Source organism: Hermetia illucens, chromosome 3, assembly GCF_905115235.1.
Source record: "Hermetia illucens chromosome 3, iHerIll2.2.curated.20191125, whole genome shotgun sequence".
Lineage (NCBI taxonomy): Eukaryota > Metazoa > Arthropoda > Insecta > Diptera > Stratiomyidae > Hermetia > Hermetia illucens.
This window is the reverse complement of record NC_051851.1, coordinates 5525000-5669178: the sequence shown is the minus strand read 5'-3', so window position 1 is coordinate 5669178 and position 144179 is coordinate 5525000. Positions and strand designations below refer to the sequence as shown.

The window sequence follows — 144179 nt, the reverse complement described above, 5'->3', positions numbered from 1 at the left end:
TTGACAGGCACCTACCCAGATATTTAAAGCTGTCTACGAGCTCGATGTTAAGGTCCCCCACATTGATGCTTGAATGGGCTGGCGTCCTACTTCTTGATTGCATCATTATTTCCGTTCTGTCCTCATTGATGCGTAATCCAACTTCTTTTACAGCAGTGTCAAGAGTATGGAGAATATCCTCTGTGTCGGCCAGTTTTCCAGGTATGATGTTCATGTCATCTGTATAGGCTACCAATTGTGTCGACTTAATGAGTAGCGTCCCCCTGATGTTGGTATCCATTTCTTGGATAGCGTATTCCAGTGCTTGGTTGAAGAGGGTCGGCGCCAATTCGTCGTCCTGTTACAAACCACTACGTTTTTCAAAAGGATTAGTCAACCTGTTCTGGATCCTCAGCTGTCAGATGGAGTTGGTCATTAGTCGTACTAGTTTAGCTGGTATACCAAATTTCAGCACTATATTGTACAGTACCACACTATCAACACTGCCGTATGCCTGTTTGGTACACATCAATGTCGTGTTTCCAGCCCTCTTGCAGGATCAGTTTCACGGTAAAAAGCTGAACGGTTGTGGAGCGACCCGGCCTAAAACCGCCATGGTACTCGTCAATGAGTCGTTCGGTGTATGCTCTTATTCTTTTCATCAGAATTTTGGCCAGTATTTTATATGATGAAAAGGCTAGTGAAATGCCTTTGTAGTTTTCACAAAGCAATCTATCTCCCTTTTTGCGGAAGAGATAGACAATGCTCCAGCACCAGTCGGCTTCCCAGATTCACAGCAGTAGTTGGTGTATCGCATTTAGTAGAACCATTCCACTGGATTTTAACAGCTCGGCTGGAATCTCGTCTGCGTTCGGTACTTTATTTGCTTTCAGTGACCGCACGGCGAAGTCAACTTCTTCTCCTGTCGGAGGATATGTAGTGAGGCCAGGATCATCAATACCGCCATTGATTTGGGCTACCAGTATGGGAACGTCAGGTGTCAGATTCAAAAGCTCTTCAAAATAGGACGCCCAGCGTTTGTTGATGCTGTCGGCATCGCTGATCATGTTCCCATCTTTGTCCTTGCAGAGGAGGCTAGTCCTGGGTTGATAACCGTTCCTAATTGTATTCACTAGTCCATATGCTTTTCTGATGTTTCTACTAGCTTGGTTTTCACTAGTGTTCAGCAACTGCTCGTCAAAATATTTCCGTTTCTTACGTCTAATTATTCTAGTGAAAGTTTTTCGTCCTGCCTGCGCCGTAGCGCCGCCAAGGAGTTTACCAGTCGCAATGACCTTAGTAGAGCTGATTCCCGATTGATGCACTGAGGAGGTTCTGCGTCGATGTGTTGTTTTCACCAAGTGATGGTCTGAACCGCAATTTGCTCTTCGATAGGATCCCACATTCAATACACCGGACCCCCATCTTTTCCCAAAGAGGACGTGGTCAATTTGGTTGACGGTATATGCATCTCGTGATTTCCAGGTCTGTTTGGGAATCTGCCAGTGCCAGAAGCATGTGTAACATACGCTAAAATTTCTACTGTTGACGAAGTAAATTCATCGTTGACCGCAAGAAGGGACACTGGGTAAACCATTCTTTGGGGACTTCAGAGAGATTTTTAGCTGCTTTCCTTGCCATGGGCTGACTCTGAAGATCTGGGCTGGCTGGACTCTGCCTCCCTGTTCTCATAACAGCAGTCACGGTCCTAGGAGTTTGTAGCATCAAAACGGCGCAACACAGCGCTCATTGGGCTCCTCCCAGCGGCCACTGATATCTGCCTACCTACCTACAATACACTTTCTCTCAACTCTTCTGCATTATGTGATTCTGGCACGACCCTGGGAAAGTAGGTTTCATTGCCTAGCATTGTCATTTCTCGCCTTTTTTTTAAAGTGTGACCTATTTACTGTCACTTCCACTACATCTATCAGCAACTGGCTTGTATATCGGAAAAACTTTCCAAATCAGGTAATGTCCCTTTTTCTTGGAGGAGTATTCCACATCCACGATTGCATTTCTCATGGAGGCTGCGTCCTCCAGTGGCTCCCTGATTATCAGGCTTTGTATCCTGTGTCATTTAATAGCTAAATTTTCACAAGAAAAAATCAAACATTTTCGGAAAGGAACGTCTGTCCCAAGTTAGCTGTGTGAACTTTGAAGCGGTCACATGTAGGATTTAGTCCTACTAGAACCACCTCTAGGCTCTCCAGTCTAAACTTCCAAGGACCAGGATGTTTGGCATTGCATCACAAGGTGGACTTGCCTTTAGACCGTTCAGCTCTTTCAATTTTTTCCCGGTGACTCCTTCAGCAACTACAAACTAGTTCAATTTTGACTTAAGTATTTCTTCGAAGTATACCTGATGTATATCTGATGGAACTCCAAAAGTACTACAGACCCTGAGAACCATCACATTGTAGCCGAACTCATCTATTTCCGTCTTTTTGAGTTTGCCAGTGCCTCCTCCAACACAGGCGGTACGTAGAGGCGAATTAATCTCATCACTCTAGCTATGAGTAATCTCGGGCAGTATTTTTTGCGTCAAAATTTGACAGCTTTCTTGCAAATGTCGCTGTTACGCCGCATCTTTGCAAGAGCTCCCTAAAACTTAGTTTGAAGTCTGTCATGGCCCTGAGATCTCTTTCTACTACTCATGATTTTTCTAGTCATCGCTTCGCAGTTCTCACTGTCCCCGATGCATAGTCCTCCTCATGCTGTGGGTGCTACTCTGTAGCAACCACGGTCAAATGATACACAAAGGCGAAAATTGTAGTCACGTCTGAAAAAGGAAACCAAATACACCATTGTATCTTATATTCTACAGTAAAGAACTCAATACCGGATGTTGTATCCTTCTGAGACCCTCATCCACCTCCCACCCAGGAGTTCTCTCCGAGAAGTAATTCTTGATTAATTTTGTCAAGTACCGAAAGACACAAATTTCAGCCAATACATCCTTACTTCGTCTCAACTTGGCAGAGTTGAGTGTTTTGACATCCAAAGCCAGCAGGCCACGCCTCTTGAAGAAACCTAATAGTCGATCGCTCTAGCCTGGCCTATTAGGTTGACGGAAAGTAAAATCCTTAATGGTTTTAGAAGATATCTCTATCTAGGAAGGTTTGTCCTCAAAAACTTGATATGATTTCTTAGCGCTAGCCGCTAACAAGCTGGTCCTAGAAAAAAATAAGACACTTTTTTCAATTGGAGGAATTGGTAGTGTACATACAGCAACCATTTGGAAGGTCGTATCCGTAAGCATCTTGTCGATTTTCAAATCGAATTACAATCTAATTATGAAGACCTATGTTATGGTCCCATTCACGACATTGCTTCCAAACAGCAGATTGACCATTCATAAGCTGAAGGGGACTTTTCAATACGAGAATGATCAAGGATCGCCCAGGTATGAAAGACGAGAGCAATGTGCAAACCGCCCTCAAAGATTGCGTCAACCACATACAGGAATGCCCTCTTGAGACATCTATTATTCAGATATCATCGAGATCGAGGCATACACTCAGCAGCATACATTGTTGTTAGGTTACCTAAAGAATAAAGGTCACTTTCTGGATTTAGTTGTACCGCATGCTTTTGAGTAATCAGTCATCTTGTCAATGAGTACGGCTCCGGGTATCCCGGTTTGGGGATATGTTGGTCTCGAGCGCCGCCACCCTTATTCCGAGGAGACTATACCTGGCTTAGCAAGCTTTTAGCATTCTCCTGGTTTCAAGTTTTCCAGTTCCAGTTTTCAGTTGGCATGGAAGGAAGTGGTTGGTATACATATATCGTTTGTGATCGACGGACTCCGAAATTGTTCACCTCTACCGGATGGCCCTGTGGCAGATCAACTTGTACACCGCTCTTTCGATCGCCTAAAAATTGGAGTATGGGTTGAACATTCAAACCTATTCTCGTAGGGGGAGGGAAGTTTATGTAGGGGAAGAGAGACGGCCTCCCTTCAATCCTGATGAAAGCTGGTATCAATAATTCAACCTTTAAAAATGTGTGGCTCTTCTAAATTGGTTCTGTTATGTCGTCATGGTAATGTTTCAATTTTCAACCCTACCGCATTAAGGGGAGAAGTTGGCAGGGTATGCAAGAGGAGAAGGAAGTCCTTTTCTCTAGCGAAGTTAGAGATTTGCAACGGCCATGCCTGCTTAAAAAATTATAGCGCCCCGAATCGGGGCCACTTTCATGTCAAAATGGTAGGTTTTAACTTTGAACCTCAGTAGGGTTTAACTTTGAACCCCAGTAGGGTTTAGCTTGGAACCCCATCCCCTCAGGTGGAAAGGAGAGCATGAAAAATTACAGCGATCGCTTCCACTTATTAGCGTTTTGTGACATCATCATAGTAAAATTTGGTTTGTCAACCTCCGGAAAAGGAGGGAATAAGGAAGGCACGCAGAGGGAAGGTTCCTCGTTTCTCACATCGTCTAAGAATTTCGGCGGTCATCACCCGTTGAAAGTTTAAGACGCCTCGAAAAGAGGCTATTTCCAAAACATTAATAACCTTATTGGTAGGGCAATCGTCGTTACTATGTCATGAGAGAGGTTACAGGGGGGGCGCACCGTGTTCCTCCACCCCAGCCCCTCAGCTGTATGGGTGTGGAAAGCTACCAATAAGCTTATTATTGTTTCGAAAATAGTCCCTGTTCAAGGCTCCATAACTTTTTAAAAATAATTGACTATTATGGGTATCTAGCGGCGGTAGAAAGGAGGGACTTTCTTACTTTTTCTTCCTTTGCCTCTTCTGATTAGCTACTCCTTAGCTTTCTATTGGGGAGAGGGGGTAACCGCTGCGATTTCTTGACCGCTACGAGTTTTCATCGGATTAGAAGAAAGGAGAACCCCCCGTCCTCTACCATAAAGTTGTCACCACGTTAGGGATGGGGCCGAAATTCTGAAAATTATTGAAAATGTCACTAAGGAACATTAGAGGATCAACCTGACATGTACGGCAACTGTCAGCCAGTAGAGCGCCTCTACTTCAAGAGCTGCTGGAACATCGGAAAAGCGAGGTGTGAAGAAGCTACGGTTTTGTGGTTGCACTTTAAGAAGTGCCGAAACAGAGTTGTTGCAATTTACGAAGAGCAAGATAATCAAGATGGTGAAACTGAACATTCAGGACAGGTTCGACTAGTATTGAAAATCGATCCCCAAAATATTAAGTCAGAAGGCTACGATTACAAAATGCGCCGAAAGGTCCTTCTAACTCATATTGCCGGAGCTACTCAAGAATCCAAACAGTTTTTGCAGCATATTTGCAAAAAGATCTCTGATAGTGGTCTAGGGGCTCTCTAGCTTCTGGTCTTCATACAACCCCCTTCCATTCATGCCCTCTGATTCCATCAATCAACCATCAACAGTGACATTAACACGAAACCTTCCCAAGACTATAACTAACCAAACGCCAAGTACTTTTTTCAGTGTCAGCTTGCCACCTACGAACGCGACAATAATAGTGAAATCGGCCTTCAACTTGACTTTGATTCGGAATAGATACAACTCCACAGAACGCCACCACAAGCACGGCGTCTACAGGTCACTTACCAACGCCCATTAAACAATGCGATAATGCACATGAAATGGTTTTTATGTCTCACAACTTTTTAAGTTGAATGTCGGCCACATTTTATTACATGCAGGCGGATATTGGTCGTTTGTGTGGGGCTGACTAGCGTGGAGTTGTAGGCCGTTTTGTAACAAGCTTGTTTGGTCAGTTGTAACGAAAGATAGACTATCGAAAACATGCTGTTCCGATTTGTAGCATTCTTGCTGAGATAGTACGTAATAAGCGTGGTCCATATTAGACTTCCTTAAGAAAATCTGACTCTAGGAAGAGACAAGATACAAGATACTTTCTCCTTAAAGCAGAGGGCTCAAAATTTGCCTCTCTTCAATTCCAATGATCTACCCTTCATCCTTTAGGTCATAGTATCCTACTGAATCGAACTTTGGTTCAAATTCCTTTTATATTTTCAGTTTGTGGAGTTCGAGGACGAGGAAATCGAATTGTCGGAGGCAATGCAATCAGCCCCAATGAATATCCCTGGCTGGTCGGCCTAAACCGCCAAGGCAAGATGTACTGCGGAGCAACTGTTATTTCACACAGGCACGTTCTGACTGCAGCGCATTGTGTGAATGGGATGGAAGCCAATGAAATTCGGGTGTACCTGGGGGGTCATGAAATCTCCAAGGACTACACGGAAATCCGAAGAGTAAAGAAGATCCATGAGCACGAGTACTTCGATATCATCTCCTTCGATCATGATATCGCTGTACTCGAGTTGGACAAACCCATCAAGTTTGGACCAAAAGTGCAACCTGTCTGCTTGCCTGATGGATGTAAGTATCACGCATTTTCCCCAATCATCACAATCTTCATCACGAACCTCTGCTTATGTAATCAGATCCCAGACCACAGATTGATCATTCCATCCATCTTAATCATAAGTCCATCCATCCATCAATCAATTACCATCAATCCCAAGCTGACTCCAAACATTTATTGACCAATCCATTGCAGCACGCGACAACTACACTGGCGCTCTGACCATGGTAGCCGGTTGGGGACGCACAGAAGAGCGTGGCAAGACCTCAGATGTTGTTCGATCGGTTCAGATCCCAGTTTGGTCACCAGAGCAGTGTCATGATGCCGGTTACGGTGACAAGCGTTTAACCGGCAACATGATGTGTGGAGGATACCATGATGGAGGCCGTGATGCTTGCCAGGTATGTACTTCCATTTTTGAACCTCCCAAATAAAAAGAGGCATTTGTGATCACACAATTCAATATCTTGCAGGGTGATAGCGGTGGCCCAATGATCTTGACTGGACCAACTGGAAGTGCTGAGATCATCGGTATCGTCTCGTGGGGCCGGGGATGTGCCAGACCAAATCTTCCAGGAATCTACACTCGCTTGGTCAATTATTTGCCGTGGATTCAAAAGAAAATCGCAGGACAGTGTCTGTGCCAACCGAAAGCCGGAAGCCGGAGCCTTCTCACTGATGGATTCTTTGGCTAGAACTCCTTGTCCTCCCCCAAACTGTATTACCGTCGTCGATTCTAGTTACTTTTAGTCATTAATGTGAAATTCCAATCTAGTCATTTTCTGTCGATTATAGTGTTATCTAGATAGTCTTATGTTTTATTTAAGGCTAACTATTGTTGAATTAAGTTTAAGGTTAATACCGTAAATAAAAATGTACCCGCAACTGACGTTCGAATTTTTTCATGATTTATTTATTTAAATCGCCGGTAGTGGACCTTGTTGCACCCATAAATGATGCATTCAATAAAACTGAAGGCAGTCGCACTGCACTGTGAGGTTGAACGTTTTAAATAATATTTGCTCGTGGCGCGCTTCTTCTAAATCGTTTCAGAGTTGCGTCACTTAATGACTGAGTAAGCGATCTTGAACAGATTTTGATGGCTAAGCTAATTTATAGGCAATGGTCGGGAGACGAAAGAAAACTAGACTGGCAGCTCTGTTCCGAAAGTCCTCAGCGAAATCTGTTATAGGATCAAGCCCGAAGATAGTCGAACTAGGCCCAGGGACAACAGATAAAGGTTCTTTCTGTGAAGCAGTCAAGGGGCTACTGGGAGAGAAAACTTTGGTGTTCTCTGGAAATCCGAGACCTTGACTGCCTCATAGAAAGGAAGGATGAAAGAAGAATAGGCCATCAAGTGCGAATGTCCGGAGGTAACCAATGTTCGGATTGGTATTACCTTTGCGAATTCCCGAAGCCAAAAACTCGTTGTGAGCAATACGCGAGAAACCTTCTTAACAGCGGGAAAAGCAGAGTTATAACTGCTAAAAAGGTGCTGACGCAGTTCTCTGCGGAGATCAAAGCTGATCTAGTGTTCAACAGTGAACAGTACAGAAACAAGGACCCAGTTTCATGGCACCCCGACATATCAGGTATTGCTGCCATCGGGGTTCGGAAGGGCACCCAAGAGAGGGTTCTTGTTGAAGGTCAAGTAGGTTTTGTTTGGATTCGGTGTTTACGGCATGCCTCACCCAGGCTCCAAAGGGAAACGAATTCGGGAAATGGGAACAGATCTTTGAGTTTCAAACACAGGAGTCTCCACAACAGGCCTGGCTGTGAGGGAAACGTTCCCGACCTGACTTTCGTGCCGGAATCACTGGTGACACTGGTGGACGGGTGGCTTCTCGGCAAGCGACGATCAATATATTGCTTTCAAAGTCGTTGACATAACCTCTCGATGTGCGCCACCTCGTGTGCATGAAATGTCACGGATATGAACACCGAGAAGTTTGTCAAAGCTCTTGGAACAGGTGGGGCCGCGGTTGCGCTGAAGGTCTAGCAGTCATAAATTCAGTTATGAACTTAGTAACGACGGTCTGCGGAACTTCCAAACACTGGAGACCATTAAGACGTAACAAGCCTACTATAGACAGAAATAGCATACCTCCGGAAGGAGTGTCACATACTTCGCCGCTAGACACAACGTCTGATGACAGAGTACAGATCAACCAAAAGGAGACTCCGCAGTACAATAAACAGGAGAAAAGTTCGTGGCTAAAAAAGTGAATGGGAATTCGTTTAAAAACTGTTAACGCGAAAAATCGGGGCTCTGCGGAAACCCTGTTCACTTAAGGCCGAACGGACGGACCGCATTGTGCAGGCATTATTCCCCGCGCGTCCCATACCGGATAATGACAACAACGCAGAGGGTGTCAAGGACGAGTCAATGCTTGACGACTGGCAACCAGACATTATCTGTCTTCTTCTTTTTCTTCTTCATCCTTGGCTCCGTTCACAAGTGGGGTCGGCCCGTCGCGATCGGTTTCGCCATTTGGCTCTATCAAACGCCTGATCTGGATGCAATCTCGAGGCTTTTAAATCCCCATCCAGCGTGTCAAGCCACCGTTGTTTCGCTTTGCCTTTTGGTCGTTTATCATCAACTTCGATGTTCAGACCAATCTTGGCAAGTGAATCGAAGACGACTCTCTCGCAATTTTTCAACGATCGGTGCAACCTCATAGAGATCGCGGATATTCTCATTTCAGATGTGATTAAAACGTCTCACGTCACTAGTCCAACGCAACGTCTTCGTCTCCATTTCCACAAGATACCGTTCATTGTCTGTCCAGTTGTGGAATGCCACTGGTGTTCTTTGTGATCGACGTATCAACGAACGTCTCAACTCGAAAATCTACCGCAATGTCGTCCGCCCTCTCGCCCTCTATGATTCTGAGTGTTGACCTACTGTAAAAGACAATGGACGGCGTCTTGCGGTAATGGAGACGAAGATGTGACGTTGGACTAGTGGCGTGACATAAAAAGGGGGATATCACGCAGTGCAGGAATTATAAAGGTATCACGTTGCTGAGTACCATCTATAAGATATTCTCCGTTATCTTGCTAGGCCGGATAGACCCATACGCCCAGAACATCATCAACATTGGCCCATAACAAGAAGGCCTCACTCCAGCAAACCAGTAACAGGTCAGATATTCTGTCTGCGGCAAGTGATGGACTGTTTGAATATGGACATTAGTTGCACCATCTTTTCATCAACTTTAAATACGTCTATGGTAGCCTAGGTATCCGGATAGCTGAGTGGTTAAAGCACAAGGCTGTCGTACAGAAGGTCGTGGTTCAAATCTCACTGGTGGCGGTGTGCAATGCAGCGCAAACATTCCAGAGATCCATCCACTCTGTCCTATGAAACTTAGACTTCTGTTTCGTTTACATGAATGATGTTTTGGGCGCCTTTCCTAGTAGGTTAGCAAAATGGATTTACGCACAGAGTGTTGGACTCCGAGAACGGTATGCCGTCGGAAAATAAACTAAACATCTCCCGATCGTCAGAGAGCCAGTCTGGAACTGTTTATCACATTACTTCGGGATGACCACTGAGCTATTCCACCTTCCGTGGCCTTCAAATCAGGAGGAGAGAGAGGGGAAGGGAACTGTTAGTTTAAGGGACCCCCTGTTATACGGCCCCTCCACCGGTCGAGCTCTATCTTCTTTCCAACGAGAAGAACCCGAACCTAATTCATAAAACGACTCCACCTGTCAACGCTCCTCAGCACCTCCTAGACAATGTTTAGAAATCCCCTGCAATTATATAGAGTTACTGACGAATCCCATCCTGCCTTTCTCAAGAAAAAAAGGTGTGATGGGCGTCGTTCATAACTCTATTGCAGAACACGCAACCAGAAAAGCGTGCCTTACCAATCTTATGCACGTAAGATAAAACCTTACTGCCCACTTAGGAACTGGGTAAGAAAATAGTCAGTCTCATCTTCCGATTTAGTCACGCTCCTAAGTTGCTGATGAGCCGCGCAGTCTATCTAGTGAATGTTGCCGTCCTTCATGAGCAACCACTTCCCTTGCGCTTATATATAACTTTAAACTGCTTAGCAAGAAAGACAACGGGGATCATTCCCGCGATCACCGTGACGGCTGGTTCAGAGACAGCGCGGTAGGCAGATGCCACCCATGAAGCTCCACGTCTTCATACTTGTCGAAGACGCTTAAGATATATCTTCTTGCCAAGAGCGTCAGCCTATACCTCTGCGCCGTAGATCAGAACAGACTGCGGTGAACTCATCACGAGACGACGCCTGTTAGATAATTTAAGGCCGGAACTCCAGCTGCAGTTTTGTCCGCTACTGCTTTGACTTGCTCGAAAAAGCTCATCTTGGTCGATATGGGGCGCAGGGTTGGAATTCTCATTTAGTCAGGATGACTATTTCGGTTTTTTCCAGTGCAAGGTTGAAACCATGAGCAGTCATCTATCTGCTTACTCGTCGCACCAATATGCCAAATCTACTTTGTGCCTGTTCGACAGTGCGTTCAGTAACAAGCGCCGCAACATCATCCTCATAAGCGACCAGGCGCGACTCTTCTGGCTTGTCGAGTTTAAATAACCTATCCCAGGAAGCCTTCCAGAGGTCTGGCCCTTGGATGGATCTCTGCGTTACCTCCGACGTCACCTCCATCCTCCTCTCTATCCGCTTCATTGAGCAAGGAGGGTTTCCTCAAATAGTCCCTAAATATTCGTAAGAGATAGTTCGGCACGTGTAAAGTGTGCCTAGAATGTCTTTCCATCTTACAGAATTCAAGGCGTTTCTGACGTCAAGTATAACGAGGAGCACCACCCTCTCGAACGTCATCCTCCACTTGCATGACAGCACCAACTGTGGATCTCGTTGTTTTAAAACCGATCTGCTGTGAAGAAAAGTCTCCGGCAGCACGTATCACTTCAGGGAGTCTACTTCTGATGAGCCTTTTGAGCACTTTCCCAGCAGTGTCAACCATACAAAGTGGTCGATATGCAGACGACAACTCAGGGTCGGCCTTCCATTTGCTGATCAGTGTAAAGCTTGTCACACAACAGAAGGAAAAATTCCATCTTTCAATAAAGCATTGAATACCGCGCGCAGTAGCTCTGGTCGATGTGGGAGCACCAGTCTGTATACCATTGCCGGGATGCCATCGGTTCCCGGTAGGTCTGGGGGATGTTGGAGCTACAGTCTGTATATCTCTGTTGGGATGCCGGCGCCTTTTTGTTTTTCATAGAGAGGACTGACTTTTTAGAGAAAAGTGGACAGTCCTCAGCGCTCTCCACGCTGCCGTCATCATCCCGTGCGGGGTGCGCTGGGAATGTTGGCTGTACAATACTGTTCATCTGTTCAACGTTAAGTGAGCAAGGTTTTCGCAATTAGGTTTTTGGGTTACTTGGTCACTTCGTCGGTCAAGTCTTGCCAGCAGCGTGCTTTTCTTCTATTCATTGTGCTGCGGAGTCTCCTTTTAGCTGATCTGTACTCTGTGCTTATGGTACATGCGTTCTCCCTTTCGTTTAGACGCTGCGTCAAGCAGAGGAGTTTGTGACACTCCTTGCGGAGCTCTGCAATTTCCGCCGCCCACCTACACATAGTCGGCTTGCCACGTTTCGATGCCCTCCTGGGCATGGAAGCTCTGTAGGGCGTCAATATCAGTATCAGCCGTAGTACCATCATTCCCAAGAGTGGACACCAGCGTGGTCCCACCTGCTCAAAGAGTTTCGGCATATCTCGCCGTGTTCATCTTCGCGACGTTCCACGCACAGAAAGACCGCCGGGGTGGGGCAGACCAAGAGTTTGTGGTAACCACTTCGAAGGCAATATATTGATGGTCGCTTGATAAAAAGTTTTACAGAACTCGCCAACCCTACACCAGCGACACCAGTGATTCAGACGCGAAGGTTACGTTGAGAATGCTTCGCGCACTATCTGGGTACCGGAACGTTGGGTGAATTCGGTGTCTAAAATTACAAGTCTGGTTCTCGCTACCATTTCGAGAATTGGTTTCCCTCTGGAGTCTGGGTGAGGCATACTCCATTCAAGTGCCCTGGCATTAAAGTCATCCCCAATCAGGATCCACCCCTTTGTGACCAAGATAGCGTCCTCCGGAGTACCATCAGATCTGCAGATAGACTGTGAAAGGCGTTTCTTCTAAACACCGAATCCAGACAAAATCATCATCATCATCCAGATTCACGTTGCCCGCGTCCTAGCTCTTTCCAGTTCTGCTATGAAGACTCCGATATTTTCGGGCCTGATCCTATAACGGATTTCGCTGAGGATTTCTGCAAAGATCTTGACTTCTTCCTCCATCTTCCCGTCTTCTCTTTTGGTGCGTGTCGGACTTTATTTTAGGCAGAGGTTTTTCTGATGGTGCGGCGTGTTGTTGCCTCTACTGCTCCCTTAACTTCTTCTTTTGAACACTGAAGAGTGCCTGAGTGAAGTCTTCTTCAGATGCCCCTTGCTCCTTTCGTGTTTCGCCAGGTCGTTCTGCAATGAACTATCTAGATCTTTTTAGCGTATGCGGTATTCTCAGGAAGCGCGGTTGTTTCTGCGTTCGACAGCGTTCCCTTTTGGCTTATATTCGTAGCAATCTGGTTAGCTTCAGTAGTTTTCACTGTGCTTCTTTCAGCGACAACAACATTGCATTGTTCGGTATGGGTGGCCGTCTCCATCGCAGGTGCCGCACCATTCTGCGAGCCTACTTCTCTGTTTGCGCATCCCTATATCTCGTCGGGTATTTCAACCCCTGCTGCGTCCTTTGCTGATCGCTGGGGCAAGCGTCACACTTTCGTGTTGTGTACAAATGCGCCATTCTCCATTAGCACTTTCTCCTCCTCCTCAGCGCATCGTGTGCAAGGGAACAGGCCACCTCGGGGACAAAGAACCTACTCCAGTTTCCCGAGGCCCGACCTACACTTAGCTAGTCCTGGAACTCACGGACGGCTTAGTGCTCGCTCGGGACAACGCGGTCTACTAATACCAGTTCAAGCCACACTACCCAACCAAGGTCCAAAGGAGCTGGCTTCTGATACACCCCACAACTACCACCTTGGCAGACATAGGCTCTGCTATCGACGTCGACTACGGGCACTCCTGGTGTTTTTTTTTTGTGCGTACACGGAGGTGGAAAATCTTAGAAAGACACGTCCGCCGCAGTTCCGCCGCCCGAACGGCGGAACTACAGCGGGCGCGTGTGGGATTCACACCCACTAAAAACCACCCCCGATCTCTCCAGCCCTAGCCCCGCGGGACCACCATTGAGGTATTACTTCGCGGGGTAGGTTTGCTGTTTGCGGAGCCAACCGCAAGCCACTTCTCCTTGGACTCCAGCATCTCAGTAACCAAGCTCTCCGAGGTCCCGCTCCTGCCCAGCACCTGGTTTAAGCTCCTTCTCTCCATCGTAAATTGTGGGCAGTGAAACATCACATGCTCTGGATCCTCCGGTATGCCATCGCATCTGGCACAGTTCGGAGAATCATCCAAACCAAAGTGGTGCAGATACTGCCAGTGGCAACCACTGTGCCCCGTGAAGAACTGGGTAATGTGGTAGTTGGTCTCCCCAGGTTTTCGCTCAGGCCACACCCCAATGTTGGGAATGAGCCTGTGCGTCCACCGACCTTTCGTAGGCTCGTCCCATCTGCGTTGCCAGAGATCAAGTGACTCTGACCTTGCCGCATTTTTACGCTGTGCATGCCCCTCCATACGTCTTGCATTGTACAGGACACTCATTTCTTTGACCAGAATGTTAACCGGGATCATGCCTGCCACTATCAATACTGCCTCATCTGATGTGGTTCTAAAAGCACTGCAAACCCTCAAAGCCATCCGCCGGTAAACCGAGTTCACCTGCCTCCGTCTCTGAGAGTTTGCAAGCGCCTCTGCCCACACAGGCGACGAGTAGGGCAGGATGGAGCACACCACTCCGGCTAGCACCAACCTCCGGCAATGTTTCGGTCCACCAATATTTGGCAACATTTTTGTAAGTGCCGTGGTGGCACTGGCTGCCTTTTGGCATGCATACTCTAGGTGTTCCCTAAAACTCAATTTGGTGTCAATTATTACCCCCAGGTATTTGATAGCCGGCTTTGATACGACCGTATGTCCACCGACCTCCACTTTTACAGTGTTATTTTTCCTGCGTTTTGCTATTAAGACCGCTTCCGTTTTCGCGTCCGCCAAGGTCACCCCGGCCTTTTCTAGCCAGGACTTTACCGCTCTCACTGTTTCCGTTGCGTAAACCTTCTCATCTTCTGGGTGTTTTGCTGCAACAACCACAGCTAGGTCATCAGCAAAGTCGACAATCTGGGACGGGAAGAGCAAGCATCCCATTATATATGATATTCCACAACAGGGGACCAAGTACCGATCCCTGTGGTACCCCGACTGTGACAATGTACTCTTTGGGGTCCTCATCCGTCCCGTACCAGAGAGTCCTCTCTGAGAGGTAGTTTTCCACCAAATTCGCTAAGTATCCGGGGACACCTATGTCAGCCAACGCCCCTTTAATTCTATTCCAGTTGGCCGAGTTGAATGCGTTTTTGACATCCAACGCCACCACGGCACAGCAGCCGCAGAAATCAGTGTACCTTTTGCCGGGTTTACCACCATGCCAATTGCGTCCACCGTAGAGTGGTCGCGTCGGAAACCAAACTGGCGTTCCGACAAACAATTGCTGGATTCGACGATGGGCAGGAGTCTGTTGTAGATGACTCTCTCCATCATCTTCTCCATTGTATCCAACAGGCAGATAGGACGATACGACACTGGGTTTCCAGGTGGCTTGCCAGGCTTCGGAAGCAACACAAACTTTTGCTTTTTCCACTGGGCAGGGAATATTCCTTCTTTAAGGCACGTCTCGAAGGTGTTGGCGAAAAGTTCGGGCCTAGTTTTCACTGCCAGTTTCAAAGCTCGGTTGGGGATACCATCCAAACCTGGGGCCTTGTTGTCACCGAACCTACCACATATTTCCCGCAGCTCCTCCACAGTTACAGGCGGTATTATGCCGTCATTTAGCTGGACAAAAATTGGCCTTCCCCTATTTTCGTGGTGAGGGAACAGAGTGCTAACAATGTGTTTCAGGAGGCGCGGACAGGTTACCTGGGGTGATTTCCGCAGCCTTTTCATTACCACTCTGTAAGCCTCGCTCCAAGGGTTTATGTCGGCATGGTCGCACAGCTGTTTGAAGCAGTTCTTTTTGCTCCTCCGAATGGCTTCCTTTAGGCGGCCACGCAATTGCTTGTGTGCCTCCTCTCGACCGTCGCCACCGGGTTTTCCGCTGAGCCTCTGGTAAAGCCTCCTTGCCCGAAAACATGCGGCTCGCAAACTTGCGATTTCGTTGTTCCACCAGTAGTTGGGTTGCCTACTGGGGAGCAATCGCCTTCTGGGCATAGTAGCATCGCATGCTTCCGTCACCCATCGAGTGATCTGGGTGGCTTTCTCTCCAGCCGTACCATTCAGGGATATGTCGGATTTGAGCACCGCGGAAAACGTGTCCCCCTCGAAAGCTTTCACTGTCCAGCCAAGCATACCACCCGGCATTCTGCGAAAACTCTTTTTCGAGCTCGATCCGCCCTTGATCTCTATGCAGATTGCCTGGTGGTGGCTGTGAGTATAGTCCTCACTGACATGCCAAGCGATTCTACTGGCTAAAGTGGCACTCACGTATGTCAGGTCCACTATAGATCCCAGGCCACTTCCCCGGAAAGTGTACGAAGACCCAACATTCGCCAGTACCACGTCCAACTCCGCGAATGCTTCGAGGAGAACACGTCCCCTGACATTAGTTAACCGGCTGCCCCATTCAAGAGCCCATGCATTGAAATCGCCTCCTATTTTGATCGGCCAACGCCCTCTTGCATCCAAAACAAGAGCAGCAAGCATCCGCTCATACTCGACGAGTGTAGCGCTGGGTGGAGCATAGCAGCTGTAGATGTGGATGCCCTTCACCTTCGCTCTGATGAAGCCCTCCTCCGGGTACTCCATTATTTCCTGGAAGGCTTGTTCTCCAGAAGTCCACGGCGCTATGGTTCACTTAGTATGGCCACATCGATGTTTTTCTCGCGGATCGTTTGCGCGAGTAGATCCTGCGCCGCCTCGCAGTGGTTGACGTTGATTTGTATCAACCTCATCTGCGATTCGTGCTAAGGGCTCTCCTGTATTCCGGGCACCTGCTGCTGCCCGCAATGTGCCGATGGTCCACACCCTCCTTTCCTTTGCACAGTAGACAATTTGGGTCAGCTCCGCAGTCCTTGCTGATGTGGCCTTCCACTCCGCATCTCCTGCATTGCTTTGACCTGTCATTTGGGTTAGTGCATGACTTTGCAATGTGACCAAAGCCAAGGCATCTAAAGCACCGTTTTAACGCCACCTGTTCCCTAAGGCGACACATAACCCAGCCTATTCTCACTCTCCCTGCTGCTAACAGTTTGAGTGCGTTCTCCACTGGTAGGCTGATGATGGCGGTTTGTGTTCCCCCATAGGCTTTCCCTAGGGTTTTCACCACTGACTCTTGTAGTCCAGCAAGATCGAACTGTTTCTCCAACGCTTCCTCCTCCTTCGTCGTGATTTCATCTATATCTTTGCAGATTATAGTGACCTCCGGCCTGCTAGCTCTTATGTCGGCTTCCTGCCCTAAAGTCTTCCCGATTTGGCTTAAGAATTTGTCCGCGGTTACATCCTTGGATTTCTTAAGTTCCAAGATCTCCCTTCTGCGACCGTCTAATGCGGCTGACGTTGTCTCCCAAATCGGTGGGTTCGGGGTCTGCCTTCACTTTCCTGAGAATGTCGGCGTATGACCCTTCGCCCCGTTTGGAAATGAAAATCACCTCCGGTCTAATCTTCCTCCGATAATTTCTTTTCCGCGGTTCTACCTTCCTCCAAGCTTCCGCATCCGCCTTTGACGGTTCGATCCCTTTTCCCGAGGTAGCCATTGCAGTATTTTCACTGGCAGCTTCAGACGTACTTTTCATGAACTCCGCCTTTTTGGGAGTTGAGTCCTTTTTTTTCGGGGTTTGCTGGCCTGTTGAGTTATTCAGCTTCTCGCGCAGCCTCTTTCCCGGTTTCTCCCCTCTTGTGTTTTGAACCGGCGTTGCTTGAGTTGCCTGGTTTACTTTTCCAATCGGCGACTTCCCTACTCGTTCATCCTGGGTCTTGCCGTACGTCAAACAGATGCCTCTTATCATGGCCCTTATATTTTGGTGAATGTTCCTGCGCTCCTTTATAAACTCACACAGCTCCATGATCTTTTTACAGAGGGCAGTGAAGGCAGCTCCAGACTGATCATTGCCCAAAACATCGCTCGGGTGAATCGGCGTCAGTGATTCTTCCTCATCGAAGACTCCCGCTATACGCTTCCCACTTTGGGAAGCGATCGGGGGGGCTTGTGCCCGTGTGGGAGGGGATCTGCGAAAAATCGAGCTCCTTCTGAACGGATCCATCACTGGAGCCAGTTCAGGTTCCTCCCGTACGCTTGTAACATTAGATGCCACAGTAGCCAAGGTTCCCACTACTGAGGCACTGCGGTCGTTGGATATCGACGGCCGGGAGCCCGCTTGCTCACTCCCAAAAACCGCCGTTACTGGGTTTCGGAAGCCCTGCACCGTAACTTCATTCTTCTTCTGCTCCTCCATGTTTGGTTTTATTTCTGGGTATCCTTCCCACAGCCAATTTTTATCCACGGGTGGGCGTTTACTTCCCACCTACCCGGCCTGCGCATAAACATGCCCATACACGCACATCTCCGGATGCGTGCATGTGCATGGCCATGACACATTCGCCAAGCATTCCCTTATCCGCACGAAGGGACGCGCCTGATGGGAGATTTGGCAACTCCACACAGGGGGCACTCCCAGTGTGTCCCGACGTGTATCGGTCATTTGCAGTCTTCACCGAGAAACTTCCTCGAGGCTACTACCTAGGATGCAGGTATTATGCCAGCTTGGGGGTCAGAACTAGTTGCTAGCGCACCTCGGGGATGTTATCTCTTGTGCCGTAAGGGACCCATTAAGGATCGCTAACAACCCCTGAGGACAGGGTTATGTCTTGCATTTCTTCCGTTTCCCGGAAACGACAGAAATGATTGAGTATAAACCGGAGCTAGTGAGGTAGTGAATATAAACGGAACGGACAGAACAGTACATCAAGCCAATAATACAATAACTCCTTTCTCCTGAGGAAAGGTAAATAAATGGGAGGTTAATGGCTCGCTATGGGGATCCAATAATTTAAAGCACAAAAGGTGTAAAATCCAAGTCACAAATCAAGTCACTTTCCACCATAAATTCTGTCTGACCAGTTGCAGATAACATACAACACAAATGGGTAATTTAATTAGAAAGATATTTGCCGATGGGGCAATCAATAGAGCAGACGGTAACCCTCATAAATAATTACTGCCCCTATCTCCCTATCTCATGCGCAATCTCGTTAGTCACTTCATTATTACGGAGCGTATATAACTCAGGCTGGTCCGAAATAACTCCATACACGGACGACGTCGCAATTGGCCATAACTTGCTTTCACTCTAGATGGAATGTAAGCGAAAGTTTAATCACTGCAAGTATGTCCATTGACCGCTCTGCGTGGTTGGTCATTATCAACATTAATGTGACCATTATTGCTGTTAATAAACAATCATCGAGTGGCATAGCGCAAACGCTGCCGTATCCCAAACTGGTTTGCCAGTGTCCATTGTGCTGCGTCTTTGATACCAAAAATCGGATGAATGTTAAGTTCATTAACGCGTTTCCGTAATATGACCACGATATCGTTACAAGTATCTGATTTTTTATTAAAGATACTTTTGGAAATGAATCTCAGCAAGAAAGATATGGTTTCATCCACAACGTTGGTGTGCAATTAAGTAACATCCGAACTTGTCTGAAGGCCAAATTGGAGGAAACGCTATTTCTGTTGGCACCAATTCGCTGCATAGCAAAAGAACACATCCACCACGCGCTCCACGGGCTTTATATCCGCAAATAATACCACACCATTCACAACCAATCTAAATTGAAGAATTAATTGTGCCAAAATATTATGATTGGATGTATTGTGGTAGTCGACTTGGTGGCGTCGAAGAAATGAGAGAAACCACCGAGGAGTCCGCAAGCACACAATGGAAGACTGAAGTTGACCGACTGTGAGGATTGCAACATTCGACAAAGTATTATTATTTTCGCTTTCGTTACGAAAGGTGAAAGGTATTCCATACTTTAATTGCTAACGTGTTGCGGCCGGTGCAATTCCAATTTCACTGGTCTGTCTTGGAAGGAGGTGTTAAAAACCACTAGAAAATTGCAAATCAATTCTGCACATGAGCGTTGCAACACTCAAGTTGGTGATAAATACCGCGATGAACTTAGCGCATATTATGGAAAGCATGTAAGGCAGATTAACGATTGCGAACTACGCGCTGCAGAAGAATGCGTGCTGCATCTATTAGAGAAGATCTGGTAATCGTGATGCGCCGTAAGTGCACTCTCGAGCTTATGAAAGCGATCAGCTTACTTAATCCATGAACTGAGTGAACTCCGACTTACTCGCAGCGCATACATACACACGCCTTCCTGGAATAAGCTGAAAGAAGTCAGACAAGATGCAGTATAACCTGAAGATACATAAACTATCTAAATCGCCTAAGCAACATATAGTGGCAGCCTCTTGATTTTTTTGAGATATTTTGAGATAGTTAGAGTTTCCGAGAATGGGTCCCTTAAAAAAATGATCACTTTCGACCCCCCGCACTCCCCATCTTTCCAACAAATGTCAAAACTAAGACCAGCTTTGGAAAGTACTAACCGAGACCTCTCGTTTGATACCCCACTTGACTATATTTGATGAAAAAAAATTTGCACATCGCTTTTGCATGTATGAGCACCCCCCCTTAAATTCGATGTAGAATTATGTAGCTCATTGTATGCACAGTTCTCACCTTTCCACCAAATTTGGTGTGAATCGCCACAACCGCCTCCGAGAAAAGTGCGTGTGACGGACGGACAGACAGACAGATACCATTAATATTGAAGGAAAAAGAGGATATTGACGTCATTTTTGATAATTATGGGACCATCGAAGTAGATACTTTTTTTTTTTTATGGATGGAGGTGGAAATCTTAGAAAGATGCTGCTACGCCAGGTTGCAGCAGTGTGTGGGATTCACACCCACTAAAACCACCCCCATTTTTCTGCCCCTCCCGCGGGACCACCGTGAAGTATTACTTCGCGGGGGAGGTTCTGGTTCGCTATACCAGCTCGTCCATGTCACGTCTCCGTCGCGCCGCCTTCCGAGCTCGATCCAACTCCAGGAGTTTTGTCTGCACCACGGCTACTGCCTCATTTACCGCCATCCAGTTTTCCTCCGACTTCAATATCTCTTCCACCAGGTTCGAGGGCTCGATGTCCGCCCCTAAGATGCTGTTCAACCTCCTTTTCTGCTGCAGAAATCTGGGACAATGGAACATAACGTACTCCGGGTCCTCGAGGGTAGCACCGCATTCAGGACAGTTGGGAGACTCGTTCAACTCGAAGCGATGCAAGTACTTCCTATAGCCACCGTGTCCCGTAAGGAACTGTGTCACGTGGTAATTCAATTCTCCGTGCTTTCGGTTGACCCATTTCTCGATACACGGGATCAATGTATGGGTCCACCTGCCCTTGTCGGAGTTATCCCATCGTTGTTGCCACTTGCCACACAACTCTCTCCTGATGGCTTTTCGGAAATCCGCATTCACCTCGGCTGGATTTGCCTTCCGTTTTTCGTAGAACCAGTGTGCCTCGCTCGCTAGAAGATCTATAGGGATCATTCCTGCGATAACACGCTGCCTCCGTCGACGCCGTCCTAAATGCGCTGCACACCCTTAGCGCAATTGGCCGGTATGCCGAACATATCTTCCTCCGGTTGACAGCGTGGTTCAAGGCTCCCGCCCAGACAGGGGCCGCGTATAGCAGGATCGACCTCACCACTCCCGCAATGAGTAGCCTGCGACTATACTTCGGCCCTCCCACGTTAGGCATCATCCTTGCAAGGGATGAGCTGGCATTTGCTGCCTTCTCTCGCGCATAATCCAAGTGTCCCTTGAAACTCAGCTTGGCATCGATCATCACCCCCAGGTATTTGACAACCGATTTTGAGACGACCTCACGATTACCAACCCGGATGGTAACCGTGTTGTTCTTCCTACGGTTGGTAATGAGGACCGCCTCCGTCTTTTCGTCCGCCAGGTCCAGCTTGGCCATTCGTAACCATGCCTTGATGGTATGAATGGCTTCATTTGCATAAAGCTCCCCGTCCTCGGGATGCTTTGCAATTGCAACTACCGCCAAGTCGTCCGCAAAACCAATCAGCGTTGTCTCCTCCAGCACGCGAAGGCCAAGCACTCCGTCGTACATTATGTTCCACAGCAGCGGTCCCAATACAGAACCTTGAGGTGCACCTGCTGTCACAATGTACTCCTTCGGCCCGTCGTCCGTCTCGTAGCAGAGAAGTCTGTCCCAAAAGTAACTCTCGATGAGCCGAGCCAAGTAGCTAGGAACACCCAATTTGGCCAAAGCGCCCTTAATCCAGCCCCAGTTGGCTGAGTTAAAAGCATTTTTGATGTCCAGCGTCACCAGAGCACAGCATTTGCCCATGGCCATTGCATTTCGAGCCAATTCCACGACCTTTGCTACTGCATCGCTCTGAAAGACCACCCGCAAGCTCGATGAACGGGAGCAGCCTGTTGTATATCACCCTCTCCAACATCTTCCCCATGGTGTCTAAGAGACATATAGGGCGATATGAAGAGGGCACGCCGGGTGGTTTTCGAGGCTTCGGTAGTAAGACCAGCTTCTGCCTCTTTCACTGGGCGGGAAACACTCCTTCCGCCATGCACGATTCGAATGTGCTTGCGAACCACCTTGGTCTGGCCTTGACCGCCACCTTCAGAGCCCTGTTCGGAATTCCGTCCAATCCCGGAGCCTTGCTGTCCCCAATACGTCTGCAGATTTCCCAAAGTTCCTCTTCGGTAACATCAGGGATCGAGAAGACGTCCAGCTGAGCTGCCAGTTGGGGTTCTCTTTCGTCCTGCTCCTGCTGCGGGAAAAGAGTTGCAATTATTTGCAACAAGAGCCGTGGGCATGTCACCTGAAGTGACTTTCGCCCGCGGATCTTCTTCATTACAACTTGGTAGGCTGTACCCCACGGATTCGTAGTAGCCTCCATGCAGAGCTTCTGGTAGCATTCCCGCTTGCTTCTCCGAATGGCCTTCTTAAGGTTGCTTCGCAGATCCCTGTATTCCCTGTATCGAAGTAGATACTGCTGCAAGTGATAAGGAGGAGGTAACGAACCTGGTTCCCATTAAGCGAAATGGTAAAATGCTACGTTCTTCACCCAGGTCCGTAAAGAAGGATGGACGACCAGGTATTGATTGTGGCAAAGGCTGTACCGGGCCCAGCAAAGAAGAAGCGGTGCATGCCAATCACGAGACCATTGATGCAGTCCTAGCAAAAGTACTCAGGGTGGAAAATTGCCTGACTGAGATGGGTAATACCCAGAACAAACATTCATCGGGCCGAAGCATAATTTTCATCGCTGGTTGTTCGCAACCTTAAAGGCACCAGAGAAAAGGCCATGAGTGAGTTAGGTTAGACGATCCAATGCTCAGCGAATACAGGACAGTTACAAACTCTTACGGTGACCACATTGCGACAGGTACCTTTGGTTACCAAAAGGGTGGAACGAGCCACTCAAACGAGTCCAAAGTGGAAAGTTGTAGAGGGCGTAAAGAGGAGCAGAGAAAGAATGAAAGATACTGTGTAAAGCTCCTAACACCAACGAAAAGCCGAGGATCCAAGGAACCAGTAACGGCGGGAGTGCAACGTTTGCAACCTAAATTGCCTCCAGAAATGAAATACTAGGAAATGGGAGCAGATGTTGGGACAACCGTGAAGCGAAGGAAGGAGGGCAATTGCTATCGAAAGCAGAGGGGACCTCTCTTACGGTGAGATTCTGCGGAAGCTCAAGGGAGATCCGACTACTCCTTGAGCTTTGGAAGACGCAGGACGAAAGGATGCTGAACTACCAGAACTTGGTTGGTGGATCCTTAGGTGAGGAAGTCACAGTAAAGCAGTTAACCCACGAGATAACTGTGGAGTGTAGCGACTTTAACGAGATTACGACGAAGAAGGACATATGGAAAGAACTGGCGCCGTAATTTCAAATTCCAGACGGCAATATCGACGCAATAAAGAATTTACGGAAAACATGCGGTGGCACGCAAACGGCAATCATTAGTATGCCAGCTATTTGGGCAAACAAGTTGCTGGAAACTGGCAAAGTGAAGATCGGATGGGTTGTCTGTAGGATTCGGGAGAAAATATCTCCAGCATGTGACATTATGTGACGAAAAAGGACACCTGCAACGAAATTGTGAGAAAGACCCTGAATGCATGTTTTATAAAGATGTAGGCTTTGGTGATAAGGGTTACGCCGCAGGAAGCGGAAAATGCCTGTTGTCTAGGAGAGAACCAAAAGCAAAGAGTAAATGAGATTTATTCAAACAAATCTCAACCATTGTTAGACCACACACGATCTTTTGAGCTAGTCAGTCCAAGAGCTCGATGTAGACGTGGCCAAAAGATAACGCGGTATGGGTCACTGACAAAAGTGGAAAGTGCGTAATTTGGACGACAGGACAATACCTGTTTGAAGAAATAACTACAACGCCTGAAAATGGATTCGTAAGAGTTAAAATTAACAGTGTTCATAAAGAGTACCTTTGTACTGATGAAGGGGGTAAGTTGCTCCCGATTTATATGTCTACATTGAAAAATAAAAGCTGTAGTTTGGAGGAAGCTACTAGTCTATCAACGGTGTTCACATTTATCCGCCACTACGCCGCTACGATCTGCCAAGTGCAATAAGGGTGGAATATGAGCGAATGTTACATGAACTAACATTAGCCGTAAGTTTACGATCCGCTATTGTCATCGTGGCAGACTTCAACGTATGGTCTACCGAGTGGGGAAGCAAGGTTTCTAACAACGAGGGGCTCATATTTCTGGAAGCTTTTTCTTCATTGGATATTGTTCTTGCTAATGTCGGAAGGACCTCTACTTTCCGGAAAGGGTTCAGTGGTAGATACTACCTTCGTAAGCAGTGCATTGATGAGGGACATTACCTGGCGAGTTAGTGAACACTACACGCATAGCCATCATCAAGCTTAACTGCTTAGTGTAGTGGAAAACAGGAGAATGGATCATCCAAAAGACATAAAGTCATGCCAGACAAAGCAGTGGAGTTCAAAGATGTTTGACGTGGATGTATTCACTGAGATATTTAGGGATAGTTCCACACCAACAGGTACAGCTAGAGACAAATCTGAGCAAATTGTCAGAAACATGGTCGCAGCCTGTGGTGCCTCTATGCCAAGGCGCAGAAATAGCGTTCACAGATTACCGAAACCGTGGTGGAATGACGAAATCAGACAACTGCGTGCCGTATGGCTACAATCGGGAAGAAACTACCAACGCGCAAATGATGAGCAGAAAATTGCACAGAGAAAGGCGAGGCACAAAACTAGCCATAGAGAGCTGCGGAAACAGTCCGTGAAAGCAAACGGAATTCCTTTAAAGAACTTTCCGAAGAAGCCCACATCAACCCGTGGGGAGGAGCCTATAGAGCGGCAATGGCTAAGTTGAAAGGAAGCAGGGCCCTGCAGATAAAGTGCCCAGTTTTATTGTGAAGGCTAGTGACCACCATATTCCCAGAAAGGATGTCCTAAGTATAATAGAGGATGAGTTTACCATTGTCTGCGAAAAGGTAGGGGATAAAAAAGCACCCGAGCTGGACGTAATACCGAACATGGCTCTGAAGGGCGGGAATAAAAGCAAGACCCGAGTGGTTCGTTTCCACTTTTAATACCTGTTTGGAAGCGGGCACCTTCCCGACTCAGTGGAAAAGGCAAATGCTGGTGCTGTTACCAAAGAGTGGTAAACCATCTGGAGAGCCACTGTCGTATCATCCCATTTGTTTGTTGGACAGTATAGGAAAGTTGCTGCAGAGTACTATATTGCAATAGGCTCCTTCCAATTGTAGAAGGAGCAGGAGGCATGTCCACACAACAATATGGTTTTCGTGCCGGTCGATCAACGATGGATGTTATCAACGCAGTAGTCAATCTGGCAGAGGAAGCAATTGCAGATATTAGATGCCAAGGTGGCACCAATTATCAACATCAACGTGAGGAATGCTTTTAACTTAGCGCAAAGGCAGCATATAAAAAGATCCTTAAACGAGCTGAATGTTCCCACATATATGCAGCTAATCATCAGGAATTATCTCGTGGATAGAAAGCGACGACACCGACGTAGGCCCAGTTGACTATTTGATAACCGGCGGATTGCCTCAAGGGTCAATGCTGGGCCCACTACTCTAGAACGTGATGAACGACCATGTGCTGTACATCAGACGACATTGCAATTATTGTAGTGGATAAAAACACCTGGTAGATGTTATCTGGGCATGTGGGACATCGGTTAGGCTGATCAAAATTGGTTGGTATCACATGCGTTAGAGTTGGTGGAACACAAAACTGAGGCTGTATTGGTCAGCAGCCGCAAATTGAAAGAAACTCTACGGTTTCGTGTGGAGCAGCATATGATAGAGGGCAAGCCTTTCATCAAATACCTCGACGTTATGCTGGATCATCGATTGACCTTCAAGGAACACTTGAGCTACGCGGGTGAGAAAGCGTCGAAACTTGTAGCTGGGCTAACTGGCATGATGCCCAATATTGGAGGACCCAAACCACCGGGGAGGCTGCTGCTAGCCAGCACCCGTTTGGACAAAAGACCTTAATGTTCAGGCGTATAGGAGAAAAGTATTTTCAATATTTCGTCTGAGTGCATTAAGAGTCACTAGCGCATTCCGCACAATGTTGGACGAAGCAGCTTTCGTAATTGCGCGAATGGTGCTCATTGATATTGTGGCAGAGAAGATGTGAAGAGTACTACTAATGCCGACGATCGACGACGAAAAGAAAGAGCGCGCACAATCAGTGTGTGGCTGGAACGTTGGGATAATTCTTTTAGGAGGAGGTGGACCTGCAGGCTGATTCCAAATATCCAGGTTCGGATCACGCGCAGCCATGGAGATGTCCACTATCATTTGACCCAATTTCTAATTGGGCATGGTGGATGCCGCATCGTTTTGAATATGACAATTCTCCCTTCTGTCCTAAGTGTATAAACGAATACGAGGACCCAGACAACATGCTTTTCATATGTCCGAGGTTTGCAAATGAGAGGGACCAGCTTCAACTCCTCTTCACAAGCGCTTACAAGTGGAAACGATCATTCCGCAAATGTTCGAATCCCAAGGAGTGTAGAATGCAGTTAGTGATACCATAAACTGTATTCAGGAGGAGCTTCGAAGGCTAGAACGCTTACGAAAAAGCGGCAGGGAGCGAACAATTCTCACCGTAGAAGTAACCCGATAGAACTTTAACCTGCCCCACGATGTAATGTCCCTAGATAGTCCCGTGGATAGACAGACGGACAGACAGACAGACAGACAGTAAACCGATTTTAATAAGATTTTGTTTTACACAAATGGAATGGAATGCTCGAATCAGAAGGATTTCATTGGCTAACAAGGCATCAAGTGACCGAAAAATTGACATAACTGGCCACAACGTTACAAATTCGATGAACTTCTTCGTGAAAGGTGCACCTATCTTCGCAATTGACACTTGACTGTATATGCAAAGCTTTACCTTCCGGTTCTCGAACAAATAAGGTAAAACAAGGAGAGTGCTTCAAATTATCGTACCCGCGCAGCAAGGATGCTTCTATGTAATCATCGGAATAGTAAATGTTCATACAAATGGAAAGGAATGGAGTTCAGGTTGTGGCGGAACAAGTACTAGAATGGATCACCAGAAAATATGGTAAGACCAATTACAACGAGAAAAAATAAAAAAACGGGTATTTATCTAGCTACTAACCCCTCTCTAAAAACTAAACCTCTTGATGTCCCTCATATAGCCAACCACCTCAACTCAGCTATCTCGATTTGCGGTCATCCCTTAATCCAAAAGTCATAAGAATTGCATGGTGAAAATTCATGGTACAACTGCTGAATGCCATAACATTGCACAGCCTTCTATACTCCTAGAATCACCTGTATCTACGTCTGATAATCCGTCTAAGAATATATCGAATGCAAATGCTGCCAATACTTCTAAAGATCCTATTTTTTTTGTAGTGATGTTTAGATGCTCTCTACTTCGGGCTCAGTTCACTCGCCAAGCCCTTCGCCTGTAAACCGTCCGCTCCGAATTTCCGATCCCCTGGTGTAACCTGTTGCCTGCCAACTCTAAAGACGATCTAGAAAGTAGGTATCCTCCATTTAGATTGAGAGGCTATAGGATTTACGACTGTGTACGCCCTTTTCTTGCGTATATGCACTACGCTCCCGAAAGCACATGCTCGGAGGGGAAAACAAAGACCAACCATAGGATAATGATTCAACAAGAAGGGTTACCCACAATAAGGGTCATATAGAGGGGATCAGGCAGGAGTTCCGTCCCCACGTACTTGAGGGGGGCGATCAGACCCGAGTCTGCAAGGGACTCATCTGAAGTGGCTTCGGCCCCGAAGCCTCACCGGTGGTTACCCGGTACCATGGGAACCGGGACGGCCCTCGGAGAGCATTTGCTCCAGGAGAATTCCTGGAGGATGTGTTCTCGGCCCGGTTATTTGCGTCTGGCCCCTTAGTGGGAGTTTCATGGTGGTTGTGGTTATGCCTACATGGCGGGCAGAGCTCCTCGGACCTCAAGCGTGGAGTTGCGCTGTACAACTCGGGTGCCGTACCCCTTAGTTGCGGCAGAGGTGTTAGATAGGCCTCGCATCCACTGGTATGAATGCTGAGCCTGCACTCTGTGTAAACCAGGACCACTGTGCTTGCATGGCGGGGCTCTGATAGTGGTCCCAAAATCAATCCGTGTCCGAAGAGGACCGTGGGATTATGCCTACACGGCAGGTACTCACATTAAACCCCCAGGACTTTCATGTTCCAACAGTCAGTCAGCATTATCAGCACTAAACAGCAACGACATATCAAGCCAGTTGGTGCGGAGTTGTTATCAGGTGTTGGTAATGAGAAGGCTGATAGACCGGCTCGTGGACGGTCCTTATCCACAATCGTGGGGTCAGAGCCAGCTTTTGGAATCCGGCCATCTACTGTCAAGCCTACTCTGAAGAGTGAAATTGCAAGAATTCACCCAGTCGAATGGAGAAATTTGCAATCTTGCCGGCAGGCAAAAGTTCTTGCGAAAGAACCTGGGGTAGCCAGAGCGGCATTTTTGTTGCCCCTTAAGAAGTGGGACATGAAAATCCTAGCAAGCTATTTACCGGGATACTGCTCCTTAAACTACCGCGTAGAAAAGATTGGGGTGGTGGTTTCGACACTGTGCAGCCAATGTGAATTTTTTATGCAGCTGCCCGGCCTCCTCAGATCTCAGACTAAGACAGCTTGATAAGGTTTTCTTCAATGAAGAATCCGCACATTTTCTGCCTCTGGAGAATGTTTTGAGATTCGCTAAAGCCTGTAAATGCCCTAGGCGCGAAACCATTGAATAGGCGATTTACGGAGGTAGTACTTTTTTCCCGTCCACAGGAAATATATGACTTATTTGACTGATTACTTTCAAAGTATTTTTTGTGCACCTCCTGTTCCACCGCCTATCGCGTAGGCTGATACGATTCCGGCATCGCTTATTGGGGACATATTTTTGACCCATGATGAGATCCGAAAAGTTATTCAAGAGCTCGACGTCAACAAAGATCCCGGCTCCGATCGAGCCCCCCCTACTTTTTGACGCAGTGCATAGACCGACTGACCACTCCTCTGCAGTTGATCTTCAACGAATGGCTCCCAATGGGCATTTCTCCATCCACGTCCTCTCATCTCACGTCCATCTTTAAGAGTAATGACAGACGATTGGTTGAAAATTACCAAGGTGTTGCTATCTTGTCAGCTATCCCTAAACTATTCGAAAAACTGATTTACGATAAACTGAATTCTGTCATTGATTCTCTTTTTAATGAACAACAACATGGGTTTCGAAAAGGTAGGTCGACCTCCACTAATATCATCATTGAAGTTTCTAACGTTCTTCGTGAATTGGAAAAAGGACATCAAGTGGATGCGATCTATACAGACTTCAGCAAGGCTTTCGAGTATATTGGGTTTCTTACTCAGTTGGCTTAAATCCTATCTTCTGGATCGAGCTCATGTGTGTTTGACATCCCTCACCTGTTCTATGTGAAGGACTTGAAAATGTACCATACCATTCGCAGTCAATCTGATTGCAGGATTGCCGATAGTGGATATGATGCTACCCGTCGCAACTGGCGAACATCGGCTCCAAAGATCTGATGCCTAATACGTCCATAGGTGGGTCATTCACATAGGAAATGCTCCGTGGATTCCGCTTCCTCATTACAAGAGGAACACGTATCATCTTGAATAATTCCTATTCCAAACATATGCCCAGCTAGTGAATTATGGCCTGTCAGAATGCCCACAATACTCCTGCAAGTCCTCCTGCTTTTCGACAGGATAAACTTGCGATACGTATGTTCGGTTCTGGCAGGAAAAGTTTGGTGTGTCGAGCAGCATTGAGGCTCTGCCACCTGTCATTCTGGGAGGCTTGTTCCCAGTTTTATTAAGACAGCCTTAGCCAATGCTAATGATACTCCAATTGCTGGTTCCGGTCCAGGCATGGGGGAGATTGACCCCTCTAAAGCATTCAAAATTACCCTCTATGCCAAAGTGACCAGATACCCAGAGTAGTTCCAACGTATTGAATCTAGAGATAAAGTTCAAACGGTTTCTGCATTCCTGAACGATTTTCGGGGTGACTACCCAACGCCCTTAATGCAGTGAGACCTCATCTAGCCCCCGCCAGTGTGTAATCAACTCTAACACTTTTGACGTACAGATTGCTAGGTCAATTACTTCGCTTCTTCTAGGTCCCACGAACGTAGAGGTGTACCCTACGTTTGCAGTCACAAGACCAGCTGAAGTGATGAAATCAAATAGCTTTCTATTGGATTACATTTCCTATTGCTCCAACAAATATGTTGAGCATTCAAATCGCAACCTATTAAGAGTTCGAGACCACTTGATTCTGTATACGCTACCAGATCCCGAAGCTCTTCCGTCGGTGGAGGATACAAAGAATCATAGGGTAAATAAGTAGAGGCAACTATGATGTTTTTTCTCTCGCCATCTATCTGATATTGTACGATGCCCGTAACTAAGCCCTAGGAACAGAACTGTCTCAGCATGGGTGCATCTAACCGTCTTGACATCAGGACATAAGCTCTCGGTTTTATGGATCTTTCATCGTAGAAGGTCCTAGCCCCCTTTACTGATCCAATGCACCAGGAAAATGTAGGGTAAGTCCTGCACCTTCGTCAGCTTCGCTGTTAACAGATAGGAGGAGGCTTTGGCATCCGGCAGATTGATTTGACCAATCTTTATGTTTTTCGACATAAACCTAGTCTAATATGTTATGGAAAACAGTTGGAAGCGTATGCCGCGGTCCGCGTGTGACGAGGTTTCCTCCACACTGTACCGCCAGAGACTCGATTCTCTCGTGTTTGATTTCTCTGAGAAAAGCTGCACTTGCAGGCTCCGCAGTTCCCATGTCTTTATCTATGAAAAGTCCATCTCATCCCGCAGAGCATTCGTCTGTTTTCCACTTAGCACCTTGACTGGTCCGGTTTGCACAGATTCGATCACTCGATCTGGCATCAAGTCAGTTCCGTTCACGTCTCTGGCTTCCCTTTCTTCCTCCTGTTCCTTGGAAGGTGTAGGAGAAATTAGTAGCAGGTAAAATTCACTCTGTAGTCCCTGAACCTCCATACGGGGGTTCCGCCACTGTATGCACTATTCTCCGCCCGCAGTTCCATTGTGGGAGAGCGCACCGAAGATACTGCAATTTGCTCTATATTGTGTGAGTCAAACGCCATCATTGTTCTTCGCTTTCAAAATGGAGATAATGCTCTACAGTTTCCTGATATGCCTGAATTTCAGTCTGTCTGGGAAAAAGTGGAACACCATCTGGTGATTTTCCCTGAGCACATTCAGACTCTTTTGGTCTAGTTCGAATACCAAGTTGAAACCATCCACGTTTGTAGATTTGTGTTTCCTGGCATTCAAGAACTTTACCCTCCAGTGTCCTAAGTCCATGCCCGGGTTCTGTTCACCCAGTATGCGGATGATGTCCTCTGCCTTCCTTCGAGGACCAAGTTACCAACATCCGACATATTCTGTCCTGCGTAGCTCAGTGTTCACTTGGGCAGACCACCGGAACTCAAAGTCGGGATTGCCTGCTGTAACCACTTTAAGGCAGCCTCGTCAGTGTACTCCAAATGAGAAAGTCCATCGTGAAAACCTTGATTATTAAATCGTGGTTTCGTATTAGGCCCTAGCATTTTTTTCCACAGGCATTCCCCGAGGATGGTGAATTGTTCCTATGACATTTTGCCATCCTTGGAGGAAACTCCGACGGCAAAAGTTAGAACAGAGACTGCGGCTTGCGCAGACATCCTCCTCCTTCCCGCCTTCGTGATCGTATTCCTATGGGAGCGACCAGCTTCATTGAGATCTCTCTCGCTGATTGTACTGGGAGGTGCCACTAATTTGAGCCCGCTTCACCTTTGATATTGTACGTGGCGCAGTTAATTTTAGCGCTCCTTCTGCTAAGATTACCTTCAACGACCAACTGAGACGCGCTAGACATACTTCTTTGCTTTAGGAATATCAGCACCAAACCGCTTATGGATGTAATGAACCCTTAAGCAGATCCTGTCTTGTATTCAACACTATCGGTGCGCACTACTCCGTCAGAGTATCAGTTCAAAAATATCCTCACTAGGAACTTCCTATCCTTGTGACCCTTTCTTCCATCTCAATGTCCCAGGCAGTTTGGTTTTAGGGCAGGGAAATCGGACAATTGATGCTGTCATGCAGGTCGTGGACGCCGTTCGACGAGCAGAGGCAGATAGCCGCCGAACTCGACGGGTGATGCTCCTCGCAACGCTTGACGTCAGAAACGCCTTCAATTCCGTAAGATGGAAAGACATTCTAGGCACACTAGACAATACCTTCAACGTGCCGAACTATCTCTTACGGATTTTGAGGGACTATCTGAGGAACCGCTCCCTGCTCTATGAAACACTAGAGGGTCAAAGGTGGATGGAGGTCACGTCGGGGGTAGCACAGGGATCCATCCTAGGGCCGGATCTCTGGAACGCTACCTATGACAGTCTGCTTAAACTCGATATGCCAGAAGAGTCGCGCCTGGTCGGCTATGCAGATGATGTCGCAGCGCTTGCTGCTGGACGCACTGTCAAACAGGCGTAAAGCAGACTCGGCATATTGATGCGACGGGTAAGCGGATGGATGACTACTCACGGTTTCAACCTTGCACTGGAAAAAACCGAAGTAGTCATCCTGGCTAAAAAGAGAATTCCGACCTTGCGTCCCATACCGTTCGGTGAGTCGATCTTCGAGTCAAAATCAGCGGTCAAGTACCTCGGGTTGACTCTTGACTCAAAGATGAGCTTTTCTGATCAAATCCAAGCAGCAGCGAACAAGGCTGCGGCTGGAGTTTCGGCGTTAAGTAGGCTAATGGCAAACATTGGGGGTCCTGCGTCTAGAAGGCGACGTCTCCTGATGAGCTCAACGCAGCCTGCTCTACGGCGCAGAGATATGGGCTGGCGCTCTTAAAAAGGAGGTATATCGTAAACGCCTTGCGCAAGTACAGAGACGGGGAGCTTTACGGGTGGCGTCTGCGTACCGCACTGTCTCTGAACCGGCCATGATGGTGATCGCGGGAGTTATCCCCGTTGCCCTTCTTGCTAGGGAGCGTCAGGCCATATACAAGCGCAAGGGAGATGAGCCCAGGGAGGTGGTTGCTCACGAAGAACGGCAACACACTCTAGACGAGTGGCAGCTCTCGTGGCAAAATGAAACTAGAGGCAGATGGACTGCGCGGCTCATTGGCAACTTAGGGGCGTGGCTGAATCGGAAGCATGGTGAGACTGACTATTTCCTTACCCAATTTTTAAGTAGGCATGGAGGTTTTCAGTCTTACCTGCACAAGATTGAAAAGGCGCGTTCTCCGGATTGTGTGTTTTGCAATGGAGTTGTGGACGACGCCCACCGCACTTTTTTTTCTTGTGGAAGGTGGGATGGGGTTCGTCAGCAGCTCTTTTTAAACACAGGGAATCTCTCTCCAGACAACATTGTCGAAGAGATGCTGAGGACTGCTGGAACCGTGTTGCCCATTACGTTCGGGCCCTTCTCGTTGCTAGGAAGATAGAACTCGACCGGTGGAGGAGCCGGATGGCAGGGGGTTTCTTGAAATGACAGTTCCTTTCCTCCTCTCCCCTCCCGTTGATGAAAGGGATTCCCTGATTTGAAGGCTCCGCAAGGCGGGAGAGTTCGGGGACTAGCCCGAAGTAATATGACAAACGGTTCCAGGCTAGCTCTCTGACGATGGGGAGGTGTTTAGTTGGTAGTCCGACGACGTATCGAATCGGGAGTCCAACACTGTGTGCGTAAATGCATTTACCTACCTTACCTCAAAAAAAAATGTCTCTTAATGCAAGCAAGTAACCTGACGTGTGTTGTATCTTGTATTATTGGATATTGTATACCTTCTTTGGTACTAAATAAATAAATAAGAAAAGATCAGTGAACATGACACTAACATTTCTGAATTCTTCTTATCTTAAACTTAACACATCTTCACAGTTTGGACTGATCCCATGCTGTTCTTTGATTGGATATGCAAAACAACCAGCTGAGTCGGACATGATAAAAAGTGAAAACTGTGTCACGCACGAATTAGCAAAGGCAAGCGAAAGAGAAATTGTTTTTGTTAAGAGTCAACCATACGTCGCGGACCCACACTCGTCTAACAGTTGCATTGGCCGTAGCTTTACCACGGAATCCAAAGTTACCGCGTCGACCGGATCAAGTTATATGAACTTTCCGTAATTTTGAAAAAACCGAAAATTGGATTACTTTCGTTATCCGCGACTATATTGCATGCCGTGTCTAACCTGCTTATTACGAAACACGACAAGAGACAAAAGTACCAATATTTCACTGTCATGAAATTCGAGTTGCTCGCTTAAATCTTTTGTTTCGAACGATTAACATCTTGACTGCATGCGGTTCGGTTCATTACATGTGCGTGAATTAAATGCTTGCATGATCACTATGGAGATAAATTATGTATTATTCAATTGAAATAGCTGGCATTCTCGGATAATATTTTAGGAGCCGTGCGGCTGCAGCTTTCAAATGTTCCGCGCTCGATCATGGCCAGGTCGAATCTCTGATCAGTTTACATCAAGCTTCAGCTGCTAACGGTTTTACGTAGGTCGGGTTCATCAGCGACTTCATTAGCAGCATCGTCATCTTTGTTGCTACTCATGAGTGAGATACAAGTATCTAATCTGTATCCGGTGAGGATGTAAACAAACGTTTTCTGTGAAGCATGTCCGTCTATTTTGCTCAGTATTGTGAAGGGAATTCGTGTCCTTACAACTCTTATTTTCGTGGATAAAAATTTTCCGAGTGGCATTAATGTCTTTTGTTTTAGTGAAAAAAATTCGGAAGAAAGTTTCAAAATTGCCGCGGCTGTTGCTGGTCCGACCACAGCTATTGTTTCGTAATCAAAAGAAAGTGTGGTGTCGGGAAAAAACAACGGAAAAAAATTATTTAAAGTAAAAATTTCGAATTTCATACGAAATGCGGTACTCGTGTTGTTTGCATATTATTCTCTTTTACTTAAGTTTACATTTGTGTCTGCAAAGTGTACATAGTGTAACATATGTGAATAGAACCTACGTTGATACCAGCCGCGCATCTAACTCAAACACGACTGAATTTACCACGAACAGAACAGGAAGATTTCTTTTCGACTCGATATTTCGCATTGGATCGGATATTAACAATGTCTTTGATTACGACGACACCGACGATGATGTGGATTATGATGTGGCGACAACCGTGAGGACATGCAATTGTGGTGAGACAATCCCAGCCTATATTGTTTTCTGATTGTAATTCCGGACTCCTCTTCAATGCCCAATTTATCAGCATTCATTGAATTGGAAATTCGCCAATTCAGTCTGAGATACAAACTCGGCAAAGTAATTGCAAGTTCATAATCCCCATGTCTTTCACCAGCATCAAACAGGTCTCTGAAAAGTGAGCATATCATCGATCATATGCCTACACTCGAGACAAACCTGTTTGTGATGGGTGAAAGATGGTAACTATAAATATATTGACTACCGGAAAAAATGATGTGGTGAAAGAACCAGGGGAGATATCGAGATTTATTGAATGGAATATTTCACTAGCTTGAATCTTCGGTTACGTAAAACCAGTGGGAACCAAATAGGGGTTATGCAACCTCGGATATATTTTAGTGGAAAAAGAAGGTTTTTGGCAACAAAAACCCAATTTTTTTTGGACCTCTTTGACCAGATTTCTATTTCGACTGGACCCAGCACGTTACATTAGTTGCAAGCCTTTAAGTAACTAAAGAGACTGAGGAATTGTTTTCAATTTGTACCCCTGACTGACGTCAATAATTATGCAGCATAATTGGTGCATTGGCGTTAGGTGAGCCTCCTCTGTACACTGTTTCGGATCTCGTTCGATCTCAATAAACTATCTTCTTCGGAAATCAGAGTTGTGGGTTGTGATACCTGTCGCCAATCTAAGGAAGAAAAGAAGACGGCCCTCCACTATGATCCTGACTGGCCCTTTCGTAAGAAGTTTCTGCTACGTCCACTTCCGACAAGTGACGCTTTGGATCCGAAAATTTTACCAATTTTTCCAACCCCTCGACGTAACTCATGAATTGTAGTTATGTGTAAACTACGTCGCAGGCACTCACCTGTTCAGCTTCCTTGGCGGTAGCTGGAGTCGTGTCACCAAACGTCGAATCTCTCGATAGAAATCCGCGAAGGATTCCCGTTCGTTTTGGATCCGCTGCCCGAGATCAATATCTGGCAGTCGGTTCACCGGAAGGATCTTCTTCAGAAGATAATTTGGGGTGAAAACTGGCCTGACACTTCCTTTTTAACTGGGCGGCGTTTATATTTTTGAACTCCTTTCTCTGCAGTTGCCAAAATAAAAATGGCATGTACTCACTTGCCATCAGGTCATACATATAATTTCGCGCTCCTCAAAATCAAATCTGTGTACACTTTGGTACTGGATGTGGGGAAATATACCGTTAACCTCAGTAATATACATGAACAAAGATTGGTCGGAGCCGGCCTAGTAAATTCTAGATGCCCTTAATTTCTCAAGAAGGCCTCTGAACTGAGCACGCCAGTGAAAGGGATTTTAATCCACTCAAAGCACTCTCGACTCCCTTTATCAGTGAAATCACCACTTGGTATTACAGCAAGGGGTAGAGATTACATACTCTAGCTAAGTCTTCTTTCTTTTATTTGCAGTGACTGTAACCGCGTTCTTTTGACCTCTTCTGCTATTCGCAGTTTACTCTGGATGCGATCATGGAATTGATACCATTCCAATCCTCTTGGCATGGTACCATTCTCCGGACACAATTTTTTTTTTCACGAACTTCGGGATTGCATTTTCTCTGGGTCCCCCGAGACTCCTATTTCTAATTTGAACCTGTACAGGTACCCACGGTAGCCTCTATGGCCGTTGAGAAACTATGCGCGATTTTGATTGATCTCTTCATGCTTTCTTTCCAACCACTCCCCGATTGTAGGGAACAACCTAGTCGCCTATCGCCGTTGGGGTTGAGCAATGGTCCTGGCATGCTTCGGTATGTGCTTAATGATAGCGTAGGATTCAGGGTGGATGTGGCCTTAAATAATTCAACCGGATAGAATTGCACCCCGGTGAGCGTTTCGTAAGAGGCATTCTGGGAAAAACCTTCTACCTAGTTCTGCAGAAAAAGCACGTCTCCTCGGAGAGGAATTTTTTGAGAGCCATACCCGTGGTGGATGCTTTTTCGAAAATGTACTCGATGCGCTACCTAAAATTGAGTGTTGTATCTTTCATCACTTCTAAGAATTCGATGGCCAGCATGGTAGTGATGATATTTCCCATAATGTGAGCGTAATGTCTTTTACGGCGATTGGTAATGAAGGCCCTTTCATCTTTTCTTCCACAAGTGCTAGCCGAGTGGTATTGTTCCAGGTGCCAACATAGATCCATCAATGGTTGTTCGCTCTTTACGGAAGCCATATTTGTATTTCATCCAGGTCTGCAGTTTCGTTGCATATTTCCAATAACTCATCTGTGATTACTGTCCACACATTCAGATACCTTTGAAAAGAGTCAGGGTCCCTCATTGGCTGCGTGATTAGCCCGTCAAATCATTGACAACAAGAGGATAGCGCTCATGGTCTGTGGGGATGACCGGCCTCTGATTCTCTCATAATTCTAAAGGCCCTTTCCCATGGGCTTACACCTACCTTCGAATTGAACTACTTAAAATATTCGCTCCTGCTTCTTGCTTGTGGGCTTTATTTTATGGATGCTTTTTTTGTACGATGCCGATAATACCAACCGTACATAAACTACTGAACCGGCTTCGTAGCAGGCTGATCGAAGGGTGCTAGTTCACTATTCCGCCAGTGCTGGGTTTTCTATTAGGGAATGTGCATTTCTTAGGTATGGACGCGTCACATGATAGGTAGAATTGAGCGCACGAGTTACATTCTCTGAGAGGTACATCAAATCCCTTACTGGAAATGAGAAAATAACCCAGATAGCCAGAGTTACTACGGGAGAAGTCGGTTCGATATGTCAAAGAGGTCTAAAACATCATGGTGGAGCTTAGATTTGGTGAAACAAAGGAGAATGGCAAAAGTGCCTTTCAATCCTTAATCAGTTGCCAGTTCGAATCGGTATAAAGAGGCACAGAAACTCTAAAGAAGAACATAAGATGGACTAAGCGATCATCATGGAAAAGAACCAACTTTCAAGCTGAAACGGGTCCTTATCAAAGAACGTAGCCAGAAGTTGGGTTATCTACGTTTACAAAGCGGGAAGTACAAATTATAGAAAGCGATGAACAAACGGCAAATTATTTGCTTGAAAGCACTTCCTTGACAGCACCCAAAACCTCATCTCGTAGTCGACAAGTGCATGCAGCCCTCAACTGAGAGACGGGAGTCTGTCATGCAAACTAATATCATTATGAAATGGGCATTAAACTCATTCCATATATACAAGTCTGCAGGTCCGGATGGCATTATTCCTGCGCTAATAATAAAGAAAATGGATTCCCTGGGTCCACATATTCGGATTATGGACCGTGCATACTTCGCCCAATTAACCGGCGTGATGTGAATGTGATATTTATTCCCAAACCAAGGAAATCCACCTTCAAGACGCTCCCGTCAGTCGAACGTCCTTTCTACTGAAAGGGCTGAAGTTGATCGGTTCACGAGGGATACATACATTTCGATGTGGCCACTTCAATATATGAATCACGCCTACCAGGAGGACAAATCCACAGAGACAACACTTCATGAACCCACGGCAAAAAATTTGAAATGGGATGTTTGGAAAAGGATACGCTTGGGCGCACTCATGAACATCGAATATGAGGTAGTAGGACAGCATGGAGTCGATCCGCTGTTCATCTACAGGATCCTTCACATTATTATTATTCTGTTAGGGGAAAGTCGCACCGCCGACACTGTCCCAGGACGTGTATAGACGTTTCATCCTCCTCCTCACAAAACCTGCAGGCAGTATCCGTAGATATCCCTAGCTTCCCTAGGTGATGGTTTAGCAGACAGTGACCAATGAGAATTCCTACTATGATTCGGAGGTTCTTTTTGGTGAGGTTTAAGCAATCCTTTGTGCACTTGGGTTCGTATCCTCCAATAAGCACCCTGGACTGCTCCATCCCTGATAGGTCCGACCAGCATAGTTCCCTCAACCGTTCCTCTTCATATCTTAGTGCCGTAGCCATGAAACCGTTTCTAATTCCACAGAAGGGTTCTGCCCCGTGTAAAGTCGTCCCTACTCCCTTCTTGGCTAGTTCGTCCGCTACCTCGTTGCGTCCCAACTCAGCACAGCCTGGAACCGAGAGTATCCAGACCTTGTTGGACGAGACGAATTTAGAGTGCACCTGGTTGGGCCTAAGTGCCTTGATCGCTGCTTGGCTATCGGTGTTCTCACCGAAATACTAATGTTCTGCCTCCTGTTGTTCCTTTGGAGATTAAAGGAGGCACCTCTGTCTATGGGGTATATTTCCGCCTGGAATATGGTAGTGTGCTTACCCATTGGCTCCAAATACATTTTCCTTGGACACCGGCACCGGCTGAGTTAAGTTCTTTCTGCCCAAACTACCGGCACACAGGTAATCATTGGCCTTAATATTGCAGTATATATCCAAAGTAAAATAGTATTTTCGGGCTGCAATCCCATTTTTTCGTGTGACAGATATATCCAACACCCTCCAATTCCTGACCAGCCCATTCATAAGAGTACTTCCTAGAGTTATGTCAAGTACCTATGTCTAGTGCTTGTCACAAATGTTGGAGTGTTTCCTGTGTAATATATTTCTAACTTATTGGTAAGAATAAATTCTAGGAAGTATTCACCTCTTCGATTGGTGTTGCTGCTTCCCCAGGCTTCTTGGTGGACTTTGGCATGGTAGTCGAGGAGAAGTGGTAACGTCCTCTTTTAACAGCACTTCACCAGTTTAGCGATTTATTCCAGTCGAACCCGGATGTTGTCTCCTGGGAAGTATCCCATTGCCATGACTGCCCCTCGGGTACTCCTTGCGGCTTCCAATGAGATTTGGATAGCCACAAGGTCCCCGGCCAGGAACTCTAAAAAACATATACATTTTAAATTATGTTTAAGAATTATACAAGCTCTTAGTTTTACCTGCATACTTCCTCCTTGCAGACCGCGAAACTGCCTTCGGTACACCTTGGGCTCCTGAGCCAGCACTATTCCAATGTTCTCCTTGGAACTTGCCTATGCAATTACCACAGATGCAGCTTTCGCATGGTAGGGGGTTTATCTGGGCTATGTTCCTCCGACATAGCACTTTCTTGTGCATCGCTGTCCACCCTAAGCCCTAGAAGTCGTAGGTCCAGGTCGGTGAGTTTCTGCCCTTCACTGGGAAGCAAATCTACTTCCCTCACTGATCCAGACCTTTCCGCCTCTATGGCCTTCGAGAGTTCTTCGGGGACCTCGGTATGGTTTTTACCCGGTGTCTCCTCCGAGGCGTCTTTCCTCAGCTTTTCCGTGTGCGCGTGCATAGGCATGTTGCCAAACCGATAGTAGATATGGCAGCTCCGACGTTTGATTGTCTCCACAGATCGGTTATCTACCTCGATCAGGAGGAGTCTACTCTTGCCTTCCACCTTGCTCTGGAGACTCTTCATAATCCTTATTCTGAGCTATTAAGAGGTCCATGAGATCTTCCATCTCTCTTGTTGCGGCTTTCGGGTGAAAACCTGTCATCCCCATCCATCTATCATCCCCAGCACATGTTGACAGTTCTTCTCGTTCCACGGCCTGGCAATTTGGGAACTATGGTCCTAAGCCCCCTGCAGTGTCTTCCGCCGTGCAGTCCACCAGTATATGACCTGGTCGAAAGCGTATCCCGGTGAACACGAGTTTCGCAGTCCGTCCCTTGCACATCTGCCTGTTCCTGCTTCCCGAGTTTCCGGCTCCTCACGAGTGAGTATTTGCTCGGAAAACATTTTTGGCTGCCCGTCGAATTTCCTTGACCGCAATTGCATAGCTAATGGCGTACTATGCGTATGTACTTTGGGTAAGCAAAAAGGAGTTTTTTTTTACAGAGGATGTCTTTTCCTGTTGAAACAATTTTTTAGCTCCGCACACCCTTACTTGAGAGGAGGCCTGGTCTTGATCATGACGACACCGTGAAGGGCTTGTAGACTTCAGCAAATTTCAACATCTCGTCATCGAGATCCTTAACAGAAGAGGTGCTTCCATTGAATGCATTTTGCATGTTATTACAGCGTTTGCTAGCAGGGAAGCAGAGCTTCGAGGTCGCTTGAATATAAACACCAACCAAACCAAGATTCTCAGTCTAACGGTTCGGTGCACCCTTCCTAATTATATTGTGGGGAAGAACATTAAAGACGTTGAACAATTTGTATATCTAGGTACCGTTGTTTCTCTCGACAATCAAGTCTAGGCCTGCCCTAATAAGGAACTTCAAACATCCCGGTTTTGCGCCGAGGTCCACCAATTCGATATGGCTAAAAGCTGCCAGGCGTCCTGGGCTACGCCATCGCTCCATCTTAGACAGGGTTTGCTTCGTCTTCTTTTTCTACCATAGATATTGTCCTTATAGACTTTTCGGGCCGCGTCATCTTCACCCATACGGATTAAGTGACCCGCCCACCGCAACCTATTGAGCCACATTTTATCCACAACCTGACGGTCGTTTCATCGTTATGTACTCTACGGAATCGTCCATCGTCATGTAGGGGGTCAAAAATTCTTCGGAGGATTCATCCCTCGAACGCGGCCAAGAGTTCGCAATTTTTCTTGATCAGAACCCAAGTCTCCAAGGAATACATGAGGACTGGCAAGATCATGGTCTTGTACAGTAAGAGCTTTGACCCTATGGTAAGACGTTTCTAGCGCAACTGTTTTTGTAAGCTAAAATAGGCTCTGTTGGCTGCCAACAACCGTGCGCAGATTTCGGTTGTAATTTTCGACCCTAGATAGGAGAAATTTTCAACGGTCTCAAAGTTATAGTCTCTTATCTTTTTCTTTCCGTTTGACCAGTGCGGTTCATTGATGTTTGCAGTTTCTACATCTCGGGTTGTTCCTCTTACGATGTCGATATCACGGATCACTTCCTTCAGGGCCAAGTTAAAGAGGACACATGATAGAGCATCCCTTTGTTGTAGACCGTTGTTGATGTTGAATGGTTTTCAGAATAATCTTGCTGGTTTTATCTTTTTTTCGTTCTACTGCCTCGTAGAAGGTATCCTTCCCCGAGATTTGCAGTCTCCTCTGCAAGGGCGTGAACGTTAATGAGGCTTATATTTCTAAATTCGCCTCGCGAGCGCAGAGTGCGTAGTCTTTCGCTTATTTTTTCAAAGCCGATGACAACAGGTTTCATTTTTTGGCTGAAGAAGAACCTTACTCCGAGCACATGGTTTACTGGATGGTCACTTTGATATTTGGTGTAGTGACTCTTCTCCAGCAAAACGATCCTTGTCCAACGCATCTCTTGCAACGTTGTTACATCAGCCCTATATTGGGACAGGGTACCAGCTGGCTGCTTAGCACCTCCATCTCTGTACATAATAAAGACCCTCGTCGGCAAACGAGCAGTAGCCGTGGACGTGTTAATAAAAAAAGGGATGCGTCAGTGGATGGGCCATACGTCAGACATGGCGATAACTTCATTCAAAGGTTGCTAAGTCTGGCGAGCATGTTGGGGACGTTCAGAAAAATGTTCGCCCAAGAGAACCATTGATGTTCGTGCCGTGTGAACTGCACTGTCTTCTCGTTGGAACCACACATCTGTCAGACTCATTTCTTCAAGTTTGGGAAGGAAAACTTCTTCTATCATATAATGGTCAGAAATAGCTGTAATTGCCTTGCCGTTTCCTTAAAAAAACCAGTGTCCAATAATGTCTGCCCTCGATAATGCACACCAAACAGCCACAAGTTCTGCATGCGAGAATTTCTCTGGGGTTTATGCCACTCAAATATCCCGTGTTTATTAACGCATCCTGACAGATGAAAGTGTGTGTTGAAGAAAAGAAGCGCATCATCAGGCAGGTTTTCGAGAAAGGCTTCACAAGACCTTTTGAATCGTGAATCGAAATCGCGTTTTTGCACCATTGCCAGTTTGTATAGATGAAAGTTTAGGTCTTCTTGAAGATTTCTTGAAGAAGTCTTCCTATGCGATCCGAAATGCTAAGAGCAACTGAATGTTTGCCTGCAGATCGCTTGGAGGATTTCAAAATTGCGTTCGGCACCTTCTCGACGCTCTCTGGAGTCCTGATGGTTTTTAAGAGTCCTAACTTTTTTTCTACACACACGGCCAGTATCCATAAACGCATCCCACAGAACGATCAATTTCCGATCAGAAATCGGACCTGCAGGTGCGATTCTGCAATAATCGAACAGTTGTTAGAAAAGTAAGTCGCCGCGACCAAACTACAAGAAAACGTCAGTCCCCACGACCAAAATCTTCCATGAAGAAAGAAGTCGACGACCACACGCCGACCGCGTAGATTAATCAGTCCAAAGCGTTTTAGGGAAATAGCTTTGGGGAGACTTTAGGCTTTATGAGGAACCTGCCCGGAACCACAGGCCCAAGTCCCTCCCAGACTAGATTGGGTGACGGCCGGTCGAAACTTAAAGCCACGATGCAAATCATCCTGAGCGAAGGAAGCTCTGATCCTAAAACTATCAAGTGGGTGTAAAACCGAAAAGATAGCAGAAAAGCTAGCTTTCAGGCCCACGTTGGGCGCCAACTCTGTGACGTACGCAACTTCTTTGACCTCACGTTAGGCACCAACTTTGTTACGATGAGAGTCCAGCGTTGCATCGACTTGGCACCAATATGGTCAGCAAGGCTGTCAACTGTCAACCAACCAAACTCTAACAGATTTGGTCAAGCCACAAGCAAATGATATATGAGAATCAAGAATCCCGACCCACATCTCGCTGAACTGCTAGCATGCGTACCATCCGGTTCCATATATTATCTCGCGTCGGTGTGCAAGATTGGCAAACCTGTTAGGGGAGTTTGGTTGGTTGACAACCAAGGTGATCCAACGCTGGACTTTCATCGTAACAAAGTTGGCGCCCAATGTGGGGATGCTCTTGGGTGCAACGACTATTCTATTATAGGTCATTTGTGTGAAAAATTGTGTAGATTCGCAGTGGGATATTTGCTAGGAACAGTGGTATGACTCAAGTCTCTGGAGGCCTTCCAAAAGGAATTCCGAACCTGGGTTGAAATTATCTGGAAAGCTCGGCTGCAAAGGTTATGAGAGCCTCCATGTTATCCTTTTATTTTACTAAAGTCTTTATTCAGAACTAGGTAGGACACCAGATCCTTTATTCCCATCTAATTAGACTTGGGAATTCGGCCCACTTACTCAATAATGACAGATAGATTCCATACGATGCTAAAAACTCGAGTTCGGCCTGCACTTCCTAATGCTACTTTGGGGTAAGTTTCCAAGCTTTTTATGCGAGCGATGGAGGTTCGATGAGATGGGATCGGATGGGAAGACCTTTTCTCTTAACTTTGTCATATTGGATGCGATGAAATCTCAACGTGATCTTTAATCAATTTATAAAATTATAAACCATAATAGACGCGGGGATAGAAAGGTTTGTTATTCAGTCTAACACTCCTTTTGGTGATATAGAAAGCCAGCATCTGATAATGGTCGTCTACCATGGAATAATCCTTTGAATTTTTGTCTCAAAATCCGTTTAAATCCCAGGTCAAGTGCCGCATGGTTATTTAAGTAAAGCAAGTGATTTGTGATTTGTAAAGGTTTTGGTCAATTGAAAAGAATACGGAGAGGTTGGATCCACTATCCTGTTCCTGGAGAAAACACGTCAGCCTCGTCTCAAGGGGATCCTCCGTCAGATTCTGCTTTTGACGGCTTTGGAGATCCCGGTCTCTGGCTAACTTAGACCATGAATGCTGTGGAGTAGAGTCCAGTCGGCCCAGCTCTTCAGTACCAACCTGTAGCTTTCACGAAGGATGGAAGTTCTCTTACCTCCTGCAATTGGGGATCTCTTTGAGATCCTCAAAAAATTGATTATCTAGTATGCTCACCCCTAGCTCTAACTAGCCTGGGCAATTGCAATGGAATGGTGGTAGGTGTCTCCTTACCCTCTGCAGCATCGACAATGTAAAATTTAGGGTAGACCGAGTCTTGCAGCATCATCTCCTACAGGCCAGTGCTTGGCACAGACCGCCATAAGTTTGTGTGCATTTGTATATATCTGCTCCAAAAGCCCTTGCAATCAGGGCTTGTTTTCAGCGGGCCAAATGCTGATTTGGCACAGTCTGGCGTGAGTTTTCACCATCTGAAGCCAGCGGCTGTTAAGTATTGCGACTAAATTCCGGCCCTGAAGTCGACTGTGCTCACAGAGGAACTGCCAGGAGCCCTGCTTTGCCAGTCCGTTAACCCGTTCTTTCCCTTCTATATACCTATGACTAGGAACCCAGAGGAGCTTCACCTTGAGCGTATCAGCCAGACTGTTCTGCGCACCCTTGCACTGTACCGCTCACTGCTTGAAGGCCGCCGCCTCTGAGTTTCGCTTGGGGTTCGGATCGTACCTCAACCATCGACAGACTTCTAGTATAGCCAGTATTCCCACCCGGAGTACATTGACAATTTATGGGGGGCCGTGCGACTCGGCTATGATCTGCATGCATCTGAAAAAACCACTGCGCCGATTCCAAAAACCATCTTAGATCCGTCTGAGAAGAAAACTGCGTCATAGCTTTGGAACATGTCGCTGGTGTTCCACTATGCCTTGGTTGGATAGTCCACAGCAAAATTCTCCGTGAAGCTTGGTTTGCATGTAACGCAATTCTTAGGAAATGTCGAGAGTTTCCGAGGTGCTTCGTCTAGGGTGTTACTATGCTGTGAAACATCCGCACTCACGTAGTCTGGCTGAACGGCATGCTAGAGCGCATTCAATGTGGAGGATCAGGGAGAGGTGGTGCAGGAGTACAATGAGGGCATCTACCGAGTAGGACTGCAGAACATCAGTAGCAGCTGCACACGACTTACTTGGTTCTATTGTACTTCCAGTTCAGTTACAACAAAATTGTAGGTTGTGTACATCTAGAGGAACATCCTGGGCCGAATACATTCATTAGAGAAGGAGCTTTTACTAATTTCGCAGCGGTAGTTGATATTCGGGCACTCGTGTTTTGATGATAAGTATCATCAGCTGCGCTCTGGTTGGATTGATACCGATTCCGCCTACACTTTTAACAATGCGCCTTTCATAATTTCACTCATAACAGAGGGAAATATCCCTCCCGCCAATATCACCAAGTCGTTGGTATATGCTCCCATTTTCACCTAACTCTTGTCCATAATCCATAAAGTTCCATTCATCACCATCAACCAGAGCACCGGAAAGATGGTGCCACCTTGGAGTATCCTCCTGCTCCCAAGTCAAGTTGTTACCTCCAAGATCAGATTGGTTCATCCAGGCACTTAGCCTGGGTACTAACCATTGCGTAGGACACCCCGCTAATCCTATACTGGTTAGAGCTTCCCTGATGGCCTTGGCACTAACGTTAGTGAATAGTCCCTCTATATCCAGGAAGGCAGCTAGGAAATATTGTTTGTAGTCTAGGGACCGCTCAGCCGTGCTAATTCCCTCGTGAAAAGCGGTTTCTGTGGATTTGCCTTTCGGGTTGGCCAGCTGAGGTTTGAAGAACAGTGTCGTCTCCATAACAGTCCTTAAGTAGATATTCAGGTTTTTGGTGAGGTTTAAGCAATTCTTTGTGCGCTTGGGTTCGTATCCCCCAATAAACACCTTGGACTGCTCCTTTCTTGGTAGGCCCGTCGAGTATAGTTAATTCAACTGTTCCTCTTAATTTTTTAATGTCATAGCCATGAAACGTGTAAAGGCGTCCCTGCACCCTTCTTGACTAGTTCGTCTGCTCCCTCGATGTTTTCCAACCCAATATGGCCTGAAACCCAGAGTGTCCAGAGCTTATTAAGCGGGCCCAGCATATTCAGTCGCTCAAGGGATTCCCATACCAGTTTAGAGTTCACCTAGTTGGACCTAAGGGCCTTGATCGTCGATTGGCTATCAGTCAGAATAGCAATGTTCTGCCCCCTGTTGTTATCAATCTTCCTTCGATTTAGGCAGCTCGCTGCCTCACTGATACTCCCGGCCATCCTGAAGATTGCCCTCCTTGCCTACATCTGTATGTACAGGTGGAGAGGGGTTAATTCCAGAAGGATTTCCAGGGATGCCGTTGGGCATGTCTTCATTGCGTCACTGATACAAACGCAAGCCAATATTTGAAGTTTGTGTAACTCCCTGGCTTGTATGCTGAGCTCAATTCTTTCTGCCTAGATTACCACCCCATTAGTGAAATTGTGTATAGCACAGCTGATTTAATCTCTAACTCACGTCCTCATCGCTGGTGGGCAAGGCCGTATGACTAGCAATTCTATCGTCTCATAATAAGATTTCGTCCACTAAGAAAGGATGAGCCCCCCTAACCTGGGATCTTAGTCAGGATCTTACAGAGTCCCGCAGAGTTGTTAGTGTTTTCCACGTTTTCCACCTTTCCAGTCCAGCGTGGACTGCTTCTTGGCAGTCTTGATGACGAACTTTAACCTCTTCGGAAAGTTCTTATGTGGTTCCCAGTATTTGTGCCTGTGGCGGATGTTGAGGACCATCCTCGTTAGCTTTTTGAAGGTGACCAAATCTTCATTCCACTACGATGACAAAGTCTTTGCTCCATATTTAGCAGGACATGATACTTTAAAATGCCTTTTTCAAGGCACCGACTCTGCAATCGATCCTCCTGGGGTCTCTAAAAGGGTAGGTGAACTCTACAGTAAGGTTATCACTGGAAAATATCAAACTGTGATTAGAGGAGGATCTCTGGTCAGACACTTCTTAGTTCCCCACCCTGAAAGACCCATTGACGATTAGTAAGGTGGTATCGAGGATCTCTTACCATCCGTTACAATTTTCCAAGCTTGGGAAATGGAAGGTTGATGTACTGCTTCTGTTACACACCGATATAATTGTGTTAATAAGAAAGTCAAACCTCTTGGAGAAATTCCAACGAATTGGCTGAGGTCCATTTTAAGTGTTACAGATTTATTTGTGCTTCTCTCGGTATGATCTGCTTCCATAGAAGGATCGACAGTCTCCGTCGGACCGTCGATCTTCATCTGCTCCAACAGCTCGTTGGAGGCATCCACTGGAATTATCTCGTCTTCCTTTTTAGTAGACCGGAACACCTTTTTTTCCTGATTCTAAAAAGCACTTCTTAGCCCGCCTTTTGCAGAACCTTCAGATACTCTCCATTTATGCGGAGGACAGAAGCTTGGCTATTCTTCAGGAGGTTCCTCTTCCTTGATTAATATCTAGCCGCCTGTGGGTATCCTGAGGTTTTGTGGCGTCGAGACGACTTTTGGCAAACAGATGCAAGCGATCAGTTTCTTGGGAGTGGGTTCATATGGGCAAATCTTGTGCTTTACCTCTCACAGGCGTCATTGACCTTATCGAGGTATGAACCGAGAAAGTCACTGGAGAATTAGTCCTCGCATACTGTGAGATAGAATCCACGGACTCCTGGAAGGAATCAAAACAGGGGATACATACAATATTCCTCTTGCCGTGCAGGAAATGTTCGGTAATATCTTCAACATCCTGGCTTCAACACTGGCTTACATCTTTGGCGCCAGTTTGCCGCTGGGGAAATTACCAGCCAGCATTACACGTAAGTGACTCTTTACAACGTCGCTGAAGGATTTCACAATTCATGCCACGTCGGGCAGTCATTGCTTTTTTTTACTGTTTGCAGAGGTTGCTAGGCATGCAAGCCTTTACACACTCTGCTTCTTTTGTTGTATTGTATTGTACTCCCCTACAATCGCTTGGTATTTAGGGAGGTCCTTTAAATCTTGCATGGTCACAATATCAGGGGATACTGGATGGGAGTCTGGTACGGCTCATGAGCAGGACTCCAGTGGAAATTCGCTTCTTCGCTGTTTGCCGTGGTCGACATTCTTGTCAGCCCTTATTCCTCCGCGGACATCCGAAGTCGACTTTTTTGGGGCAGGAGTAATGTAGGTGGCATTGCGTCCAGTTCGACGTCAGTATTTTCCAAGCTGGAGGCCGCTAGTTCGTCTGTTGCCTCGGTTTCGGAGGTCCTTGCTGTTACTTGAACGCAGTGATGCTACGATGTACTTCTCTACGGCCATTGTCTTCAGATTGGATGCCAGCAGTTCGTCCTTCCACCTCAACACCTCTTCTTCCTCTATCGTCACTCGTTTTTCGTTTATAAAATTTGAGTCCATGTCTTGGTCCCATGAGTAATCCAGGAAAAATGTCGACCCTGGCTAGTCCGGCCATCAGGATAAGCTGAAGGAGCCCAAGGTGTTCAGAGTCCGCATACTAGAGACCAAGCTTCTCATTGGCCACGCAGCTCTCGGGGTATGCTATTTAGCCTAGGTTTTGGGGTCCTATTAGCACCTTTTCCAGTTCAAGGAAAGCGATCCCTGGGTTCAGGCTTCGGTTCATTCCCCGGCAGACCCACTTGCTCCTAAAATATGACCAATCAAATAGGTTCCCGCGAGGTGGATGAATCTATTCCCTTTATATAATATTACCTCAAAGAATTAAGGCCCGAAAGGGTCTCTATTCTGTTTCAGCAATTTTTTCATTACCTTCTCTGTTCACTCATAACTGCTTACTCGGTTGCTATAAAACCACTCAGTTGTATCTTTTATAGCAAAGTTTGCCTATACTACGGCAACATTACTTATAAAGATTCATTTGTATCTTTTCAGAGTGTGGTCAGTCGAATCAAGAAATCCGAATTGTCGGCGGTAAACCAACAGGCGTTAACCAATACCCATGGATGGTGCGTCTTGTCTACGATGGAAAATTTCACTGTGGTGGAACTCTACTAACCAAAGACTATGTCATGACTGCAGCTCATTGCGTTAAAAGGTAGAAAGCTCTTTTCAGCGCGAAGCTTTACCAAATATCTCAACACGATTTCAGATAAATAGTGGACGAAGTACTATTTTTTTTGTATTTATTTAAAATTGGCACCTGTTCCGTATAATTCTAAATTATTAGTCTGTTTTCAATCTGGATTATGCAAATTTCAGATTGCGACGTTCAAAAATTCGAATAATTCTTGGCGACCACGACCAGTATATAACGACGGAGACAAGAGCCATCCAAAGGGCTGTAACCTCGATTATTAAGCATCGACGATTTGATCCCGACACCTACAACAATGATATTGCACTATTGCGACTGCGGAAACCTGTGGTTTTCTCAAAGAGCATTCGACCGATTTGTTTACCTCGAATAAATTATGATCCAGCTGGTATGTATGCCAGGGGGGGGGGGGGGGTGACCAGACTGGTTTCTTACGGGAAAGATGAATCATGCAATCTTTTTGTTGATATATCTTTCATTCTTTAACTATTTTAGATAAATTTTATGTTGTCTTTTCCAAAATATATTTCAGGTCGGATAGGTACCGTCGTTGGATGGGGGCGTACCAGTGAAGGTGGTGAACTGCCAGGGATCGTGAACCACGTGAAAGTTCCTATCCTAACAATCGGTGACTGTCGAAACCAAAAGTACAAGAGCTCGCGGATAACCACGAGTATGTTATGCGCCGGAAAGCCTAACCAGGATTCATGTCAAGGTGACAGTGGAGGGCCCTTGCTCCTGTCCAGTGGCTACAAATACCACATAGTCGGCATAGTGTCCTGGGGCGTTGGATGCGGCCGCGAAGGATATCCAGGCGTCTACACACGTGTCAGCAAATTCGTTCCGTGGATTAAGGCTAATCTGGAAGGCACGTGCCTATGTACGTAGCATCCATTCGAAATCGTGACTGATAAACCGCGTTCATGTTAGGAATTTTTATTAGTTTAAGGCTGCATTCGCATAGAAGTCGTTGACGAAGTAAAACATTAATTTATTTTCACAATCAGGAGAATGTGTTGTTTTATTCATGCTGCACAGATTTGGAGGTGCTGTTGCAGTAATTTGTGTACGAGATTGCCATACAGAAGATTGCACACTTGACGGAATTCCGCGCTTTCAGCATTAGATACTTTTTTACTTAAGATTCAATATATTCGGAGCTAATTTGATAACGGTGTCAAGACTTATACCTAATTGGTCACTTAAGTTATTGATTTGATCAGCTTAGATCGCCTCGCTCATTGATGGCTACGACGTGGAATCCGATTGTAAAAGATGGATTTTGTAGCGAAACAGTAAAAAATTTGCATTAATTTAAGATTTTGGTTATTCATTTCGAGGTTGAAGTCCTCTCAACGACACGAGATTACCGTCTGAATGTCTGTTCGGAACTAATGAATGCGCAGATGGCGTGGATTGTTAGTTTTGGTTTTGTATAAGAATAGAAGAATTTCAGAATTCTGGTTGATGATATTCAATCAAGTTAATGTGATGCATAGATAAGATTCGTCCAAGATCTGGTCCCTGGAATGTCTATTTTCGACCGAATAAACATGACAATAGGCGCACGCCTGTAGAATACTCGTATGCAAACCTGGGTTGAATGTGCAGCCATGTCAACACATTTTTATATTAATATTTCGATTTTTTAACAAACTTTTTTTCTAAACTAACTTGAACTTTAGATTAGATTTGAAATGGAGTGGATTCAGAGTCATTGTTGCGAAAATAAGTCATCGCTGTTTAACATTCTTAGGTTATTTTGTGGTTAGTGTACCATTGGCATTTCTTCTGTTTGCTATTTGATCGAGCCAGTCAGAAAAGATGTAAACAAAATCTATCCAGATATATTCATGAGTTCTCTTAGGCCATCAGCTCTAATTTATATTGAATTTAGATGTATCTGAAATACGTTATCGGATATGAATGTCTAAAAGTACCGTGAAAGGCTCATCGAAAATAAAGCATATTGGCTTGACAGAATAAATTATTGAGGAGACACAACAATGTGCCAATAAAATGATTGTATCTTGTTTTTTATAGATGAAAACAACTGAAAACAAAAAGCTGTAGAAAGGGCATTAATTCAAGATGTATAAGAAAAATTAGCTAATCTGAAATCCAGAGCATATTTCTGGACTTCCTGGAAAAGAAGCCCTGATTCTTTTCTCTTCCATGAAACGAAATGACTGCACTGGAGAGAGCCCTATTCCGCAGGGAGTGACGTAGTCATTTAGCAATTCCGAAACAGGCTCACAGAACTACATTTCGGAAAATAGATTCACGATTCCACAGACATACGAAAACTATTATCGTAACATCAGCAAACTGGAGCAATATCCCTCAAAAGAGTTTGATGCGATAATTTGCGGATTGGATGGAATGCTTGAAACGTGGTGTGAGGATTGGCTTGGCAAATTGCATTTGTTTGAGCCGTTTTTGGAAATATGTTTTCTCGATCCAGGCAATCGCATGCCGCTGGAGTATTTCAGTTGAGCTACCATTGATAATTTAGTCTTGCCTTTTGGGCTTTCCGATATCTGTTCTCATTTCCAATACACTACACAAGGTTCCTGCTGGAGCAGAAGTTTGCTGCAGTCATGGTTGGAGTAAGTGAGTGGTCAAAGGATAGTATAGGTCCCAGGGCGAAACGTGGATTGGTACCCACCATGGAGCATAATACCTGGGAAACACCTGCTGAACCAAGACCAACAGTTCTACTACCAAACCCTATCTCCACCTCCACGTGGTGAGCGCTGGGAGTTCTTTCTTAACGAAAAGATGCAGACGGAGAAGGATGAAGGCGAGTCTCCCACGCTTAAATCATCATCATCATCAACGGCGCAACAACCGGTATCCGGTCTATGCCTGCCTTAATAACGAACTCCAGGCATCCCGGTCCAGACATCCCACGCTTAAATACGGGACAAAATATACCAACTGGTTCTTCAGGTTGGGGGTTGGGTACGCTGACAACCCTATATTGAAAAAATTTGTTAGGAAGCAACATCAGGAGCCTTGGACTGGACTGATAACACAACAACGAACTCGGCAACGAAAAAGAAATAACGAGTTGCGCATTTTCTCATGGAACGTGAGCTTCCTGTACAGAGATGAAGCTGATAAGCAGCTAGCCGATACCCTGTTCCAATATAGGGCTGATGTGACAGCATTGCAGGAGATACGTTGGACAGGGACCGCTTCCCTGGAGAACAGCCAAAACACCATATATTATAGCGGCCATCCAGTAAATCACGTGCTCGGAGTAGGCTTTTTAGTCAGTCAAAAAATGAAACCTGCTGTTATTGGTTTTGAAAACATAAGCGAACGGCTATGCGAGGCAAATCTAGAAACATAAGCCTCATTATCGTTCACGCCTCTACAGTGGTGACACAGAGTCGAAGAAGGATACCTTCTACGAAGCACTCGAACGAACCCTCGAAGCAATTACCACAACAAATAGTTGTTAGAAGTACCTGGTTTGCGCGGAAAGCGGTCCACAAACAAACGTGGGCCTCTCCAGACGGGACCATTTTCAACCAAATTGACCTCGTATTGATTGAACGCCGCCACCTCTCAGCCTTGATGAATGTCAGAACATATAGGGGGGGGCCAAGAAAGGCTCGGGTGACTATCTCGAATAACAACACCCACCCAGGTGAGAATTAACACTGAAGCCATCCACAACACAGCCCTCCGCGACACTATAAGAGGGAAATGGATGCCGCAATAACCGCAGTCAACAGAGAACCTGGAGATGAAGCATCAACAAATGATCTTCACAATCACCTGAAGAACGTTATCATAAATACGGCCACAAAGATGCTTGGCCCCAGCCACAGAAAAGGTCAGAATGGCGGGTTTGACGATGAATGTAAGCTAGCAATGAAACGGAAGAACGCTGCATACCGAGTAATGTTGCATTCTCAAAGAACGCGTGCAGGCGCAGAGACTTATCACGAACTCCGGCGAGCGGAGAAGTGACTTCACAGATGGAAAAACGAAACCCGGGAGAACCGACAAGTCTGTGAACTAGAAAACTACAGGGAGCAACCGCATCAGACACAGAAGGTGGAAGTTTTACCAACAAGTCAACTGGACGAAGCCTTACACACCTCGATGCTCATCCTCCCAAAGAGGTAAATCTGATTTTCCACAGAATGGTCATATTGGAGCGATGGGTTGGGTAGTTTGATGAACTACTGAACAACTAGAACATGCGCGAGTTGGAGGTCCCGCCAACTGAAGACGACGGACAAATGTTGCCACCACCAAGTGTAGAAGACACAGTCCGTCCAATTCATCGGCTTAAAAATCATCAGTCGCCTGGAGCCAATGGAATTGCAACCGAATTGGTGTAGTATTGAGGCGACCAGTCACACCAAGTGCTTCATCAACTTGTGCTCAAGGTGTAGGACAGCGAATCAATGCCTGACGATTGGCAACGAGGCATTATCTGTCTCATACATAAAAAGGGAGATATCACAGAATGCAGCAATTATAGAGGTATCACCTTGCTGAGTACCATCTATAAGATATTCTCCGCTCTCTTGCTAGGCCGGATAGCTCCATACGCTCAGAACATCATTGGCCCATACCAAAGAGGCTTCACTCCAGGCAAATCAGCAACAGATCAGATTTTCTCTCTACGGCAGGCGATGGAAAAACTGTTGGAATATGGACATTAGTTGCACCATTTCTTCATCGACTTTAAAGCCGCCTATGATAGCATAGCCAGGGTAAAACTGTACACGGCCATGAGAGAATTTGGTATCCCGATGAAATTAATAAGACTGATTAGGCTGACCCTAACCAATGTGCAAGACCAGATAAAAGCAGCAGGATCACTCTGAAGACCTTTCGTCATCAACAACGGTCTACGACAAGAGGATGCCTTATCATGCGTCCTCTTTAACCTGGCCCTCGATAAAGTAATCCGTGATGCTGAGGTAAATGCAAGAGGTACGATCCTCTTTAAGTCCACTCAACTACTGGCCTAAGCTGACGATATCGACATCATGGGAAGAACCACCCGAGATGTACAAACTGCCTTCATTCAGATCGAGCAGGCGGCAATCAGTGCGAGATCTTGGGCTGCACATCAATGAAGGCAAGACAAAATATATGGTGGCAACGTCAGCACCGAAGACGAATCAACCAACAACATCAAACCGCACTGGTCAAACACAAACACGAAGAAGAATAAGGATAGGAAAATACAACTTTGAGACCGTGGACAATTTCTCCTATCTAAGGTCGAAAATCACAACCGATAACAGCTACGATGATGAAATCCGCGCACGGTTATTGTCAGCCAACAGAGCCTATTTCAGCTTACAAAGACTGTTCCGCTCGAAACGTCTCACCATAGGGTCAAAGCTCTTACTGTACAAGACAATGATCTTGCCAGTCCTCATGTATTCCTCGGAAACTTGGGTTCTTAGCAAGAAGAATTGCGAACTCTCGAGAGAAGAATCCTCCGAAGAATTTTTGGCCCCCTACATGAGAATGGACGATTCCGTAGCCTACACGATGACGAAATCTATGAGCGATACCATGACCGTCCGGTTGTGGATAAAATCCGGCTCAATTGGTTACGGTGGGCGGGTCACTTAATCCGTATGGATGAGGATGATCCCACCCGGAAAGTCTATAAGGGCAATATCTATGGTAGAAAAAGAAGACGAGGCAGACCCTGCTTAAGATGGAGCGATGGCGTAGGTCAGGACGCCAGACAGCTTTTAGGGATATCGAATTGGTGGACTTTGGCGCAAAACCGGGATGTCTGGAGTTCCTTGTTAAAGCAGGCCTAGACCGGATACCGATTGTTGCGCCGTTGTTGATGATGTATATATTTCTCGGTGGATATTCATGGTCAATATTCGTCAATTACCATGGATATTAGTCTTGCCTTTTGGATTTTCCGATAGCTATTCTCATTTCGTATATACCGGGCTTTTGTAGGTTGAAAGTATTTTCTGCTGCAGATGCACTTATCATTTTAAAAGGCAGTGCGTGAAAGGCACCGATCAAATAACATCAGGAGTTGGAAGCCTTTGGGCTATTTAGGTAAGTTATCCTACTCGTCGGCTCCTAGGTGACACTGTTCAGCCTGACAATTTGACTGTTGTTAGCATTCTTCTAATTTGTTGTTGGCTTTGTAGGCCCTATGTGTGCCAGCTGTTACTCGGCTTTTGAGCACTGGGTCCTGTGGTGCCAAACTCGTTGTAGGTTAGAGAACCCACGTATGTTTCAGCACGTTTTGTGCCCCTTTGTTCTTGTTATGGACACCGCCCAACGGGACATTCAACGTCCAGTGCCCTATATCCTGCTTTATGCGGATGATGTTTTCCTAGATCTGATAGCAAAAATGATCTCGAGCAACTTGTCCAAAAATGGAATGATCGCCTCATGCAACACGGTCTCAGATTGAATCTAAACAAAACTGAATTTTTGACGACCGATCTCCATGAAATAGGCACAATCACTGTCAACGGCAGTGATCTGCCCAGAACTGAGCGATCTAAATACCTCGGGTCAACGCTATCAGACAATGGAGAACTGCGTCCGTCCTGTCGCCCTCTATGGTTCTTAGTGTTGGCCGACTATAAAAGACAATGAACGGTGTATTGCGGTAATGGAGACGAAATGAGGATATCCGCGATCGTTATGGGGTTACACTGATGGTGAAAAAAAATTGCGAGAGAGGCGTCTTCGATGGTATTATCACGCAATTCCCTCTAACGAGAATTCACTTGCGAAGATTGGTCTGAACATCGAAGTCGATGGTAAATAACCAAAAAGCTTGATACGATGGATGGGTATTTAAAAGCCTCGAGATTGTATCCAGATCAGGCATTTGATTAAATAAAATGACGAAACCGATCACGACGAGCCGACCCCGCTTATAATAATAATGCCGCCAGCGAGATTTGAACCGCGACCTTCCGTACGATAGCCTTGTGCTCTAACCACTCAGCTATCCGGACACCATGCGCCATATTGTTCACCATAATTTCACTTCCAACTGGGCACCACAGTATTCATATCTCCTCGAAGTTAGAATTCGCTATTGCGGCAATTATTTCTCCGATAATGGGATGTCTGCTCTCTTGCTTCTCCAGAAGAGTGCAGGCTTGTTGGGAGTTTGTGATTATTGCTATGTTCTTTCTTGATCTTTCTTTTGCCGTTTGCGTGGCAATATTCAGCTTAGCGGAGAGAAGCGTCATTGCTTGCATCTTATAGACAGCATTGACTCGAGGATGTTCAGAGACCACCGCACAACTGGGGGCCACAGCCGATGTTGCTGCATCGGTTTTATTAAAGGCAAAACCCTTGTTCCTGAGTTCGGTTATTTCATTTCGGATGTTAACTACCCAACCGTTTCTGTTCCCATTCCTTCCCTGCTTTGGACCACTCCAGACCAGCATATTACCCACTTTTCTTTTCTCCTCATAGATCTTGAAGTTATTGAAGGCTTGCTGGAAGTCCTTATAAGTTACCGATAGACCATTTTTGGCCATGGGATTGTCTATGACGAACCTATAAGAGGAGCGAGCAGAACTTTTGAACCCTATAAACTCCTTAGAGGCCAATAGGGTCTTTCTGAACTTATGGCGGGGGGGGGGGGGTGTGTATGAACTACATGATGCGGTGAAAACTTAGTTAAACCGGAGACACCTCAGTCGTGGCTATTCTGTTGTCCAGGTATTTGGGCATCAAGACCGCAGAGGAAGCAGGATAATCAAGCACTGGTTTCACAATGGTCCTAAACAGTTTTATGGCTCTCTCAGATTTTAATCTCCATGAGAAATATGGGGCATTCTATCCTCAAAGCCTGTTTCGCCTTAATGATTGTATTATTGACGTGATCTTTCAGGGGTAGGGATTTGACAATTACCTTGCCCAGAAATGTTATCTCCGATACCTGTTTTAGAGGGTTGATGTACCAGAATTTGACATGCAATAACGCTAGACTTGCATCCGTTCACTGGAAGTTTCGGGGTTTTACATTTATTTATAAAAAGGTCAACTTGTTTTTGTAGTAGCCTATCCACCTGATCATCTCCTGTCCCCATAGCAAGGATGATAAATTCATCTGCGTTTGGAGTGAAGCGAGGTTGCGAACAAATTGAAAAGTACCGGGTTTTAAACACTTTCTTGGAAAAGGCTACTGTTTACCGAGCACGACCTTTCATCCAGCTTGAGCTCCATGCATTCCAGAAAGCGCAGGGTCCAGGATTAGATGTCAGATGACATGTTTTTCTCTCTCTCATAGTTTCGGCAAAAAGGAGTAGATCTACTCTTTTGTACGCTTTGCTCATGTCAAAAGACACCGCTTTCACGACTCTGCTCTTGTCGAGAATTAAAACCGCGCCCGTGTATCCTCATTTATTTCCCCGGATTTCTAATAATTGGTCACATATCAATCAAACGTTCCTCAGCAGTTTGTCTTGAATATGTGCATTTGGTATATTGTAGTATGCTACAGAAAGTCCTACATCCGAAAAGCCAGGCAGGCTGAATTGTCCCAACATCCCCTCTTCCCATACAGGGTCATTGGTTTAATTCCACAAGTCAACTTCGTCGAACCGTCATATTGTTGATCAACAGTGCCCCTGGCTTTCTGTTCCTCAGCTGAGCAGGTTACTCGATTGATCTATCTATCTATTTATGTCTATTCCTAAAAACCAACGTCTCATATTGTTGCTATAAGCCCTTATGTGCACATAGCGCATCAAAAACCTTTACACGGCATCACACCCTCACAGAGTGCCTTAATTCTTTAGATCCACCCCCCCCCTCAATTTTTCAAGACACTCACACTCTTTCTCCTCTGTTATACGCAACCTAGTTCCACTCTTCGGGAATCCTGGGATAATGACACTACTAGCAATGGGGTAATCGATTTGCCTTAATGTATGACCTATCCACTGGCACTTCCGCCAGACTCAGAACTTTGGTTTTGTTTATTTTCAGTGCGATGCTGCTTACTTCCTGTTCTAAATATAGAGCTGTTTGGCCTAGATGCATGACTAGGCAAGAAAGCAAACTGGTGTCACCAGCGTCTTAAGGTGTTTGATGAAACTTGATATATTTCCTTAAAGTCCTCCACATCTTTTAGACTAGGTAGCACGAAAGACGTCACTAGTAACGAGAAAAAAGCTTACTGATACAAAAATTCAACCCACCTTGACTTTAAATTCCTCTAGGATTCTAGCTCAATTTGTGTCGTGTGTGTGTGTGTTGCTTGTGGTCCAACAGGTAAACAAGGAGACCAGAGCTTGCAACCGCTCGGACGTTAAGCAACCTCTAAAGACAGCAACGCAATAACGGCCAGCCTACGGAGCATGTGCTGTGAAGCTTTTCAGCCGATAGCTGCAAACTGGCGCTTGGGATGCGGACCAGCGGTTAGGCCAGGTTGTCGGAGATGATCATCGAGCATCTTGTCGACTATAGGAAAGAATAGGTGGATGTATCACCTTCTTTTGTTTCACTCAGGTCGTCCGTGGAAACCACGAGAACGGCTATTGCTTCGCTAAGAAGGCATATTGGAAGGAAAGCATGCTTCCAAAACTTTCGGGCAAAGCTCCTATTAGTTCAGGAAGTTACCACATTAGTGTCCACTATATCAACGGCAGGGTTCCATCCAGCGCATCCGCTGTAGCGCTTCGAGACGGAAGCTGTTCCAAACGATGTAGGAGCCGAGAACGAATGTGAGGTGGAGTAAACGGAAGGTATGCGGTTGCATTGCCATTCAAAATCAACCATAATGTAATGTCGCTAGAGAACTCCAAAAATAGGGCATTGATACCTCTAGGAACTAGAAAAACCACTCGAAAGGTATGATGAGTTGCGTGTTGAACATCATGAGGCCATGCAAGAGTACATCGGCCTAGGTCACATGGAGCGAGTGACTGCCTTTGTTGGAAAGGGTAGGGATTATTACTTTCCACATCACCTGGTAATAAAGATGGAACGCACTACCACCAAGATGCGGCCAGTTTAGGACACTTCAGCAAAAACATCGAGTGGTACCAATTTATACGACTGGCTACACACCGGCCTCAAATTCTAGGTTGACCTACCTAGGGATAAAGATTCTACATAGCTGCGGAAAGACTATGAACGGACTTTTACGTAGACATTTTCCTATCTGGAGCAGAACTAAAACAAGAGGTTAGAGATATGGTAACAGAGTAATAAAAGAATAAATGGTTTTATTGTGTGGTGATCGACGCTGAGGAAGAAACACAATAGACCGGAGCTTATTAGGCCTACCCTCAATGCGCTATCCTCCTTGACATTCCACTTTAAATATGCTGTAGCACGAAGTTTTGTTAGATAACGTGAATCCGGAAGTTGGACAGCAAAGCCCTGTGACCATAGCACAACCTGGAAAAAGTACCTCGGAATCATTGGGGTTTCCCCGATTCCCGGGGGTACCTCGAAGCCTGTTTATTCCTGGGACCAAATGCTCGGATTCGGCGTAATATAATCTTTCTGACCGACAGTCAATCGGCCATGAGGTCCTTGTTCTCAGTGGTAACGTCACCCTGGCCGATGGAGCAGAGCAAGAACGCGCTGAACAGTCTGAGCAGCACTTTCAAAGTCATACTCCTCTGGGTTCCCGATCATAGGAATACAGAAGGGAATGAGCAGGCTGACGCACTAACCAGACAAGGCTTCATTCTTGGTTGACCTTTGGTGGGCGCGCCTTGCTCATATGAGAGCTTTCGACGGGTTGCAATAGCCACTGACCTATAATGGATCATATCACCAGACTCGACATACATTATAATTCACATTGCTGAAGTCGCAAAGAGGGTGGTGCCTCGGGTAGGCCGGCTGCCATTACTCAACTCTGGCTAAAGAAAGAGAGATTCGTGATTATAAGGCGGGGTAGCTACCGGCTGCGTCTGCTCACTACAGTCACGGTCTTAGGAATTTGTGACATTAAAACGGCGCACTATAACGCCAATTGGACTCTGAGCGATACCTTCCTAATTATCCATAGAATCCCGAACATGATGAAAAACAATTCTAGGAAAAGAAAAGCACCAACAAGCCATTTGCAACACAGATTACAATAGGAATTGATACAGTTACTCAGTTTCATTCCGGTCATTGCTTCCATTGCTTTAACAGTACGCATTGCGGAAGCATTCTTTATCATTTTAATTCCATCACATATCAACATATCATTGATTTTCATTATTCAACTAGCCAAGAGAATCCCCAAGAGATCTGAGATCCCTTCATAATAGAAAAGACGTCACAATCTGGACAGCAGTAATAACTAAAACGTGAATAACAGCACATTCACCTGAGATCACAATGACGGACGTATTGAATGCTCGACGACAAAGTGCACTTGACTGCAACAACTTGCAACTCATGCAACTTACAAACAAACATTTATATAACAGTGACGAAGGCGAAGACAGGCATTCATTGAATTACTTCTCCTTTCGCTGATTTACAAGAATATACTTTCCCATTATCATCGTCATCGTTTCAAGAAGAAATGCTTCAAATTGAAATAGTCATTCATCTGGTGGTTGACGATAGGTGGGTCTTGGGGAGTTGCCGATTTTTGAGGTATTTCTTCGTGTATAGTGATTTCTGGACTGCATAGCATAAGTTCATTTCAAGAGAAATCCAAATTTTGGCCTTATTCTGGCGGTAAATCAAATGCAACTGCACTGGGACCAGCTAGGATGGTTACTTTGGATTTCGGATTGGATTGGATTGAATTCGGTTCATTTTAATAATATCCTTTAATGTTTACAAAGATGGAAAGTGAAACTGCTGTTGTCTGGAAAACACACCAACATTTTGTCGGGAAAATGGCGTTAATACGATGGTAACACCTTCAATCACTACCGATCATATTTCAGGTTGCTGTCTTGACTCTTGCATCCAAGTCTTTTGATTTTTTCTCTATGAGATGCCCGCACAATGAACAATGCCCAAGAGTTGCTCCAAAGTTATGACCACTTGTATCTGAGCCGTGACAGTTTTGTCGACGGATTATAATACAAAATAATTTATTTGGAAATCATTAATGATTTAAACGATCGAAATGGTTTGAGCGATTTATCGTTGGGGAATTCTCTCCTATCTATTGGGCCATCGGTCGCCGCGATTACCATTAAGCGTATAATTACCGTCATTTCAACCATGGACATTGAAACGTTTTGGGTAATATTACTAACGGATGTTTACCCCTGTGTACTGCCAGAGATTCAACATATTTTTTTTTGTATCTGGTTTTTACCCGGATGATTTTATCGTCAATTATTCGGACTAATGGCAAAGCTCCAATCTGACCTGGAGAGATGTTATTTCAATCCGCGTATTGTACTTTCGATTTTGAACCATTAAGGTATCAACAGTGGGATCTATCGTGTCCGACATTAAATTGCACTTAAGTTTCCCTATCGCGCGATTCTCGGAGAGCGTAATGATTTGCAACTGCCAACGTGAAATGTGCTTAATCAAGAGTGAAAATTTTCCTTTGAATGCGCGTCACTGCTCGACTGTTCCCAAAAGAACGCAGCGTGAACGATTATAATTAGATAGTTTTCGACATGTCTCAAATATTGGCGAGTGTTATAAATAAAGTATCCAGTGGAGTAATATATCAAACGTGGGATTCAATGGCGATATCTAAAAAGTTAACGCGATATTGCAAAGTATCTTTCACGGCTTCGAGGTGAAATAAATATTTTAGAATTCTTGGTGAACTATAGACCAAAGACCAAATGAATATTCAAATAATGTAAAAAAAACGATAAACTGGAAACTTTGGACCAATTTGACCCAAAATAAGTTTTTTGCGCAATATCGTTACCGTTCGCTTTCACATTTTTGTGTTATTTGTGGATTCCAGAGTTAGATGTCCCGGGGTGTGTTGAGCTTTGAAGATCTATCACATCAACGTTGAATGAATTAATTCGAAAAAATAGAGCAAATGCAGCTTAAGATACTACACCTACTGATTATCTATTAAAATATTCATTTTGAAACGTTGTAATGATGATGATTCATTGAGGAACTGGTCAACACTAAAGAAAACGACGGCGAAGCGATCTAGCTATACGTAATGACGCGGTATGAGTCATTTAGAAGCTTCCCATTCGATTCTTAGATTTTAGTCCAGAGGGCCCAAGTAAGTCAGGATATTCGTGAAAGAAATTCTACGTCCTGGACCTCAAAATCGAAAGCATTGAATGGGTTCGTAATGATGGTCTCTCGGTCATCCATCCAATTTCGTCGAATTTCAAAAACCTGAAACTGATCATGAAGGTTCATCCGTAAATAATGCAGCTCTCTGGAGTCTTCCTCCGATCCGCACCTACATACTTGTTGGCCAGCCAGGCTCGGAAATTTCGGGGTTTTTCTTGGACACTTAAGTCCCTCTCACGTCATTAGTAAAAATTTCACGTGCCCTTTTAACCGAGTCGTTGGACCGTATTGGACCCTGAAATACAAAATAAAACAAAATGAAACGCAACAGAATCGAGGCTGAAAATAGGAAAATATCTTTTCGACCGCGCGGGGCTGAAAAACTCGGGACTTAAATACTACAATCGAGAGGGAGACTCACGATGCATCACAAGCTGAACCCAGAGCATTTTTAGAGGGCCCTTAGGGCTCGCACCCTTCCTAAGCATCTTCGGCTATTAAAATTGAGAATGCCAGTCTTCCATTGAATTTATTAATAACTTTCCTGTGTGTCGCTGAACTTCTCAGTAGAATTAAAGACTGTTGGTTTTGATAATTGGTTAATCTCTTCCCAAATGATCTGCTTTTCTTCCGCCAAGAAGTATGTTATTCTGGTTTTGTCGTCGTCGCCGAAGCGCAACAGGATGTCCTTCTTCCAACCACCTCGATCCATCGGTCGTGTCCTCCAATCTTGAAAACTGAGCGGTGCACGCTGTCCTCGCCAACAGAATCTGCTCAGCGCTTTTGGGGTTTTCTCACCGGTGTTCGTCCTTCTACACTTTCTTCGAATGGTCTTTTAATAATTCAAATGTCCTCCAGCTGATGAACGTGGCCAGCACATAGCAACTTCAACTTCATCGTCATCGGTATTACTCACTATATCTGATTCACCTTTTTTTGAAGTACGGTAGGGGAATGCGTTTACGCGCAGAGTTTTAGACTCCCGCAACAGTAGGCTGTCGGACTACCAACAAAATACCTCCCTGGCATCAGAGAACTAGCCTAGGACTGTTTGACACATTACTTCGGGCTAGCCCTTCCGCTCTCCCAGCTTTGGGAGCCTTCAAGTCAGGGAATTATTTTCACCAACGGGAGGGGAGTGGACCAAGGGAGTTGTCAGTTCAGGGAACCCCTTACTGTCCGATCCCTCTACCGGTCGAGTTCAATCTTCTTCGCGATAAGAAGGGCCCGAACTCAATTAGCAATACGATTCCAGCTGTCAGCGCACTTCAACATCTTTCTAACAATGTTGTCTGCCTGTCTAAAGCTGCTGACGAAAGCCGTCTCATCTCTCGCAAGAGAAAAAGTTGTGTTCAGCGTCTTCCACTATTCCATTGCAGAACACACAATCAGGCGATCGCGCCCTCCCAATCGTTTGCGGGTAAGACTGGAAACCTCCATGACCACTTAGAAGTTGGTTAAGGAAGTAATCACCGCGCGTTGGGTTCAGCCATGGGTTTAAATTGTCAATGAGCCGCGCAGTCCATCCGGCCCTTGGCTCATTTTGCCAAGAAAGTTACCACTCGGTAAGGGTGTATTGATGTTCTTCACGGGCAACCACCTATCATAAGTTCTCGCCCTTACGGCGGTAGATAGCTTTGCGCTCCTTGGCAAGGAAGGCAACGGGGATCACTCTCGCGATCACCATCACAGCCGGTTCGGAGACGGTGCGATAAGCAGATACCACTCCCAAAGTTCCCCGCCTCTGTACTTGAGCAAGGCGCTTACCAGCCCATACCTCCGCGTCATAGAGCAGAACCGACTGCGTTGCTCCCATAAGGGGACGTCTCCTAGTTGATATAAGGCTCCCAACATTCACCATTAGCTGACTCAAGGCCGAGACTCCAGCTGCAGCCCTGTTCGCTTCTGCTTTGATTTGCTCGAAGTAGCCCATCTTCGGATCGAGCATTAAACCAAAGTATTTAACCGTCGGTTTTGACTCTATAATCAACTCGGTTTTTTTCCAGCGCAAGACTGAGACCGTGAGCAATCATCCATTCGGCTAACCATCGCATCAATATGCTGCACCTGTTCAACATTGCGTCCGGTAACAAGTGCCGCAACGTCGTTTGCATAGCCGACCAGCCGCGACTCTCCGGGCGTATCGAGCCTCAGCGGACTATCATGGATCTCTGTGCTACTCCCGACGGGATTTCCATCCTTTTCTGGCCCTCTAGCGTCTCATAGACCAGGGAGCGGTCTTTCAGATAATCCCTCATTATCCGCAAGAGATAGCTTGCCAGGTGAAATGAGTTTTCTAAGCCTAGCATACCTATCCATCTTACGGAAATGAAAGCATTTCTGACAACAAGCGTTATGAGGAGCACTATTCGTCGAGATTGGCGGCTGTGTGCCTCGAGTCGATGAACCGCATCTACCACCTCCATAATAGCATCCACTGTCGATCTCCCTGTTGTAAACCCGACTTGCCTTGGGCATAAGTCCCTGGCAACGCGGATCAATTCAGCCAGTCTACTCCTGATGAACTTCTCGTGCACTTTCCTGGCCGTCTCAAGTATACACAGCGGTGGGTATGCAGACGGGAGCTCCGGGTCTCCTCTACTCTTGCTGATCAGCGCGAGTCTGACCATTTTCCAGCAACAAGAAAAAATGCCCTCCTTCAAGCAAGCGGTGAATGCCTCAAGCAGCAATTCTGGCCGTTGGCGGAACACCAGTTTGTAAACTTCCGCCGGGATGCCATCAGGACCTGGCGCCTTCTTGTTTTTCAGAGTGAGAACTGCTACTTTGAGCTCTCTGATTGTGAAAAGGGGGCAATTTTCGACGCTTTCCGCGGTATTGACATCAACCCGTACAGGATGTCTGGGGAATAATACCCGTACAATGCAGTCCACCTGGTCGGTATTTAGTATGCAAGGCTTCCGCAGAGCTCCTATTTTCCGGGTAATGAGCTTATAGACAAGTCGACACTGCTCCTCATCACCTCGTTAACCAGGTTCTGCCAGCCGCGAGCTTTTGCTGACCTATGCTGTGCCTTTATGACGCATGATTTCTCGTTGGCGTGCAAACGCAGTGCCAAACGGCAAAGCTTATGACACTCCCTCCGTAGGTCGGCAATTTCTACTGTCCACCAGTACATAGAGGGCTTGTCGCGCCTGCAGATCCGGGGCATGGAAACCTAACACGCTGTCGTTATCAGGTCCATCACTAAATTTACAACGGTGTCAGCTGCGAAACTACCATCCTTCGGAATGCTCCCAGAGCTTCGACGAACTTCCCGATGTTCACAATCGGGACATTCCACAGGCAAGGGCAGCGTCGCGTTGGTGCTTGCCGGGAAGTAGCGTCAACTACTTCGAACGCGATGTACTGGTAATCACTTACCGGAAAGTCTTGTAGGTCTCGCCACCGACCCTCCGATGATGTCAGAGTTTCCGCCGCAAAAGTGAAGTCAGGGATACTTCCTTCACAGTCTGGGGGCCGAAACGTTGGCGTGGGTCCGGTGTTTAAAACTACGAGCCCAGTTTTTGCCGCCATTTCCAGAATCCATTTCTCTCTAGAATCTGGCTGGGGGATGCCCCATTCAAGGATTCTGGCATTAAAATCACCGCCTACCAGGATTCGTCCCTCTGTCCTCGAAACGGCATCTTTCAGAGCATCAAGCCGGCGCCGAAAGTCCGGCATCGTCTCATTCGGCATCAGGTAAACGTTGAAAAACTTTATCCCTAAATAATCCCTCGGCCTTCGGTAAGAATACGAAGTCGAACGTCGTCCCGAACCCTGATGGCAGCGGTGCCCGATAAGCCGAGATGCCATGAGGTTGGGTCCTTGTTTCGGTACTGCTCGCTAGTTAGCATTAGATCATTATTTACTTCCGCAGCGAACTGTGCTAGCATCTGGTGAGCGGTTGCACTCTAGTGCATGTTAATTTGTAAAATGCGGATCATGCCGTTCGCACCTTAGCCGTTTCCGGTTCCGCTGTGAAGACTGGACACCGTCCCGAGCGCGCAGAGGATCTACTGTTCTCTAATATATTGAGGGGCTCTAGTAAGGTGTTTTTAAGGTGCCGGGGGTGGTATGATCTGCGTGGACAGGATCGGCTGGGAGGGGGTCTGGAGGATCGCAATCCTTCACCATTATTTAATAAAAATAAAAATAAGGCCTGCCTTACAGACATTGGACATATTTTTATATATTTGTTGGGTGTCCTCCAGAGCAGACATGATTTCCTCACTCGAGATATTGACGTTCAATCGCAATTGTCCTTTTATTAGTCGGAGGTGACCCAAATGCTCGACGTATATCCCTGGTTTATGGTGTTTGATGATGTAGTCGCTTTTTGCGCCTGTAACACGAACTAACAAAACGACTAAGTTCATCATCATTTTTGACAATTTGGATGTCTTTGTCACAGGACGGGATTTTTGTTTCTTTTTCTGTCGATTCGAATGGATGACAAAGTCAGCCACCGTTGGATCTACTTCACACTCACCATTGCTTGGCTGTGGACAAATTTTCGAAATAGGTCGTTTGATGATATTATTCTCGGTTTTCAGCGTCACGACCCTAGTCAGTCTATCGTTTCCAGGATGTTCATCCTGTTCTTCCAAGACGCCATTGATCAGATGATTGATTCACACCCACAGCGATCACCAGGTAATTTTTTTTGAGACATGCATCGAGCCACAGGGCAAAGACCCATCATGCCTGAAACCGAGAAAAATGTCAGGCGGGTCTGCTAAAGCTTAGGATGAGCAGACCTTCATAGAGGTGTGGTTAGACCAATATAATAAGGCAGGCGCCGCTACTAAAAGCGTGTGACGCATAGGAGGTGCTCATTCCCCAGTAGAAGACCAAACTACTGGTGGAATACTAAACTGGCCAGGCTTCGATCAGCCTGTCACCGAGCCAGAAGAGTGGCTCAGAGGGCGGTAGGCAAAATCAACCAAGGGCAAAAATAGTGCGCCTATAAGGAAGCCCGCAAAACCCTCAAGCTCGTCATCCAACAGAGCAAGAGGGAATGCTTTAAGGAGCTCTGTTTGGAAGCGGATGTAAACTCGTGGGGGAGCGCCTATAGAATCTTGATGGGGCGATTCAGAGGCCGACCACCTTTGTAGATCATGTGCCCTTCACTCTTGTTAAAAATTATCCAGATGATATTCCCTTAGCAAGAGGAGAGCATAAACAGCTTCTATCGACCTCTCAACGTAATGGCAATACCGCCAGTCACCAGTGACGGGCTGCTGGAGATCTGCGCTAGGATAGGAGATAACAAAGCTCCGGGTCTAGATGGCGTGCCAAATTGAGTCCTTGAGCTTGCCGTGAAATCCAGACCGGAAATGTTCGCTGAGTTGTTCGAAGCGTGCTTATCCGAGCGGATATCCAGCATCATGGAAACGACAGAAGTTAGTACTACTGCCTAAGGCTGGCAAATCTCCAGGTGAACCAAGCTCCTACAGACCTATTTGTCTTTTGGACACTGTGGGCAAAATGCTAGAGCGAGTAATCTATAATAGATTATTCACGGGTGTTGAGAGCCAAGGACGTCCCTCGGAACGACAGTATAGGTTCCGTAAAGCCAGGTCAACCATTGATGCCATCAAAATTGTTACTGGCTTGGCCAAAGATGCAATCCCCGGAAAGGGCAGTACTAGCAAATATTGCGTGGATGTGAGAAATCCATTCAATTCGGCCAATTGGGACTTAATACGGGAACCTCTGGCAAATATTGGTATTCCCGTTTATTTTGCAGCTTTTGTCAACAGCCATTTACAAGAGCGGAGGCTTTGGCATGACTCTGATGACGGGCCCCAGGAGTACGTTATCTCTGTGGGTGTCTCACAGGGCTCCATACTGGGCCCATCGCTGTCTAACATCATGTACAAGGACACACTTAATCTTCCCTTTCCGGGGGAAGCCACGGTGGTGGGCTACGCCGACGATATAGCGCTGATTTCGGTCGCAAAGCACCTCGAAGATGCTGAGTGATCACTGCTATTAAGGGTTGGCTAGAGAGTTCTGATCTGAGACTTGCGGGGGAAAAAACGGGAGCGGTCCCCATTGCCAAGCGCCGTAAAAGAAATTTTGCCCGTAGTCAAATTGGGAATCATATCATCACTTCTAAGCCTGCCATCAAACACTTGGGAGTGATGATAGACGGGAAGCTTAGCTATAAGCAACACGTGCAGTATACTTATGACAAATCACCCACTGCAAGTGTGGCCCTGGTAAGAATGATGCCAAACGTGGGAGGGCCACGGCATGCTTTTAGGTTGCTTATAGCTAGGGTAGTGAGTTCGATTCTGCTCTATGCAGCCCCAGTTTGGGGAAAGGCATTGCAGGTTACATTTAACGCTAACAAACTGAGTTCAGTCTACAGAAGAACAGTCCTAAGGGTGTGCTCGGCATTCAGGACTGGCTCAGAGGATGCAGCATTCGTCATCTCTAGAATGATACCCATTGACATCTTGGCAGATGAGCTAATGAATATATACAATGTGAAGTCTGTCTCCCCTTTATCGCAGACGAGGAACACCGAAAGGGAAATCTCTAAATAGATGGCGAGAGCATAGGGAATGGTCAGGAAAGGGTCGGTATACTATGGTGTTCCTGCCGCACTTCTTAGTCTTCCAATTGTAAGACAATCCAGTGCAATGTCTTAAGACATGCATTTATCCATGGCTTTCGAAGAGCAAGTGATCCACGAAGGGGCTCCGTAGCATATGATGGGCCTGATGAGAGTCTTATATAGGATCAGCTTAGTTTTGGTGCTTAGACCCACTTTTTTGCGAAGGAGAAAGTAGATCTTGCGCAATGCACCATTTGCTTTTCCAATGGCGAGTTTAACATGGTCGTGAAATCTTAGGAATTCGTTGAAATTGGTTCCTAGATATTTGATCGATTTCGACCCTCTTACTATTGTATTCCCGATTTCCAGTTTCAGGCGTTTAGCCTTCCTGTGGATGGATCTAGATCCCCAGTATCTAGATTTCCTCCTGAAGATACAGACTTGTATCTTGGTTGAGTTAATTTTGATACCCCAGCTCTGGTAGTAGTAGCAGAGGTCAACCAAGTAATTCTCTATATCGCTAATTGCTTTGTCTGGGCGAAAATTAGAGGAGTAGACGAGTGTGTCGTCGGCATACTGGATAAGTTCTGTACCGACCTCAGGGGAGGGGACATCAGCAGTGAAAATGTTGTATAAAGTAGGACCAGAAATGGATCCCTGCGGCACCCCAGAAGTAACCGGCAAGAGATCGGAAATCTCATTTTCGACACTGACGTAAAAATGTCTATCCTCGAAGAAACTGATGGCAAGTCTGATAGTCGGGATTGGGAATTCGTATTTGTTCAGTTTATAGATTAGCCCGTTTATTCAGACGGAATCAAAGGCCTTTTCTAAATCCAGAGCGCAAGCTACCGTGGGTTTGTTATCGACGTTCAGTCTGCTGGCCACAGGATCGTGGAGGTAGCTCAGGGAGTGCTGTGTTTCGTGTTTAGCACGGAAACCGAACTGATGGTTTGGAATAATGTTGTTAAGATTGCAGTGTTGGACCAGCCCTACGGTCCATGCTCTCAAAAAAAGCTTCCTCAGGTTAGATAGAAGTGAAACGGGTCTGAAGTTACCAGGTTCACAAGAGACACCTCCTTTCCGAATGGCTATAATTTTGGCTATTTTCCAGGTGGATGGGAAGTAGCCATTATTAATGCAGTTATTAAAAACCGCAAGCAGGAACTTAATGGAGGCTACTCGAAGATTTTTTAAGACGAAATTCGTAATTCCATCTGGGCCTGCTGACTTTTTACCGTTAAGGTAAGCTTAGAGTTCCGGCGTGTAGCAGTGTCAATAGCGTCAGACGCCAAGTTAATAGCCTCGTCGATTTCTTTGTCCGACAGATTGCGATTATTCGACAGCTTTTTCAAGTTGAGTTTTGGTGCTAACTCAGCCCTGAACATATCTTTATATGCTGGGCAACCGCGGAAGCTGGCGGGATGTCCGACTTTGCCGCAGTTGCAGCATTGCGGCACCTCCGTTGAGGGCAGTCGCCACGCGGGTGTTTTGTGGTGCACTTAACGCACCGATGTACAATTGTACAATTTTGAGCAACGTGCCCAAAATTTTGACAATTGAAACATTGAATCTGTCCCAACGGTCTTATTTTTTCTAAGGTAACCTTCTGGTGTAGAATGTATTTCACCTTGAAGGCGTCGTTGAGCTCGTGAGAGGGCTCGAATGTCACTATAAAAAGTCTCGATTGAGACTTCATTGGGAGAGAAGGATTCCCCTTATGTAGAGCTTTGTCCTGATTTGTCAGGAAGTTGGCTACAGACGGGATTTTAAGCTGCGGATGCTCAGCTTTGAGCTCCGCCGGAATTTCTACAGCATCGGTTTCCCGATGTAATCCTCGAATAATGAGGGACTGCATCCTCAGGGATTGAGGGGTGCTCTTTGATAAGAGCGAAGATTTTGCCGTGATCCTTGATGGATTTGGCGAAAATGAGGGTCTTATCCGCCCTCGTGTTCTTGAGAGTTGCCTTTATCCCTTTTGCCTTGAGGGACCTTAACAGAACAGGGACATTTAATGAATATCTTTTGCTTCTTTGGTTTCAGAGCGGAGGTTGGGGTAATATTTGCCTGGGGAGTGCTTTCAGTAATTTTAACACTTTTGGCACTAACCTTACTCCTTTTTGGCTTACGCCTTGTGACGAAGTTGAATGGGTCTTCGTCCTCCGATGTTGCGGCAGTGATATTGCTGATTATAGTCTCGTTGGCTCCAACGTTGTTGGCTTCGATGTTGCCGGCTACGATGTTGCTAGCTTCTACGGTGTCCGGCTCTATGAAGACAGCTTCGGAGAGAGCAGACGCACATCTCACGATGTCGTCCACTTCAATCGGGTGTCCAGCCTGCAGGTTTTCCTTCTCCTGCCGTTTTTTCCCGTTCTGCTCTGAGCTCTGCCCCCTGAGTGGTTAGAGTGCAAGGCTGTCGTACGGAAGGTCGCGGTTCAAATCTCACTGGTGGCAGTGGGATTTGCAACGTGATTTGACGTCCGATACCAGCCGACTCAGCTGTGAATGAGTACCTGAGTCAAATCAGGGTAATAATCTCGGGCGAGCGCAATGCTGAGCACATTGCCTCTCACAGTATACTGTAGTGTACCGTTACGGTCTTGAATGAAGTGCTCTAACACACTTCAAGGCACTGATCCAACATGGATTGTTGCGCCAACGATTATTATTATTATTATACTTCCTTTATCACTGTTGTTATGCTTTAGCAGAGCAGTCTGCCTGCTCCGTCGCTTGTCACTTATTTTTTTTTTTTATTTTTAACACCTTCACTTTTTCTATTTATTTCGCAGCGTACGTCTGCTCGCCTCGAGATGTCGAAGTGAACTTGAGAGGAGACTAGAAAAACGCGGTTATGTACGCCGCGTAGAGACCAAAAGGGACCAAGCTTAAATGAGCTGACTCCGCCCCGTGATGTAATACCGTATGGTAGTTCCGCGAGGCTTGGGTGGAGTCGGCGGTGGTTTTGGTGGGTAAGAATCCCACACGCTGGCGTGTTCAGGCCAGTGTCTTTTGAAGTTGAAGACAGACGGACAGACAGACAGTCGATTTTAATAAGGTTTTGTTTTACAAAATACCTTAAAAGGACTCGAAGAGAGGCATATAACCCTCAGAGAGACAGGTTGATCCCGGGGGGGGGGGGCATATTCTGTTGTAGTCTACTTTGCAGGGTACTGCTTGACCCCATCGCCTCCACTGAGAATTCGTTTTTGAGGGCAACGCCTACCGTAGTTTCTGGATGGATGGGTCATACTTAGAGAAAATGGTTTGGTGGCGAAGGCTGCCTGTTAGAACGATCCTTTAGGTTTCCGAAGATGGCAAGAATTGTAGGCTACATTCGCTACTTTGCGACGGGGTGGGGGGGGGGGACCAGTCAGCACCTGTTATAATTACAGATGATGTTCATGTGTTGACCTGAATAGAACCTCAGAAAACTTCCTACCAAAAAAGCAAATGTGTTTTCAAACTTTTCTCTTTTCCAGTCTGGATCGGATCTATCTATCTTTCATCTGGTGAGATATGGAAATATCTATATTTCCATTAGGAAGAGCATTCAAGTACTTCTAAGTCTCGTGATGAATTGCCCAAATATCCATGGAATTGCAAATCAATATTAAACACGGAACCAGTTGAGAATGTCTGGAAGCAATTGGCAGTCAGGCGCCATCCACAATGCGAAAAATACGAATTGAAATTGGTGACGAACCCATCGGACAAGTTTTCTGTTTTCAATTATAAACAAAACTATGAGTAACAAAGCATTCCTCAGTCTGTCAAGAAAAGGCCAATCTCCGAAAACGTGAACTTGATTCATTGACTATATCCAGATGCCTCCAGCAAATATCGACACTACCTCCACCGTTATAAATGCACCTTACTTGTTTCAATTATGGGTCTTTACGGATACTATTGGACAAAAGATAGATTAGGTGAAAGGTGGTTGGTGGCTCCTTTTATTGATATTGATATTGATATTCCATGTCTGGCATAATAACAACATTTATCATAAGAAAGGAGTCTTTGTTTCATGCACCAAGGTTGGTCTTATCCCAACTTTCAGATCAAATAAACATTCACCGCTTTTCGCCAACTTTATTTCTATTGAGAATAGTTGTAGCTTATTATTCAGAATAAGAGAATTTCAAGTTTCCGCCACAATAACTTAAAAATTCCAAATATTCACGGCTGTCTGTACGCCAAGATCGCAACGCGCAAACTATGAATAAAATTATCTTAAAATACTCCACTACAGACGGTAATTATTCAAATATCTGAGAGACCCCATCTTCGATTACCATCAACAGTAAAAGCCTTCAACATGGATAAAGACAAGAATACTGCTCCCGGAGATTCCACTCACGGTCACCACTCTTTCACTCAACCCACCATTCTTTCTCCTCATGTCTTAAGAGTCCAAGTTCAAGGCGCTGTTAACTTTCTGTTAAAACCACCACAGTGGAGCTAAGTTACTGCATTTGAAATTCTTTTAAATTTTTACCTGTTGCAGACGAAATACCGCTCAGTGGTATCGAAGACATCTTCAAGTAATGTCGTGGACTCGAAATACACCTGAACAGTCTTAGGTGCTTCGTAAACCGTTCATTCTTCATCGACTTAAATTCTTTGAGTTGCTGACCAACACTTGGTAGCTTTCTAATTCGCGAGTTGTTGCTTAACTTTTTTGGAATTCTTGCATAGATAATTTACTGGCGTGTTTAACATTTAGTGATAGTAATCGGCTTATCGACTGATGTTTGGAAAGTGAAACAGGCGGGAAAGGTGTTAAAAGTCTGCAACGAAATCTTGAAAAATTACCCGAAATATTTTAACTAATCGTGCGGAAAAGTGAGCTGGTTTCAAGTTGAAAGTGAATTGACCCGATCCGGACTTTTGCTTCACTTGAGTTGGCCTGACGGTGTGTAATTAACAATGAAGAATCTAAGATTCATTTTTTTCGTAATCGGATTAGTGGCTCTCGGAAGTATCTGTCGCGCGCAGTCAATCATCCCCGGAAAGTTCAAAGCCTACACACAATCCAAAGAACTCCCCAACAGTGAAATCAAGAAGGTCATCTCAGCAACTAAGAATTTCCTGGGCTCTTGGCGTGATCGCGGGCCCCCAAAGCACGATACACCGTCCGGTACCTGTAATTGCCGTAAGTATCTTCTACTGATTAGAGATAGAAAATTCTTTAACCCCAATAGAATATCTCTTGCTTTTCTCATCATATCTGTCTTTTCATTCTGGTGGAAGAATCACAGTCTTAAGAAGAATAAAGTAGGTCCCATGGAAGCAACACCGTTCATCCAAGTTATTGCCTTATTGAAATTCTAAGAACATATTACCCTAAATTTTTCCAAGACCGTCATTTGAATGCCATCATGCTTTAAAAATTCGAATAAGATCTTTTATGATGAAATAGGAACTGTAGTTTGCACCTATTTAGTGAAGATTTAAAGAAATCCCATTTATCTAAGAAACTGTCCATTGGAGTCTATTTGTTTTGAGACACCTTCGGAGTCAGATTCTTTCAAAACAGCATGAGATGAAACCCCCGTAAAGACACTTTTCCACCCAACTGCTTCATGTAGCTCATGTCTCAAAAAAAATTAGAAAAACAAGATCAGAAGATCAATAACCTTTTCTTAGGGGGTTGTCCCCGGTTATCTTCGAAATTTTAACATTTTGCTTGAGATTACTCGGAGCTAGTTTATCTAGTGGATCGCATACATTTAGTGGTCACCCAGAAAACGTGGTAGGCACTTAAAATGGAATGTTTATGACTTAATTCGAGGTTTCTCAAAGTAAATTTCATCTACAATTTTTTAACATAAAAATACGAATTTGTGAGCCCAAAACCTGAAATACGAAAACAAGTTCATTGCCTTAGATAGCGACATCCGATTCATCAAAGAGTCCTGCGATTGGATTTTTTTGATGTTTGTGGGAAATTTCAATGACTTCTCAGAAAAAGATAGATTTTTCGACGCAACCTCATTTTAACTCCAAACCGTTTCCCAAGTGGGCGTTACAGACCAAATCGAGCCTTACCTCTTGGATGCATCGTCTCCAATTATCTCGATCCAAGGACCACGTCCTTCAGTTAGAAAATCTTAGAACTGATTTGGAATCTGCGTCCACTGACTTCTCCCAACGTTTCCTCGGCTTCCTTTTTGGTCGAATACCATAGGCTCTGCCTTTCAGCACTCATCTCGGAATCCTTCCTCCGTGCATTCGTTCGACGTGGCCAGCCCAATGCAAATTCCAGATTTTGACTAGTGTCGATGCTGGTGGGTCGTCAAATAATTTACACAACTCATGATTGTATCTGATTCCCCAGGCATCTCGATTCTTCAAGGCTCTGAAAATTTTTCGAAGGACTTATCCCTCGAAGATATCGATCTCCTTTTCCGACGTTTGCATCAAGGTCCGCGTCCCTCGTACCATACAGGAGCACGGGGCGAATTGATATCTTGTAGATGCGTGGTTTATTGCGCCTTTTTTCAATAGCAATCCGCCTTTGGATTTCCTTTCTTTCCTTTCCGTCTTTCGAGAGTAGGGCACCTAGGTAGACGAATTGGCGTGTGGGTTTGTAATGATGGAGAAACTAAAGCCTCTGAGCACTTAGGCCTAGATGGCCCATTGCACCCGACTCCCCCACCTACCGGAATATCCTGGATTCGCTAACGTACTACAGGACTTCCGTTAGGGTCTTAGTTACTTCAAATAATTTAATCGCAAGAAATACCACCTAATTACGCTCAGGGAAACTTTTCGTCGTATGGGTCTCCACAATGGTTTTACTCACAAAAAGGAGAAAACTGGATGGACTTTGCCTCCCTGAGATGAGGGGTACTACCCTTCAACTCTCCGAAGAAGTGAAATATCTGGGGGTCACTCTAGATAAAAAACTTCTTTGGAACAAACATGTAGAGGTAAAGATAGAACGAGCTCTCACAGCTTATGGGCTGTGCAGACGGACCTTTGCCTCGGCATGGGGACTCAGGCCTCATGTGGTAATGTGGATATACGTTGCCACCATTAGGCCGATGTTCGTATATGCATCCGTAGTGTGGTGGGTTAAGGTGAGACAAAAAGGTTTTCACCGTAAACTAGCTGCGCTGCAAAGAACTGTTTGTCTGGGTATCACTGGTGCCATGAGCACGACATCCGGCGCAGCTCTGAATGCACTACTCAATTTGCAGCCCCTGGATATATTTATTCAAAGCTCTGCAATGAGAGCAGCTCATAGGCTAATTCGATTAGATTTATGGGAAAACAACGGATGTGGGGGGCACAGAGCATTGGAAGAGTTACTGGAAGGACAGAATCCAGTTCTTACAATGCCTTCCGATTCTCGTGTCCCCATACATCTGTGTGGTAGAAGATATGTAGTTACTCTGAAGCGTAGAGAGGACTGGGAAGACCCAGAGGAATGCGTGGCGCGATATGCGGAAGTCTTCTACACCGATGGCTCAAAAACAGAAGAGGGTTCTGGAGCCGGAGTCTACCTCTCGAATAAAAACGAGAAGTCGGCTTTTCCTTTGGGACAATATTCAACGGTTTTTGAAGCCGAAGTTTATGCGATCCTAAGGGTGGCAAACTGGGTGATTGACGAGCGGTTGAAGCGCAGGCGCATCGCAATCTGCAGTGACAGTCAAACTGCACTGAGGGCATTGAGCAGTCCTTTGATCACCTCGAAAATCGTTCAGGAATGCAGAAACCGTTTGAACTCTATATCTAGATTCAATACGGTGGAACTACTCTAGGTACCTGGTCACTGCGGCATAGAGGGAAATGAAATCTCGGACGCTTTAGCGAAAGAGGGGTCAATCTCCCCTCTGCCGGGACCGGAGCCAGCAATTGGGGTATCAGTGGCATTGGCTAAATCTGTTTTCAAAAACTGGGAACAAGTTTCCCATAATGACAGGTGGCAGAGCCTAAATGCTGCTCGACACACCAAACTTTTCCTGCCAGAACCCAACATACGTACCGCAGAGTTTATCCTGTTGAAAAGCAAGAGGACTTGCAGGTGTATTGTGGGCATTCTGACAGGTCATAATTCACTAGCTGGGCATATGTTCAGAATAGGAATTACCGAAGATGATACGTGTCCCTCCTGTAATGAGGAAGCGGAATCCACGGAGCATTTCCTATGTGAATGCCTCGCCTATGGACGCATCAGGCATCAGATCTTTGGTGCCGATGTTCCCCAATTGCGACGAGTAGCATCACATCCACTAACGGAAATCCTGTGATACGTTAACGAATCCGGAATATTCCGTGAGACGGGGGATGCGAGTACAATGGGCCAACACGGTCTGGGTGCTCAGAAGCTGTAGCTTCTCCCCACCATACGCACACACACACACACATGGGTCTCCAGTGCTATCGCTAGGATCAAGTCTTATATTGTAAAGTAAGTCGATGGATTAAATAGCCAAAATGACCGCCTGAGTTGACTATGGACAGCCCCGAAGACATCCTAAATTTTAAAAAGCGGCGAAAGTTGCAGGACAGCATCAAGTGTAACTCCATTCAAGTCCCCCACAGCCACGCGCGTCTGTAGCCAGACTCGGGAATGTCGGAGAGCATTTTTGAACTGCTCCTGTTGAGACACAACGTCTGTCCTCAGAAATATACCTCCCTTAGCTTTTCTGATGGATAAAGCAAAAGGATGACAACAAGCTAATTATAATAATAATCGTTGGTGCAACAATCCATATTGGATCAGGGCCTTGAAGTGTGTTAGAGCATTTCATTCAAGACCGTAACGTCCTACATTATACTGAAGGAGGCAATGTGGTCAGCATTGTGCTCGTCCGAGATTATTACCCTGATTTGACTCAGGTACTCATTCACAGTTGAGTCGACTGGTATCCGACGTCAAATCATGATACAAATCCCACTGCCACTAGTGAGACTTGAACCGCGACCTTGCGCTCTAACCACTCAGCTATCCAGACAACAAGATACCCATCCTTTATTCTGTCATCACGGCTGTGGGAAAAATGATACTTTATAGTCGAAAGTTCGGCATATTGGGCTGTGCTCCCTACCAGAAGAGCCTTCTGTCTAGATACTATTAACAGAATGGTGCGAGTTTTCGTCCTGGAGCAGCATGTCAATTTTCTTTTGGCTCTCCAGCTGCTTCCGACATCAAAGTAGCAGAACCTCCTGATGGAACTTTCTATCGCAACCTCTTGTTGCTTTCTATATAAGCTAGACTTCCCGGAATACTGAGCTTTTATTCCTTCTTAGTGGATACGCATTATTAAGAACCGGTTCTGCAGGGACTGATCCAAGTCATCTTTCGTTATGGATGTCTTTGGGTCTTAAGGATGAGTTGAATTTCCTGCTGGTTGGGAGATCCATTTTTCTAGTTATGAGGGAAGGAGTTCAAAGGCCGTCTTTCTAACGGCTGAATCCGGCCTTTTTTAAGTTCTGAGTTTTGCCGTTGATACCGGAATCAATTTGCCGTTGGGTCTCCTATTCAATCAGATTACTATAGCGTCTATCCAAAAGATCCCAAACTTTCTCACAGTTCCCCCAAAGCATCCCTAAATGTTCGACACATTGTCTTGTATTCCCCTTTAGTTTACTCCGAAGTATTATACGCTTTTCTGCCCTTGGGACCCATCGTAGTCAGAATTGAAGATACTTCTGAATGATTCAAACTAACTCAGATCCCCAATAAATATAAGAATATCTGCCACTAGGGCACGGGCGATCTCAAAATCCGCGAGTCCAGGATAGCCAATCTCCGAATGGGAACTTACTTCGATTGCAATCCCTACCAAATTGTCACAGTGGAAAGCACTTTTCTGGGGTTATCTCACTAGTGATGGTTGCTTTACTTTCCACTCTCCCTCGTTCGGTCATGCCTCTTCCGGTATTTCATCTACTATGCCCTCCACTTTCACACTACTGCATAATATCATGATACCGGCGTGGTTCCAGGCTACTAGTTCCTTGTCTTTAATGTAAACTCCAAAATCATAGAGATGGCAACGCTTATTAGTAAATTTCTATTATCTGCGGACTGCAAGAAACCCGATCGTCTGGTGCCAAAAAGTTGCGACATAGAACGCGAACGCGGTGAAAATGGCTACACACTTCTTTTTTTTGGTAGCCCACCAACTCAATACGGTGTTAGTATGTCCATTTCAGAGTGGTTCCGTGATTCCAAGAAGAAGAACACAGGTCGACCCGATGCCGAGAAAGATGCCTTCTGGCAACTCCTCGATGCAACGACCTGCAACGATGACTGATTATCATTGCCGGTGACCTTAATTGTCATGTGGTTGGAAAGGTGCCATTCGGCAAAGAGATTTGGGACGCGCAATGAGGGTGGCGGGCGTATAATTCGCTTTTGCAGACACCCATGACCTTGTACTTATGAATATCATCATCATCAACGGCGCAACAACCGGTATTCGGTCTAAGCCTTAATAAGGAACTCCAAACATCCCGGTTTTGCGCCGAGGTCCACCAATTCGATACCCCTAAAAGCTGTCAGGCGTCCTGACGTATGCCACCGCTCCATCTCAGGTAGGGTCTGCCTCGTCTACTTTTTCTACTATAGATATTGCCCTTATAGTTCTTGGTATCGCTCATAGATTTCGTCGTTATTTCGGCTACGGAATCGTCCATCCTCATCTAGGGGGCCAAAAATTCTTCGGAGAATTCTTCTCTCGAACACGGCCAAAAGTTCGCAATTTCTCTTGCAAAGAACCCAAGTCTCCGAGGAATACATGAGGACTGGCAAGATCATAGCCTTGTACAGTAAGAACTTTGACCCTACGGTGAGACGTTTCAAGCCGAACAACTTTTGTAAGCTGAAATAGGCTCTGTTGGCTTGCGCGGATTTTTTTCTTAAGTTTGAATAAAGTCTCCTCTCCCTTCCCCGCAGACTCTCAATTTTGTTCATCCGTACGTCCTGGGCGTCAATAATGCACTGGATGGTATTCCCAAATTTGACGGACCAGTTGTTGCCTTTCTTCTCGCGGCTAACAACTGCAGACCTACAAGCCTTAAACTTCACACACTGGTTGACTTCAGGCCTCTCAAAACCAACCTGAACGTTTATTATTTTCCAGGAATTTACTGTCCCTCATCTTCAGGAGCCAATAAACAGCTAGCGAAAATCAATTACTGACAAACAATTTGACAACTCAGCTGCAAGTCACTGTGTTTTGTAGGCAGACATGGTCTTTCAAGACAATAACGATTACGTTGCAAATTCCGGCACTTTGCGGAAAATAAATATAATGCGACGGAACGTGTCTTAGGAACTCTGCATATTGACGGTATTACCGCGGACGCAATATCGAAATATTCTAATTCTCCCATTCTTCTTTCTTTCGCCATTTCTTCGGTTTTTTGAATAGCTCTACCCTGGTTTAGTCTAGTCAATCTGGGCGGTCATTTTGGTCATTAATCCATCGATATTCGGTACAGTCGTGTCCATAGTGTGACTCAGGTTTTGAAGGATAGCCTTCCCACCTTATAGAGTAGAGCTTCCTATCCTTTCCTGAGTAGCATGCCTTCAAAATCTGACCATTCCTGTATGCGTGCAGGCATTGGAAAGTGTCTTGCATAAAGTTCGTTTTTTAGGTTCTGAGTTTGACATAGGTGTGTGATCCTTAAATCTTTGAAATACAGACCTTTTCAGCTGGACACTGAAAGTTTGCGCCCTATAAGTTTTTGGAAACTATCTCCACTTATATGTGTGCAAAGGACGAGTCTCTCATAGCTTACCAGAGAGAGTGGCGAGTATGTGGTTGAAACTGCGGGTGCGTAGCGTGAGCTTCTTCCTGGCTGTCCCAAATATTTCGTCGATCATCGCAGCTTGGTGCTAGATTCGGCCGTCTTCTATGGTTCTCTTGTCATTGTGAGAGTCCTAAATTTCAAAAAAAGGAGAGGAGGCTTTCAATTTTGATTTTTACTTAATTTAGGAGCAATTCAGTCAATACTTTCTTCTGTTTTCTTTTTCTAGGGTATTGAGATGGCATTTGGCCGCAATGGTGTCTTACCAGAAGGTTGAATCATAGTTTAGGGTGGAGATGACTTTTAATTCGTCCGGATAGCTGAGTGGTTAGAGCACGAGGCTGTCATCCGGAAGGTCGCGGTTCAACTCTCATATTTGATGTCGGATACCAGTCGACTCAGCTGTGAATGAGTCAAATCAGGGCAATAACCCTGGGCGCCTCCTATAGGATACTGTAACCCTGTAGTGTACTGTTTCGGTCTTGAATGATGTGCTCTAACACACTTCAAGGCCCGGATTCAATTGGATTGTTGCACCAACGGTTATTATTTTCGAGTTGTCACAATCTTGGCAGATGCCCGATTTTACCTAATACTAGCACTAAGTGACAAGAATTTAGGCTCGGACGATCCTACCTATTTAAAAACTAAAGGGGCGTTGGTAGGTCATTGGGATAATCCGTCGAGAACTCCCCGCAACATCGAGCACGTATGCAAAATAGTGTCCCTCTGTATGGTTTGAACCAAACTGTACGAAAGTCCCAGGACATCAAGGGAGGTGGTGAGGGATTTAAATACAATACCTGTCGCTGACAATATTATGGGAACTACAACCACCCGATCGAGATACCAAATTTCTTTGATTTCCCGAGTCAGTGGCTCATAGTTCACCTTCTTCTTACGTATTTCCATTTGATGTTACTGTTATGGCAGATAGCAACATCAATTATATACCCGGAGCGACCTGTCTTGTCAACTAACAGTACGTCAGCTAGCAGCACACAGCCATCTATTCGACAAATGCAAAACGCCAAATGGCTGCCAAAGATAATTCACGTGTTTACCGTGCATTGCCTTCGACTTCCATTCATCAACCCGTTCTTGGTCCGACTTCACCCCCTCAGAGGATTGAAAGATCGATCCTTCAAGTTAAATGGTGTCAGCGCACAGCCGCATGCAAAAGAATCGCCTGCTTTTTGCCGTAAAAATAAGCGCGCAGCGATGATGTTATGCTGCCACGTCAACCACACCTCTACCTTTGTCGTCACGAGTCAGGCTTACCCGGTCCATGGCAGAGTTTGGATGATGCATTGGGAATTTGGACATAGTTGTCCGTATCCGCCACTGGACGTTTTCCAGATCGGTCTTCGTCCACGGCAACATGCCAAAAGCGAGGATGCCAGTGAAGGGATAGCGAACATATTCAACGCGCTTATTTTATTCTTTTCCGAGAGATACGATTTCAGCACTAGCTTTACATGTCGCAGGAATTCGGACATCAGAGTATCCTTCAGATCGCCAACTCGAGCATGGGTTCCATGCAGAATTCCTAGGTACTTGTAGAAGTCCGCCTCGATCATAGCTTCGATATGCAGGTCAACAATTCCATGTCCGGCATGCGGCTCGTGATGACCTTTGCGGATGGTTTGGATTCGACACTTGTCTAATCCAAACTCCATCCGAATATCACGGCTGAACATGTCTATTATTCGCAACAGACTTCTAAGATGGTCGTCAGTACCAGCATACAGCTTGTTGTCGTCTAAAATGAACGAAAATAAAAATACGAAAAATTAATCTCCTTTAAATATAGTTTTTAAATGATCATGTTAACTTTACGGAGGACATTCTCACCCAATGCTATGTACATTCTATGCTAGCGCACAATCAAATGCATTTTTCACATGCTGGCGGGCTCAGATAATTTAATAATTTTAGTCTGCGATTGCGTCCTAGCGATTTTTCCGAAGTCTCCAATCGCATTGGATGGTCATGTTCTCTTAATCGCCTTTGATACCAATTTGATTTTCGAACCGGATGACTTTTCTGCAGAGAATACGGTGTGCAAATTTTAACGGATTACCGTATAGTTGGCAGTGGTCATAATCATTAGGGGATGTCGCAACTACCTATATCAAGCCTGGTCTTCCAGTAAAGTCCTGCTCCACTGTTTAGCTTTTCGGTAGCTATTGCTAATTGCTATTGCACCAATGAGGTCCTGTGTTTTTGCTATGCTATGCTATTCTCTCCTTGCCCGACACTTGGCGATAAATAGTTTTAAACGGAGTATTTTTCTGTGAGAACCAAAACAAATGCCTCGAGAGCTTCATTCAAATCGATCTGAGTTTTAGTCACTACCAGAGCCTCAATCGGACCTAAGGCGTTTAGAGATTTATCACTGGAGAATGGTCCGAACAAAAATCGTATTCCATATGGTTGGCTACTAGATGGAAACAAAGTCCAGCGCGTTTTCGCGATTTAATGCAGTTCACAACTGTTTTCAAAATAATGGAGATTTCTTAGTCTGCCAATCATCGAACATCGCCTAACTGGCTTAAAGATGAAAACAAGGGTGAAATCGCAGGTATCACGCAGCTGAATGGAAGAATTTGGATTCCTCATGGCAGGCAAAAATCTTTGTGAAAGGCTCTAAGAAGTGGAACATTAGACCCTAGTAGAGCATTTAACAGGACCCCGCCCCTTAAACAACCACAAGGAAAAAACTGGCATAATGGTCTGGGCTATATGTAACCAATGTGGGGAGGAGGTGGCCCTGCACTTCATATGCAGCTGCCAGGTCTTCTCAGACGAAGGTACTGCAGAAAGGTTTTCTTCAATGAAGAATCTGTGCACTCTCTACCTCTGAAGGGTGGGTGGGAGACGATAGATGTATCTAACAAAAATCCTGAGCACTTGGAGCTGCGGTTCTCCCCCTGAATAAAATTAAGGAACTCACAGTTCAAGAAATCACCTACAGAAATCAATATCCCCCGGAGTTACACCATGATGGTTGCATTCGTTGATCGTGAGGCTATGGACCTTGTTACCCCCAGTTCAAATACTGGATCTCATAGATGGAATAACAATGAGGAGATTGCATGGATCTCAATTCGACAAACAGTCGGGCAAAACAATATCCCTTGAAGCCTACAAACAAGGACCAAAAGGCTTCCAGAGTATTGATGAGTCCTATATGAAGTCTCTGGTACCCGCTCAACATGGAAAGGTTTCACTTGTGCTGAATATGACTTTTTCAATTAAAAATCCTTATATCAATAAGCAATCGCTTTTTCAGCATGTTTCAACGTATAAATGGGAAATGAAAGTGAAATCGTGACACACTTCAAAAAGCGCAAAACCAGAGGCCGGAAAATAATGAAAAAGGGGCAACGTGGGATCGTATTTTGATATCCATCACTGCCTTATTCTCCCAATAATCCCATCGATGAAACCTAATCCATTTGGAATTGAATCCCAAATAATTTCAGATATATTGCGGAGACCAGAATAGATATAACCTTTTCACAAATCAATGTCGGAACCACACACGCCCAAGGAGATGTCTTTACAATGAAACTCAATCAAATGATAACCATCAGAAGAAAGTTCATAAATTATTTTTATAGTCGTTGATTTGCACAAAAACATCGCATGACCGCATGCCTCTTTTCAGTCTTGTTTGAATTAATTAATTTTTTGTTTACACTTCCCTAATGAAAAGATACTCACTTTCAACATGCTCGGAAAAATTTAATTATTTATGAATCTCTTTTCCCTATTATGGTTTGTAGTGGATAAAATATGGTTAAATTATGGATATATTTTCCATCTTTCGACCCAGTTCCTGCAGATCCAAATTGCAATCCCACACACCATGTCTAAGTGGAACACATTAAAATATCATATTTGGATGCAGCTTTCAATTTATCTTTTTCTTGTGGGAGAAAACGGGAGCATCTTCTTGGAGGAAGTAAGTGGAAGATTGGCTGAATTGATAATGGATGCAAATAGGAACTAGAAATAAATAGTGATTTGGTGATTTATGCTCGGATTTAGAATTTGAGGTGGATTTAGAATTCTATGAATTTTTAGTTTTGAAATCTTTTTGAAATTCTTGATTGCCTGATTTTGGAAATAAAATATTGTTTTTAAATTAAAGCGTGGAGATAGTCGCTTTTTATTTTGCATATTTCGACATTTCGAGAGCCCCCCCCCCCCCTCCTTTGATTGTAAAGTGTATTGGAGGAGATCCAGAGTATCTATCAGGGGAGAGGGGGGGGGGAGGGGGAGGATCAGGGATTTAACTTCCCGCTACCAAGAAAATATGATCACGAACCATTTACAAGTGAATTATTCTATATCGCTTGTGTCGCTCCCTTTAGGCAAAATGCATCTAACTGCGCGTTAGTATGGAAATATACATAGCATTAAAATATCAAATGGTCAATGATCAACGCGGGATCGTATTTTGATATCCATCACTGCCTTATTCTCCCAATAATCTCCCATCGATGAAACTTAAACCATTTGGAATTGAATCCCAAATAATTTCAGATATATTGCGCAGACCAGAATAGATATAACCTTTTCACAAATCAATGTCGGAACCACACACGCCCAAGGAGATGTCTTTACATTTCGAATCTACATAATTGTTTACTTTTATTAACGTTATGGTTGCGGCAGGCTCAAAGTCTTTATGGTTTATGGTGGACATTTAAAAAGAAGCTAATATGATTACCTAACAATTATAAGACTTTCAAGTCAGCCTAAGTGCGTTTTTTCATTGTTTCTAGCGATTAAATTTAGATGAAATGATTTGATGTTTTTGCTGGTCAGCCGGCAATCAGTTGCTTCCTTCTTCGGTGCCATATGTACCTTATTATAGTCGTTAATAAAGTCCCACATTAATTCGCGTTTACTATCACTTGGCATTACAAAACGCAGTGAAGCAAGAGAAGAGAAGAGTATGCTTTACGGCCAGAATTTTCAGCTTATATTGTCGGAATATTCATTCGAGCTGAAGGAAGCAAGTATTCGGAAAGTCCTGGATACAACGAATCGGGAAGTTTAAGATACCGTCGGTGGGGAGTGAAGCCCATAGTGTTTTACGTAGGCACCTGTCGTGAGACTTAATCCTACGGTCCTCTTCAGACACGGATTGATTTTGTGACCACAATCAGAGCCCCGCTGAGACAAGCAACAACGGTACCAGTCTATACCAAGTGCATGGCTTAGCTTTCATACTGGTGGATGCAAGAATTACCTAAATCTGTATCGAACTATGGAGTACGGCACCCGTGTTGATACGCAACACCACGTCGAGGCCCGAAGGTCTCTTCTCGCTTGAGCACAACCACAACCACCTTGAAACTTCCACTAGGGGGGCCAACCGCAAATAACCGAGCTGTCCTCACATACAACAGGAGTTCACCCGAAGTATGTGAGTCCAGGGGCTTTCCCGGTTCCCATGGTGCCAGTATACCCCTGGTAAGGTTTCGTGACCAATTTGCCACTTCAGATGAGTCGCCATACAGACTCGGGTCTGATCGCCCTAATTAGGTCTTTGGAGCATTCGCCTACTGAATCACGGCCGGCAAACCAAAGTGATTACAGCGTCTCCCAGTGCCACCACTATGGAGGTTCTCCTCGACCACTTGGTTTTGGTTTGGCCGATAGGGTTGCCGCCTCATCTTCCTCGCCGCCACCTCTGAGCACCCGTCGGTGGGGAGTGTGTACTCATTCTCGAAATCAATCATTATCCGTTTTGGTAAATCAGGGTGGGGGCTACGACCCTGATTTACCAAAACGGTCCCTAGCTGAAGCATTGTTGAAGTTAAATTTGCAAATCTGTAGGTTGTCTGTTGAAAGATATTCCCACCGGTGTAACGGAGTAAAGGAGGGCAGGCAGAGAGAAGCGATAGGTTCTCTCTCAAAAAATCTGTTGCAAAATCGTTAAAAGGCTATAGCGGTTCAAGTGGGGATTATTGTGATATCGTGTGATAAAGTTGCGTTTCCCTCTCCTGCGAAAACAGCCCCTTTGCAGGTGACCAAAACCTTTCAACGAGGAACGACTGCCAAACTTCTCCAACGATGTTAGCAAAGAGGGACATTCTTTTCCTACATAGCTTCTTTGTTCTACTTCTCTGTAGGGGGGGGGGGACAAATCAAATTTGTTCATAGTGATGTCGGAATACGCACCATTTGAAGCGCCGCATATTTTTAGGGAGGGGGGGGGGGTCATCGCCGCAATTTTCCAATGGGCTTCGAAGAGATGATTTACCGCTCTTCCACCTTGACCTCCACTTTTCTGTCTGCAGAGATGAAATTCACACTTGAACGTTGCCGTATTATGCCGATAAACCGAGCATGTTTCCGTGATTAGCCTGGGCTTGTATGCAACGATCTGATATATATCTTTCTAGTCCGCAGCACTCCTTATTCATTGGTAAATCCGTACCTACAATTATATAATCAGTTATCTATAGACAAGGATGAGGACCACACCATCCTAGATGGTGGATCTAAGCAAACAGATCTCCGGCACAGACCTATCCATTCAACAAACGACTGGCAGAGGAAATTCCCTTGTTTACCTTCTGCTTAAGTACGTCCGTTGGCCGGTATGCCGAAATTACCCTTCCCTGGCTCACTGCGTATAGTAGGATGGATTTCACCACCCCTTCGATAAGCAGCCGGCGACGAAATTTTGGCCCTCCAATGTTACGCATCATCCTCGCTAGAGATGAGCTAGCGTTTGCTGCCTTTTGACGCGCATAGCCTCCCATGCCCCTTGAAACTCAACTCGGCATCGACCATTACCCTCAGGTATCTAATGACTGATTTTGATACGACGTTTTGAGCACCAACCCGGATTTTGATAACGTTGTTGTCTTGTCTTCCGCCTGGTCCAATTTCACCATTTGGAGCCATGTTTTTGCCATGATTTTGGCTTTCCTCTGGTCCTTTGGCAAAATCTCCTCGCTTGCAGACACGATGTCTTCAACAGCCCGATTTCTTGGTTTCACCAGTACTTTGGTTTCCTACTGTGGTGAAACTTCCGTCGCCGCATTGTACAGTTATCCGCATCGCAGTTATCCATTGACACAACTGGCTCACTTTTTCCAGCGCCGTTCGCTTCTGGTCATAACCTTCTTCTAAAGTCGCCATGAATGTCTTTTCCTGGAAAGCTCCAACGGACCACTCAGCTATCCTGGGTTTTCCGCTTCTGTTGCTCACTCGACTGTCGTCTCCCCCATTCCTGATGTCGAGGAAGATGGCCTGGTGGTGACAGTGTTCACTCAACCGCCAGACCATCCCTCTCACCAACGAGGTACTAAGGTAGGTCGGATAGGCGATTGAGCCTAGCCATCTGCCTCGGAAGGTGGGCAATCATCCAATATTAGCTAGCACGATGTCCAGCTCCGCGAAGTTTTCAAGCAAGATTTGACCCCTGATGTTCATTACGCGAATTTCCTAGTCTAAGGCCCAGGCATCGAAATCGTTGGCAATGATTTTAGGGCTGTGATCACTAGCGCCCAACACCAAGCTGTCTAGCATCTGCTCATATTGCACTAAAATTGCACTTGGAGGAGCATATCAGCTGTAGATATGGACGCCGTTGACTTGTGCCCTTACAAAGCCGGCTCTTGGTAATGCCATTGTTTCTTGAATGGCTTGGCTTCCACATACCCATATCGCCGCGTTTCTAGATGAGTCTTTCACAAATGTAGCACTAACGTAATTTCGGCAAGGTTCACGAGGTTTGCGAGAGCAAATCTTGAGTTGCCTAGCAATGATTGAAGTTGATTGCTATCAACCTCATTTAGCCCTATGATTCAATTCCCTCCTATATGCCGGGTACCTGCCACCACCATCTGGACCAACCGTACTCACTAGTACATGCTGCTACAAAGCGACCGAAATCGAGGAATCTGAAGCATCTCTTGAGAGATACTTACTCTCTAAGTCGGCATACGACCCAACCTATTGTAACCTTGCCCACGGTAATCAGTTTAATCCTTGATTCCACCGGCAAGCTAATAATAGCGATCTGTGTACCTCCATATGCCTTCTTCATACTTTTGATCGCACTTTATTCTATTCCGCTAAGGTTGAATTGCTCTCTTAGTGCAGCGCAGATATCTTCTTGTGATGTAACCCCGTCTAGGTCTTTGCACTCGATTACTATCTATTGCCTTCGAGCTTTTATGTCTGCTTACCCACCTAGCATCTTTTCCACCTGACCACGAAAGCTATCCACTGTCTTCTAGCTAGATTGGTTTAGCTGTAACATTAGATTCCCTTTCACGTGCGCCTGTTGCGACTAACACTGCTGTTCAGGTCTGTCGATTCCGGATCGGCTTTGACTTTCCGAAGGATATCGGTGTAGGACATAACTTCTTTCTTGGAAATAATGATTTTTTCCGGACAATCTTCTTTTTCTCCTTCTGCCAGCTTTCTGTGGCGAAGATGCCTTTTTCTTCTTGGTCTCTTGTTGGACACCAAGGGATTCACTTATTCCATCCTTACTCCGTTTGCCCGCGTTCTCATCTACCTTATGTTGAGGAGGCGTCACCTGCGTCTCTCGCATGACTTTGCCTCGACTTCCTAAGGGGTAATTGCGTTCAGTGATGTCCTCTCAAGTCTTGAATTTTTGCGAAAAGGACCCGGTGTAAATCTCATTTCCACTCCACTAAGATCTCTTGTAGCATTTGATACCAAAGTAGCCAAGTTTCTCACTACTGAGGCACTGCGGTCGCTGGATATCGACTGCGGGGAGTTCGCTTGCCCACTCCCAAAAACTGCCGGCACTGGGTTTCCGAAGCCTTGAACCGTAAGGAGACTACCTTTCTCATCCTCTATATTTGGTTTGAATTCTAGGTGTCCTTCCCATAGACAATTGTTATCCACAGGTGGGGGTTTTTTCCCACTTACCCGGCCTGCGCATAAGCATGCCCATGGACGCATTCACCGAGCATTCCCTTATCCGCACGAAGGAATGTGCCTGATCGGAGATATAAAGAAGTCCACACAAGAAGAACCACATGTATAGGTACTACTCAGGAACTGCAGTCCTGCCGCACTCCAACATCTTCTTTCCTTGCACCTTCATATTAAATGCACTGTATCGTTCCGTGTTGTCAGACTTTGTGAGTCCGGATGTTACTGCAGCAAAACCCTGCTGTCATAGTAAGATCCAAGAGCTAATACCACGAGAACTCTAGGTATTCTCAATGGACTATACTCCATGCAAGCCGAACTTCAAAAGCAATTTTTCCGGGGGCTTTCCAATCACGGTAGATTGGAGGACCTGTGATGTGTTCCAAGGTTATGACCCAGCGGTATTTATTGACGGACCAAAGATGGACTGTGAAGTCGAAGCGAGAATAATCTCGGATTCGCACTGTGTAACCGGGTCGTGCATACGATCTTCCTGGTTACATCAGAATGCCAGGTGGGCGTACTGATCTACTACTAAACAACAGCAACCCCCTATAGAAAAAGTGCTCAACTTCCAAGCATGTGGATTTGGTGAGAAGGACGGCTGAAACTGCCGGCGAAACTCACGGAGCATGGATTTCGGGAAAGAAGGGTGGCCTTCATACGGAGAATATGACACTTCGATAAAAGAGAAAGGTGACACTTCGAAAAAACGGGGGAAAAGGTCATACGTTGGCATTTTAAAGAGGGTAGAGTGCAGGCAGCAGCAGATGGCTTGAATACAGGAGAGCCCAAAACTCAAATCGCACACGAACTTGATACAATTTAACCTCAACCATTGCCAGGCGGCGCGGAGCTTAGTTTCACAAATCTTCGGCGAAAAAATATGGTGATGACATTCAGGGGCCTGGCAGCGCTATGGACTTGCGGAAAACAAATCTTTCAGGAAACAATGGAGCTCCCGGAGGAAGGAGTCACTGGAATGAAAATGACAGGAATCCATATATACAGCTGCTGTGCTCTACCCAGCGCTATACTTGTGAGAGGACGTCGGCCGTATGGTCAAAAAAGTGGCCCAAATCACTCAATGGCTGACTGCATCCAGTAGGGTACCGAAATGCTGGTGGAACAACGAAATCGTAAGTTTGCAAGCGGCATGTTTCCGGGCAAGGAGGTTTTATCACGGGTTTGGCAAAAAACCCGGTAGTCAAAGTCAATGACTGCTGAGTCGCTTAAAAAAGGCGTAAGAGTAAAAGGAACTGTTTCAAACATTTGTGCAAAGAAGGAGACATAAAATTTTGGGGTGTGACTTCCAGGGTGGTAGTGGAAAGGCACCCGGTAGTTGCAATAGGCACGGTTGGGAACTGGGCAAAGGACGCACTAAATTCTAGTGGCGCCTGCTCTGTGTTGGCACTAGATGTTAAAAACGCATTCGCCTCCGTCAATTGGAGCCATATTAAAGGCACATAGCTGACATAGCTATTCCTGGGTATTTGGCGAGTCAGGTCGGGAATTACTTCTTAGAAAGAACTTTGTGTTACGAGATGAATGAAGACCATCGCGGGTGTTACAGGGTTCGGTATTGGCCTGTCGTGGAAAGTTTGCGCTTCCCGTCTTAGATGAGGCCACGATTGTCGGTTTGGCTGTTGATCTGGCCGTAGTTGATGCAGTAAATCACCCAGAGAACGTGAAGATCTTCGCGATAGAGACAGTAGGAATGGTAAAGAATGGTTGAAAAGGGCTGGATAGACCTTGGCAGATGAGAAAACGGAAGCTGACACTACCAAGGGAGATGTCAGCGGACATACGGTCGTCTCACCTATCAGATACCTGGACGTAATGTTTGACGTCAAACTGGTTGTATCCTATCGGAGTTCCTGAGGAATCTCCTTCATATGCCCCAAGTCCCGATATTTTAGCATGAACTTATCGCATTTTTTCTTGAGTTGAGCGTTCTTTAGTCATCGATTCTTATACCCGAGGAAAAGCTGGACTGTCTTATGAAAAGGGTTCCCGAGTTTAACATCTCTCTGCCAACAAGAAATGTTAATGGTGGACTTGAAAATGGTGCTCCCACTTTTTCTCGTCCAATAAGCTATTATCATCTTGATTGATAGGCATTTCCCAAAAGTTCCTCAAGTTTTGATACTACAAAATTCTTCCATAGACACGTATGCGGTGGGGATTCTCGGGCCAGATAGCTCGCCCGAACCGTATACCAACCATCCGAGAGGTGCATTCTGAGCAAAGAACTCTCTCTTAAAACAATTCTGATAGGTGAGCTAACTTCTTATTAGGGAACAACGATCTGAATTTCTGCTATTAAGCCGGAAGACCACCTTTGGTCGCCCATTTAATAACAGTCTCAACAGTCTCAAACTGAGATCTATCTTGTAATTGCAAAATCCGCCTGCCGGGAACTCATCTAAGATTGGGCTAAGCATCTTTCGATAGGAAACGACTAAAAGGCCAAGCGAAGCAATGATGGCTTGTTGCGCTAGGATGTTGATGCTGGAGGCCTGTCGATTACTGGGGTATGATCCGAGCACTAAGCGTAACATAATCATTCTGGTCGACAGTCAAGCCGTCATTAATGTGTTGTCTTTGTGTCGAAATCCTCTAGACTGTTCGGGCATTGCAGAGATGTGCTAAACTGACTAGGCGATACGTTCGAAGTTACTCTCCTTTGGGTTCCCGGTCATACGAACAAAAAGGGAAAAGTAGGCAGGAGAAGTAGGCCGCTGACGTTAAATGACGAAGCCCCACCACTTGCCTTAAATCAAAGAGGATCTGGGCCTATTACAACAAAACCCGACCATGAAAGCTTTTAGGTCAGCGCAATGGCACTGGACTATGAAGGATTGTACTGGCATACTCGGTATCTCTACAGTTTAAAGTTGAGGAGAGGAGGGGAGGAATCCAGAGACACTTTTTTTGCGATTGTCTAGCTCTAGCTAAAGCCACGCTGCGAACACTAGGTAGAAGAGAATTCCTTGGAGAACTCAATGATATCACGCAGCAGTCACGATTTTCGGAATCCATAGCATCTAACATGTGCATCCTAGGCTCAATTGTAAGATACTTAGTTTCGACCCAAAAAAAAAAGATACATTAAAGAAAAGATCGTTCAAAAAGTAATGCTAATTTATTCCGTAAACATCACTCAGATGGTTACCTGAAATTATCCTTTCACTTTTTTAAAAGGAAATGAATCTTAAATTTATCTAAAGCCATCATATGACAGCTTTTAACAATGTTCGATGGTAGATACGCTATTCCTTGTATGGTGTTAACATTTCTTCCAGATTGTTTTGCGGGGTCTGTCGTTGCAATTCATTACATCTTCACAAGGTACTCTAATATAGATGTTATCCGATGGTCATCTACGAGTACATCCTCCACTTATCCCTTTTGAATATTAGCACTTTGCTGCCTCTAAGGTGCGAATTGTAACACGGCGGATTGCTTCGCGTCCATTGTATCTCAATTAGCATAGAAGTCACAACTTCTAGCGAGAAGCACTAGAACATCGTTCCAACGAGGTGTTAAGCACAAACCCGTCATGTCGGAACATTATTCATGGATACTTTCGAAACGAAGAATGGTGTTTCCAATTCGAAATTGCTACACGAATATGGGAAAGTGAAAGAATTTAGAGATAAGCACATATGCAGATAGCACTTGTAGATAGACAGTCTTGTGGGCACGGTTGGCGCGCATAATAAATTCAAACAAGAAGGAAGGTTATGGGGAATCAGTGACATGAAAAGAGTAATTGAAGCTACACAGCATAATGGGGAATATTTGGCAGTAGATTAGGTTTACATGGCGGCAAATTATTTCCAGCTGCTGGCGTTCTATGCAGATATCTATAGAGTGCTGAAAGTATCTTGGCCGTGCTATTAATTTCAACTTCCTGCCGTTATCTTCTCATGGCTTCAACTTTGCAGGAAAGAACTTTCTCCTATGTTTCCGCAACGGTCGACTACATACCACGTATGTCTGCAAACTAATTCTTTCACAATAAATTAACACTTTCCCCCATTTGTACGATAGCAAGTGATCTAACCGCGGCAGACCCACTATGGGAGTATTGCTAACCGCGAATGATATAATCGAAGACCGCAGAAAAACTGAATTATTGAATCACATTTCCATTGTGTTTTTATGATTGATTTCAGGGTGTGGAGAGCGGAATGATGAGTCGCGGATTGTGGGCGGACAGACGGCCGGTGTTAATGAGTTTCCGTGGATGGCGCGTCTTAGCTATTTCAACAGATTCTATTGCGGAGGAACGTTGATCAACGATCGTTATGTTTTGACTGCTGCTCATTGTGTTAAAGGGTAAGTTTAATGTTTGCTCAATCAATTTGTTTTTTTTTTCTTTTACTGGATGACTGGGCTAATTGCCTTCGCGGATTTAGATACAGGTACTGTGGGCTTTGCACAAAAAAACGTTTTCACAGATATTACTGCCGCACCTTGATGGGGGTGTATTTTAATTTGGATTTAAATTAGTAAACAAAAAATTATGCTGACTCCCATTAATCATCTTTTGATTAATTCAGCGAAATCAGATTGAATGTCATTTCGGGTTCAAACGGATATTCGAGAATTTTCATTTTAAGCTGATGAGCCGATTTAACCCTTCCGTATCTGTACCTTCATTTGAGGTAATTAATTACTGGGGGTTCACTGTTAATGTCTGTGATTTTTTTTGGGTGAAGGAAATCTGTCATGGATTCGCATCTGTAGTTGTGGACGTGCAAGCCGGATACATACCAAAGAATACATCCCGTATTTTCTCCATACTTTTTTTTTAAGGTTTTGTGTCAAATAAAACCTTATTTAAATCGGTTTTCTGTCTCTCTGTCTTCTTGCTTTTTTGTTTTTAAGGTTTTGTGTGAAACAAAACCTTATTAGAATCGATTCGATGTCTGTCTGTCCATCTGTCTGTCTTTTTTTTTTCCTCCTCCTCCTTTCTGAGAGAAATCGTGGACAGTGGAACATAACATGCTCCGGGTCCTCAGGTGTGCAACCACATTCAGGACACAAGGGAGAATCATCCAGCCTGAATTGGTGCAGGTACTTCCTGTAACCGCCATGTCCTGACAGGAATTGCGTCAGATGGTAGTTAATCTCACCGTGTCGTCGCTGGATCCACTCTTCAATACGGGGAATCAAAGTGTGGGTCCAGCGACCCCTCTGCGAGTCATCCCACCGTTTCTGCCACTTCTCCAGCAACTCCCGCCTTGCCGCCTTTCGGCATTCTGCATCCTTTTCAAGAGGATTCATTTTCCTTGTCTCGTACAGGCAGCGTGTCTCACTTGCCAGAATGTCTATCGGGATCATTCCCGCAATGACACACGCTGCCTCGCCTGATATTGTTCTGAAGGCGCTGCACACCCTTAGTGCCACTAAGCGGTAAGTCATATTCACTCTCCTACGATTACTCTCACACGCTAATGCTTCCTCCCAAACTGGTGCCGCGTATAATAGTGTGGAGCGAACTACTCCGGCTACAAATAATCTGCGACTGTACCTTGGACCTCCAATGTTAGGCATCATCCGCGCTAATGAAACGCTGGTATTTGCCGCTTTCTCACAGGCATAGCCCAGATGTCCCTTGAAATTATCACCCCTAGTGATACTCGGCTTCGAAGTGATGACGTGACCACCAACACGAATATTAAACGCATTCCTCTTCCTACAATTGGTAATCAAGACCGCCTCCGTCTTTTGTTGGGCAAGGTCAAGCTGAACCATCTCCAGCGACGCTTTTATGGCGCTAATGGTTTCGTTAGCGTACATTTCAACGTCTTCAGGTTCTTTCGCGACGACAACCACAGCTAGATCATCTGCGAAACCGATTATCGTGGCCTCCTTTGGCACGGGAAGGACAAGGACCCCATTGTACATGACGTTCCACAGGAGAGGACCCAACACTGAGCCCTGTGGTACTCCTGCGGTGACGGTGTACTGCTTGGATCCCTCATCCGTGTCGTACCAAAGTGTCCTCTCCGAAAGGTAACTGTTGAGGAGCTTAGTCAAATAACTAGGGACACCCGTTTTAGCCAGTGAACTTTTTATCCACTCCCAGCTTGCGGAATTGAACGCATTTTTGATGTCCAACGTCACCACGGCACAGTATTTTTTAGACGACATCGCGTCTCGAGCCAGCTTCAAAACAACGTCTACGGCGTCGATCGTTGAGTGGGCTTGACGAAATCCAAATTGTCGCTCCGATTGTCCATCCTTGTATTCGATGATAGGGAGCAGTCTGTTGTAGATGACCCTTTCGAGTATCTTTCCTGCCGTGTCGATAAGGCAAATCGGTCGGTATGATGATGGGTGTCCTGGGTGTTTATTCGGCTTCGGGAGCAAAACTAGTTTTTGCCTCTTCCACCGGTCGGGGAAAACTCCTTCTATCATGCATGTTTCAAACACGCTGATAAACCAGTCGGGTCTGGTCTTAACAGCGAGTTTAAGGGCTCTATTGGGAACAGCATCCAGACCGGGTGCTTTGTTATCACCAATTCTCCGGCAAATTTGCGTAAGTTCCTCCTCAGTTACCGCAGGTATGGTGTAGACGTCCAGTGCTCGCTTGTGTTGCTTGCGCTCCCCTTTATCCGGGGGGAAGAGCGCCGTCACGATATCGAGCAGAAGATGCCGGCAGGTCAATTGTGGTGTTCGCCCTCTCATCTTCTTCATGACTATCCTGTACGCTGTTCCCCAGGGGCTTTGGTCTGCCTCTGTGCAAAGCTCCTTGAAGCATTCTCGCTTGCTGGTCCGTATAGCCTGCTTAAGCTTACCTCGAAGGTTCACTTATGCTAGCCGTTTCTCGTCGAAGTCTGGTGTTGCTCTAGATCGTTGGCAGATCCTTCTAGCACGAAAACGTGCATCCCGTAACACCGCGATCTCTTCATTCCACCAATAGTTTGAGCACCTTTTTGCGAGAACTCGTCGCCTCGGCATAGCAGCGTCGCATGCTCTTGTTATGCGTCCCATCATTTGCTCTACCTTTTCCGTAGCCGCACCACCGGGACTTTGGCCTCCCAATAGCATCTCTATGAATGCATCCTCCTCAAGCCCTTTCACGGACCAGCCCCGGTTTCCAGCCTCACGGGAACACGTATCAACGCATGGCCCATATTCGATCTGGAGGAAAATCGCCTGGTGGTCGCTGTGAGTATAATGCTCACTGACAAACCATATCATTCTCCTCGCCAATGTGGTACTCACATATGTCAGATCGACTATTGAGCCCGACCCTGTCCCACGAAAAGTGGAAATGTTTCCTGTGTTGGTAAGCACCAAATCTAGCTCCGCGAAAGCCTCGAGCAGGATACGGCCCCTGGCGTTCGTAGTGCGACTGCCCCAATCAACGGCCCACGCGTTGAAATCACCAGCTATGATCTTGGGGTTTCGACTTCTTGCATCCGAGACTAGCATACCTAGCATTCCTTCGAATTCTGTTATCGTCGCGCTTGGTGGTGCATAGCGACTATATATATAGATACCAGCTATTTTTGCCCTGACGAATCCAACTTCTGGAAACTCCATCACTTCTTGAATGGCCTGATTTCCACACGCCCATATTGCCGCCTTGTCAGTTTCATCTGCAGTCCAGGTACCGCTCTTATTGTTGCGATAGGGCTCGCTGGTTATGGCAGCTTCGATTCCCTTCTCATAGATGGTCTGCAAGAGAAGGTCTTGCGCTGCCTCGCAGTGGTTGAGGTTGATTTGTATCAACCTCATTTTTTACTGCATTCAGGGCTCGCCTAAACACTGGGCATCTGCTGCTGCCTGCAACGTGCCGACAGTCGACGCCCTTTTTTTCCTTGCAGAGCATGCATTCAGGCTCAGCCTTGCATTCCCTGAACATATGGCCTTCTCCCCCACATTTTCTGCAATTCCAGGCATCTAAAGCAGCGCTTAAGGGATACCTGCTCCCTGAGTCGGCAAACGACCCAACCTATTTTTACTTTCCCAGCCGCCAGCAGTTTGAACGCTGCTTCAGTTGGTAAGCTTATGGTTGCCGTTTGCGTGCCTCCGTATGCCTTCCTCAGTCCCCTGATTGCGGAATCTTGCAAGCCAAGTGGTCCGAACTGCTTTTCTAAGGCGTCACGGATATCCTCCTTGGTCGTGATTTCGTCAATGTCCTTACATTCTATGACAAGCTCCTGCTTTCTAGCCCGTACTTGAGCTTCTTCTCCTAAGGACTTCTCCACCTTGCCGAGGAAATTTTCCACCGTTTTGCCCGGAAACTTCTTCAGTTCCAGCATCAAGTCTCCTTTCTGGGAGCGTCTGATTCGGCTGACGTTTTCTCCAAGGTCCATCAGCTCAGGATCGGATTTGACCTTCCTAAGGATATCGGCGTAAGTCATATCCCCTTTTTTGGAGATGATGATTAATTCGGGCCGTAATTTTCTTTTCTGCGTCGTATTTTTCCTTCCGCCAACCTTGGTCCATGCTTCCTTGGTCCCTTTTGAAGGCTTTGCCTCCCTTGGGTCAATTGGAGCCGGCGCCGCAGTTTCCACGATGTTGGTAGCTTTGTTTGCCTTGCCTTTTGCCGGTGAGAGGCCTTTTTGCCTTTTCGCGCCCTGTGAGGATCCGAAAGAATCGTTCGCGTCCTCTCTACTCCTCTTTTCAAGCTTACCGCCTTTTGGATTTTGAGGGGGTGTCACTTGTGTTGCCTGGGTGACGCTTGATTTCTTCGAGGCGTTTTTTTTCTTCCTTGGCACCATTGTATAGTACCCGAATGGTACGGACCATGTTTTTGATGGCCTGGTGCACGTTGTGTTTGTCCTTAATAAATTCAGATAACTCTACTATTTTACCTCCGAGTAGGGCAAACGATGATTCTTCCGGACTCTGACATAGCTCCTCCGCTTGGTTTTCACATTGAGCGCTTACGTACTTATTAGCCTTCCGAGAGCTTCCCTGATTTCCTTCCTTCATCAAGGTTGATTTCGGAGGAGATCGCACTATCGTCGAGCTTCTCTTAAATGGATCAACCACTAAGTCCTGCGACATGTTTCGACCAGGTGTAGTTACCCCGCTATGGGCTAATAACTGACCAGTTTCTGCCCCACCTTTTCTTGGGTTTTGAACAGGCGTTCTCGGGAGTGATGTACTCCTTTTAAATGCCTCTTTCTCCAGGCTACTTGTAGTATTTGATGCAACGGTGGCCAAGTAATCCACCACCGAGGCACTGCAGTCGAGGGATATCGACGGCCGGAACCTGCTTGCCCACTGTTTGTCTGTCTGTCACAGCCGATTTATTCGGAAACCGCTGGACCGATCGTCACAAAAATTGGTAGGAGTATGTGATCTGCCGTTCCCTTTACATGCAGCAACTGACGCCATTTTGTGTTAAGTTTAAGGGGGGGCTCCCCATACATGTGAAAGGAGGGTGCAAAATTTTTTTTCAAAGAATGTAGCCATGTGGGGTATCAAATGAAAGGTCTCAATTAGTACTTTTTGAAACTGGTTCAATATTTGATATTGGGTGAAACATAGGGGAGTGAGGGCTCAAAATATGACCATCAAAAAGTGTAACAGGTCTCGTTCTCAGAACCTATCTAACCGAAAAATCTGAAAAAAATCGCAGTAGTGCATCTCTACGAAATCTAGGCCTCCAAATATATCCGGTTGCGATATCTGCACAAATAAAGTTAATAATAGTATATTTCCACATTTTGGAAATTTACCCGGCACCCCCCTTATGTTCATTACAGAAGTGCATGTAAAAAGGAACATAATGCATAATTTGGTGAAGTTTGAGGAAAATCAAACTATTATTAACATATGAATTGAGTGGAAAAGAATTACCTGGTTTTAGTTTTTAAGGTTTTGTGTAAAACAATTTATGAAGAATCTATTTATCCGCAGCCCTTTTTAAGGTTTTGTGTAAAACACTTATGTGAAATATAATCTTCGAGAGATGTCCCATTCCGGTATCTGCTCAAAAAATTTACTAATAGTATATTATCAACTTTTAGAAATAGACTAAAAAACTTCCCTTAAGTTCATCGTAAGTGTACTAAATTTAGCACCGACATAATTCTCCCTAGCCCTTTTTAAGGTTTTGTGTGAAACAAAACCTTATTAGAATGGTGACGGTGTCTGTCTGTCCGTCTGTCCGTCTGTCTGTCTGTCTGTCTGTCTGTCTGTCTGTCTGTCTGTCTGTCTGTCTGTCACACCCGATTTATTCGGAAACGGCTAGACTGATTGTCACGAAAATTGGTGAGAGTATGTAATCTGGTGATCCCTTTACATGCAGTAAGTGGCGCCATCTTGCGTTAAGTTTAAGGGGGGGCTCTCCGTACATGTGAATGGAGGGTGCAAATTTTTTTTTCACAGAATGTAGCCAAGTAGGGTATCAAATGAAAGGTCTCAATTAGTACTTTTCGAATCTCGTTCTCAGAACCTATCCAACCGAAAAATCTGGAAAAAATCACAGTGGTGCACCTCTACGAAATCTAGGCCTCAAAATATATCCGGTTCCGATATCTGCACAAATAAAGTTAATAATAGTATATTTCCACATTTTAGAAATTTACCCGGCACCCCCCTTATGTTCATCCCAGAAATACAAAATTTGGCATGAGTGTAACGAAGAATATAATGCACAGTTAGGTCAAGTTTGAAGAAAATCCAACTATTATTAACAAAGTTATTGGGGGTGAAACTTTACAATTTTTTGTGAATTTCGTGCACTCTACAACCCGCATGACGTCATCATCACATATCAATTCGTCAATACCACAACGAAATGAATTCTTATGAATTGGGTCGCAGACAATTATTTTGTTTTAGTTTTTTAGTTATTTGTCAACCAGACATGTGTATATGTAGGTATATAATATATGCGTGCTAATGAACTTTGCGACTAGTGCCTAATTCAGATAGATATAAGACGTAAATCGGAAATATGGGTACGATTAATTTAGATACGTGCATATATGTGTACAGTAGGTAATAGGCAGTTTGTTTGTTTAGGGTGAGCGTGATATCTATGGCTCTAATATGTACGTATGTCTCGTAGTTTGGAAAAATATGAAGGATTATGTTGGATTTGTAGCTATATACGGACAGAGAAATGTGCGTCTCTTACATAAGATGAACACAAAACCTTTATACCCGAAGCGCGAGCTTCCGGTATTCCGACTTGTTTATATTTGACGTTGATTAAATTGTTTTCATTCGCTAATAATATTAAACTGAGCGCGTGAAGCGTATGAGGTTGACCATTATCAACACAGGGCTTTCCATCAAATGATTTATTTAAATCGCTTTCTAGAAAATAGAGGGCAATGGAATTTTTCGCTATATTACACGGAGCTGTCGTGCACTCGTCGCTCCTCACATCTTTTTCTTTTTCTTTTTCTTCAGCCTTGCTTACCATTGCTGTTCTGATCAATACTGGTTGTTGAATTCTCGTTAGCGTGAATTACGTGACCACACCCTCGAAAACGCCTGTCTTGCAGTTTTCCCACGATCGATGCAAACCCATATTGATCGCGGATATTCTCATTTCAGACGTAATCAAAACGTGTCACGCCACCAGTGCAATGCAACATCTTCGTCCCCATTACCGCAAGACGCCGTTCATTCTCCTTTATAGTCGGCCAACACTCAGAACTATAGAGAGTGGCAGACGGACGACATTGCAGTAAATTTTAGATTTGGAACGTGCGCTGATACGTCGATCACAAAGAACACCAGTTGGGGAATGCCACTTCATCCAGGTTGCATTAATACGTGAAACAATTTCATTACGCAGTTCTCCATTGGCTGATAGCGTTGACTCGAGATACTTAAATCGTTCAATTCTGGCAATGGCAGTAACCTGCCCAGAACTGAACGATTTCAATATCTCGGGTCAATGCTATAAGCCAATGGAGAACTACGTTATGCTCCTCACATAGGGAAACACAAAACCTTTTATACCTGAAGCGTCAAGCTTCCGGTTTCCCAACTTGTTCTTAGTAAATGACAAGATACTTGTGTAGAAACTCAGCTTACTCGGTGGTCCCAAGTCACTAGTCGCATGGCTTGTCTTTTACCTTTCCTGCCGATCATGTCGGGTCTCTTTTGATGGTTGCACATCGAACTCTTTCCCCCTCCTCTGGCATCTTACACGGATCTATTTTGGACCTCCTCTTATTTTCACTCTTGGTCAATGACTACTAATGTTGATATCAACTTTGGCATAGTGTTTTGAGCATTACCCAATAATCCAGCTCCATGTAACTACTCTCCGCTCCCTCCCCCCTCCCCTTCCATACTTTAAATTCCCCAATTTTGGAGAATATTTTTGAGATTTTCATTTCGATTACAGACAAGTTTTCAAAATTTTTCATTCATTAGTATACTCGTATCTTTGATCTGATTGATTTAGATTTATGTGTCTGAGAAAATAAGTTGTATAGGAAGACGTTGAAAATGGTGACTATGTAATAATGGATTGCAGATTATTTATTGCAATGCACAAGCTTTCAAGGAGAATAAGATATTTTCTGAAGATAAAACCAATTAAACAAGGAATACTTGTATCTACAGACGCTATTGGCTATCACAAGCAAAAGCTAGACAACGATAAAAATTACCAACTGAAATCAGAAAAATTGCGTCCTTTCCACCTTCTTCCTCCTCAACAGGTTTGGTGAGTTTCTGAGTTTATTCTGCATAATGACCAGAGCCACAAATAAATTACAGACTTAAGCGAAATGCAGTGTTTGTTGCATCGTAACCTTCCCTCGAAGTCGACTTAGCCTGACAAGGACACCGAATAAGAGTAAAAAGAAAAATAACACAGATGACTCGCTGCAGAATTCGAGGAAGAATACATGACCAACATTTAATTAAAAAAAAACTTTTACTGGTTTTTTAGGTTAATAGACCTTTAGTTGTTTCGTGTGGGAATCTTAAAGGCTATGTAGTTACGTGCATATATCTTTGGAGCCCATCAACGCATACCGAAGCACCAACAGCTTTACCTTTACAAGCCGCCAACCACAGCGTCCACAACAGCCTCAGACGCGACTCATAGTAAGATTATCAGATGGGGCTATCTATATCTTTATTAGTCTTCAACGTATTATGATACGTGCGTGAAGTGATATATCATTATGCACAACGAGAGCTGTCTATTATCACCTCCATCGTTTTCTCTTCACTCGGGCGACACTTCTTTGTTTGAACAGCATTTATTGAATGGTATCATCTGCATATCTGTATCTACCTTGAGAATGTGCACATGTGTCAGATGCAAGCACCGAGCGTGTGCCATTAACATTAGCATTAACATTTATGAATGTGATCCCGTTTTTTCGAACTTTTCGATTAACCCGCTGACAATCGACCGGTTTTCCTCTCTCGGAGGACGGGTTAAACGACACAACCAAGAAAGTCATGAGCCGAATTTTAAGGCAATAATAAATTCGCTGGTATTCCGTTGGAGCATTTTATCGTAAATATATTACCCGCTGCTATCTTTCTACCATCCCACTTGGTAGATACATTCAGAACTCACATGGAAATTGTTGGTATTATATTATAGCATTGGCATTCCATTCTGATGAATTCGTCAGTGAGTTGCTTGTCTATTTTCTTGCCGTTGTTCAACGAGTTCTGTTATGCTTTCTTTTGCATTGTCTCCGGATTTTATAGCTACTTGGCTACCAACTGACTGACTATTTTGAGGTTTATCTGGCGGTTTATGGAGGTAAACAGATGCCTTTTGTGAAGTCTTTATTCATAAGTGAGTTATGGTGTTATTAGATGAACTGGACGATTAAGGAGGGTATTAAGTGCTAACGAGTCTGGTGTTGTTTTGTAAAAGTGAAACTTGCATAATACCTTTTGTTTTCCTTGAGAAAAAGTACACTTCTGGTACCAGTTTGGTTTGGAATTGCTACTTGTTGCATACCATTCAGTGTAAACTTTTACTATCGGGAATGTTGATATGTTTAGTTTCCGGAAGTCTACCTTTCTTGTTAGTAGATTTTTCGCTAGCCACGTACAGTTTATATTTTTCGCTGGGATCCGGAAAAGTTCCCACTGTAAGCCTTCTCTTCTGGATGAATTTATAGAAGAACCTTTTCATCTTTAATTTGTGGAATCATTGTGAGCGGGTTTAATGGGAAGACTTTCAATCTTAGGCCGGAACTGAACATGAACAAGCAGAAAGCTGTCATCCTTGCAACTTGTACTATAGTCCGAAGAGTACTGGTCGACAACGGTATGACCTAGTGGGCTTTATTCTAGATTTTCATTGTCAACAGATGCCCGGAATACAGAAGAGCTATCAACACAAATTGCAGATGACATTGATACAGTTAGTTAGTTAGTTAGTTTAGTTAACTGGGGGGAGCCGCAGCTCCGAGCACTCAGGCCATTATTAGGCCCATTGTACTATCCCCGTAAGTTGCCTATTCAATGACTTCCCGCCTACAGTGTTCGCAGGCTTTAGCGAATCTTAAAACATTCTCCAGAGGCAGATAGTGTGCAGATTCTTCATTGAAGAAAACCTTGCCAAGGTGTCTTCGTCTGAGATCTGAGGATGCCGGGTAGCTGCATAAAAAGTGCAGGGCCGTCTCCTCCTCCTCCTCACATTGGAGGACTACTAAACCACTACCCCAATCTTTTCCATATGGTAGTTTAAGGGACAGTGTCCCGTCAAAAGCCCTACTAGGGTTTTCATGTCCGACTTAAGAGACTTAAGAGACAACAAAAATGCCCCTCTAGTGGCCCTAGGCTCTTTCAGATAGACGCATGCCCGTTGGATTGGTCGGCTTGCCACGCCCCAATAGTATCGAACCTATATGCGTCGTTGGCCGCTTTCCGTTTCACCTCCAAGTGAATGGGGGGTAAATTTAGGGTAGCTTCAAGTGCCGCAGTCGGCGTAGTACTCATTGCTCCAATAATACTTAGGCAACCAAGTCTCTGAATGTGCGTTAGCAGCTTCCTGCTGTTAGCAAAGTTCAGTCTTGGCCACCAGACGATGCAAGCATACATCAGAATGGGTTTTATTATGGATGTATAAATCCAGTATATCCGTTAAGGTGAAAGTCCCCAGGTCTTACCTATCGCATTCCTACAGCACTAGAGCAATCTGCAGGATTTCTGATATTGTTCCTGGATGTGATGCTTCCACGTTAACTTGGAGTCGAAATGTACTACTAAGTACTTGACTGTTTGTGCCAGCTGGATTTCCGCCCCTGCTAAGGTGGGTAGCGTATAGCTGCCCCACCTGACGTTCCCAGTCAACATAACTAGTCCAGTCTTCCTAGCGTTCACCGTGAGTCCATTGCGGAGGCACCAGCTGTGGATTACATGCAGAGTTGCATTCAAGCGGTCACATACTGTGTCCGCCAACTTGCCGGTAATTATTACGGCTAGGTCGTCCGCAAATGCTTGCGCGAAGACTTTTTTGTCCTCCAGCAACCACAGCAGGGTATCCATTACCAAGAGCCATAACAGTGGAGAGAGAACCCCTCCCTGTGGGCAGCCCCTGAGACATCCTGCTTCAATAGACTTCTGGCCGACCGATATGTGGATATTTCTACATTCTAGCATGTGAAGGATCCAACTGATTAGGAGCAGTTCGATTCCATGCTGTCTTGCCGCATCACAAATTGCCGCGAATGAGGCATAATTGAAGGCACCTTCGATATCCATGAATGCACCTTAGGCGTATTCTTTTCCGGACATCGCCTTTTCATTTTTTGCCGTAAGTTCATGGAGTGCTGTCTCCGTGGATTTGCCTTTCTGGTAGGCGTGTTGCCTATGGTGAAGTGGCCACTTAGAAATATGTATATCCCTTATCAATCGATCTACTAGTCTTTCTAGTCCTTTTAGCAGAAATGACGTTAGGCTGATCGGTCGAAAGCTTTTTGCGTCTGTGTAGGTGGGTTTTCCTGGTTTGGGAATGAACAACACCTTCACATCCCGCCATTTAATTGGAATATAAGCGTGTGCTAGGCATGCACGATATATATTCCGAATGTGTAGACCCAGGGCATCCATTCCTTCTATTACGGGGATGATGCCATCCGGACCTGCAGACTTGTATCTATGGAACGAGTTATATGCCCATTTCACTCGCTCCAGTGATACTACTTTGCATGCCAGATTCCAGTCTCTCGGTTGAGGGCTGTATGCGCCTGTTGGCCCCGAGATTAGATTTTGGATGCTGCCTGGGAAGGGCACTTCAAGCAAATGGTTTGCCGTTTCTTCATCGCTTTCTGTGTACTTCCCATTCAGTAAACGTAAATAACCCAGTTTCTGGCTACGTTCTTTGACCAGAATCCGCTTCAGCTTTGAGGTTGCCTCAAGAGAGTTAGTCTCTTCGCAAAAGCGTCTCCAAGATTATCGTTTAGCCGATCTTATGCTCTTCTTTAGAGCCTTCTGTGCCTCTTTATAGCGATTCCAGCTAGTGCTTAAGGAGCATCCTTGTCGTTTTCCTCTGTTTTGCCAAATCCGAGTTCCACCATGATGTTTTACCCTTCTTTGGCATCTTGAGTGGACAGCTTTCATCGAAAGCTTCTCTCATGCTAGTTGTGATCATCTGGGTTGTCTCCTCAATTCCAGCAATGGATTTGATGCGCTTCCCAGGGATTGTGACTCGGGCGTTCAATTCTGTTTGATACATTACCCAATTTGTCTTCCTCGGATTCCGAAATGGAGTGGGTGGGGGTAGATCCATGCCCATGACGAAATCAATGCGTCTGTGATCCGAGAGTGTGATATCGGTTGATACTCTCCACTCTCCGATCAGAGCCGCGATGTCAGGAGATACCACCGTGATGTCGATGACCTCTCGCCTGACCACGTTGAAGAAAGTGGGTTCATTACCCACATTTAGGATCTGCAAATCGGTTCCTACTAGATAGTCAGTGGTGAGCGTTGACATCACATCCTGCTATTACCCCCATGCCTCTACTTTTGGCATATTCGATAGCTCTGATGAATGTTCCACTGGGGACGTCTTCTGCGTCGTAGGGGAAATATGCAGAGCACCATAGTATCTCTTTATCTCCCTGTTGACTTTTTATGGTTAGTTTAACTGATGTGGTGTCGCCATCACATAGGTCGTTAACCAGGTTAGCCTGGAAGTTCTTGGAGACTACCATGCAGGTACGGGGTCGATCGCTTCCATTGGCATACAATAGGTCAGCATGTTGGAAGTTTAGGCCTCTGACTGCCCCACCGACAACCCACGGTTCTTGTATGAGGTATGACATTGATACAAATCAACCTTAAGCACTTCAAGGCGGCGCAGGACCTACTTTCACTTTAGCGAGCCATCTCGAAATCACGGTGGTGGCTTTGTGTTGAAGATCAAATGGATCAAGCAGCGCCTGCAGACAACCGAAAATATTGAAGTACTCGGAGGAATGTTTCATCGGAATCACTATGAACAGATGCTAAACGCTCTGGCTTTGGATTCATGAGGACGTTGGCCGACAACCGTATTTGAAATAGGAAAAACAAGTTTTTATTATTTCAAATAATTTAATCCCTAGAAATATCGCGTAATTACACTCAAACGATAACCGTAGCAAGTGATTTTAGTGCGTGGGCTCTTGAATGGGGCAGGCGGGCAACGAATGCTAGAGGACGTGTTCTGCTCAAAACGGTCGCGAATGTTGGGGTCCATAAACGCGGAAGGGGCCTAGAGTCTATAGTGAACCTGACGTACGTGAGTCTTAGAAGAGCGTGGAGGGCACGTTTTCCCCGTCGCTCAAGCCTGACTTATTCCTGAATGGTACGGCCAAAGAAGAAGTCATCCAAATCAGACAAATAGATGCATGCGATCTTACTATACCCATAAAGCGATTGCTCTTCAATAGGCAACCCAACTATTGGTAGAACGACGAAATAGCAAGTTTGCAGGGTGCATGTTTCCAAGGAAACAGGCTTTACTAAGGCTCAGAGAAAACCCCAATGGCGATGGTCGAGAGGACATACCCACAAGCAACTTGGCCGCTTAAAAGATGCCATTCGGAGTAAAAGGAGCTGCTTCAAACAGCTGTGTGGCCATAACGATATAAACCCTGGGGCGAGGTCTACAGGGTAGCAATGAAAAAGTTGCACAGTAGATGACTTAGCCACGCCTTTTCACCTTTAAAATTGGGGAAAGCAATCAGTAGTCCAGCTCAACTGTGGAGGAGTTGCGGGAAATATGTGGTATGAACGGCAACAACAAGGCGCCAGGTTTGGATGGCATCCCTAACAGAGCCTTGAAGTTGGCAAGGAAAACCAGGCTGAACCTTTTCACTAACAGTTTCGAGGCGTGCTTGAATTCATATCACCCAGTTGAATACAATGAAGAATATGATGGAGATAGTCATCGACAACAAACTCGTATCCGTCGTCGGAAACACCAATGTCGAAGCGCCAATATGGTTTCCGGCGTGCTCACTCTACGATAAATGGGTATTAGATGTCAAGATCGCATTCAACTCGACCAACTGGAATAGAATTAAATAAATTGGCTGACAGGTCTTTGGCGAATCTAGTGGAAAATTAGCTCTCAGAGGGGATTCTCTAGTAAGGGATGGATGAGGGCCCCCCGAAGAGTATATTGTCACGGCGGGAATACCACAGGATTCGGTACTGGATCTCCTGTTATGGAATGCCAGTGGGGCGCTTACTATTCTTTGCGGATGATCTAGCTGTTGTTGTTACAGCCATACATCCAGGTAAGGTCCACGCGGTGGAAATAGCGAGAGCGGCAAAGTCCTGGCTAAATGAGCCGGAATGCTCTCAGCGGACGAGAAAACGATAGCCATCTTATTAGCAAACCGTAGGAAAAAGGACCTTGTTCTTAATCAGCGTCATAATCAAACTAGAGAGGTCTTAAATATGCTGACAGGAACGGCCAATTGATGATTGAAGGCAAAGTCTTGAAGGCCAGCGTCCAAATTTCTTACTTTTGGATTCGGATTCCATCTTTGGGCTACGTTCGCTGCCGTGAGGTTACCAATTGCATAAAACTAAGTATGAAGTAAACATCTTATTAAAAATAAAAGTGGAGAAAAATAAAACTAACAAACTGACTGTGTTTTTGCTCTATACTCCGTAAAGAAGTAAGCAGCAAAGCTACAAACGCCAATGGCAATCAAAAGCGCAATGATCAGAACAGTATCGAGTCTTCAATCAAATTACAAATTTGGCTTACGATAACCACGTGGAAATGTTCAAACAGGGTTAGATAGGTACTTTTTTGATGGCCAACTATCCAAGCGTCAACAACTCTACTTTGGTGAACACAACAGCTGTTAACTGTCCAACTCCATACTCCAGAAGGGCATCAGTCCATACCTTCGCGTCGTAGAGCAGAAAGAACTGCATCGTTCCCTTAAGAGGACGTCTCCTGGTAATGTCTCCAACATTCGTCATTTGCCGACCCAAGGCCGAGACTGTTGGTGCAACCCTGTCCGTCGCTGCTTTGATTTGCTCAAGAACCTCATCTTTGGGCCGAGCATTAAGCCAAGGTATTTACCCGCTGATTTTAACTCTATAGTCAACTCAATCCATCCATCGCAGGGTCGGAATTCTCCCCTCCAGAGCGGTCTTTCAGATAATCCCTAAATATCCTCAAGAGGTAGCTCGATGCATGGAAGAGTTTTATAGTATGCCTAGCATATCTATCCATCCTACAGAATTAAAGGCATTTCTGACATCAAGCGCTATGAGCAGCACTATCCGTTGAGATCGGCGGCTTTGTGACTCGGCGAAATAAACTGCATCCACGAACCGCACGACAGTACCCACCATGGATGTCCTGCTTCAAACCCGAACTGTGTTAAGGATAAATCCTCGTATGTGGGTCTACTCCTGATGAGGTTGTCGAGCACTTTCCAGGCTGTGTCAAGCATACACAGCGATCAGCATGGGGACGGCAGCTCAGGGTCTCCTTTTCCTTTGCTGATTAGTTCTTCATCAGGCAAGCGTTGAACGCCCCAAGAAGCAAGTCTGGACGTTGGGGGAGCACCAGTTTGAAAACTTTCGCCGGGATACCATTAGAACCTGGCGCCTTCTTGCTTTTCATGGTGAGAATTGCTTCTTCGAGCTCTTTCATTGTGAAAAAGGGGCAGTTCTCGACGCCTTCTGCATTGTAAACATGAACCTGTACGTGGTCTCTGGGGAATAATTCCTGTACATTGCGGTCCATCTGGTCCATTCTCAGTGTGCAGGGTTTCCACAAAGCACCCAATTTCCGGGTGACAAGCTTATATCCAATTCCCCACGGGTCCCCATTTACCTCGTTGACTAGGTTCCGAGCTTTGCTTTTATTTATCGCTCTGCGGAGTCTCCTTTTTGCTGATCCATCCTTTGTCTTTGTGGTCCATGCCTCCTCGCGGGCGTGTAAACGTTGTGCCAAACGGCGGAGTTTATCACACTTCTTCCGTAGTTCGACAATTACAGCCGGGTCGGTCAGTACATAGAAGGCGTGTGACGGCTGGAACACCTCCGAGGCATGGAAGCCTCACAGTCTGTCGTTATTAGGTTTATTACTGAATTTACGACAGTGTCAACTGCAACGCTACCACCAACCGAAGCACCCTCCAGCACAACTCTGCCTCTTCGCAGAGCTTTGACGAAATTCTCGATGTTCACCCCCGCGCCATTCCGCACACAGCGAAAGCGCCATATTGGTGCACGCGGACAAGTAGCAACAGCCCCTTTGAACGCGATGTATTGATAATCACTTGCTGAGAAAGCTTCTAGTGTTCGCCACCCGTTCACCGACGCTGCTAGAGATTCCGACGCAAAAATTATGTCTGGGGTGCTTCCTACAAGGGCGCCTGAACATTGGCGTGGATCCGGTGTTTAAAACTACGAGAACGGTTCTCGTCGCCATTTCCAAAATACGTTGCATTCTATAGTCTGCCTAAGGCATGCCCCATTCAAGGGCCCTAGGATTAAATCGAACACCGTCCCGAACCCGGATGGCAGCGGTACCCAATAAGTGAAGGTGCCGTGAATCCGGGTACCTATTCCCGTATTACTCGCTGATTAGCACTATATCAGATTTTACCTCCGCAGTGAACTGTGCTAGCAACCCGTCAGCGGCTGCATTGTTAATTTGTTAAATGCGGATCATGCTAGTCACGTCCAAGCCCTTTCTAGTTCCGCCCTAAAGGCTCGACACCACCCCAAACCCGCACCAGCCGCATCATGATCCATGCAGAGAAAGTAATTTTCGCTTTCGTTACAGGCCTTCGCTTGGTGACCTACCTGACTGCATTTACGGCATGCTAGCCTCCTGTCGGGTTTCTTACAAGTTGCTAATGTGTGTCCATAATCCAGACACCTGCAGTACTTGGTAGGGTTATCCGCATTCATAGCCTAGATATTACCGATCCAATTTTGGTTTTCCCGCTGTTAAGGAGTTTGCTTGCATATTATTCGTGACTTCCACCCAAAGAATTTTTGGCCACGAGCATTTACAGAAGTGATATCTATCAGAGCGTTGGTTACCTCTGTATATCCATGCTTGATGGCCCCTTCGACTTTGTCCTTTTCTGTGTGGTATAGAGTTAACATCTCAAATTTCTAGAGAGCGCATAAACTCTAGAGAAAAATCGAGTGCCTTCCCCCTCAGTAACTCCTTGATCGCTTCACAAAACGTAATGTTTCTAGTCGCCTTCAGGGCTAGTTCGACGAGGACTCCGCCATGCTTCGTTTTTTGTGTGGAAGGCACTTCTGCTCCATTGTCTTTCAGTTTCATCTTGTAGCGGATTTCACTGGGGAGCTCCGTAAACGTCTTGACTTTGGTCAGCTTAATGAGTGAGGGCGATAGTCCAGTCCTTCATTTCCTCGTCTTTTCTGTTACTATTTTTCGGTTTCTCACCTCCTTGTCTTTGGAGAGATGGATCTCTGGTGGGGTAGCATGTTCTTCCCTCTTGTTCTTCTTTGTCTTCTTTTTTGGGCCGTGGAAACTACTTGGATAAAATCTCCTTCAGGTGCGTCTTCCTATTTCCGCTTTTTTCCCAGTCTGTTTTAAAATGGACTATCGGTTTCTGTTTCCCGCGCGTCTCCCGCCGCTGCCCATATTCACCTGTAGAAGGAGATGCGATCCAGTAATTCTTCTAGTTTCATCAGCCCGTTTTTGATACTGATATACTTCTGGAAGATTGTTGCCGATCGCATATGCTTTAACACTGTCGCGCCTTTTTCTGATGAGCCTTTCTTCTGCGGCTCTAGCTAGGACTGTCGGCCGAGCATTCCTATCTGAATCCACCTGCTAAGGTCCAGCTATTTTGACTGCGCTCTTTTTCTGGAACAGGGACACTGCAGGTTAATGAGGTTGTCGTCCGTGCATGGTCAGTCTTCCTTCCTTTTTATTTGCGCGTCCTGGTGTCACATGCTGTGTTTCAGCCCTCACTGCCCCTTTCACTTGTCGTTGCGGCGAGCGACACATTTTCGTGCTGCGGTCAAACACAGTCAGCGGTTCCTCCCTTCATGATGTTTCGTCGATTTTTTTAGTTTTACCCGACTAGGTTCCCGAATGGGCTGGCTCTTGATACGCGTCACAACTACCACCTTGGCTGAGCTTGGCTCTCATCGACGTGTCCATATTCCCAGTGTGTCCAGATGTGTACCGCTTGTTCTCGGTTCGCTTTTCACCGAGTGGCTTTCCCAAGGCTATTACCTAGGACGCTGGTATGCTACAGCTAGAGGGTTGGAACTACTTACTCGGGCACCTCGAGGACATCACTGCCCATATTGCAAGCGACACGTTAAAGATCACTGATGACTCTTGAGGGACCACCGTGCCGATGGAGTTTAGGAAGCGAACATTCTGATGAGCCGTGATGTCGTCGTGACACATTCTAGAACCCAATCATAAACCAATAACGAAAGCATGCCTACGAGGGATGATAGCCTCTTCTGAAGCGAATAGATACCCAAAATGTACATATTGTCATTTTCAAGTTCAGGTTAATTAAAACTATCTGTTGATGTCCAAACGTAACTGTTGCCTAAAACTATTCTTTTTATCCACTTTTGAACAAAATCTGATATTACAATACATTTCAATGTAAGCAGATAAATACGCTCCCGAAACAGATAACTTTCTAAGAAGGTTCACAGTATCAACATACAAATGTTAATAATTGCTGTCATCATGGGATTATTCCACTGTAATAAAGTATAATTGTCACAACAAGCAACTATCTAAGCTTTCTATCGACTTTTCTGAAAATTTCCTCTGTGAAAGTTCCAACGACCGGACAATTGACAGAAACAAGAGCCAACCATGGCTACTGCAGACCCTTCAAATGTATCTCCAGCTCCACATTCATTTCTATCAGTTAACTACATCAACCTAAACCTACAACGTCTTAATTACACTACATTTACGAATGTATTACCCGCAACCGCGAAACAATCACAAGACACGAGACACTCAAGCCCAACAATTGTTAAATCCATCATTAACCATTTTCCTCTCTGTTCCTTCGTTCCCAGCCAACTCAAGAAACAAGATCATGAGTTATAATTGTCTGGCGAGATTAAGATAAAGTGTGTGGTCGGTTAAGATGATGGACATTGTTGAAGAATGAATTTGAACTTGATTCAAGCAGATGCCATCCATCATGCAGCCGCAGATAGGCTCGCGCATTTGTGGTTTCCTCTTGTTTTTCGCGCAGTTATCGGCTTGTTTGCGCGCGAGAAACGGTTGTAATAGCTGTCGATAATATCCAGCGAGTACAGTTAATGAAATTACCTTTAGCGCAATGAGTTCGAACAAGTTAATCATACTTTCAAGTGCAACTTTCAACACGATAATTACGAAACACTTTTTTCTTGTAGTCGGATACACTGGGTAAGTCCGTGAAACGAAAGACTTAAGCCAGTAACTTGGTCATGTGCAAGCACAAGATAAATATGTTGTTTGGCTTAGAAATTCCCAACTTTTTTGTTGAATATCGAATTACGGTAATCGTTCGTTAGTATATTTGCATCTCAACCCACGCTATGGCTAGACCGGAAATTAAAAGATAAATTAATGAAGAAATCTGAGAATGCAAAACAAATTCTGTCGTTGATTTGTTTACCAGAACTTATCTCTTCATATGCATATTTATGGCTGACACATCGATATAAATGGTCTGGTTTTCGCCACAGAAGACACTGAACTTCTATTTTCAAATAAAAAAAAACACTTCCGCATTTCAAACGAAAATTTACCTTCTCTTTTCTGATTATTTTCAGATTCATGTGGTTCATGATCAAAGTAACATTTGGAGAGCACGATCGCTGCAATGATTCAGTACGTCCAGAAACCCGTTTTGTTCTTCGGGCATTCTCGCAAACCTTCAGTTTTACAAATTTCGATAATGATATAGCACTTTTGCGCCTCAACGATCGAGTACCAATTACAGATTTTATACGGCCAATTTGTTTGCCCACAAATAAAGGTAAGTCCACCAAAAACAATACCGTGTAAGAGATAAAACGGGCTATCAGGTGTAAAGGTGAAGAAATTTACGATCAAAGATGTTTTGTTGGAAAGATGCGAACTGGATTTGAATTCCAATGAATTTTTTTGTCTATTCTAGAGTTTGTGGTGATAGTTTTGAGGCGTTAGGTTCATTGATATTGACAAAAGGCTATTTATGGGTTCATGATTATATGAGAAATCTTTTTAGAGGAAATCATTCTTTGTTTAATTCGAGGTCAATAGATAGATCATTGTACTCTTCCCATTTAAACTGGTGGGTCGAATATTGAAGGTGTTGAATGATTTGCCTACTTGGAAAGTTTCTTTGATGACGTTAGCGCAAATACAATGTCCCTAGTCAAGATAGCGCTCAATCGGCTCTTCCATTCTACTTGAATAATGGAGTTTCCTCAATCAAAGTCCAGTATTGAAAAATCTAGGTATTGTCCACTAGAATAAAATTCAACAAATATGATGGATGAGCTAAACTCTACTTGAAAAACTTCAAATATAATACAACCTACGTCAGCAACGTATAGAAAAAATTCCTCCAAACGTATTGAAAATTCAACCATTCATCATCACATAAGATACTTGATATCAAACCTTTTCATTAATTTTGACTTCGATTGCCTGAGTGACCTCATTCTATTGCATTGTTGCAGCAGTTGCGCTGTATGAATGCCATGAACTCATTTGGTATCATGCTCAATCCGATGCGGTAACTCAAAATCTAAAAGAAGCACTTTCCTGGCTCTAACATTCAGATCCAATTGGTAGCCTTTAGGTACTTGTGCTTCTCGTCCCTCTTTCCTCCTTCCTACTTTCTTCAGCAGGCCGTTCTGTAATTTGAAGGAAACCATACGCTAGTTCTTCTTCAACCTCAGCATGTCGACAACTATATTCATCGGGGTCACGCTCTTTCCCAGCGTTCAGGTTTCTTCTCTCCCTCGTGAACCTTGAGCAGTTATATATTCTGCATCCTCGGGTGTGTAACTATATACGGGACAGTTCGGCAAGTCATCCAACTCAAAGCAATGCAGATGCTTCCAATAGTAACCACAGTGCCCGTGGGGGAGCTGGGTTATTTGGTAATTCATTTTCCCGTGTTTCCACTCAAGTCATATCCTGTTGTTGGGACCCTTCACAGAGGTCATACGGCTCTAGCCTTGGCGCATTCCTGCAGCTCATTTCATTCGGTAAAATGTCGACTGTAATCATGTTCGCCACTGCCAGTACTGCTTCATCTGATCTGTTTCTACAAGCGCTTCAAACCCTCGATGCCATCAGCCGGTAAACCAAATTCACCTTCTCCCTACTCTGAAAGTTTCCAGACCCTCTCCTTGTACATGCAATGCGTAAACTTTAGTGGATTACACCGCTCTGGCTAGAAGCAAACTCCAACACACCATTTTTGCAAATGTAGCAATGGGACTAGCTAACTTTTTCCAGGCATACCCTAAATGCTCCCTAAAGTTCAGTTTGACATTAGTCGTGACCCGCATATATTTGATAGCTTTCCGAAGGAAGTATTCACACCGTTCGTTTCGTCTTTTAACCCGCCGAGGTCAACCTGGTTCTTTCAACCGCTTGCACTGCTCCGTCTCGTCGACCTCAACATCATCTGGGTGCTTTGCTATAACAATCACAACTAGGTCAATCCGTAAAGCCAATAATAATAGCCTGTTCTGAGACGGGGGGCACAAGCACTCCCTTATACAGGACATTACACATCAAAAGACCCAGTACCGAGCCCTGTGACGCTGTACTTTTTGAGACCCTCGTCCATCTCCTACCACGGGCTCTTCTCTGAGAGGTAATTCTAGAACAGACTTGCAAAACATCCGGGAATACTTATGTCAGTCAATGCCTTTTGCTACTTTGGAGACGATGGGCTACAGTCGGTTTTAGGTCACTCTTTCCATCTTCTTCCCCATTATATCGAACCGGTAGATCAGACTATATGATGCTTTGGCTTTGAGAAGCACCGCTAACTTTTGCTTTTTTCTGGGTCGAACCTAGCCGTACAACCCCAGCTCCGCTGGGAATGCCATCCAATCCTGGCTCCTTGCTGCCGCTGTTCCTCCCACATTTTCCTTGTACCTCTCCCCCCACCGGTATCACGTACTCGTTAAACTGGACCATTGTTCGCTTTCCGCTGTCCTGATGGTGAGAAAACAGAGTAGCAAAAATTGGCCGACGCGGGCAGGCCACCGGATTTCATTTCCACCCTGTAGGCTTCACTCCAAGGGCTAATATCTGTATGGTGGCACAACTGTTTGAACCAGTTCGTTTTGCGCCTCTGAATGGCTCCTTTTAAGCAACCCCGTAGTTGTCTGTCTGTTCTCTGTGAATGGTCGCTACAGGCCCCAAGCCTCTGGTAAGGCTCCCCGCCCCAAAACAAATTCGTAAAGTTATTACTTCGTTGTTCTACCAGTGTTTGGGTTGATTTCTGGATAAGGTCACCTTCTGGGCACAATAGCATCGAATGCTTCCATCCCTCATCGAGTGATTTGGATGACTTTTTCTTCGACCGCACCATCCAGGGCAAACCACCTGGCCTGGTGGCCAATATTTTTTTTGGGGGGGTGGGGTAGGTGAATGCATTTACGTACGGAGTGTTGGACTCTCGGTTCGGTATATCGTTGGACTACCTGGAACCGCTTGTCACATTACTCCCGGCTAGTCCCCAAACTCTCCCGCCTTGCGGAGCCTTCAAATCTGGAAATTCCTTTGACTAATGGGAGGAGAGGGGAGGAAAGAAAGAACTGTCAGGTCAAAGAACCCCTTGCCATCTGGCTCCTCCACCGGTCGAGCTCTATCTTCTTAGCAACGAGAAGGACGCGAACATGTTGGGCAACACGGCTCCACTTGTCAGCATTCCTCAGTATCTCTTCAACAATGTTGTCTGGAGGCAGATCCCCTGTGTTTAAATAGAGCTACTGGCGAATCCCATCCCACCTTCCACAAGAAAAACAAGTGTGATGGGCGTCGTCCACAATTCCTTTGCAAAGCACACAGTTCGAAGATCGTGCCTTTCCAATGTTGTGCAGGTAAGACTGAAAACCTCCACTAACCTCACTAAAAAAAGGAAATAGTTAGTCTCACCATGCTTCCGATTCAGTCACACACCTAAGTTGCCGATGAGCTGCGTAGTCCATCTGCGTCTAATCTCCTTTTGCCAAAAGAGGTGCCGCCTGGGGTGCGTTGTCGTTCTTCACGAGCAACCACCTCCTTTGGCTGTTCTTTCCTCCGCTTGCATTTTGATGCTCCTTAGCAAGAAGGGCAACAGGATCACTCTCGCGATCGCCATCACGGTCGAATCAGAGACAGTTCGGTACACAAAAGCCACCCGCATAGCTCTCCGCCTCTGTACTTGCGCGAGACGTTTCAGATATGCCTCCTTGCCCAGAGCGTCAGTCCATACCTCTACCCCATAGATCAGGATAAACTGCGTTGAACTCATCAGGAAACGTCGCCTGCTAGACGTAGGACCCATATATTTATCATTAGCCTACTTAAGGCCTAAACTCCAACTGCAGCCTTGTTTGCTGCTGTTTTGATTTGCTCAAAAAAGGTCATCTTTAAGTCAAGAGTCAGCCCGAGGTACTTTACCGTTGGATTTGACTCGATTATCGACTCGCCGAACGATATGGGCGCAGGGTGGGAATTTTCTTTTTAGTCAGAATGACTACTTCGGTTGTTTCCAGTGCAAGGTTGAAACAATTAGTAGTCATCCATCTGGTTACCGATCGCATCAATATGCCGAGTCTGCATGGCGTCTTTTCGCCTGTTCCAACTCTCTCATAGTGAAGAATGAACACTCCTCCACGCTCTCCACGCCGACGGCATCATCTCATACAGGGTGCGCAGGGAATAGTGCCCGTACAATGCGGGCTATCTGCCCGGCCTTAAGTGAACGGAGTTTTCAGAGAGTCCTAATTTTTCGGGTTTCCAGTTTGAAACCGAGTCCCTACGGACCCCAGTTCATCTCGTGTTCACTTTTGCGACGTTCCATCCACAGGAAGAGCGCCGGGGTGGCGTACAACGAGAGTCTGTGTCAAACACTTCGGAGGCAATAAATTGATGGTCGCTGGATGAAAAGTGTTCCAGAACTCGCCACCCGCCTACCAGCGGCACCAGTGGACAGACTCCGACTCGAAGGTTAGAGGGTGTTTAGAACTACTGTTCTCGCCGCATTTCCCTCTGGAATCTGTATCAGGCATACTCCATTCAAATGCTTTAGCATTGAAGTCACTGTGCCTAAAATAGATTCCTCCAAAGCATTAGGCCCGCGTCGAAAGTCCGGCATCGTCTCATTCGGGGTAAGATAGTCTCTGAAAAACCTTATCCATGAACACTGAATCCAGATAAAGCCGTCCACTCGGCCTTGGGTAAGAACCCTAAGGAGGGTGCCGTCCCAAACCCATATGACAGCGGCACCTTATATGTCGGAATTGCTCACTGATAAGTTCTAAATCAGCTTTGGTCTCCCCAGCGAACTGCGCTAGCAACTCGTGAGCGGTCGCATCCCGGTGAATATTGATTTGTAGAATGTGAATCATGTTGACCGCATCCTAGCTGTTTCCAGTTCTGCTCTGAAGACTGCACATCGCCCCGAGCCCGCAGTGTGCGCAAAGTTCTGACCGCATTTATGGCATGTTGCCCTTCTGTCAGGTCCCCGGAAGATTGCAGACGTGTCCCCGTAATCCAAACATTTGCAACATCTGGGTGGGGCGGCTCGAGTTCATATTCTACACACTGATTTTCCCGCTGTTTAGAAACTTCCTCGCGTATTGGTCCGCATCTTCCACCAAAGCGAATTTTTGGGTATTGGAGTTCGCACAGGTGATACCAAACCGGACATCGGTTACCTCCGACATTCGCGTTTGATGGCCTCTTCTTCTTCGTTCTTTTCTGTCAGGAAGGCTGGAAAACAAAGCTTCCTCTCCCAGAAGCGCCATGACTGCTTCACAGAACGTAACTTTATTTGTTGTCCTCGGGCCCAGTTCGACTAGAACTCCAACAGCCTTCGTTTTACGGATGGAAGACGCTTCTGCGCCGCTATCTGCGGGTTTGATTTTGTAACGTATTTCACTGATTACTTCCGCAAAAGTCTTGCCTTTGGTCGGCTTAATAAGCAAAGCTGGCGTTCGATTCCTCCTCCTTCGTCTCCCTACCTTTTCCTTTGGTGCTTCGTCCTTCGCACCTGCCTTAATTTTAAGCAAAGGTTTTTCTGATGACGTGGTTTGTTGTTCTCTCTTGTCCCCTTTTACCTTCTTCTTTTTAGCCCTCGAGAGTATCTTAGTGAAATCTCCTTCAGATGCCCTCTCCTCCTTTCGTTTTTTCCCCAGTGCCCTCTGCAATGGGCTGTTTGCGACCGGTTTGGTACTCATATTGTTTTCATTGAGAGACACGGTTTTTCCTGCTTCCCGCGGATTTTCTCTGACTCACATTGTCCGCCTATAATATGAAATTCTGTCCAGGGGCTCCTCCAACTCCATCAGCCCGTTTTTTACTCCTTTGTTTCGTTTTTCTGGAGGAGGAACGTCGCAGATCGTATGTGCTTCACCACTGCCGTGTATTTATTAATAAACCTTTCCTCTTCAGCTTGCGCCAGAGTAGTCGAGAGCCCTCCCAATCGGCTTATATTCGAAACCATTTGGTTAGATTCGGCAGTTTCCAATGTGTCTCTTTTCGTCGCTATAACACAGCGTGGTACTGTCTGGGTCTGTCCGGTCTCCGTTGTAGTTGCCGCATCAATTTGCGAGTGAGGAACAGTTATACCCTCGGGGACAAAGTCCCTACCGCAGTTCCCTGAGGCCTGACCTACGATAAGCTGATCCCGGAACTTATGGACGGATCAGCGCTTGCTCGGAGCAACGCGGTCTACTAACACCGGTTCAATATACATTACCTGGCCAGGATCCCGAAGGGGCTGGCTCCTGATACACGTCACAACTACTTGTTAGAGCTAGGCTCACATCACCCCATCGACGTCCCCGTGTGTCCGAGCGCGTATCGGTCATTAGTAGTCCGCTCTTCACCCAGGAATTTTCTCGAGGCTACTGCATAGGATGCAGATATTATGCCAGCTAAGAGGTCCTGAAGTGGCAGCAACAAAGCGACCCTTAGCAACTCATCCAGTTACTCATCATTACTTAGTCGTTGTTGATGCTTTCATTTGATGGCCCGAAGATGGCAAACGCTACAACAGCCAAGACACTTGAGTTTCTGGAGGCATTGCAGACTCATCACCGGATCTGTCCAACCATAGTAACCGACCACGGTACACAGCTCGCGTCGATTGAGTTCTAGGAAGACTGTACACAGAACCACTCCCTATAGCCCCTCCCCCCATGGTGCTACATCAATCAACTGAGATATAAGTCTGGACACATGCACCAATCATCCGTCCATATGACGAAGTCAACTACATTTTCAAGTTCACGATAACACCTCATGTGAAGCCAAAAATTAAGCCAACCGGCTCAAAACTTGTCATACACAAAATTAACTTATTGGCCATTTTGATCTCCTCGAAGTTCCAGAAGGCGAAACCAGTCTGGTTATTGCCTGGTTTGACGTCCCGAAAGTAGGTAACATTGATGAAGGTCAAGACGTGAACCACTGTGAGAACGTGGGAGACGACGAAGATCAAGACGAACCCATCTTCTCATGGCATCTACCTGAATGGCGATGCTCAACAACATCCAACTTCTCTGTGTCACTTTCTAAATAGGTTGGAGTATCACTTGAAGGTTATTAGTCAGCAGGAAGGGAGAGAGAGAGGAATACTGTAACATGCTGCAACGTTATGTGCTGCAGGATGTTCTGTATTCTCCCTCCCCGGCAGAGCAGCACGACTGCCCCTGCGATTTTCGTTACCGTGCTGATGCCTTTCGAAGGCCGAATTGTCCATCTGAGAGACCTCTCTCCTTTTCGGAAACGACATAAGTCTATTGTTGATGAGTTGCTCGAATTGTCCGCCTATATTATTTGCTGTGCGGTACGAAGGATCTCTGGCGACTTATTTGATTTGGGGATCAACACTGGCTTCTATTGCTTCCACTTTGTGGAGGTAACCCCTTCTTTCACGCATGCCGTACATGTTTGAGCGAACCAATTTGGTATAGTATTCTGACGACTACTAACAAAGCTTTATTTAGGATGTCTCTAAGCCCGGGGGCTTTATGTTCAGTAATCTTCCGTGGTTATGTTAGGTATTTCATCGGGATTTACCCGAACATTGGGTATGTCTGCCTTTTTTTTTTTTTATGGATGGAGGTGGAAATCTTAGAAAGACGCTGCTGCGCCAGGTTGCAGCAGTGTGTGGGATTCGCACCCACTAAAACCACCCCCACTCTTCCGCCCCTCCCCGCGGGACCACCGTGAAGTATTACTTCGCGGGGGAAGCTCTGGTTCACTATACCAGCTCGTCCATGTCACGTCTCCGTCCCGCCGCCTCCCGAGCTCGATCCAACTCCAGGAGTTTTGTCTGCACCACGACTACTGCCTCATTTACCGCAACACTCTTTCCGCCATGCACGATTCGAATGTGCTTGCCAACTACCTTGGTCTGGCCTTGACCGCCACCTTCAGAGCCCTATTCGGAATTCCGTTCAATCCCGGAGCCTTGCTGTCCCCAATACGTCTGCAGATTTCCCAAAGTTCCTCTTCGGTAACATTAGGGATCGAGAAGACGTCCTGCTGAGCTGCCAGTTGGGATTCTCTTTCGTCCTGTTTCTGCTGCGGGAAAAGAGCTGTAATTATTTGCAACAAGAGCTGTGGGCATGTCACTTGAGGTGATTTTTGCCCGCGGATCTTCTTCATTACAACTTGGTAGGCTGTACCCCATGGATTCGTGTTACCCTCCATGCAGAGCTTCTGGTAGCATTCCTGCTTGCTTCTCCGAATGGCCTTCTTAAGGTTACTTTGCAGATCTCTGTATTTCTCCTCACGTTCCTGGTGCTCCGGCCTTTCCCTTGTCCTGTGGGAAAGTTTCCTCGCTCGGAGACAAGAGGATCTCAAGGCAGCGATCTCCGTATTTCACCAGTAGTTTGGCCTCTTGCCGTGGTGCAAACGTCGTCGTGGCATCGTAGCGTCGCATGCTTCGGTTACACGCTGAGACAGCTGTGTGACCCTTTCCACCGCTATTCCATCCGGATCATGGGCTCCCTCCAATGTGGCCAGGAATGTCTCCTCGTCGAAAGCTCCGATAGACCAGCCAACCGCCTTAGCCTTTCCACCTCCAGAGCGTCGTTGACTGGTCCCCCGGTTCCCAATGCGGAGGAAGATGGCCTGGTGGTCACTGTGGGTGTAGTGCTCACTCACTTGCCAAGCCATCTCCCTCACCAGTGAAGTGCTAACAAATGTCAAGCCAACGATCGAACCCGACCCTCTTCCTTGAAAGGTGGGCACGCATCCAACGTTGGCCAGTACGATGTCCAGATCCGCAAATGACTCCAACAGAATTTGACCTCTGGTGTTCGTCGATCGGCTTCCCCACTCCAGGGCCCACGCGTTGAAATCGCCCGCATTGATTTTAGGGCTGCGGTCTCTAGCGTCCATCACCAGACTGTCTAACATCTCCTCATATTGTGCTAAGGTTGCACTAGGAGGAGCGTAGCAGCTGTAAATATGGACACCGTTGACCTTCGACCTTATAAAACCGGCTGCCGGGGGGGCCATGACTTCCTGAATGGCCTGTCTTCCGCACGCCCAGATTGCGGCGTTGCCAGGCGCATCCACCGCCCAAGTCGCACCGCCGTGGTTTCTGTACGGCTCGCAAATAACCGCGACATCGACATTCGACTCTCGAATGGTTTGCGAGAGCAGGTCCTGAGCTGCCTCACAGTGATTGAGATTGATTTGTATCAATCTCATTTGCCTGTGCGGTTCAGCTCCCTCCTATATACCGGACATCTGCTGCTTCTCGCAACATGCCGGTCGTCCATACCCTCTTTCCCACTACATAGCATACACCGGGGATCTCTGGTGCAATCTTTGATGAGGTGGCCCTCTTCCCCACACTTCCTGCAACTCCTCGACCTATCATGCTGGCTAGTGCATGCCGCCGCAAAATGGCCGAAATCGAGGCATCTGAAGCATCTCTTTAGAGATATTTGCTCCCTGAGCCTGCACACGACCCAACCTACTCTTACCTTGCCCGCGGTAATTAACTTAATAGCTGATTCCGCCGGCAAACTAATAATAGCGGTCTGTGTGCCGCCACATGCCTTCTTCATCCTTTTTATGGCACTCTGGTCTGGGTATGTCTGCCTCGCAAGGAGCTTGTGGAAAAAGGATACTAACAATATCCCGCACCAAAATAGGCTATTTATTGATGACATAATCCCCTTGTGCCAGGACCTTACCTACTGACACCATTTTTGTTGGGTAGGCCTCATCAGATCCAGGTGGTCTTCTTGGGGGTCCTCAGCAGAAACTCAAATGAAAAAGGGATAAAAAGGAGCCGGATTAATTTTCACCTAGGACCCTAACCCCCATTCTTCTGCATAACTTCTACCCCGGGCCCGGATTTTCCCTCTACGGCCCTGCTGATGGAGATATTGGAGCTTTGAACATACGAGCACACAGTGGATGACACCATTCTTCGTTGAGTTTTAAGGAGGGATCACCCCAATATAGTCAGGTGGGGTGTCAAATTGAAGGTTTAGATTAGAATTTTCCATGCCAGCCTTCAATTTTGATAACATCGACGAAAATTAGACCATAAGCAAACAGAACATTTTCTTCTTTCACCGTTAAATAAATGGCTTTAGAGTCCGCCAGGAAGAGGTGATGATCAGCCTCTGTTTCTCAACTTTTCGCAATTTAAAACAATTTTCAACATTGTTTGGATCTGCTCTCGTGATTCACGAAATGGCGGTAGAGTTCGATTGATTACAGGGTTATTTGGGGTGATCATTACCGGAGCCGGTTGGGATTGATACTTATCCGTGCTCGAAGTGTTAATATCGTGTTTATGGAGTGCAGCGAATAGCACTAATTCGTAAAATCTTGATCCCTTCTCAAACAGAATGCCCATCTCGTGTACAATATTGTGTATTATGCATGTCTACAGTTTCAAACAATTTATTTAATCTGTTTTGGTTTTCATTCTCTGATATTTTCAGATAATTTGTACGTTGGCACGAAAGGCATCGCGACCGGCTGGGGAACTCTCAAGGAAGACGGTAAACCATCGTGCACACTCCAAGAAGTCGAAGTTCCCGTTCTAGCCAATGATATTTGCGTTCAAGATACGAATTATACCAAGAAAATGATTACAGATAATATGATGTGCGCTGGATATCCAGGAGTTGGTAACCGAGATTCTTGTCAGGTTAGTAGTGGAACTCAGATTGCTTAGAGATACAGACAGTTGTGCACGCAACTGAAATGCGCTGATGAAAAGAAGATATTTAATGTTGAGGAAATACAAATAGAAAGCATTCAGATGGGTAATGGGAAATTAAGATTCTTTCTTGAGTAATTTATTGCCAGAAGACATACTCACAGTTTAGTAGTGAGTCATTATAGTCAATCAGCGTAATAGCGATTATAATGCTTTTGATTTAAATACCGTAACTAGAGGTAAATTTGCTAGACAACCCTATCAAATTGATTTAAGCTATTATTATGAAGTCGGTAATTGAGATAAGCTGTCAAGCTATGTTTCTAAATTGCCAATTAGTGAACGAATCAGTACTTAGGGGACAGCTAGAGAAAACTGAAGTTATCTTGATGACAGTCCACTTCTTTTGGCTTTTGTATGGAGAGTTAGAATCTGGGTCCTTCATTAAAATTATTATAAGGAGTCCCGTTACGGAAGAGCATATACCAAACATTGCCTTCTCGGTCTCATTAGGTTGAATCGACAGTCAATAGTCAGTTAGTACCTAAGCAAGCTAACTTCTTGCCCTCGCCCACTTGCAGCATGGACTTACTCCAGTTGTTTAATAAACGTCTCTTTGTCATGTCGAAGTTCCATTTCTGACTTCGACCTTGAGGATATCGTTCTTCCAACCATCTGGAAATCCGAGCAGTGATGCCCTATCTTCGTCAATAGGATCTGCCCAACGCTTTCTGGGTTTTCCCATCGTTGTTCGACCTTACTTTCTCCCTTCGAATACCTTTTTAGATATTTGAGTGTCGTCCGTAAGTTGACCGTGACAAGCCAAAGTTTGATTGATTGATCGTCAAATATCTGAAACAAATCATGGTTGTATCTGATTCGCCATTAGCCGTTGTCTCATCTAACTCCTATTATTCTCCTCAGGACCCTCCCATCCAAGGCATTGGCCAGTTTTTGGGAAGTATGTGTTGGGGTCCATATTTCACATCCGTAGCATAGCACAGGTCTTATTATCGACTTGTTTACTCGGACCTTTGCTTGCCGAGGTTTATTAAGATCTCTTTTACTGATTGAAAGATCGCATCCTGATGTTGATATCGTCTGTATATTCGACGATTTTCGCAAACACCCCGCAGGCGATCGTCTGCATATTTCGTATACCCCGACGTTTCTGAACGACGTCTTACAAGTATCTATCAGGATATTATTGATGCTGACCTACATTGAAACCAATTTTGTTGGAATTCCCAAGTTAAGCATTACTTTGTACAGTACAAGTCCAAAAATATGTGATGGGGGTCAATATTGTCCAGGCAATTTTTAGCTCCTGTTTGACCGTAAATAGCTTTTAGTTCAAAAAGCTTGACAATAGTACCATTCGTCTTATATCCTTACAAAAGAGCCGGCATCGTTCTCAGTCCAGCTTGGCGTCAAAGGATAGGCTCTGCGTAACCTTAAATCTCTCTTTACATACACTTTCTCAGCTGAGTCTAATTTTGAAATTACTGAGAGTTTCGGCAACTTATCCGATCTCCATTGTGCGCCACTTAGAAGTCATCTGATCGCTTCGGTAGCACCAGGGTATTATTTACCTAAAATAATTGGACAAGCCACTTCAAAGCACTTTATAAATATTCAATTCAGAGTTTCTTCCATATCCTTCGCCGAGCGAGTCCTTTTGCATATAGATAATGGTACTTTATTACTAAGAAGTTGGCAGAACTTCGTCCAATCCGTTCTTTTTCATTGCAGACTCTGTATTGCATCAAAGTAAATTTCAAGTAAGGGTGGTCTGATAGTGAGACTTCGTCGTACATCCCCCAATCTTAAATCGACTCTATCATCTTTGTTGAGGATGCTCGGAGTCCTGAGTCCACACCCACTTGGTGACGGACCAGACCACTTGGGAAGCAATTTTTTTTTTTTTTTTTTGTGCGTACACGGAGGTGGAAAATCTTAGAAAGACACGTCCGCCGCCCGAACGGCGGAACTACAGCGGGCGCGTGTGGGATTCACACCCACTAAAAACCACCCCCGGTCTCTCCAGCCCCAGCCCCGCGGGACCACCATTGAGGTATTACTTCGCTACTTCGCGGGGTAGGTTTGCTCTTAGGCACTCATCCTTCTCTTATTTGCAGCTTTCCTCCTTCATTGTTCTTTCAGCAACTCCTCCTGCATTTGGATGATTGCGGAGCTAACCGCAAGTCACTTCTCCTCGGACTCCAGCATCTCAGTAACCAAGCTCTCCGGGGTCCCGCTCCTGCCCAGCACCTGGTTTAAGCTCCTTCTCTCCATCGCAAATCGTGGGCAGTGAAACATCACATGCTCTGGATCCTCCGGTATGCCATCGCATCTGGGACAGTTCGGGAAATCATCCAACCCAAAGCGGTGCAGATACTACCTGTAGCAACCACCGTGTCCCGTGAGGAACTGGGTAATGTGGTAGTTGGTATCCTCATGTTTTCGCTCAAGCCACACCCTAATGTTGGGAATGAGCCTGTGCGTCCACCGACCTTTCGCAGAGTCGTCCCATCTGCGTTGCCAGAGATCAAGCGACTCTGACCTTGCCGCATTTCTACGCTGTGCATGCCCCTCCATATGTCTTGCATTGTACAGGACACTCATTTCTTTGGCCAGAATGTCAACCGGGATCATGCCTGCCACCACCAATACTGCCTCATCTGATGTGGTTCTAAAAGCACTGCAAACCCTCAAAGCCGTCCGCCGGTAAACCGAGTTCACCTGCTTCCGTCCGAGAGTTTGCAAGCGCCCACACAGGCGACGAGTAGAGCAGGATGGAGCGCACCACTCCGGCTAGCACCAACCTCCGGCAATGTTTCGGTCCACCAATATTTGGCAACATTTTTGCAAGTGCCGTGGTGGCACTGGCTGCCTTCTGGCATGCATACTCTAGGTGCTCCCTAAAACTCAATTTGGTATCAATTATTACCCCCAGGTATTTGATAGCCGGCTTTGATACGACCGTATGTCCACCGACCACCACTTTTACAGTATTATTTTTCCTGCGTTTCGTTATCAAGACCGCTTCCGTTTTCGCGTCCGCCAAGGTCAGCCCGGCCTTTTCTAGCCAGGACTTTACCGCTCTCACTGTTTCCGTTGCGTAAACCTCCACATCTTCTGGGTATTTTGCTGCAACAACCACAGCTAGGTCATCAGCAAAGCCGACAATCGTAGTCTCCTCTGGGACGGGAAGAGCAAGCACCCCATTATACATTATATTCCACAACAGGGGACCAAGTACCGATCCCTGTGGTACCCCGGCTGTGACAATGTACTCTTTGGGGCCCTCATCCGTCCCGTACCAGAGAGTCCTCTCTGAGAGGTAGTTTTCCACCAAATTCGCTAAGTATCCGGGGACACCTATGTCAGCCAACGCCCTTTTAATTCTATTCCAGTTGGCCGAGTTGAATGCGTTTTTGACATCCAACGCCACCACGGCACAGCAGCCGCCAGAAATCAGTGCACCTTTTGCCAGGTTTACCACCATGCCAATTGCGTCCACCGTAGAGTGGGCGCGTCGGAAACCAAACTGGCGTTCCGACAAACCATTGCTGGCTTCGACGATGGGCAGGAGTCTGTTGTAGATGACTCTCTCCATCATCTTCCCATTGTATCCAACAGGCAGATAGGACGATACGACGCTGGGTTTCCAGGTTGCTTGCCAGGCTTCGGAAGCAACACCAACTTTTGCTTTTTCCACTGGGCAGGGAATGTTGGCGAAAAGATCCGGCCTAGTCTTCACTGCCAGTTTCAAAGCTCGGTTGGGGATGCCATCCAAACCTGGGGCCTTGTTATCACCGAACCTACCACATATTTCCCGCAGCTCCTCCACAGTTACAGGCGGTATTATGCCGTCATTTAGCTGGGCAAAAATTTGCCTTCCCCTATTTTCGTAGTGAGGGAACAGAGTGGTAACAATCTGTATCAGGAGGCGCGGACAGGTCACCTGGGGTGATTTCCGCAACCTTTTCATCACCACTCTGTAAGCCTCGCCCCAAGGGTTTATGTCGGCATGGTCGCACAGCTGTTTGAAGCAGTTCTTTTTGTTCCTCCGAATGGCTTCCTTTAGGCGGCCACGCAATTGCTTGTGTGCCTCCTCTCGACCGTCGCCACCGGGTTTTCCCCTGAGCCTCTGGCAAAGCCTCCTTGCCCGAAAACATGCGGCTCGCAAACTTGCGATTTCGTTGTTCCACCAGTAGTTGGGTTGCCTACTGGGGAGCAATCGCCTTCTGGGCATAGTAGCATCGCATGCTTCCGTCACCCATCGAGTGATCTGGGTGGCTTTCTCTCCAGCCGTACCAGGCAGGGATATGTCGGATTTGAGCAGCGCGGAAAACGTGTCCCCCTCGAACGCTTTCACTGTCCAGCCAAGCATACCACCCGGCATTTTGCGAAAACTCTTTTTCGAGCTCGATCCGCCCTTGATCTCTATGCAGATTGCCTGGTGGTCGCTGTGAGTATAGTCCTCACTGACATGCCAAGCGATTCTACTGGCTAAAGTGGCACTCACGTATGTCAGGTCCACTATAGACCCCAGGCCCCTTCCCCGGAAAGTGTACGAAGACCCAACATTCGCCAGTACCACGTCCAGCTCCGCGAATGCTTCGAGGAGAACACGTCCCCTCACATTAGTTATCCGGCTGCCCCATTCAAGAGCCCACGCATTGAAATCGCCTCCTATTATGATCGGCCAACGTCCTCTTGCATCCAAAACAAGAGCAGCAAGCATCCGCTCATACTCGACGAGTGTGGCGCTGGGTGGAGCATAGCAGCTGTGGATGTGGATGCCCTTCACCTTCGCTCTGATAAAGCCCTCCTCCGGGTGCTCCATTATTTCCTGGAAGACTTGTTCTCCACAAGTCCACGGCGCTGCTTGGCCCGTTTGGTCTTTGACCCAAACGCTACCACCGCGGTTTCGGTATGGTTCACTTAGTATGGCCATATTGATGTTTTTCTCGCGGATGGTTTGCGCGAGTAGATCCTGCGCCGCCTCGCAGTGGTTGAGGTTGATTTGTATCAACCTCATCTGCGATTCGTGCTAAGGGCTCTCCTGTATTCCGGGCACCTGCTGCTGCCCGCAATGGGCCGATGGTCCACACCCTCCTTTCCTTTGCACAGTAGACAATTTGGGTCAGCTCCGCAGTCCTTGCCGATATGGCCTTCCACTCCGCATCTCCTGCATTGCTTTGACCTGTCATTTGGGTTAGTGCATGACTTCGCAATGTGACCAAAGCTAAGGCATCTAAAGCACCGTTTTAACGCCACCTGTTCCCTAAGGCGACACATAACCCAGCCTATTCTCACTCTCCCTGCTGCTAACAGTTTGAGTGCGTTCTCCACTGGTAGGCTGATGATGGCGGTTTGTGTTCCCCCATAGGCTTTCCTTAGCGTTTTCACCACTGACTCTTGTAGTCCGGCAAGATCGAAATGTTTCTCCAACGCTTCGCGAACCTCCTCCTTCGTCGTGATTTCATCTATATCTTTGCAGATTATAGTGATCTCCGGCCTGCTAGCTCTTATGTCGGCTTCCTGTCCTAAAGCCCTCCCGATTTGGCTCAAGAATTTGTCCGCGGTTACATCCTTGGATTTCTTAAGTTCCAACATAAGATCTCCCTTCTGCGACCGTCTAATGCGGCTGACGTTGTCTCTCAAATTGGTGAGTTCGGGGTCTGTCTTCACTTTCCTGAGAATGTCGGCGTATGACCCTTCGCCCCGTTTGGAAATGAAAATCACCTCCGGTCTAATCTTCCTCCGATAACTTTTTTTCCGCGGTTCTACCTTCCTCCAAGCTTCCGCATCCGCCTTTGAAGGTTCGATCCCTTTTCTCGAGGTAGCCACTGCAGTATTTTCCCTGGTAGCTTCTGACGTACTTTTCATGACCTCCGCCTTTTTGGGAGTTGAGTCCTTTTTTCTTTTCGGGGTTTGCTGTCTGATAGTGAGACTACGTCGTACATCCTCCAATCTTAAATCGACTCTATCATCTTTGTTGACGATGCTGGGAGTCCTGAGTCCACACCCACTTGGTGACGGACCAGACCACTTGGGAAGCAACTTACTTCCTCTTTTGTGGTCCACGGACTCCTCTTTTTTTTGAGTTAAACCCAAGTTTTCAAAAAAGAATGAAAAAGCTGACTGGCGGTTTCGTCCAGGGCGGAGGCAACTCATCAGACGCTGCATCACCTCTGCCCTGGGAGCAGCGTGACCGAAAGTCTATCATATTCGAATTATCAACTGTAGTTTACAGATCCAATAGCCCAGATTCATTTAAAATGAACTTATCGGAAAGATAGAAGGACAATCCTTCGACACTGTCATCCTTGTTAGCAGTGGAAAAGAAGAGGCTTTAATGTGCTGGAAATTATTTTCACCTTATTTTATACTTTATAATATAAGCGCCTGCAACAGATCCGATTTCACAAATTGGGGTCAATGCTGTTTCATTAATGCCGTCAGCTTCTATTTCTTTCACTTCTTTTTGTTGAACGTTTTTGGGAAGGTTCTAAGAGGCAACTCACTGTTTATTAAACATTTCTTTGTTAATTATGGCAAGAAATCAAAGTTAGAATTCCTCGTCTATCCAGCCTCGCAGGTAACCACTATTGCCGGCCCACCATACAAGCCTATCATAACCCTTGAGCACTTTGACTGTGTTTTGAACGCTAGCCTCTCACCGTATATCTGTGGTTAATTTGGTTGACACGTGCAGCCAACTACGGTTTTCCTTCCCTTGTTAGGCCCCTTCATCCTTCAAACAGATGCCTCTAGCCATAGGTGTTGCCTGGATGGAATTTGGATTCCTTTGGGGATCCTAGAGGGCAATCGCCGACGGAACAGTGGTACTCGACGCACGATCGCGAGTTTCTCGCTACATTCGCCGATCGTTAACAACTTCCAACGTATCTTGGAAGGCAGGTAGCTCACACTCCTCATAGACAATCATCCTCTGACTTTTACTGCCGAGCAAAATCCTGACAAAACATCAACACGCCAGTCAAGACACCTGGACCGCATCCTTCAATTTAACATGAAATTTGCGTGCACACCCGGTGCACATAATCTCGTCGCGGACGCCCTCTCGCCAGTTAACACTGGAAAGACGCATACGCTACTAGGCGCCAAGCGTAATAGCGAGGGCAGATTTCTGACGACCAAATTTCGCTTCTTTTAAACAACCTAAGTGTCAAGCTGCAGCAACTCTCCTTAGAGGAACAACTAACTACACGGTCGTTTTTGATACGCTTAGGCCTTACCTCTCGTTCATAGATCATCTCACGCTAGCAGCCGAGCAACGGCCAAGCGAAATAAGCTACGTTTCTTCTGGTCAGGAGCCTGTAAAGATGTCCTCCTTTAAGCCAAGCAGTATATACCCTGCAAGCAAACCAAAGTACATCGGGGCAGTCGGGCTCGAGATTGGCAACTTCGCAACTCCGAATGGCCGTTTCAACCATATCCACGTAGACGTGATAAAGCGGCCACTCTCACAAAGTTTCCAGCACTGCCTCATAATCAATCCTCATCATCAACCCCAACCAATCCCAATGCCGGACATGAGATCCCACACGGTTGGTCGAGCCCTCTTCGACGAATGGATCGCCATTTTCAAAAGGCCAACGACAGTCACCTCGGATCGGATCAAGTTGGGCAGTTTCAAGTTGACTTTTTTCTCAAAGCCTGCGTGTTCATATTTCTGAGCCACTTTACGATATTCAATCAGTGAACCGCTACGGCATCCCAAGGCACGGCGAAGTAGTCTCCCTGTAGTAACCATAGTAGCTCCTTCCGGTCTCGCCGTTTTCACCGCGCCGTCGACTTCATGTGTTGTTTCCTCATTCTCGACGCTGCTTGGTCTGCTTCTTGCTGTATCATTGGTGGTAGATCTACACTGTTTTCCCCTTGTCTCCTTTTATCAGTTGTCTGGTATCTTTCTGGCGACTTTAAGGCCCCGCCTTTGATACGAGGTCCATCCTTCCGATGAGATTAAGTGCGTTTCCGACTGGTTAGCAAGTTCCTCAATCTTTTTTTCGCCAAGGGAGTGTCATAATGCTTTTTCCAACCTCGAACTTGATAACATCTCTTCTAGTAGGTCACCAGAACTATTACCTTCCGGAGAGCTATGCCTTCTCTCTCCACCGGAAGAATTTGTCTTTCTAGGATCTACCGGATATGAAGAGGGAAACGTAGTCACGACATTGCCAGCATCAAGGTGAACGGTGAGCAAATGCTGACATGGCGTGATAGTACTGGTGCTTTGCTGGGTGAACTATTTTCGAGATCTGAGTCTTCGGTGTTTCCTGACGGTCGCGCTGAAAGAGAGGAAGAAATTCCATTTCTGAGGTGACGAGGCTGAGGTCTCGGAAGTCACCTGATTGACGAGATGTGCAATGCCTCTGCCGGGCTGTCCCATCTCATGTCCAGTGTCTGTTTGAATGTTGCTTGCGGGAGGGTTATTTCCCTGCATTCTGGAAGACTGCCAGGGCGGTTGTGCTCCTGAAGTCACCAGAGAAGGATAACAGTAATCTTCGGTCGAACAGGGCATATCTCTTCTCCCGGCCCTTGGCAAGGTCCTGGAGAGGATCATGGTCCAGCGACTGAGGGTGAAAACATCCTATCTGGCGTCTCGCAGGCAGTATGGCTTCCACACTAGCAGGTCCACGGACAATGCCTTTATGAATCTGGAGAACTTTGTTGTCCCTTGTCGTAGCAAGTACGTCCTTGGAATCATGGAATTTCAAAGGCGCATTTGATTACCTAAGCTGGTCGTCCGTGTTGTGCTCTGTGGAAGAGCTACTTCCATAATAGGAAAGCATTCGTCCAAGGTGTCATTGAGCGCGTATGGGTGAATGTGGAGCGCGGCTGCCCACAGGGATCTATCGGAGGTCCATTTATATGAGACCTGATGAAGGACGAGCTTTTTACCTTTCCTGAATGTGTTACCTACACGGATGATCTCCTCATTCTTGTTGGAAAAGTGTTGAAAGTTACTGTCTTGAGGCCTAGCGTAGTTTATTTTTGGTCCGATTTTCGATGAGGTTCGTGTTATATCCGTTTTTCTTGGCTGTTTCAATGATGTTGTTCATTTCTTTACTTTTTCTCTCCTCATTGAGCGGTGTTGTGACCATCCTGTGAATCATCAAGTTGTATGCCGCTATGTTATGGTGGAAACCGTGGTTTGACGTGTATATAATGGTTCGTTGTGTCTGGGTCGGTTTCCTGTAGATGTCGAATTCAAAATCCTCTCTTTCCCGGATTAGAAACCGATGTCGCCTCCCTTTTCAATCTCCATGGTGAAATCGATGTTCCTTATTCCCGGTTGAGTTTCTCAAAGACTGTGCCTACCTCTTCCCTTTTGATAATTGCTAATACATCATCAATTCCGTAGCCTATATAACGACGCAATCTATGAGCGATAGCATGACCGTCAGGTTGTGGTTCAAATCCCGCTCAATAGGCTACGGTGGGCAGGTCACTTAATTCGTAGGGATGAGGATCATCCAGCCCGAAAGGTCTATAAGGGCAACATCTATGGTAGGAAAAGAAAACGAGGCAGACCCTGTCTGAGATGGAATGATGGCGTAGGTCATGACGACAGACAGTTTTTAGGGATATCGTATTGGTGGACCTCGGCGCAAAGCAGGGATGTCTGGAATTCCTTGTTAAAGCAGGCCTAGATCGGATGCCGGTTGTTGCGCCGTTGATCATGATGATGAATACAGCATCCACGCATCTGATCCAGAATCTCGGGAGCGCCCCAGCTTCCTCGAGTTCATTCTCCAGGTTCTCCATAAAGTCCAGTTTCTTATGCAGTTTAGCCTCTTTCCTCCATTCGGATGAATTTTCGTGTGTCGTGATCGATTGCTCGAACAAGTGTAGGGCTTCCTTCATCGGTACATTTGGGAACACCATTTTTACGCCCCGTTGAGTCTGGTAACGACTTCTCTGTCGTTTCCCACTGCTCGTTTTCCTATTTTTAGGCCTAACGTTTTGACTTCTTCCAAGAGCCAATTCTGTGACCACGTTGTCTTTCTTATGTATTTTGGGGAGGCATTTGATTCTGGGCAGAGGTAGGTTAGGCATTCTCAATTCGGCTGCTTTCTTTTAACTCTTTTAACGGAGTCTGGCAGTTTTCTTGACAAAAGATTTAGGGTTTTTTTCGGTTGTGCAATTTCTTTGTCGTAGTTGTATTTGCGCTAACCTCTGCAGAAGAGTCAGCATATTTTTGACTCAATATATGATGAGTAGGGGTCCTTTTCCAAGAAGCCTATTGTGTCTTCATTGTAAGCAGATCGATCTCCTCCTCGAGTTGATAAGGAGTGTTGATTTGGTCATTAATGCAAATGTTTTCCTGGATGCGCTTTTTGAATACTGCCCATTTTGTCTGTCTACTGGTCAGCCTGGGAGGATAGTCTTTTCTCCTCACTTTTTTGTTGACCAACATCATAATAGGCGGTCTTCAGTAGATGACCCTAGCTTTTCGCGTCTTGCAAAAGATTTCATAGAGGATCTCCATTTAAGGGGGTCATCCCGTGTGAAGGTCGTTTTTTTTTTGGCTTTCTTTAGAAATGCGATTTTTAGCCATAAAACCTTAACTGACCATTAATCTGCTATACCTAGTCCATAAACCTTAGGTTTCTTGAAGAAACACATGTACGGCCTTGGCTTCAATTCTTGTCCTTTTAGCGAAGACATTCGAATGTCATTCGGACCGATAAGTACGAGCTTTATTACGGCGATCGCCATATATCTAGCATGTGGCTTATCACTTTACCCATATATTCTACACAATATCTAGATACAATTGATGCCAAAAAAAATTCGATTCCGCGGATCCGACACACGAGATGACCCCCTTAAGTATGATGTTCAGCGCCTCATGAACACTGCTGGCTCCCGATTTTCCTCTAAGGTGCGTCCATTACCACCGCAGAAGCTCGTGATTGCGCGGAGAGAATTCGGAGAACTTCTTAAGCAGGGTATTTACAGACTTTCAGACAGTTTTTGCTCTTCACCACTTCACATCGTTCCTAAGTCCAATGGCGAATGGAGACCTTGTGGCGACTACAGACGTCTGAATGCTTAGACTATACCAAATCGCTATCCCATACCACTCATCGACGACTTTGCGCACTCGATTGCAAACTTCCGTACTTTCTCGACCTTGGACTTAGTCAAGGCACATAATCAGATCCCTGTAGCTTGCCGAGATATTCCGGAAATGGAAATGTGCACACCTTTCGGACTCTTCGAATTCACTAGGATAGCTGCACTGTGCAACGCAGCGCAAACCTTTCAAAGATTCATCTAATCTGCGCTACGAAACCTCAACTTGTTGTTTTGTATATTTGGATGATGTTCTGGTCGCGTCTTCCTCTGAGTCTGAGCATTTCGAGCCCCTTGAGTGTATTTTTCAACGTCTTCTTCAGGCTAGTCTAGTTATTAACGTTGATAAATGCCAATTTCTACAATCGCAGGTGAGGTTCCTCGGCTACCTGATTACCCCTGAAGGCATCCAATCGGACCCAGCCAAGCTACAAGTGATTTCGAGCCTCCCGCTTCCAAAAGCCGTTAAGGATCTGAGGAGGTTCTTGGGAATGTTAAATTTGTATCGTCGTTTCTTGCCCAAGGCCGCCTATCATCAATCAATCCTTAACGCCTTCTTGTCTGGGCTGAAAACCAAAGACTCCTGTCCGATTGTGCGGTTCCCAGAGTCTATCCAGCCATGTCGTCATATAGGACCAATCCATCGGCTTCGATAGCCTTGGCTGCCACTGAAGGCCTTTTTTTTTTTTTGTTGAGAAGGTGGAAATTTTCAAAAAGACACTGGTCTGGACACACCAGCGTGTGGGATTTTTACCCACTAAAACCACCCTCGACTCCCTCCCTGCCCCGCGGAACCACCATAAGGTATTACATCACGGGGCGGAGTCAGCTCACTCTAGCTTTGTCACCTTTCTTCTATACGCGGCGCACGTGACCGCGCTTTTCTCCTTTCCTCTGCCTTTCCCAATTTATCTTGAATAGATGCGATCATGGAGTTGACCGCATCCCAATTCTCTTGATGTGTTAGCATTTTCGGTACCAGATTTTCTGGTACCAGCACCTCTCCTAGAGTCTCCTCTAGATTCCTCCTTTCTTCCACAAATCTCGGACAGTGGAAGAATACATGCTCTGGGTCCTCTGGGACTCCATTGCAATTTGGACAATCGGGTGAGGTCTCCAATTTAAACCTGTGAAGGTATTGGAGATATCCTCCGTGTCCCGTGAGAAACTGGGTGAGATTATAATTAATCTCACCGTGTCGTCTCTCCAACCCCTCCTTGATGGCAGGAATGAGCCTGTGCGTCCACCGGCCCTTTCCCGAGCGTTCCCACCGCTCTTGCCATCTATTTATGGATCTCTCCCTCTCAGCGTTCTTCGTCCGCGATGAGGAAGAGGTTGGCTTTGCATTGTATATATTCGCCATCTCATCTGCCAAGATGTCAATCGGCGTCATTCCAGAGATAACGAAAGCTGCATCATCTGAGACAGTCCTGAAGGCAGAGCATACCCTCAGGGCTGTCCTCCTGTAGACTGAACTCAGTTTGGTAGCATTCCCCGACATCCACAACGTCTCCCTCCAAGCTGGGGTCGCATAGAGCATGATCGAGGTCACCACTCTGGCTATAAGCAACCTAGAGGTATGCCGTGGCCCTCCCGCGTTCGGCATCATCCTCGCCAGGGCCATACTACCAGTGGATGATTTATCACAAACATACTGTAAGTGTTGCTTATAGCTGAGCTTCCTGTCTATCACCACCCCCAAGTATTTGATGGTCGGCTTGGAAGTGATGATATGATTCCCGATTCTAACACAGGCGTAATTTCTCTTCCGGCGCTTCGTGATGAGGACCGCTTCTGTTTTTCCTCCGCAAGCGTCAAACCAGAGCTCTCCAACCAGCGTTTGACAGCACTGATTACCTCGCTTGAGTATAACTCAGCATCTTCAAGATGCTTTGCGACGACAACCAGTGCTATGTCGTCTGCGTAACCCACCACTGTGGCTTTCTCCGGAAGGGGAAGATTAAGTACATCGTTGTACATGATGTTCCACAGTAGTGGGCCCAATACGGAGCCCTGTGGGACACCCGCGGAAACAACGTACTCCTGCGGTCCGTCATCAGTGTCATACCATAGCCTCCTTTCAGTTAAGTAACTATCGACGATAGTAGCGAGATAGGCGGGAATACCAATCTTCGCTAGGGATTTGCGTATTAGATTCCAATTGGCCGAATTGAATGCATTTTTCACGTCCAGGGTTACTACCACGCAATATTTGCTGGTACTACCCTTTCCGTGAATTGCATCTTCGGCCAAGCCAGTAACCAATTTGATGGCATCAATGGTTGATCTGGCTTTTCGGAACCCATACTGCCGATCTGAAAGGCCGCCTTGGCCCTCAACAACCGGGAGTAATCTATAATATTATAGATTACCCGCCCTAACATTTTCCCCACCGTGTCCAAAAGACATATGGGTCGGTGTGATGATGGTTCACCTGGAGGTTTACCAGGCTTAGGCAGAAGTACCAATTTCTGTCGCTTCCAAGCCGCCGGAAATATTCCTTCGGACATGCACGCTTCAAACAGCTCAGCGAACATGTCCGGCCTGGATTTCACGGCAAGCTTAAGGGCCTTATTCGGTACTCTGTCCAGGCCCGGCGCTTTATTGTCTCCTATTCTGCTGCAGATCTCCAGCAGCTCGTCTCTGGTGACTGGAGGAATTGCCGTCACATTCAGAGGTGGTTGGAATATGTCGGTGCTCTCCTCTTGCTGGGGGAATAACCCCTGGATGATTTTCAGCAAAAGGGTGGGACACGTGATCTGCGGAGAGGAACGGCCTCTGAATCGTCCCATCACTATTCTATAAGCACTCCCCCACGGGTTGATGTCCGCTTCTGAGCAGAGCTCCTTAAAGTATTTCCTCTTGCTTCGCTGGATGGCGAGCTTGAGGGTTTTGCGGGCTGCCTTATAGGTGCGCTCTTTCTGCCCGTGATCGACTCTACCTACCGCCCTCTGAGCCGCTCTTCTGGCTCGGTGGCAGGCTGATCGAAGACCGGTCACTTCATCATTCCACCAGTAGTTTGGTCTTCTACTGGGGAATGAGCACCTCCTAGGCATAGACGCGTCACATGCTTTGGCGATGCATTGAGCCAGATCGTCGGCTCTTTCCGTAGAGGCGCCCGCTATGTCAGGTTGATCTAACCACACCTCTAAGAAGCTCTGCTCATCCAAAGATTTTGCAGACCACCCTGAAACCTTTTTCGGTTTCGGTTGATAGCTCTTTGCCCTGTGGCTCGACACATGTCTCAAAGAAGATTGCCTGGTGAGCGCTGTGGGTGTAGCGTTCGCTGACGCACTAAGACATACCACGCGCCAGCGCAGGGCTGATAAAGGTCAGGTCTACAACCGACCCTAACCCCCCTTTCTGAAAGGAGGAACCTTTGGACTTCGTCCCCTTGCGTCGAGAACAAGATTATCAAGCATTTGCTCGAATTCAGGCAGTGTCAAACTTGGTGGGGCGTAGCAGCTGTATACATATACACCACTTATTTTCGCCCACACAAAGCCACTGGCTGCCTGACTTGCAGTACATTGTATGACTTGTCGACCACAAGCCCATATCGCCGCTCCACCAGTCGAATCTGTGACCCATACGCCACCGTGGCGGTTTCTGTATGGTTCACTTATGATGGCAACCTCCATCTTAGATTCGAACGTGGTCTGCTCAAGTAAATCCTGAGCGGCCCTGCAATGATTGAGGTTTATTTGAATAAACCTCATTTTCTCATTGCAGTAAGCGCCTTCCTAAATTCCGGACATTTGGCACTTCCGGCAATGTGCCGTTTATCCTGTCCCTCTTTGGCTACGCACAATAGGCATTTGGGGTCCCTATTGCACTCTCTGGCAATATGGCTTTTCTCCCCACACCTTCTGCATCGATCGGACCGATCAATATTGCTGGTGCATGCCTTCGCGAAGTGCCCAAACATGAGGCATTTAAAGCACCTCTTTAGTGAAGTTTGCTCCCTTAAACGGCAAACAACCCATCCAATCCGAACCCTTCCGGCAGCTAACAACATCTGCGCTGCCTCCGCTGGCACTCGTGTGGTGGCCGTTTGAGTGCCACCATAGGCTTTCCGTAGACCAACAACAGACTCCTCTGTAAGTTCTTTCAACTTGAATTGCTCCTTCAGAGCAGTACAAATTTCTCCTTTCGATGTAACTTCATCGAAATCCTTACATTGTATATAGATCTTATGTTTTTGGGCACGCACTGTGGCATTCTCCCCAAGTGAGTTTTTCACTTGAGTGCGAAAGTCATCAGTTTTGCCACCGCTGGATCTTTTCAGCTCGAACATGAGATCTCCTTTCTGGGTTCTTCGGATTCTGTTCACATTTCCGCTCAGATCTTTTAGGTCGGGATCAGCTTTGACCTTTTTGAGTATCTCAGAAAAGAAAAGTGCATGAACACATATTTACACATCAATAAGTATGCCCCTATCCGCCACCTGGGGTCGCGCCTGATGGGAGATCTGGCAACTCCTCACAGGTGCCACTGAAGGCCTGGCTATTACCTTGTGTTGAAGAGTTAGGATCGTCCAAGCACCGCTGTCGCTTCGGTTTCCTCTTAGCCGTAGGTCCCCCGAGCGATCCTTCCCCTCAATCTTGACACAGCTCATGGGTTGTGGTTTGCCCGGAAGCGGTTTGCCCGGAAGCGATTTGCTCGAAGGCTGCTTGCTGTCCGGTCCATGGACAAAACTTTAGCCTCAGCAGGTGGCGCCGATGGGAGCCTGGGATCAGGAGTGCTGACAGAAGGAACTTGCTTCGGCTCGTCCTTTAAGGACTGGGTGCCAATTAGATTGGTTCCCACCTCAGTAAGTGAAGAATTTGAGTCTAGATTCAGGTTCTCCATTGATAAGCTTAGGTTTGCCCTTCACCCGGGGTTGGATTGTCACGATCGAGATTTAATTTCAGTAGTTTAATAGGTTTTCTTTTTTTGTTCCTCATAATTGGCTGCCATGGCCTCAGTTTTATCAACGAAAGTGAGTCAATCTTGACAGAACCCCTTTTCACCGAGACAAGGCATGTTGAAACTGGGGGTCGCCTGGTACCCAGAGTTCCCCGTTTACGACCACATTTTAACCCCTGTCACCATTCAGCCCTCGACACGCTAGTCGCACCTCGGGTTGGGGTTTTGATTCCCGCTTGGATTCAGGTGTTACCTCTAGTTTTGTAGAGGATCTTTCTTACTGAGCTCCACGACGAGGTAGGTAATCGTTGAAGAGGAACTTGCGAACTTAATGGTGTCATCATACCTCTGACCGTAGATTATTATTGCGACGAAGGTAGCCATAGTATTAGCCTCAAAGCCATTTCCATGATATGCCACTCTGGTGAAGTAACTATCACGCCTTGGCAGTTAGTGGGCAATTCCCAGGAGTTATAAGACTGACGACTTTCCTAAAATGAAAGAGAAATCGCCGACCAAATCTGAATTTACATCCAATTTAATGCATGTTTGCACAACTTTACCTAAACATTCGGTAATTGTGACTGCACCAAATGCATCGCCATGAATACAATGAGGAGCGCACCTGAATCTCATTCAAATTATCCCATTTCAGATAATAAACCCATCACTCGGCTCCATTCCAACTTTCTTCTCCATTTTCACACAAAACAAATAAATTTTCTCCAATTCATGGCATGAAATATTTTACAAATCACTTGATATTCCGTTAGGTCCGTTGTTCGCATCTATATGCATTGCGATGCATTTATCTAATCCATCAGATTCGTTCATCCATCATCCATCATTGTTCATAAGTATGGATTCATAGCAGTAAAATTCCCTCGATTTGGAAAGGCGTCGGCTCTCGATTTCCGATTTTTCCGGATAATGAACAATTTGGGTTAATAAGGCAAATTGTCATGCCTATTGAGGCGGGTTTTCCTTAAATTTATTTGCATTACCATTACGTTGGTCAGCAGAGTTCAATGGGGAGACTATCAATCATGGCAGCATCTAACTGTGATGGAACACTAGAATCTAGAATGGTTTCCAAGAGGTCCGTAATTATCTGAGCTCGTGTTTCATCATTTCTTCATGGGAATGTTCATTCGGACTACATGTATGGCTCGATCTAATTTAGTTGGATTGATTGGTTGCTTTTAGGTCAGTAATTAGTCAGTAAGTAGCGGTTTGAAGTGAATAACCGAAGCAATTCCTCTTGAATGGGACCCTCTAATTGTTGCATGGTGAATTGACTAATCTTATAATTGATCCCGAAAATTTGAATGCATGACTTGAGATACTTCTGCACGCACATGTCTTTATTGCTACGCTGGTGGTATTCTGGATTCATCTAAACTGGAATAAAGCAATTTGGATCTCACATTCTCCACTCCATGATTACCAGAGATATCTCGATTTGAACCCATCAAAAGTAATAGAAAAGTGTTATGTGTGCTACTCCCTGGGCTCCTCTTTTTCTTTCTAGAGAACTAGATCGTCTAAATAGTCATTAATCTTAAACCAATTTATATTAATTTTATCTTTTTTTGTACTCTACTTCCCCAGGGTGATTCGGGCGGTCCATTGGTAGCCATGCGTGCAGACAAAAGATACGAACAAATCGGAGTTGTGTCCTGGGGCAACGGTTGTGCGCGACCACATTATCCAGGCGTCTACAGCCGGATCACAAGATATCTGGACTGGATCCGTGACAATTCCAAGGATGGTTGTTTCTGCAAAGAGTAGCATCCGGATATCTTCAAGTTGAAGAAACCCTAAATACTAAACTTCGTGTAACGATGAAGAGAAAAAGGAAAACCTATCGAAAAAAATGAAAATGAAAAATTGATTTCAACCTCTTTCGAAGTGATCTTAGATTTTAGATAGATACATTTTAAGAGATTACTGTAAATTATTATTTCCTAACTTTATAAATACGTAGATACTCGTTAATACACTTGCATTTAATAGAGTGGAGGAGATTTAAGTTATCTTAGAAAGTACATATTCCGTTGAATCCATAAGTTTAGGTAGCAATCGGAAATCCCATTGAATTCCTTCCAAATTGGGTCGAAAGACAAACAATTTCATTGATGGCGAGATGGAACCGCTTTCACAAGGCCTTGTAAAGTAAAATGAATCCAAACTTCAGTATTTAAGTTATTCATTCTTCTTTATTACGCCTAAGCACCTACATTTATCTATTTATAACTGTTTAGACAACACAAACATTTTTAGATACTTTTATGTATGCAGAAATGTAAACGCGACAATAAACGAATTTAGGATTAAGTAAAAGCCAATAAAATTGCAATCGCAAAAATGAATGAAGATTGTTTTATTAACACACTTTGCATGATATAGTGCTACTGCTGTTTTCGCCACTTCAAGGCGTGGTTACTGGAATTTACATCGCATCTATGTTGTCTTAAGTTTTCGTAAGCAAAATGGTTTTATGTGTTTGATTATTGAAAGTGGATTTCAGGTGCTGAAGGCTGTTCTTATGAGCTGAAACGCACTGAGGTACAAAACATGAAACTCCCGCAAAGGGGCAGACTACGCCCTAAAACCACCCTAATACTCTCTAGGATAATAAGCTCTGCTCAGTATGGCCTCTCCGATCCATTCATTTGGATCAGGATGCAATGCTCCCAGCCACCCAAGTTTTCAAAAATGCTATTAATTTTCCACAGATATGCCTGTAAGCATCGATGCATC

At 45.8% G+C, this 144179-nt stretch overlaps 2 protein-coding genes across 2 annotated transcripts in view; both read left to right on the top strand.

Annotated features, from left to right (window-relative positions):
* Nucleotides 1-50981, top strand: part of LOC119650832 (transmembrane protease serine 9-like) — a 54335-nt gene extending 3354 nt beyond the window's left edge. Inside the window, exons 2-8 of the mRNA XM_038053973.1 lie at nt 5965-6327; nt 6509-6714; nt 6787-7006; nt 35104-35400; nt 49931-50093; nt 50258-50481; nt 50626-50981. Coding sequence (XP_037909901.1) covers nt 5965-6327; nt 6509-6714; nt 6787-7006; nt 35104-35400; nt 49931-50093; nt 50258-50481; nt 50626-50981 — 1829 coding nt within the window. The remainder of the gene's footprint in view (nt 1-5964; nt 6328-6508; nt 6715-6786; nt 7007-35103; nt 35401-49930; nt 50094-50257; nt 50482-50625) is intronic.
* Nucleotides 50982-74359: 23378 nt separating this feature from the next.
* Nucleotides 74360-143788, top strand: LOC119650764 (venom protease-like). Its single transcript, XM_038053864.1, has 5 exons — nt 74360-75004; nt 94743-94905; nt 114802-115007; nt 125170-125378; nt 143028-143788. Exons 1-5 carry the CDS (start codon nt 74779-74781, stop codon nt 143205-143207), a joined length of 984 nt encoding a protein of 327 aa, XP_037909792.1. The 5' UTR covers nt 74360-74778; the 3' UTR covers nt 143208-143788.
* Nucleotides 143789-144179: the final 391 nt, after the last annotated feature.

Bases quoted from the DNA above. Each gene is read 5' to 3' on its own strand.
- LOC119650764 (XM_038053864.1), top strand. From the start codon at position 74,779: ATGAAGAATCTAAGATTCATTTTTTTCGTAATCGGATTAGTGGCTCTC. The intron at 75,005-94,742 runs GTAAGTATCTTC...GATTGATTTCAG, and splicing joins GTCCGGTACCTGTAATTGCC to GGTGTGGAGAGCGGAATGAT. The intron at 94,906-114,801 runs GTAAGTTTAATG...GATTATTTTCAG, and splicing joins GCTGCTCATTGTGTTAAAGG to ATTCATGTGGTTCATGATCA.